Source organism: Rhynchophorus ferrugineus, unplaced genomic scaffold, assembly GCF_030347505.1.
Source record: "Rhynchophorus ferrugineus isolate W39M unplaced genomic scaffold, kcgeb_rfMv2 rfM5, whole genome shotgun sequence".
NCBI lineage: Eukaryota > Metazoa > Arthropoda > Insecta > Coleoptera > Curculionidae > Rhynchophorus > Rhynchophorus ferrugineus.
The window spans coordinates 5,495,467-5,627,724 of record NW_027472584.1 but is presented as its reverse complement, the minus strand read 5'-3'; the positions used below and the strand labels follow the sequence as shown (position 1 = coordinate 5,627,724).

The window sequence follows — 132,258 nt, the reverse complement described above, 5'->3', positions numbered from 1 at the left end:
TGAACTTTTAAACAATTCATTAATAAAAAAAAACTTATTTTTGTGTAATGCTCTAATTTTTCATTAGGTACAATCCTTTTAACTAACTTTCGGCAAGGTAATAAAACCCGTGGCAAAGCTACTACTAAGCATCCTCCAGGAAAAGTGAGATTGGGGATACTGTGAAAACTGCCGGTGCCCTGGTGAGATCCTATTGCCGTCTTCGAAGTGATGCTTTATGAACGGATGATGTTTGAACCTGCGAAGAAACGAACATTACCGCATTACCGATCTTTGGATATTCAGTTCTTTTGGAATTCCTTGTACGGGCTCAGGTACAGATTGATGTAATCCAAACCCGACGGAGATCAGGGATACCTCGTCGTTAAATGATACAGAAAGGATCCTCCGTAGGTGTTCTTATCCAAGGGCCAGCCGATGGTGTGCTCCGCGCATCCGGTTTATGTTTGAATCATTCGTCGCGATATCTTTAACGCTCCCGTCATCGTTGTACAGGACTTCGGAAGGTGCATAACCCGGGCCCACTGCCTCAGCTTGCTCTCCCAACCACTGAATAACGTGTCCCAGCGGGACGATATAGTTCCCGTGATTAAACATCGGAGTTCCTGACGAAATATCATTTATTCAATATATAAATCGATTTAAGACAAAGAATCCAACCTGGCAGGGCTGGTACCGGAATCCTACCGGTGCTAGTTAATAGACCGAACTTATCCTCCGTTAGGGGAGTGTTCAGAGGCGCGCCCTTCTCTTTCCAGTCCCATTTATGGGGCCTTCTCGACGATGATTACCTAAAAATCTATGTTCCGTATAGACCACCGATCAAGTGTGCTATGACTTCGATTCCACCGACCCTGATTTTCTTCCCTTCCGCGTCCAACAGTTGTTTGGCTCGTATAGTCGCGCTTATTCCAGTTGCACCATCGCCGACTATCAGAATATCAGTTTACATCTAGAATGTGTAATTTAAGAAAAATTAATCCTTTCAAGGTAAGTAATAATTTTAGCATGACATGTCAGACAGAAATTGTGAAGAATATATATTATAAATTTAAATAGTGTAGATACTTAAAGTGGTAGAAAAAAATAGTGTTTTAAGCTGGGCATATATTTTTTCAGACTATTGAAGAAGAATTAACAGACTGTAACAGGAATAAAGCCAAAGCCAAGTCTCTTTGAAACAATTTTTTTGTTTTAATACGGACAAATTCTATGCATATTTATAATCAGACTTATAGACAGACAGGTAAAATAATAAAAATGATATCAATAAAATAATTGGTTATATAATGTTTAATTCATAATAATATATATTGTACAATTTTCTTAATATGTCACTCAAATTACCAATATTAATCTACGGGATAACGATGTCTTCTTTTCTTACTTAAATGGTAGTTGTTAAAAATAGAACCTTTTTTATTTATTATTATAGCAATAATATAGAATAAATTATGTTTTAATGAAAAAACAGCTGAATCATAGTGCATTTTATATTAAAATTACCTTTCCATCTTGGATCTTCTTCTCTTGGATGAATGAAATATAGTGTGTTATCTTAGAAAATTGATCCGAATATATTCCTATTTAACCCAACTGCTGGACTAGAAAATATGATTAGTTATATTTAAGAGTTCAAAGGTTACTTCACAATATACTATAAATAAAATAAAGCTCCAGACAATAATTGTATCATTACATATAATCATTTTAAGCTATAAAATTTAAAATATCTTATAAAATTTATTTTCGACAAATTAATTAAATATTCCGAATTAAAATGAAATTTTAGATATTTTCAACGAATTCCCTAAATGCAAACTCATTTTCTTTTATTTTAGCAGGGAATTGTATAATTAAAGGTAACAGAAATACCTTACTCAAAAAATCAAAGTCCAACTCAGAGGTTCAAACAAAATATATCAAAATAAACTGAGCTCAGTGCAATTTTTATTTATTAACCTTTGCCAACAAAGTAACTTATATCTATAAATGTAATTTTATGAAAATCGGTCTTATAACATAAATATAATACTAAATAACACATAAAGTCACAGTTCAGAATCCTTTTTCTCATCTTCTATGTTGATTGTCTCCTATATATCAATCTTGGAATAATTCTATGTCCAAAATATTACTACAATATTAAATAAGTGTATTTTCATCTGTAATAAGATTGTGGGAAAATAAAAATGATACGGCAAGACCGATTGTTTAGAAACAGACATTTGACAAGATTGTAGAAATTTGTTTTTTGGGTTGCCGAGCGAATTTAAACCAAATAAAATTACCTGACATCTGTGGAATTTTCGAAAAATTTATCTAGTAATCCTAGTTAATAGAGCACATTCAATCCATATTTAGCTACTAGGTCACGAGAATTTTTGATATTTACGCCTTCACCCAAGCACATCTAAATAATAATGTAAGGAAAAAGGCTTTAAAAAACTCTGTATCAATAATTTCTTACAAAAGCTTATATTGTTCCCAATCATAAGACTGCGTAGTGTTGTTCATTCTCAAGGAACTCAGTATATTGTACTTCTAAGTTTAAAAGGTGACCTAATTTTAAGATTTGTTGGAATTGGCATCATCCTGAAAATAGACTATAAAAATACATTTGATATCATAAAAACTAATTTAAATTACCTCTGACATGCCTTGTACTTTACCAATAAGACCGTTGTCAAAATCTACCACATTGTCAAACATTCTATCAATCATATCGAAAATAGTCTACAATTTTGTTTTTCTATTTTTATTTTTGGACTTTGTTGGTTGCTGGAGAGGAGTTTTAGAGTTTTCTTGCTGTTTGTGTGTTTACCCTTCAATCTCAGGAATATTCACTAAACCAGGTAACATTTTCAGAAGCGATCCTTTTTCGATCTTCCTGATCCAGCGACTTCTAAATCATCAACCGTGCATTTTGTTGTAAATGATTTCTTATGGGCTGGCCCAGACTATCTCCAAGTTAACCTCCAAATTACGTTTTTGAGCAGCTTCATACACAATAAAAATGGGTAATTTTATCATTTGATTTTGTTCTTTGCAATTACCTGAAATAAAGGTAAGTTATCTAATCATCATTTTCTATAATAAATTGTCTACCCATTGCTTCAAATGAGAACTCCTCCTTGTTTTGTTAATATAATTTAGAGCTTGCAATGCAGCTTCATTACGAGCATTTTTTATCGTTTGCGCCTCTCCATAAAATTTGACGTCGTTGACGTTAAAATGGACTTTGAAAGGTCCCTTCGTGTCAGAATCATTTCTTCTAACATGAAGAGTATCATTAAAATGAACCGTGTCATTCATTTTATGCAAATAAGATTTTTTCTCTGAAATGTCTGGTGATGCAGTCTTGCCTTCTATTTGTTCCTAAAAGGCACCTTATTTATATGTCTATATTTAACTAAACAATATTGAATACCAAAATATCATTAATTATAGAGTATTGTACAGACATCCTTACCTTTAATGCTAAATTGTTTAGTAAAGCTACAGGTGTTTCTTCAGGTTCTTTTCACTCTTTTTGATCTTCAAAGAATGATGTTGATATTCTGTATTTTTCAGAGCCCTCTGTGCAGCTTTCCTTTGAGCATTCTTCAAGCTTTTACCATCCACTGCTTAATTTTCATTTCCTAAATAGAAAGCGATGGTAAAAACTGTATTGTGCAGAGGTCAATGAAATTTTTGATATATAATTGCATCTAATAATTTCACATTAATATACCTCTTCGTTAATTAATTCATATGAAAATGTAATATCATTACATTCAGCAATTCGTGACTAGAACTTAATGCGGATTTGTCTTCTGCTGGTTCACTAGTCAAACCTAAAACTCGGTTTGTTTCTGGCACAGAGGGATTATTTTTCCACGTTTCCGAATAAAGATACCACGATGAGGTATCTATTATTCTTCAAAGTTAAAAGCGTCCCAGATATAGATCCTTTTATACCAGTGAATTAACTATAAACATTGCTATTTACCAACAATAGAGTCCCTGTCGCCAAAAATATTTTTATATCATTTAATAACAATCCATAACTTAAGCTTAACAAGGAAAATAATAGTAGTATACAATTAAAGCAAATCATACTCAAATAATATAAAGAGAAAACATATATAACCGGGGAAACACACTAGAACTAACCTTAACATAATAATATAGAGCTGTAGGGGGTAAAAAAAATTCGATATTCTTGATAAAAACTATCGATATTATTAGTAAAAATATAGATAATTTTGGCTAATCTATTGATTTGGTTTATATTGGTTTATTTTTTTTAATACCGTAGTTATTGCACTAAAGATTTCGGTATTTTTTTTCCTCCCATATATTGATTTTTTTTAATTATTTTCTATCGATATGTTTTCTGGCCGCGGACATATTTAAAAATATCAATTAACATATTAAAATACAATAAAATATTTGTGGGGTATTATTCCATTTCATAGAAAAATTCCATTCTTTTTTACAGATCCACAGAACATTCAAATATAAAAGTAATACTACTTCGTTTAAAATTAAATTATAAATTGCATGTTATTGCATGTAATTATTATAATACTATACAGTAATTTTTTTTTCTTGTCTTTTTTAAAGTTAGTTTATTATTAAGCCTACTGACTGGCGAGTGGCCAACTTAGAAATTATCCCAGAAGACATCCCGTCTTACCCAGCCTGGTTACTGGCGTGACTGGGATCATTTTCCTTGTCGGATTTTGTACTCTTACCTAAGGGCATTCACAAACATCACAAATTTACTTACATGCCCCAGCAGAATTCGAACTCGCGACTATCGCAACAGGGGGACCATCCTGTCGCCTTTACTACTGCGGCAACTAAGCCAGCTATTAAATCGTTTATCATGAAAAAATATTTTATAAAATAAATAAACTTTTTTATAACTATTAATTTGTGATATGTATGGTTGCAGAATGTATGAGCAAATTTAAAAAATTCCCTTATTTCTCATATGATTTATCTACCAAATACTTCATTATAATGAATCAAAAATTATGGATAAATGATACAGGGTTTTGTAGAAGGGTCGGGGTCAGGATATAATGAGTCAAGTAATAAGGGGTCAAGTTAATGGTAGGTTTTATCAGGATAAACGATATAAATGTGCATGTATTTTGATTTTGTTGATTTGACATTTAGCATGATTTTTTTATTATTGAAATTCACGCCATTTCCTTTAGCTTGTAGGATTGGTTGCATATATCACTTTAATTCTCAACTCCCCACTCTAAACGTTTTTTCCGCTCTATTCTAGGTTTTATTTGAATTAAATATTGGGTTTATTTTGTGTTATGTCAGTTCTATTGCTGCTTTTTAACGTTATTATTCGGTTTCTTTAATAATAACAGGATAACAGTGCATTTAATTTGATTTGTGCTTTTAATGTGAAGATTTATGGTTTTTATATGAAAAAAATCAAAATACCGTGGGGTAAGGTAATGCTCTAGAACTGATTTTGTTTATAATGTATTTTTAATGTGCAGGAATGGTTGATGGTGAACTGAAATCTTGATTCTTGATGTATTGAAACATTTTCGTACCACCGATCAAATCACCTTCAGAGACAGTAGTGTTGTATATTTTAATTGTTATGATAATATTTTACGTATATCAAATTACTAGAAGAAATTAAACTAAAAGTTTTTAATATACGAACAGTTTTTACTTCATTGAATATTCCATATTTATGTTTATTATATAAAAGGGAAGAATAAGAATATATATGTATATTTGCTTTTAGGTGCGCTGATTGTTATTCTACAATTTTAAAAATAATCTCACTTATGACGCCTTTGTTATAATGTATAAATTTTAAATTTTTCAATACTTAGGTTTTATTAAATGGAATTTGAAAATGGTTAGTAAGTGTTAGCTCATGATATATTTTGCGTATACTTTAATATGCAGACGTAAATTACTTCAATGATTATTATAAATCAAATATATTTTCGGGCATATATTGAAGATATTTTTAAGACAAATGTTAGTAACATCATTTTTAAATTACTCACTTAACTTTATTATGGGAGAAACATGATTAACTTAAAAAATAGTGGTCGAATCGACTGTTTTTATTCGATAGTTACCAACACTAATTCAATTTTAGTTGGGGCAGTAAGGAAATGCACTTTTTTATTAGAACATAATTAGCGTTGGGAACTATGGCTAATCAGTCGCTAGTTTCGGTTCGACTGATTGTATTACTTTTTACTATCGACTGTTTTTGAGTCGTGTACTTTTAGTTACTATTTTCGGTTCTACTAGTTTCATTCGACTGCTTTTTAACGTTCTGACTCTGTCGTCCTAGGCGCGACCTTGACAAAAATGTATACCGAATTTATGCTTTCCTAGATTTATATATAATATATTTAGTTTTATGATTTTTTTGGTAGTTTGCTTCTAAATAAAAATATATTGTATATTAATATAGCAACACTTTGGAACGATATTTTTCAAGATTGTTAATGTAATAGGGTAAAAAATTAAAATTGTGAATGACAAATAAGTAATAGGTAATATTTCTTTTGATTGACTTTTTGGTGTGTATCTAACACCCTCGGTTTTTGTTAGAAAATATTTCTGTCCGATAATAAATAAAGCATTAATTTTATTTTAAAAAGCTCTAGTAGTTATTGTGCGATCATTTTTAATTCATGGTTATTGTAATACATGTTATATATCACATAGTAATACATGTTTAGTTTAAGTTGTATTGTATTGTTTATATGTATTTAGTATATTGTTTAAAAATAGCAATTCATCTCAGAACATTCAAATATAAAAGTAACTCCACTTCCTTTAAAATGTAAGTATTATAGAATTATTAATAGTATTCAGTAATGTTTTTTTTTTCTTTTTTAAAGTTAGTACGTGAAGGAATACGTCTCGCGTATACTAAGGTTGTAAAATATAAGCAAATATTAAATTAATTGCTCCAAGCAATTATATCCGTCCTTTCCTCTCTTACAATTTATATAGGAAAGGGATCGAACATACTCGTCTGACATTAAGAATTAAAATAAAAAGCCAAGCCGTGCATTAGATTTTGCATATTTTGTAGTGGTTAGTAGGCATGTTGGCCACAAAAAATATCGATATGTCGAAGGAAAAAATATCCATATTTTTTGCAATAAGTATAAGATATATCGATATTTTACAAAAAAATGTATGTATATTTTTAATTGAAAATAAACGTAGTCAAATATTAGCCTAAAAAATATTTTTTTCTAAAACTCTTAAGGAATAACGGTATTTTTGATAAACCATTAAAATTAAGTACCAGAATTCACTAAACGTTTAAAAGTAAGTTCCGATTTGAAAGTTTTTTTTAATTGTACTTAATCTTCTGAAATTATATCATCTAAAAAATATCGATATATCGACAAAAAAATATCGATATTTTTTCTGCATCCCTAGCGGCTAGTTATTTAAATTTTTGTGTTGATAGTGCTGTATGGAGATAGCTGATACACGATTTTAAAGTTCTTCAAGTCGTAAAAATGTCGAAGAAGCGAAGATCAGTTAGCGGGTCTCAAAAAACCAAATCACAGACTGATCCAGACGTACCGGATCAAAATACAGAAAATATAATCAATGATGTAGTCAGGTACATTATTCTTAAAGCTGACGAAAATTCATTTTATACCAGATCCGAATTAAATCAAAATGTAATTCACAAAAAGGGCCAATGCGTGGATAGTGTTATACAACAAGCAATTAAGGTTCTGGAAAATGTTGGTATTATTATTGTTATATGGATGTTGTTGATATTGTTTTGCATACATTTTTAGGTATATGGTTACACACTTACTGAATATGATGATGTAAAAATGAAAAAAAAAATTTATTTTTTAATTAGTATGTTGCCTCCTGTAAATTATTCCGATGAAGAGGAAGAATGTGTTTCTAGTTATGAAACTGGTTCAAATGTACCAAATGCTGCTCACAAGATACTGACTCTATTAATTTTATCCCATATATTTATGACAAACGCGCCAGTATCAGACAGTGAGCTCTACGATACCATTCCTTTATTGTTTTTATATTGTTGATTTATTATTTCAGAATCCCTTTATAGTTTCCTGAAGTCCTTGGATATTGATGTAGAAGTTGAGCATCCATTTTTCGGTAAAGTCAAAGAATATATAAGAGAAACCTTGATAAAGAATTATTACCTTCACTGTGAGTTTGATGAGAAAACGAAAATACAAACTTTCCAATGGGGGATTCGAGCTGAAATTGAAATCTCAAAGATGAAGGTTTTACAGTTCGTGTGTGAGGTAACTATTTCAGTTGACTTATAAGCACATTGTCAGGTTATTATTGATTTACAGATGTATGGAAATAAGCAACCAAAAGACTGGCCAGAACATTACAGAGCGGCCGAGAATCAGTTCAAAGAAAGAGAAGAGCTAAAGGAAGAAACAAGGGATGAATCAAGCTAGTCACCGATACTGGTAGAACTACAATATAAAGTTTATTTGTATACAAAAATTGTATCTTCTTAACTAATACAATATAAATAAAAAGATATAGGAAAATGTTAAATCTCATTGGTCCTTACATTGCGTTGTAAGCTGGGCCGCGACCTCCTTCTGGGACCACCCAGTTATTCTGGCTGGGGTCCTTGATGTTGCACGTCTTACGGTGGATGGCCCTCTCCAGAATCGAGTGGCACAAACTCATACACACCAGCGGGACAATAACAATCTTCGAGTCCGTCGAAGATGCCTAAGTTTCGTTTGACAGGATTTTGCGAGTTTAAAGTGTTGCATAACATAATTTGTGTTATACACTATATGTACGCTTTTAGTTGACTTTAAAAGATTCCAGTTGTGTTTTGATGACATTTGGGTGATTATTTTATGAACTTTTAAACAATTCATTAATAAAAAAAACTTATTTTTGTGTAATGCTCTAATTTTTCATTAGGTACAATCCTTTTAACTAACTTTCGGCAAGGTAATAAAACCCGTGGCAAAGCTACTACTAAGCATCCTCCAGGAAAAGTGAGATTGGGGATACTGTGAAAACTGCCGGTGCCCTGGTGAGATCCTATTGCCGTCTTCGAAGTGATGCTTTATGAACGGATGGTGTTTGAACCTGCGAAGAAACGAACATTACCGCATTACCGATCTTTGGATATTCAGTACTTTTGGAATTCCTTGTACGGGCTCAGGTACAGATTGATGTAATCCAAACCCGACGGCGATCAGGGATACCTCGTCGTTAAATGATACAGAAAGGATCCTCCGTAGGTGTTCTTATCCAAGGGCCAGCCGATGGTGTGCTCCGCGCATCCGGTTTATGTTTGAATCATTCGTCGCGATATCTTTAACGCTCCCGTCATCGTTGTACAGGACTTCGGAAGGTGCATAACCCGGGCCCACTGCCTCAGCTTGCTCTCCCAACCACTGAATAACGTGTCCCAGCGGGACGATATAGTTCCCGTGATTAAACATCGGAGTTCCTGACGAAATATCATTTATTCAATATATAAATCGATTTAAGACAAAGAATCCAACCTGGCAGGGCTGGTACCGGAATCCTACCGGTGCTAGTTAATAGACCGAACTTATCCTCCGTTAGGGGAGTGTTCAGAGGCGCGCCCTTCTCTTTCCAGTCCCATTTATGGGGCCTTCTCGACGATGATTACCTAAAAATCTATGTTCCGTATAGACCACCGATCAAGTGTGCTATGACTTCGATTCCACCGACCCTGATTTTCTTCCCTTCCGCGTCCAACAGTTGTTTGGCTCGTATAGTCGCGCTTATTCCAGTTGCACCATCGCCGACTATCAGAATATCAGTTTACATCTAGAATGTGTAATTTAAGAAAAATTAATCCTTTCAAGGTAAGTAATAATTTTAGCATGACATGTCAGACAGAAATTGTGAAGAATATATATTATAAATTTAAATAGTGTAGATACTTAAAGTGGTAGAAAAAAATAGTGTTTTAAGCTGGGCATATATTTTTTCAGACTATTGAAGAAGAATTAACAGACTGTAACAGGAATAAAGCCAAAGCCAAGTCTCTTTGAAACAATTTTTTTGTTTTAATACGGACAAATTCTATGCATATTTATAATCAGACTTATAGACAGACAGGTAAAATAATAAAAATGATATCAATAAAATAATTGGTTATATAATGTTTAATTCATAATAATATATATTGTACAATTTTCTTAATATGTCACTCAAATTACCAATATTAATCTACGGGATAACGATGTCTTCTTTTCTTACTTAAATGGTAGTTGTTAAAAATAGAACCTTTTTTATTTATTATTATAGCAATAATATAGAATAAATTATGTTTTAATGAAAAAACAGCTGAATCATAGTGCATTTTATATTAAAATTACCTTTCCATCTTGGATCTTCTTCTCTTGGATGAATGAAATATAGTGTGTTATCTTAGAAAATTGATCCGAATATATTCCTATTTAACCCAACTGCTGGACTAGAAAATATGATTAGTTATATTTAAGAGTTCAAAGGTTACTTCACAATATACTATAAATAAAATAAAGCTCCAGACAATAATTGTATCATTACATATAATCATTTTAAGCTATAAAATTTAAAATATCTTATAAAATTTATTTTCGACAAATTAATTAAATATTCCGAATTAAAATGAAATTTTAGATATTTTCAACGAATTCCCTAAATGCAAACTCATTTTCTTTTATTTTAACAGGGAATTGTATAATTAAAGGTAACAGAAATACCTTACTCAAAAAATCAAAGTCCAACTCAGAGGTTCAAACAAAATATATCAAAATAAACTGAGCTCAGTGCAATTTTTATTTATTAACCTTTGCCAACAAAGTAACTTATATCTATAAATGTAATTTTATGAAAATCGGTCTTATAACATAAATATAATACTAAATAACACATAAAGTCACAGTTCAGAATCCTTTTTCTCATCTTCTATGTTGATTGTCTCCTATATATCAATCTTGGAATAATTCTATGTCCAAAATATTACTACAATATTAAATAAGTGTATTTTCATCTGTAATAAGATTGTGGGAAAATAAAAATGATACGGCAAGACCGATTGTTTAGAAACAGACATTTGACAAGATTGTAGAAATTTGTTTTTTGGGTTGCCGAGCGAATTTAAACCAAATAAAATTACCTGACATCTGTGGAATTTTCGAAAAATTTATCTAGTAATCCTAGTTAATAGAGCACATTCAATCCATATTTAGCTACTAGGTCACGAGAATTTTTGATATTTACGCCTTCACCCAAGCACATCTAAATAATAATGTAAGGAAAAAGGCTTTAAAAAACTCTGTATCAATAATTTCTTACAAAAGCTTATATTGTTCCCAATCATAAGACTGCGTAGTGTTGTTCATTCTCAAGGAACTCAGTATATTGTACTTCTAAGTTTAAAAGGTGACCTAATTTTAAGATTTGTTGGAATTGGCATCATCCTGAAAATAGACTATAAAAATACACTTGATATCATAAAAACTAATTTAAATTACCTCTGACATGCCTTGTACTTTACCAATAAGACCGTTGTCAAAATCTACCACATTGTCAAACATTCTATCAATCATATCGAAAATAGTCTACAATTTTGTTTTCCTATTTTTATTTTTGGACTTTGTTGGTTGCTGGAGAGGAGTTTTAGAGTTTTCTTGCTGTTTGTGTGTTTACCCTTCAATCTCAGGAATATTCACTAAACCAGGTAACATTTTCAGAAGCGATCCTTTTTCGATCTTCCTGATCCAGCGACTTCTAAATCATCAACCGTGCATTTTGTTGTAAATGATTTCTTATGGGCTGGCCCAGACTATCTCCAAGTTAACCTCCAAATTACGTTTTTGAGCAGCTTCATACACAATAAAAATGGGTAATTTTATCATTTGATTTTGTTCTTTGCAATTACCTGAAATAAAGGTAAGTTATCTAATCATCATTTTCTATAATAAATTGTCTACCCATTGCTTCAAATGAGAACTCCTCCTTGTTTTGTTAATATAATTTAGAGCTTGCAATGCAGCTTCATTACGAGCATTTTTTATCGTTTGCGCCTCTCCATAAAATTTGACGTCGTTGACGTTAAAATGGACTTTGAAAGGTCCCTTCGTGTCAGAATCATTTCTTCTAACATGAAGAGTATCATTAAAATGAACCGTGTCATTCATTTTATGCAAATAAGATTTTTTCTCTGAAATGTCTGGTGATGCAGTCTTGCCTTCTATTTGTTCCTAAAAGGCACCTTATTTATATGTCTATATTTAACTAAACAATATTGAATACCAAAATATCATTAATTATAGAGTATTGTACAGACATCCCTACCTTTAATGCTAAATTGTTTAGTAAAGCTACAGGTGTTTCTTCAGGTTCTTTTCACTCTTTTTGATCTTCAAAGAATGATGTTGATATTCTGTATTTTTCAGAGCCCTCTGTGCAGCTTTCCTTTGAGCATTCTTCAAGCTTTTATCATCCACTGCTTAATTTTCATTTCCTAAATAGAAAGCGATGGTAAAAACTGTATTGTGCAGAGGTCAATGAAATTTTTGATATATAATTGCATCTAATAATTTCACATTAATATACCTCTTCGTTAATTAATTCATATGAAAATGTAATATCATTACATTCAGCAATTCGTGACTAGAACTTAATGCGGATTTGTCTTCTGCTGGTTCACTAGTCAAACCTAAAACTCGGTTTGTTTCTGGCACAGAGGGATTATTTTTCCACGTTTCCGAATAAAGATACCACGATGAGGTATCTATTATTCTTCAAAGTTAAAAGCGTCCCAGATATAGATCCTTTTATACCAGTGAATTAACTATAAACATTGCTATTTACCAACAATAGAGTCCCTGTCGCCAAAAATATTTTTATATCATTTAATAACAATCCATAACTTAAGCTTAACAAGGAAAATAATAGTAGTATACAATTAAAGCAAATCATACTCAAATAATATAAAGAGAAAACATATATAACCGGGGAAACACACTAGAACTAACCTTAACATAATAATATAGAGCTGTAGGGGGTAAAAAAAATTTCGACATTCTTGATAAAAACTATCGATATTATTAGTAAAAATATAGATAATTTTGGCTAATCTATTGATTTGGTTTATATTGGTTTATTTTTTTTAATACCGTAGTTATTGCACTAAAGATTTCGGTATTTTTTTTCCTCCCATATATTGATTTTTTTCAATTATTTTCTATCGATATGTTTTCTGGCCGCGGACATATTTAAAAATATCAATTAACATATTAAAATACAATAAAATATTTGTGGGGTATTATTCCATTTCATAGAAAAATTCCATTCGTTTTTACAGATCCACAGAACATTCAAATATAAAAGTAATACTACTTCGTTTAAAATTAAATTATAAATTGCATGTTATTGCATGTAATTATTATAATACTATACAGTAATTTTTTTTTCTTGTCTTTTTTAAAGTTAGTTTATTATTAAGCCTATTGACTGGCGAGTTATTATTAAGCCTATTGACTTAGAAATTATCCCAGAAGACATCCCGTCTTACCCAGCCTGGTTACTGGCGTGACTGGGATCATTTTCCTTGTCGGATTTTGTACTCTTATCTAAGGGCATTCACAAACATCACAAATTTACTTACATGCCCCAGCAGAATTCGAACTCGCGACTATCGCAACAGGGGGACCATCCTGTCGCCTTTACTACTGCGGCAACTAAGCCAGCTATTAAATCGTTTATCATGAAAAAATATTTTATAAAATAAATAAACTTTTTTATAACTATTAATTTGTGATATGTATGGTTGCAGAATGTATGAGCAAATTTAAAAAATTCCCTTATTTCTCATATGATTTATCTACCAAATACTTCATTATAATGAATCAAAAATTATGGATAAATGATACAGGGTTTTGTAGAAGGGTCGGGGTCAGGATATAATGAGTCAAGTAATAAGGGGTCAAGTTAATGGTAGGTTTTATCAGGATAAACGATATAAATGTGCATGTATTTTGATTTTGTTGATTTGACATTTAGCATGATTTTTTTATTATTGAAATTCACGCCATTTCCTTTAGCTTGTAGGATTGGTTGCATATATCACTTTAATTCTCAACTCCCCACTCTAAACGTTTTTTCCGCTCTATTCTAGGTTTTATTTGAATTAAATATTGGGTTTATTTTGTGTTATGTCAGTTCTATTGCTGCTTTTTAACGTTATTATTCGGTTTCTTTAATAATAACAGGATAACAGTGCATTTAATTTGATTTGTGCTTTTAATGTGAAGATTTATGGTTTTTATATGAAAAAAATCAAAATACCGTGGGGTAAGGTAATGCTCTAAAACTGATTTTGTTTATAATGTATTTTTAATGTGCAGGAATGGTTGATGGTGAACTGAAATCTTGATTCTTGATGTATTGAAACATTTTCGTACCACCGATCAAATCACCTTCAGAGACAGTATTGTTGTATATTTTAATTGTTATGATAATATTTTACGTATATCAAATTACTAGAAGAAATTAAACTAAAAGTTTTTAATATACGAACAGTTTTTACTTCATTGAATATTCCATATTTATGTTTATTATATAAAAGGGAAGAATAAGAATATATATGTATATTTGCTTTTAGGTGCGCTGATTGTTATTCTACAATTTTAAAAATAATCTCACTTATGACGCCTTTGTTATAATGTATAAATTTTAAATTTTTCAATACTTAGGTTTTATTAAATGGAATTTGAAAATGGTTAGTAAGTGTTAGCTCATGATATATTTTGCGTATACTTTAATATGCAGACGTAAATTACTTCAATGATTATTATAAATCAAATATATTTTCGGGCATATATTGAAAATATTTTTAAGACAAATGTTAGTAACATCATTTTTAAATTACTCACTTAACTTTATTATGGGAGAAACATGATTAACTTAAAAAATAGTGGTCGAATCGACTGTTTTTATTCGATAGTTACCAACACTAATTCAATTTTAGTTGGGGCAGTAAGGAAATGCACTTTTTTATTAGAACATAATTAGCGTTGGGAACTATGGCTAATCAGTCGCTAGTTTCGGTTCGACTGATTGTATTACTTTTTACTATCGACTGTTTTTGAGTCGTGTACTTTTAGTTACTATTTTCGGTTCTACTAGTTTCATTCGACTGCTTTTTAACGTTCTTACTCTGTCGTCCTAGGCGCGACCTTGACAAAAATGTATACCGAATTTATGCTTTCCTAGATTTATATATAATATATTTAGTTTTATGATTTTTTTGGTAGTTTGCTTCTAAATAAAAATATATTGTATATTAATATAGCAACACTTTGGAACGATATTTTTCAAGATTGTTAATGTAATAGGGTAAAAAATTAAAATTGTGAATGACAAATAAGTAATAGGTAATATTTCTTTTGATTGACTTTTTGGTGTGTATCTAACACCCTCGGTTTTTGTTAGAAAATATTTCTGTCCGATAATAAATAAAGCATTAATTTTATTTTAAAAAGCTCTAGTAGTTATTGTGCGATCATTTTTAATTCATGGTTATTGTAATACATGTTATATATCACATAGTAATACATGTTTAGTTTAAGTTGTATTGTATTGTTTATATTTATTTAGTATATTGTTTAAAAATAGCAATTCATCTCAGAACATTCAAATATAAAAGTAACTCCACTTCCTTTAAAATGTAAGTATTATAGATATATTAATAGTATTCAGTAATGTTTTTCTTTTTCTTTTTTAAAGTTAGTACGTGAAGGAATACGTCTCGCGTATACTAAGGTTGTAAAATATAAGCAAATATTAAATTAATTGCTCCAAGCAATTATATCCGTCCTTTCCTCTCTTACAATTTATATAGGAAAGGGATCGAACATACTCGTCTGACATTAAGAATTAAAATAACCGTGCATTTGACTGAAAATAGTAGTTTATTGCCAAGCCATAGAAAAAATAGAAATTTCACGGTATAGGCGACCTTGGGGAAATGTTTTGTTTAGTTCAATCAACTGTAGCGCTGCGATCGCAAATTGTGATTGGCAGTTTAAATTGCAGGTGCCGCCACTAACATGAAATGTGATTGGTCGATCAAATTGTGTGAAATCAGCATTTTCTATAGGCGTCCATTTTTATGTTTGTTGTTTGTAGGTTATGGTTTTTGTTTAGATTTTTTTCTATGGTTTAGATCACGAAATTTTCGTTTTACGTTGTGCATATTTTCTGTTTTACATTAATTATTATGGGGTAATAATATAAAAATTGATGACAATACGTCAGTGTAGTAAAAGATGTAGTGTACCGGGGTAAAATTCTACTACGGAAATTAGACATCGTTTCCCAAAGAATGATCTCGATACTTTCCAAAAATGGGTTGATCAAGTAAATAATAGTAAGTTACCTGGATAAACCACAATGCAAATATATCAACGTCATGGTGTTTGTTATGGACATATTAGTGAAAAATTTAGAATTATCCTTCCTTCACGAACAGGTATTTGGGTAAATGCATATCCATCATTGGTTTTATCAGGTACATATAAAATTATCTATCTACTACATGTCTGTTTATATATTGTTTGTTTACAGAAACTCAAAAACTTATGAAGATGTTAGTAGTAATAAAATTCAATTAATCTACCAAGTTGTGCGTATGTTGTCAATGTGATGTCTCTACATAAAGAAGTCTTACAAGAAGGTAATAATTAATATAACTGGATAATTAGTAGTAATAAATACTACTTTTAATTGTAAAATATCCCTAAAATATTTGCAATACTTTAACTTTTTAGAACAATCAGTGTTCAATCATTTTATAGTAGAGGAATTATATATTTAAATTTGATTGCCTTGTTAAGAAAATATTTGTTATGGTGCCATCAATTAAAAATTTAATTGCTACTTTTAGGGGATTTATTAACTTAAAGAAATCTATTTTGTCTAAATTTACAAATAACTACATTTGTTTAACAAATCTTAACCAAGATTGCTTAAAGATTTTTGTTGGATCTATTAGAGGTCATAGAGGTAGAAACAGCATCCTTCCCCTAGTATGTTCGAGAAATTTCTAAAAGGGCTCATCATTTCATTTTTTTCACATCATTCGCCCGGAGCAAATTGTGAAGAAGATGAACATGTAGGCGCTTTAGATAACTTACATTATTTTTTAACTGGAGATGTAGCATCACCAGAGGTTGTAGAATCACCAGTTGAGTCTATATTTTCAGTTCCAGAGAACTTTGCTCTGAGGAAAACAAGAGTGGAACGTTGCACGTTAGTCTATATTTCAGGCTATTTGATAAAACTTCTGAGAAAAAAGACAACGTGCAATATCTGTCTACATTCTACATTAAGTAGTTCCACAGATCAAAAACTCGATACTGATTTTATAGAAGCGATGCAGCCGCGTAGACCCAAATTAACAACTCCATCAAGACTGTTTTACTATACTGTTTGTAGATCTTTAAGCTATCTCTTTTATTTAATACCTAGATTTTGTCATAAAAATAGCATATCTGTTATTCTGAGAGATGTCTTAAAAAAACACATAAATTTTAAACGTTTCAACTGCCCAGTCCATAGCGATTTTGAAGACCACATTTTAAATCTTATTGTCAAATGTTCATTGTATTTTTGGGTTAAACAAGTTAATTCAATATTAACAGGGAAGGACTTAAAGTTTACCTTCAGTATAGCACAAATACAAGATAGAACTCTAATAGATCCTATAAAATTGATGGCACTAAACAAATACGAAAAAGGGAGCAGGCGTTATAGAAGAGTATTTTAATTATTTTGTCTGGAGTATGGGGCTTTTAATTTTTTTTATTTACATTTTTGTAGTTTATTTATTTTTGCTTTTTGCAATTATGTATATTTCTGTTGTTTTTTATTATTATTTATATTATTTACATTTATGTATATTTGTATAGGATTTTATTTTAATAAATTAGTTTTTTAAATTAAATTCGATTTTCATTCAAATATTATTGGCCAGCAAATGTGACGTCATAAAATAGTCACGTGAAATGGCTGACCAATCAAAGCAAATTATTTTCCTTACAGGATTCTATATAATATTTTTAAACTAACCAATCAAATTCACGTTGTCAGCGCCACCAATGATTGGACTAAACAAGATTTTGCCCCACCACTTAGCATTGTAGTTGCACACCCCTGAGCCAAGCCGTGCATTAGATTTTGCATATTTTGTAGTGGTTAGTAGGCATGTTGGCCACAAAAAATATCGATATGTCGAAGGAAAAAATATATATATTTTTTGCAATAAGTATAAGATATATCGATATTTTACAAAAAAATGTATGTATATTTTTAATTGAAAATAAACGTAGTCAAATATTAGCCTAAAAAATATTTTTTTCTAAAACTCTTAAGGAATAACGGTATTTTTGATAAACCATTAAAATTAAGTACCAGAATTCACTAAACGTTTAAAAGTAAGTTCCGATTTGAAAGTTTTTTTTAATTGTACTTAATCTTCTGAAATTATATCATCTAAAAAATATCGATATATCGACAAAAAAATATCGATATTTTTTCTGCATCCCTAGCGGCTAGTTATTTAAATTTTTGTGTTGATAGTGCTGTATGGAGATAGCTGATACACGATTTTAAAGTTCTTCAAGTCGTAAAAATGTCGAAGAAGCGAAGATCAGTTAGCGGGTCTCAAAAAACCAAATCACAGACTGATCCAGACGTACCGGATCAAAATACAGAAAATATAATCAATGATGTAGTCAGGTACATTATTCTTAAAGCTGACGAAAATTCATTTTATACCAGATCCGAATTAAATCAAAATGTAATTCACAAAAAGGGCCAATGCGTGGATAGTGTTATACAACAAGCAATTAAGGTTCTGGAAAATGTTGGTATTATTATTGTTATATGGATGTTGTTGATATTGTTTTGCATACATTTTTAGGTATATGGTTACACACTTACTGAATATGATGATGTAAAAATGAAAAAAAATTTTTATTTTTTAATTAGTATGTTGCCTCCTGTAAATTATTCCGATGAAGAGGAAGAATGTGTTTCTAGTTATGAAACTGGTTCAAATGTACCAAATGCTGCTCACAAGATACTGACTCTATTAATTTTATCCCATATATTTATGACAAACGCGCCAGTATCAGACAGTGAGCTCTACGATACCATTCCTTTATTGTTTTTATATTGTTGATTTATTATTTCAGAATCCCTTTATAGTTTCCTGAAGTCCTTGGATATTGATGTAGAAGTTGAGCATCCATTTTTCGGTAAAGTCAAAGAATATATAAGAGAAACCTTGATAAAGAATTATTACCTTCACTGTGAGTTTGATGAGAAAACGAAAATACAAACTTTCCAATGGGGGATTCGAGCTGAAATTGAAATCTCAAAGATGAAGGTTTTACAGTTCGTGTGTGAGGTAACTATTTCAGTTGACTTATAAGCACATTGTCAGGTTATTATTGATTTACAGATGTATGGAAATAAGCAACCAAAAGACTGGCCAGAACATTACAGAGCGGCCGAGAATCAGTTCAAAGAAAGAGAAGAGCTAAAGGAAGAAACAAGGGATGAATCAAGCTAGTCACCGATACTGGTAGAACTACAATATAAAGTTTATTTGTATACAAAAATTGTATCTTCTTAACTAATACAATATAAATAAAAAGATATAGGAAAATGTTAAATCTCATTGGTCCTTACATTGCGTTGTAAGCTGGGCCGCGACCTCCTTCTGGGACCACCCAGTTATTCTGGCTGGGGTCCTTGATGTTGCACGTCTTACGGTGGATGGCCCTCTCCAGAATCGAGTGGCACAAACTCATACACACCAGCGGGACAATAACAATCTTCGAGTCCGTCGAAGATGCCTAAGTTTCGTTTGACAGGATTTTGCGAGTTTAAAGTGTTGCATAACATAATTTGTGTTATACACTATATGTACGCTTTTAGTTGACTTTAAAAGATTCCAGTTGTGTTTTGATGACATTTGGGTGATTATTTTATGAACTTTTAAACAATTCATTAATAAAAAAAACTTATTTTTGTGTAATGCTCTAATTTTTCATTAGGTACAATCCTTTTAACTAACTTTCGGCAAGGTAATAAAACCCGTGGCAAAGCTACTACTAAGCATCCTCCAGGAAAAGTGAGATTGGGGATACTGTGAAAACTGCCGGTGCCCTGGTGAGATCCTATTGCCGTCTTCGAAGTGATGCTTTATGAACGGATGGTGTTTGAACCTGCGAAGAAACGAACATTACCGCATTACCGATCTTTGGATATTCAGTACTTTTGGAATTCCTTGTACGGGCTCAGGTACAGATCGATGTAATCCAAACCCGACTGCGATCAGGGATACCTCGTCGTTAAATGATACAGAAAGGATCCTCCGTAGGTGTTCTTATCCAAGGGCCAGCCGATGGTGTGCTCCGCGCATCCGGTTTATGTTTGAATCATTCGTCGCGATATCTTTAACGCTCCCGTCATCGTTGTACAGGACTTCGGAAGGTGCATAACCCGGGCCCACTGCCTCAGCTTGCTCTCCCAACCACTGAATAACGTGTCCCAGCGGGACGATATAGTTCCCGTGATTAAACATCGGAGTTCCTGACGAAATATCATTTATTCAATATATAAATCGATTTAAGACAAAGAATCCAACCTGGCAGGGCTGGTACCGGAATCCTACCGGTGCTAGTTAATAGACCGAACTTATCCTCCGTTAGGGGAGTGTTCAGAGGCGCGCCCTTCTCTTTCCAGTCCCATTTATGGGGCCTTCTCGACGATGATTACCTAAAAATCTATGTTCCGTATAGACCACCGATCAAGTGTGCTATGACTTCGATTCCACCGACCCTGATTTTCTTCCCTTCCGCGTCCAACAGTTGTTTGGCTCGTATAGTCGCGCTTATTCCAGTTGCACCATCGCCGACTATCAGAATATCAGTTTACATCTAGAATGTGTAATTTAAGAAAAATTAATCCTTTCAAGGTAAGTAATAATTTTAGCATGACATGTCAGACAGAAATTGTGAAGAATATATATTATAAATTTAAATAGTGTAGATACTTAAAGTGGTAGAAAAAAATAGTGTTTTAAGCTGGGCATATATTTTTTCAGACTATTGAAGAAGAATTAACAGACTGTAACAGGAATAAAGCCAAAGCCAAGTCTCTTTGAAACAATTTTTTTGTTTTAATACGGACAAATTCTATGCATATTTATAATCAGACTTATAGACAGACAGGTAAAATAATAAAAATGATATCAATAAAATAATTGGTTATATAATGTTTAATTCATAATAATATATATTGTACAATTTTCTTAATATGTCACTCAAATTACCAATATTAATCTACGGGATAACGATGTCTTCTTTTCTTACTTAAATGGTAGTTGTTAAAAATAGAACCTTTTTTATTTATTATTATAGCAATAATATAGAATAAATTATGTTTTAATGAAAAAACAGCTGAATCATAGTGCATTTTATATTAAAATTACCTTTCCATCTTGGATCTTCTTCTCTTGGATGAATGAAATATAGTGTGTTATCTTAGAAAATTGATCCGAATATATTCCTATTTAACCCAACTGCTGGACTAGAAAATATGATTAGTTATATTTAAGAGTTCAAAGGTTACTTCACAATATACTATAAATAAAATAAAGCTCCAGACAATAATTGTATCATTACATATAATCATTTTAAGCTATAAAATTTAAAATATCTTATAAAATTTATTTTCGACAAATTAATTAAATATTCCGAATTAAAATGAAATTTTAGATATTTTCAACGAATTCCCTAAATTCAAACTCATTTTCTTTTATTTTAACAGGGAATTGTATAATTAAAGGTAACAGAAATACCTTACTCAAAAAATCAAAGTCCAACTCAGAGGTTCAAACAAAATATATCAAAATAAACTGAGCTCAGTGCAATTTTTATTTATTAACCTTTGCCAACAAAGTAACTTATATCTATAAATGTAATTTTATGAAAATCGGTCTTATAACATAAATATAATACTAAATAACACATAAAGTCACAGTTCAGAATCCTTTTTCTCATCTTCTATGTTGATTGTCTCCTATATATCAATCTTGGAATAATTCTATGTCCAAAATATTACTACAATATTAAATAAGTGTATTTTCATCTGTAATAAGATTGTGGGAAAATAAAAATGATACGGCAAGACCGATTGTTTAGAAACAGACATTTGACAAGATTGTAGAAATTTGTTTTTTGGGTTGCCGAGCGAATTTAAACCAAATAAAATTACCTGACATCTGTGGAATTTTCGAAAAATTTATCTAGTAATCCTAGTTAATAGAGCACATTCAATCCATATTTAGCTACTAGGTCACGAGAATTTTTGATATTTACGCCTTCACCCAAGCACATCTAAATAATAATGTAAGGAAAAAGGCTTTAAAAAACTCTGTATCAATAATTTCTTACAAAAGCTTATATTGTTCCCAATCATAAGACTGCGTAGTGTTGTTCATTCTCAAGGAACTCAGTATATTGTACTTCTAAGTTTAAAAGGTGACCTAATTTTAAGATTTGTTGGAATTGGCATCATCCTGAAAATAGACTATAAAAATACACTTGATATCATAAAAACTAATTTAAATTACCTCTGACATGCCTTGTACTTTACCAATAAGACCGTTGTCAAAATCTACCACATTGTCAAACATTCTATCAATCATATCGAAAATAGTCTACAATTTTGTTTTTCTATTTTTATTTTTGGACTTTGTTGGTTGCTGGAGAGGAGTTTTAGAGTTTTCTTGCTGTTTGTGTGTTTACCCTTCAATCTCAGGAATATTCACTAAACCAGGTAACATTTTCAGAAGCGATCCTTTTTCGATCTTCCTGATCCAGCGACTTCTAAATCATCAACCGTGCATTTTGTTGTAAATGATTTCTTATGGGCTGGCCCAGACTATCTCCAAGTTAACCTCCAAATTACGTTTTTGAGCAGCTTCATACACAATAAAAATGGGTAATTTTATCATTTGATTTTGTTCTTTGCAATTACCTGAAATAAAGGTAAGTTATCTAATCATCATTTTCTATAATAAATTGTCTACCCATTGCTTCAAATGAGAACTCCTCCTTGTTTTGTTAATATAATTTAGAGCTTGCAATGCAGCTTCATTACGAGCATTTTTTATCGTTTGCGCCTCTCCATAAAATTTGACGTCGTTGACGTTAAAATGGACTTTGAAAGGTCCCTTCGTGTCAGAATCATTTCTTCTAACATGAAGAGTATCATTAAAATGAACCGTGTCATTCATTTTATGCAAATAAGATTTTTTCTCTGAAATGTCTGGTGATGCAGTCTTGCCTTCTATTTGTTCCTAAAAGGCACCTTATTTATATGTCTATATTTAACTAAACAATATTGAATACCAAAATATCATTAATTATAGAGTATTGTACAGACATCCCTACCTTTAATGCTAAATTGTTTAGTAAAGCTACAGGTGTTTCTTCAGGTTCTTTTCACTCTTTTTGATCTTCAAAGAATGATGTTGATATTCTGTATTTTTCAGAGCCCTCTGTGCAGCTTTCCTTTGAGCATTCTTCAAGCTTTTATCATCCACTGCTTAATTTTCATTTCCTAAATAGAAAGCGATGGTAAAAACTGTATTGTGCAGAGGTCAATGAAATTTTTGATATATAATTGCATCTAATAATTTCACATTAATATACCTCTTCGTTAATTAATTCATATGAAAATGTAATATCATTACATTCAGCAATTCGTGACTAGAACTTAATGCGGATTTGTCTTCTGCTGGTTCACTAGTCAAACCTAAAACTCGGTTTGTTTCTGGCACAGAGGGATTATTTTTCCACGTTTCCGAATAAAGATACCACGATGAGGTATCTATTATTCTTCAAAGTTAAAAGCGTCCCAGATATAGATCCTTTTATACCAGTGAATTAACTATAAACATTGCTATTTACCAACAATAGAGTCCCTGTCGCCAAAAATATTTTTATATCATTTAATAACAATCCATAACTTAAGCTTAACAAGGAAAATAATAGTAGTATACAATTAAAGCAAATCATACTCAAATAATATAAAGAGAAAACATATATAACCGGGGAAACACACTAGAACTAACCTTAACATAATAATATAGAGCTGTAGGGGGTAAAAAAAATTTCGACATTCTTGATAAAAACTATCGATATTATTAGTAAAAATATAGATAATTTTGGCTAATCTATTGATTTGGTTTATATTGGTTTATTTTTTTTAATACCGTAGTTATTGCACTAAAGATTTCGGTATTTTTTTTCCTCCCATATATTGATTTTTTTCAATTATTTTCTATCGATATGTTTTCTGGCCGCGGACATATTTAAAAATATCAATTAACATATTAAAATACAATAAAATATTTGTGGGGTATTATTCCATTTCATAGAAAAATTCCATTCGTTTTTACAGATCCACAGAACATTCAAATATAAAAGTAATACTACTTCGTTTAAAATTAAATTATAAATTGCATGTTATTGCATGTAATTATTATAATACTATACAGTAATTTTTTTTTCTTGTCTTTTTTAAAGTTAGTTTATTATTAAGCCTATTGACTGGCGAGTTATTATTAAGCCTATTGACTTAGAAATTATCCCAGAAGACATCCCGTCTTACCCAGCCTGGTTACTGGCGTGACTGGGATCATTTTCCTTGTCGGATTTTGTACTCTTATCTAAGGGCATTCACAAACATCACAAATTTACTTACATGCCCCAGCAGAATTCGAACTCGCGACTATCGCAACAGGGGGACCATCCTGTCGCCTTTACTACTGCGGCAACTAAGCCAGCTATTAAATCGTTTATCATGAAAAAATATTTTATAAAATAAATAAACTTTTTTATAACTATTAATTTGTGATATGTATGGTTGCAGAATGTATGAGCAAATTTAAAAAATTCCCTTATTTCTCATATGATTTATCTACCAAATACTTCATTATAATGAATCAAAAATTATGGATAAATGATACAGGGTTTTGTAGAAGGGTCGGGGTCAGGATATAATGAGTCAAGTAATAAGGGGTCAAGTTAATGGTAGGTTTTATCAGGATAAACGATATAAATGTGCATGTATTTTGATTTTGTTGATTTGACATTTAGCATGATTTTTTTATTATTGAAATTCACGCCATTTCCTTTAGCTTGTAGGATTGGTTGCATATATCACTTTAATTCTCAACTCCCCACTCTAAACGTTTTTTCCGCTCTATTCTAGGTTTTATTTGAATTAAATATTGGGTTTATTTTGTGTTATGTCAGTTCTATTGCTGCTTTTTAACGTTATTATTCAGTTTCTTTAATAATAACAGGATAACAGTGCATTTAATTTGATTTGTGCTTTTAATGTGAAGATTTATGGTTTTTATATGAAAAAAATCAAAATACCGTGGGGTAAGGTAATGCTCTAAAACTGATTTTGTTTATAATGTATTTTTAATATGCAGGAATGGTTGATGGTGAACTGAAATCTTGATTCTTGATGTATTGAAACATTTTCGTACCACCGATCAAATCACCTTCAGAGACAGTAGTGTTGTATATTTTAATTGTTATGATAATATTTTACGTATATCAAATTACTAGAAGAAATTAAACTAAAAGTTTTTAATATACGAACAGTTTTTACTTCATTGAATATTCCATATTTATGTTTATTATATAAAAGGGAAGAATAAGAATATATATGTATATTTGCTTTTAGGTGCGCTGATTGTTATTCTACAATTTTAAAAATAATCTCACTTATGACGCCTTTGTTATAATGTATAAATTTTAAATTTTTCAATACTTAGGTTTTATTAAATGGAATTTGAAAATGGTTAGTAAGTGTTAGCTCATGATATATTTTGCGTATACTTTAATATGCAGACGTAAATTACTTCAATGATTATTATAAATCAAATATATTTTCGGGCATATATTGAAGATATTTTTAAGACAAATGTTAGTAACATCATTTTTAAATTACTCACTTAACTTTATTATGGGAGAAACATGATTAACTTAAAAAATAGTGGTCGAATCGACTGTTTTTATTCGATAGTTACCAACACTAATTCAATTTTAGTTGGGGCAGTAAGGAAATGCACTTTTTTATTAGAACATAATTAGCGTTGGGAACTATGGCTAATCAGTCGCTAGTTTCGGTTCGACTGATTGTATTACTTTTTACTATCGATTGTTTTTGAGTCGTGTACTTTTAGTTACTATTTTCGGTTCTACTAGTTTCATTCGACTGCTTTTTAACGTTCTGACTCTGTCGTCCTAGGCGCGACCTTGACAAAAATGTATACCGAATATATGCTTTCCTAGATTTATATATAATATATTTAGTTTTATGATTTTTTTGGTAGTTTGCTTCTAAATAAAAATATATTGTATATTAATATAGCAACACTTTGGAACGATATTTTTCAAGATTGTTAATGTAATAGGGTAAAAAATTAAAATTGTGAATGACAAATAAGTAATAGGTAATATTTCTTTTGATTGACTTTTTGGTGTGTATCTAACACCCTCGGTTTTTGTTAGAAAATATTTCTGTCCGATAATAAATAAAGCATTAATTTTATTTTAAAAAGCTCTAGTAGTTATTGTGCGATCATTTTTAATTCATGGTTATTGTAATACATGTTATATATCACATAGTAATACATGTTTAGTTTAAGTTGTATTGTATTGTTTATATTTATTTAGTATATTGTTTAAAAATAGCAATTCATCTCAGAACATTCAAATATAAAAGTAACTCCACTTCCTTTAAAATGTAAGTATTATAGATATATTAATAGTATTCAGTAATGTTTTTCTTTTTCTTTTTTAAAGTTAGTACGTGAAGGAATACGTCTCGCGTATACTAAGGTTGTAAAATATAAGCAAATATTAAATTAATTGCTCCAAGCAATTATATCCGTCCTTTCCTCTCTTACAATTTATATAGGAAAGGGATCGAACATACTCGTCTGACATTAAGAATTAAAATAAAAAGCCAAGCCGTGCATTAGATTTTGCATATTTTGTAGTGGTTAGTAGGCATGTTGGCCACAAAAAATATCGATATGTCGAAGGAAAAAATATCCATATTTTTTGCAATAAGTATAAGATATATCGATATTTTACAAAAAAATGTATGTATATTTTTAATTGAAAATAAACGTAGTCAAATATTAGCCTAAAAAATATTTTTTTCTAAAACTCTTAAGGAATAACGGTATTTTTGATAAACCATTAAAATTAAGTACCAGAATTCACTAAACGTTTAAAAGTAAGTTCCGATTTGAAAGTTTTTTTTAATTGTACTTAATCTTCTGAAATTATATCATCTAAAAAATATCGATATATCGACAAAAAAATATCGATATTTTTTCTGCATCCCTAGCGGCTAGTTATTTAAATTTTTGTGTTGATAGTGCTGTATGGAGATAGCTGATACACGATTTTAAAGTTCTTCAAGTCGTAAAAATGTCGAAGAAGCGAAGATCAGTTAGCGGGTCTCAAAAAACCAAATCACAGACTGATCCAGACGTACCGGATCAAAATACAGAAAATATAATCAATGATGTAGTCAGGTACATTATTCTTAAAGCTGACGAAAATTCATTTTATACCAGATCCGAATTAAATCAAAATGTAATTCACAAAAAGGGCCAATGCGTGGATAGTGTTATACAACAAGCAATTAAGGTTCTGGAAAATGTTGGTATTATTATTGTTATATGGATGTTGTTGATATTGTTTTGCATACATTTTTAGGTATATGGTTACACACTTACTGAATATGATGATGTAAAAATGAAAAAAAAAATTTATTTTTTAATTAGTATGTTGCCTCCTGTAAATTATTCCGATGAAGAGGAAGAATGTGTTTCTAGTTATGAAACTGGTTCAAATGTACCAAATGCTGCTCACAAGATACTGACTCTATTAATTTTATCCCATATATTTATGACAAACGCGCCAGTATCAGACAGTGAGCTCTACGATACCATTCCTTTATTGTTTTTATATTGTTGATTTATTATTTCAGAATCCCTTTATAGTTTCCTGAAGTCCTTGGATATTGATGTAGAAGTTGAGCATCCATTTTTCGGTAAAGTCAAAGAATATATAAGAGAAACCTTGATAAAGAATTATTACCTTCACTGTGAGTTTGATGAGAAAACGAAAATACAAACTTTCCAATGGGGGATTCGAGCTGAAATTGAAATCTCAAAGATGAAGGTTTTACAGTTCGTGTGTGAGGTAACTATTTCAGTTGACTTATAAGCACATTGTCAGGTTATTATTGATTTACAGATGTATGGAAATAAGCAACCAAAAGACTGGCCAGAACATTACAGAGCGGCCGAGAATCAGTTCAAAGAAAGAGAAGAGCTAAAGGAAGAAACAAGGGATGAATCAAGCTAGTCACCGATACTGGTAGAACTACAATATAAAGTTTATTTGTATACAAAAATTGTATCTTCTTAACTAATACAATATAAATAAAAAGATATAGGAAAATGTTAAATCTCATTGGTCCTTACATTGCGTTGTAAGCTGGGCCGCGACCTCCTTCTGGGACCACCCAGTTATTCTGGCTGGGGTCCTTGATGTTGCACGTCTTACGGTGGATGGCCCTCTCCAGAATCGAGTGGCACAAACTCATACACACCAGCGGGACAATAACAATCTTCGAGTCCGTCGAAGATGCCTAAGTTTCGTTTGACAGGATTTTGCGAGTTTAAAGTGTTGCATAACATAATTTGTGTTATACACTATATGTACGCTTTTAGTTGACTTTAAAAGATTCCAGTTGTGTTTTGATGACATTTGGGTGATTATTTTATGAACTTTTAAACAATTCATTAATAAAAAAAACTTATTTTTGTGTAATGCTCTAATTTTTCATTAGGTACAATCCTTTTAACTAACTTTCGGCAAGGTAATAAAACCCGTGGCAAAGCTACTACTAAGCATCCTCCAGGAAAAGTGAGATTGGGGATACTGTGAAAACTGCCGGTGCCCTGGTGAGATCCTATTGCCGTCTTCGAAGTGATGCTTTATGAACGGATGGTGTTTGAACCTGCGAAGAAACGAACATTACCGCATTACCGATCTTTGGATATTCAGTTCTTTTGGAATTCCTTGTACGGGCTCAGGTACAGATTGATGTAATCCAAACCCGACGGCGATCAGGGATACCTCGTCGTTAAATGATACAGAAAGGATCCTCCGTAGGTGTTCTTATCCAAGGGCCAGCCGATGGTGTGCTCCGCGCATCCGGTTTATGTTTGAATCATTCGTCGCGATATCTTTAACGCTCCCGTCATCGTTGTACAGGACTTCGGAAGGTGCATAACCCGGGCCCACTGCCTCAGCTTGCTCTCCCAACCACTGAATAACGTGTCCCAGCGGGACGATATAGTTCCCGTGATTAAACATCGGAGTTCCTGACGAAATATCATTTATTCAATATATAAATCGATTTAAGACAAAGAATCCAACCTGGCAGGGCTGGTACCGGAATCCTACCGGTGCTAGTTAATAGACCGAACTTATCCTCCGTTAGGGGAGTGTTCAGAGGCGCGCCCTTCTCTTTCCAGTCCCATTTATGGGGCCTTCTCGACGATGATTACCTAAAAATCTATGTTCCGTATAGACCACCGATCAAGTGTGCTATAACTTCGATTCCACCGACCCTGATTTTCTTCCCTTCCGCGTCCAACAGTTGTTTGGCTCGTATAGTCGCGCTTATTCCAGTTGCACCATCGCCGACTATCAGAATATCAGTTTACATCTAGAATGTGTAATTTAAGAAAAATTAATCCTTTCAAGGTAAGTAATAATTTTAGCATGACATGTCAGACAGAAATTGTGAAGAATATATATTATAAATTTAAATAGTGTAGATACTTAAAGTGGTAGAAAAAAATAGTGTTTTAAGCTGGGCATATATTTTTTCAGACTATTGAAGAAGAATTAACAGACTGTAACAGGAATAAAGCCAAAGCCAAGTCTCTTTGAAACAATTTTTTTGTTTTAATACGGACAAATTCTATGCATATTTATAATCAGACTTATAGACAGACAGGTAAAATAATAAAAATGATATCAATAAAATAATTGGTTATATAATGTTTAATTCATAATAATATATATTGTACAATTTTCTTAATATGTCACTCAAATTACCAATATTAATCTACGGGATAACGATGTCTTCTTTTCTTACTTAAATGGTAGTTGTTAAAAATAGAACCTTTTTTATTTATTATTATAGCAATAATATAGAATAAATTATGTTTTAATGAAAAAACAGCTGAATCATAGTGCATTTTATATTAAAATTACCTTTCCATCTTGGATCTTCTTCTCTTGGATGAATGAAATATAGTGTGTTATCTTAGAAAATTGATCCGAATATATTCCTATTTAACCCAACTGCTGGACTAGAAAATATGATTAGTTATATTTAAGAGTTCAAAGGTTACTTCACAATATACTATAAATAAAATAAAGCTCCAGACAATAATTGTATCATTACATATAATCATTTTAAGCTATAAAATTTAAAATATCTTATAAAATTTATTTTCGACAAATTAATTAAATATTCCGAATTAAAATGAAATTTTAGATATTTTCAACGAATTCCCTAAATGCAAACTCATTTTCTTTTATTTTAACAGGGAATTGTATAATTAAAGGTAACAGAAATACCTTACTCAAAAAATCAAAATCCAACTCAGAGGTTCAAACAAAATATATCAAAATAAACTGAGCTCAGTGCAATTTTTATTTATTAACCTTTGCCAACAAAGTAACTTATATCTATAAATGTAATTTTATGAAAATCGGTCTTATAACATAAATATAATACTAAATAACACATAAAGTCACAGTTCAGAATCCTTTTTCTCATCTTCTATGTTGATTGTCTCCTATATATCAATCTTGGAATAATTCTATGTCCAAAATATTACTACAATATTAAATAAGTGTATTTTCATCTGTAATAAGATTGTGGGAAAATAAAAATGATACGGCAAGACCGATTGTTTAGAAACAGACATTTGACAAGATTGTAGAAATTTGTTTTTTGGGTTGCCGAGCGAATTTAAACCAAATAAAATTACCTGACATCTGTGGAATTTTCGAAAAATTTATCTAGTAATCCTAGTTAATAGAGCACATTCAATCCATATTTAGCTACTAGGTCACGAGAATTTTTGATATTTACGCCTTCACCCAAGCACATCTAAATAATAATGTAAGGAAAAAGGCTTTAAAAAACTCTGTATCAATAATTTCTTACAAAAGCTTATATTGTTCCCAATCATAAGACTGCGTAGTGTTGTTCATTCTCAAGGAACTCAGTATATTGTACTTCTAAGTTTAAAAGGTGACCTAATTTTAAGATTTGTTGGAATTGGCATCATCCTGAAAATAGACTATAAAAATACACTTGATATCATAAAAACTAATTTAAATTACCTCTGACCTGCCTTGTACTTTACCAATAAGACCGTTGTCAAAATCTACCACATTGTCAAACATTCTATCAATCATATCGAAAATAGTCTACAATTTTGTTTTCCTATTTTTATTTTTGGACTTTGTTGGTTGCTGGAGAGGAGTTTTAGAGTTTTCTTGCTGTTTGTGTGTTTACCCTTCAATCTCAGGAATATTCACTAAACCAGGTAACATTTTCAGAAGCGATCCTTTTTCGATCTTCCTGATCCAGCGACTTCTAAATCATCAACCGTGCATTTTGTTGTAAATGATTTCTTATGGGCTGGCCCAGACTATCTCCAAGTTAACCTCCAAATTACGTTTTTGAGCAGCTTCATACACAATAAAAATGGGTAATTTTATCATTTGATTTTGTTCTTTGCAATTACCTGAAATAAAGGTAAGTTATCTAATCATCATTTTCTATAATAAATTGTCTACCCATTGCTTCAAATGAGAACTCCTCCTTGTTTTGTTAATATAATTTAGAGCTTGCAATGCAGCTTCATTACGAGCATTTTTTATCGTTTGCGCCTCTCCATAAAATTTGACGTCGTTGACGTTAAAATGGACTTTGAAAGGTCCCTTCGTGTCAGAATCATTTCTTCTAACATGAAGAGTATCATTAAAATGAACCGTGTCATTCATTTTATGCAAATAAGATTTTTTCTCTGAAATGTCTGGTGATGCAGTCTTGCCTTCTATTTGTTCCTAAAAGGCACCTTATTTATATGTCTATATTTAACTAAACAATATTGAATACCAAAATATCATTAATTATAGAGTATTGTACAGACATCCTTACCTTTAATGCTAAATTGTTTAGTAAAGCTACAGGTGTTTCTTCAGGTTCTTTTCACTCTTTTGAATCTTCAAAGAATGATGTTGATATTCTGTATTTTTCAGAGCCCTCTGTGCAGCTTTCCTTTGAGCATTCTTCAAGCTTTTACCATCCACTGCTTAATTTTCATTTCCTAAATAGAAAGCGATGGTAAAAACTGTATTGTGCAGAGGTCAATGAAATTTTTGATATATAATTGCATCTAATAATTTCACATTAATATACCTCTTCGTTAATTAATTCATATGAAAATGTAATATCATTACATTCAGCAATTCGTGACTAGAACTTAATGCGGATTTGTCTTCTGCTGGTTCACTAGTCAAACCTAAAACTCGGTTTGTTTCTGGCACAGAGGGATTATTTTTCCACGTTTCCGAATAAAGATACCACGATGAGGTATCTATTATTCTTCAAAGTTAAAAGCGTCCCAGATATAGATCCTTTTATACCAGTGAATTAACTATAAACATTGCTATTTACCAACAATAGAGTCCCTGTCGCCAAAAATATTTTTATATCATTTAATAACAATCCATAACTTAAGCTTAACAAGGAAAATAATAGTAGTATACAATTAAAGCAAATCATACTCAAATAATATAAAGAGAAAACATATATAACCGGGGAAACACACTAGAACTAACCTTAACATAATAATATAGAGCTGTAGGGGGTAAAAAAAATTTCGATATTCTTGATAAAAACTATCGATATTATTAGTAAAAATATAGATAATTTTGGCTAATCCGTAATTTTTAATACCGTAGTTATTGCACTAAAGATTTCGGTATTTTTTTTCCTCCCATATATTGATTTTTTAAAATTATTTTCTATCGATATGTTTTCTGGCCGCGGACATATTTAAAAATATCAATTAACATATTAAAATACAATAAAATATTTGTGGGGTATTATTCCATTTCATAGAAAAATTCCATTCTTTTTTACAGATCCACAGAACATTCAAATATAAAAGTAATACTACTTCGTTTAAAATTAAATTATAAATTGCATGTTATTGCATGTAATTATTATAATACTATACAGTAATTTTTTTTTCTTGTCTTTTTTAAAGTTAGTTTATTATTAAGCCTACTGACTGGCGAGTGGCCAACTTAGAAATTATCCCAGAAGACATCCCGTCTTACCCAGCCTGGTTACTGGCGTGACTGGGATCATTTTCCTTGTCGGATTTTGTACTCTTATCTAAGGGCATTCACAAACATCACAAATTTACTTACATGCCCCAGCAGAATTCGAACTCGCGACTATCGCAACAGGGGGACCATCCTGTCGCCTTTACTACTGCGGCAACTAAGCCAGCTATTAAATCGTTTATCATGAAAAAATATTTTATAAAATAAATAAACTTTTTTATAACTATTAATTTGTGATATGTATGGTTGCAGAATGTATGAGCAAATTTAAAAAATTCCCTTATTTCTCATATGATTTATCTACCAAATACTTCATTATAATGAATCAAAAATTATGGATAAATGATACAGGGTTTTGTAGAAGGGTCGGGGTCAGGATATAATGAGTCAAGTAATAAGGGGTCAAGTTAATGGTAGGTTTTATCAGGATAAACGATATAAATGTGCATGTATTTTGATTTTGTTGATTTGACATTTAGCATGATTTTTTTATTATTGAAATTCACGCCATTTCCTTTAGCTTGTAGGATTGGTTGCATATATCACTTTAATTCTCAACTCCCCACTCTAAACGTTTTTTCCGCTCTATTCTAGGTTTTATTTGAATTAAATATTGGGTTTATTTTGTGTTATGTCAGTTCTATTGCTGCTTTTTAACGTTATTATTCAGTTTCTTTAATAATAACAGGATAACAGTGCATTTAATTTGATTTGTGCTTTTAATGTGAAGATTTATGGTTTTTATATGAAAAAAATCAAAATACCGTGGGGTAAGGTAATGCTCTAAAACTGATTTTGTTTATAATGTATTTTTAATATGCAGGAATGGTTGATGGTGAACTGAAATCTTGATTCTTGATGTATTGAAACATTTTCGTACCACCGATCAAATCACCTTCAGAGACAGTAGTGTTGTATATTTTAATTGTTATGATAATATTTTACGTATATCAAATTACTAGAAGAAATTAAACTAAAAGTTTTTAATATACGAACAGTTTTTACTTCATTGAATATTCCATATTTATGTTTATTATATAAAAGGGAAGAATAAGAATATATATGTATATTTGCTTTTAGGTGCGCTGATTGTTATTCTACAATTTTAAAAATAATCTCACTTATGACGCCTTTGTTATAATGTATAAATTTTAAATTTTTCAATACTTAGGTTTTATTAAATGGAATTTGAAAATGGTTAGTAAGTGTTAGCTCATGATATATTTTGCGTATACTTTAATATGCAGACGTAAATTACTTCAATGATTATTATAAATCAAATATATTTTCGGGCATATATTGAAGATATTTTTAAGACAAATGTTAGTAACATCATTTTTAAATTACTCACTTAACTTTATTATGGGAGAAACATGATTAACTTAAAAAATAGTGGTCGAATCGACTGTTTTTATTCGATAGTTACCAACACTAATTCAATTTTAGTTGGGGCAGTAAGGAAATGCACTTTTTTATTAGAACATAATTAGCGTTGGGAACTATGGCTAATCAGTCGCTAGTTTCGGTTCGACTGATTGTATTACTTTTTACTATCGATTGTTTTTGAGTCGTGTACTTTTAGTTACTATTTTCGGTTCTACTAGTTTCATTCGACTGCTTTTTAACGTTCTGACTCTGTCGTCCTAGGCGCGACCTTGACAAAAATGTATACCGAATATATGCTTTCCTAGATTTATATATAATATATTTAGTTTTATGATTTTTTTGGTAGTTTGCTTCTAAATAAAAATATATTGTATATTAATATAGCAACACTTTGGAACGATATTTTTCAAGATTGTTAATGTAATAGGGTAAAAAATTAAAATTGTGAATGACAAATAAGTAATAGGTAATATTTCTTTTGATTGACTTTTTGGTGTGTATCTAACACCCTCGGTTTTTGTTAGAAAATATTTCTGTCCGATAATAAATAAAGCATTAATTTTATTTTAAAAAGCTCTAGTAGTTATTGTGCGATCATTTTTAATTCATGGTTATTGTAATACATGTTATATATCACATAGTAATACATGTTTAGTTTAAGTTGTATTGTATTGTTTATATTTATTTAGTATATTGTTTAAAAATAGCAATTCATCTCAGAACATTCAAATATAAAAGTAACTCCACTTCCTTTAAAATGTAAGTATTATAGATATATTAATAGTATTCAGTAATCTTTTTCTTTTTCTTTTTTAAAGTTAGTACGTGAAGGAATACGTCTCGCGTATACTAAGGTTGTAAAATATAAGCAAATATTAAATTAATTGCTCCAAGCAATTATATCCGTCCTTTCCTCTCTTACAATTTATATAGGAAAGGGATCGAACATACTCGTCTGACATTAAGAATTAAAATAAAAAGCCAAGCCGTGCATTAGATTTTGCATATTTTGTAGTGGTTAGTAGGCATGTTGGCCACAAAAAATATCGATATGTCGAAGGAAAAAATATATATATTTTTTGCAATAAGTATAAGATATATCGATATTTTACAAAAAAATGTATGTATATTTTTAATTGAAAATAAACGTAGTCAAATATTAGCCTAAAAAATATTTTTTTCTAAAACTCTTAAGGAATAACGGTATTTTTGATAAACCATTAAAATTAAGTACCAGAATTCACTAAACGTTTAAAAGTAAGTTCCGATTTGAAAGTTTTTTTTAATTGTACTTAATCTTCTGAAATTATATCATCTAAAAAATATCGATATATCGACAAAAAAATATCGATATTTTTTCTGCATCCCTAGCGGCTAGTTATTTAAATTTTTGTGTTGATAGTGCTGTATGGAGATAGCTGATACACGATTTTAAAGTTCTTCAAGTCGTAAAAATGTCGAAGAAGCGAAGATCAGTTAGCGGGTCTCAAAAAACCAAATCACAGACTGATCCAGACGTACCGGATCAAAATACAGAAAATATAATCAATGATGTAGTCAGGTACATTATTCTTAAAGCTGACGAAAATTCATTTTATACCAGATCCGAATTAAATCAAAATGTAATTCACAAAAAGGGCCAATGCGTGGATAGTGTTATACAACAAGCAATTAAGGTTCTGGAAAATGTTGGTATTATTATTGTTATATGGATGTTGTTGATATTGTTTTGCATACATTTTTAGGTATATGGTTACACACTTACTGAATATGATGATGTAAAAATGAAAAAAAAAATTTATTTTTTAATTAGTATGTTGCCTCCTGTAAATTATTCCGATGAAGAGGAAGAATGTGTTTCTAGTTATGAAACTGGTTCAAATGTACCAAATGCTGCTCACAAGATACTGACTCTATTAATTTTATCCCATATATTTATGACAAACGCGCCAGTATCAGACAGTGAGCTCTACGATACCATTCCTTTATTGTTTTTATATTGTTGATTTATTATTTCAGAATCCCTTTATAGTTTCCTGAAGTCCTTGGATATTGATGTAGAAGTTGAGCATCCATTTTTCGGTAAAGTCAAAGAATATATAAGAGAAACCTTGATAAAGAATTATTACCTTCACTGTGAGTTTGATGAGAAAACGAAAATACAAACTTTCCAATGGGGGATTCGAGCTGAAATTGAAATCTCAAAGATGAAGGTTTTACAGTTCGTGTGTGAGGTAACTATTTCAGTTGACTTATAAGCACATTGTCAGGTTATTATTGATTTACAGATGTATGGAAATAAGCAACCAAAAGACTGGCCAGAACATTACAGAGCGGCCGAGAATCAGTTCAAAGAAAGAGAAGAGCTAAAGGAAGAAACAAGGGATGAATCAAGCTAGTCACCGATACTGGTAGAACTACAATATAAAGTTTATTTGTATACAAAAATTGTATCTTCTTAACTAATACAATATAAATAAAAAGATATAGGAAAATGTTAAATCTCATTGGTCCTTACATTGCGTTGTAAGCTGGGCCGCGACCTCCTTCTGGGACCACCCAGTTATTCTGGCTGGGGTCCTTGATGTTGCACGTCTTACGGTGGATGGCCCTCTCCAGAATCGAGTGGCACAAACTCATACACACCAGCGGGACAATAACAATCTTCGAGTCCGTCGAAGATGCCTAAGTTTCGTTTGACAGGATTTTGCGAGTTTAAAGTGTTGCATAACATAATTTGTGTTATACACTATATGTACGCTTTTAGTTGACTTTAAAAGATTCCAGTTGTGTTTTGATGACATTTGGGTGATTATTTTATGAACTTTTAAACAATTCATTAATAAAAAAAAACTTATTTTTGTGTAATGCTCTAATTTTTCATTAGGTACAATCCTTTTAACTAACTTTCGGCAAGGTAATAAAACCCGTGGCAAAGCTACTACTAAGCATCCTCCAGGAAAAGTGAGATTGGGGATACTGTGTAAACTGCCGGTGCCCTGGTGAGATCCTATTGCCGTCTTCGAAGTGATGCTTTATGAACGGATGGTGTTTGAACCTGCGAAGAAACGAACATTACCGCATTACCGATCTTTGGATATTCAGTTCTTTTGGAATTCCTTGTACGGGCTCAGGTACAGATTGATGTAATCCAAACCCGACGGCGATCAGGGATACCTCGTCGTTAAATGATACAGAAAGGATCCTCCGTAGGTGTTCTTATCCAAGGGCCAGCCGATGGTGTGCTCCGCGCATCCGGTTTATGTTTGAATCATTCGTCGCGATATCTTTAACGCTCCCGTCATCGTTGTACAGGACTTCGGAAGGTGCATAACCCGGGCCCACTGCCTCAGCTTGCTCTCCCAACCACTGAATAACGTGTCCCAGCGGGACGATATAGTTCCCGTGATTAAACATCGGAGTTCCTGACGAAATATCATTTATTCAATATATAAATCGATTTAAGACAAAGAATCCAACCTGGCAGGGCTGGTACCGGAATCCTACCGGTGCTAGTTAATAGACCGAACTTATCCTCCGTTAGGGGAGTGTTCAGAGGCGCGCCCTTCTCTTTCCAGTCCCATTTATGGGGCCTTCTCGACGATGATTACCTAAAAATCTATGTTCCGTATAGACCACCGATCAAGTGTGCTATGACTTCGATTCCACCGACCCTGATTTTCTTCCCTTCCGCGTCCAACAGTTGTTTGGCTCGTATAGTCGCGCTTATTCCAGTTGCACCATCGCCGACTATCAGAATATCAGTTTACATCTAGAATGTGTAATTTAAGAAAAATTAATCCTTTCAAGGTAAGTAATAATTTTAGCATGACATGTCAGACAGAAATTGTGAAGAATATATATTATAAATTTAAATAGTGTAGATACTTAAAGTGGTAGAAAAAAATAGTGTTTTAAGCTGGGCATATATTTTTTCAGACTATTGAGGAAGAATTAACAGACTGTAACAGGAATAAAGCCAAAGCCAAGTCTCTTTGAAACAATTTTTTTGTTTTAATACGGACAAATTCTATGCATATTTATAATCAGACTTATAGACAGACAGGTAAAATAATAAAAATGATATCAATAAAATAATTGGTTATATAATGTTTAATTCATAATAATATATATTGTACAATTTTCTTAATATGTCACTCAAATTACCAATATTAATCTACGGGATAACGATGTCTTCTTTTCTTACTTAAATGGTAGTTGTTAAAAATAGAACCTTTTTTATTTATTATTATAGCAATAATATAGAATAAATTATGTTTTAATGAAAAAACAGCTGAATCATAGTGCATTTTATATTAAAATTACCTTTCCATCTTGGATCTTCTTCTCTTGGATGAATGAAATATAGTGTGTTATCTTAGAAAATTGATCCGAATATATTCCTATTTAAACCAACTGCTGGACTAGAAAAATGATTAGTTATATTTAAGAGTTCAAAGGTTACTTCACAATATACTATAAATAAAATAAAGCTCCAGACAATAATTGTATCATTACATATAATCATTTTAAGCTATAAAATTTAAAATATCTTATAAAATTTATTTTCGACAAATTAATTAAATATTCCGAATTAAAATGAAATTTTAGATATTTTCAACGAATTCCCTAAATGCAAACTCATTTTCTTTTATTTTAACAGGGAATTGTATAATTAAAGGTAACAGAAATACCTTACTCAAAAAATCAAAGTCCAACTCAGAGGTTCAAACAAAATATATCAAAATAAACTGAGCTCAGTGCAATTTTTATTTATTAACCTTTGCCAACAAAGTAACTTATATCTATAAATGTAATTTTATGAAAATCGGTCTTATAACATAAATATAATACTAAATAACACATAAAGTCACAGTTCAGAATCCTTTTTCTCATCTTCTATGTTGATTGTCTCCTATATATCAATCTTGGAATAATTCTATGTCCAAAATATTACTACAATATTAAATAAGTGTATTTTCATCTGTAATAAGATTGTGGGAAAATAAAAATGATACGGCAAGACCGATTGTTTAGAAACAGACATTTGACAAGATTGTAGAAATTTGTTTTTTGGGTTGCCGAGCGAATTTAAACCAAATAAAATTACCTGACATCTGTGGAATTTTCGAAAAATTTATCTAGTAATCCTAGTTAATAGAGCACATTCAATCCATATTTAGCTACTAGGTCACGAGAATTTTTGATATTTACGCCTTCACCCAAGCACATCTAAATAATAATGTAAGGAAAAAGGCTTTAAAAAACTCTGTATCAATAATTTCTTACAAAAGCTTATATTGTTCCCAATCATAAGACTGCGTAGTGTTGTTCATTCTCAAGGAACTCAGTATATTGTACTTCTAAGTTTAAAAGGTGACCTAATTTTAAGATTTGTTGGAATTGGCATCATCCTGAAAATAGACTATAAAAATACACTTGATATCATAAAAACTAATTTAAATTACCTCTGACATGCCTTGTACTTTACCAATAAGACCGTTGTCAAAATCTACCACATTGTCAAACATTCTATCAATCATATCGAAAATAGTCTACAATTTTGTTTTCCTATTTTTATTTTTGGACTTTGTTGGTTGCTGGAGAGGAGTTTTAGAGTTTTCTTGCTGTTTGTGTGTTTACCCTTCAATCTCAGGAATATTCACTAAACCAGGTAACATTTTCAGAAGCGATCCTTTTTCGATCTTCCTGATCCAGCGACTTCTAAATCATCAACCGTGCATTTTGTTGTAAATGATTTCTTATGGGCTGGCCCAGACTATCTCCAAGTTAACCTCCAAATTACGTTTTTGAGCAGCTTCATACACAATAAAAATGGGTAATTTTATCATTTGATTTTGTTCTTTGCAATTACCTGAAATAAAGGTAAGTTATCTAATCATCATTTTCTATAATAAATTGTCTACCCATTGCTTCAAATGAGAACTCCTCCTTGTTTTGTTAATATAATTTAGAGCTTGCAATGCAGCTTCATTACGAGCATTTTTTATCGTTTGCGCCTCTCCATAAAATTTGACGTCGTTGACGTTAAAATGGACTTTGAAAGGTCCCTTCGTGTCAGAATCATTTCTTCTAACATGAAGAGTATCATTAAAATGAACCGTGTCATTCATTTTATGCAAATAAGATTTTTTCTCTGAAATGTCTGGTGATGCAGTCTTGCCTTCTATTTGTTCCTAAAAGGCACCTTATTTATATGTCTATATTTAACTAAACAATATTGAATACCAAAATATCATTAATTATAGAGTATTGTACAGACATCCTTACCTTTAATGCTAAATTGTTTAGTAAAGCTACAGGTGTTTCTTCAGGTTCTTTTCACTCTTTTTGATCTTCAAAGAATGATGTTGATATTCTGTATTTTTCAGAGCCCTCTGTGCAGCTTTCCTTTGAGCATTCTTCAAGCTTTTACCATCCACTGCTTAATTTTCATTTCCTAAATAGAAAGCGATGGTAAAAACTGTATTGTGCAGAGGTCAATGAAATTTTTGATATATAATTGCATCTAATAATTTCACATTAATATACCTCTTCGTTAATTAATTCATATGAAAATGTAATATCATTACATTCAGCAATTCGTGACTAGAACTTAATGCGGATTTGTCTTCTGCTGGTTCACTAGTCAAACCTAAAACTCGGTTTGTTTCTGGCACAGAGGGATTATTTTTCCACGTTTCCGAATAAAGATACCACGATGAGGTATCTATTATTCTTCAAAGTTAAAAGCGTCCCAGATATAGATCCTTTTATACCAGTGAATTAACTATAAACATTGCTATTTACCAACAATAGAGTCCCTGTCGCCAAAAATATTTTTATATCATTTAATAACAATCCATAACTTAAGCTTAACAAGGAAAATAATAGTAGTATACAATTAAAGCAAATCATACTCAAATAATATAAAGAGAAAACATATATAACCGGGGAAACACACTAGAACTAACCTTAACATAATAATATAGAGCTGTAGGGGGTAAAAAAAATTCGATATTCTTGATAAAAACTATCGATATTATTAGTAAAAATATAGATAATTTTGGCTAATCTATTGATTTGGTTTATATTGGTTTATTTTTTTTAATACCGTAGTTATTGCACTAAAGATTTCGGTATTTTTTTTCCTCCCATATATTGATTTTTTAAAATTATTTTCTATCGATATGTTTTCTGGCCGCGGACATATTTAAAAATATCAATTAACATATTAAAATACAATAAAATATTTGTGGGGTATTATTCCATTTCATAGAAAAATTCCATTCTTTTTTACAGATCCACAGAACATTCAAATATAAAAGTAATACTACTTCGTTTAAAATTAAATTATAAATTGCATGTTATTGCATGTAATTATTATAATACTATACAGTAATTTTTTTTTCTTGTCTTTTTTAAAGTTAGTTTATTATTAAGCCTACTGACTGGCGAGTGGCCAACTTAGAAATTATCCCAGAAGACATCCCGTCTTACCCAGCCTGGTTACTGGCGTGACTGGGATCATTTTCCTTGTCGGATTTTGTACTCTTACCTAAGGGCATTCACAAACATCACAAATTTACTTACATGCCCCAGCAGAATTCGAACTCGCGACTATCGCAACAGGGGGACCATCCTGTCGCCTTTACTACTGCGGCAACTAAGCCAGCTATTAAATCGTTTATCATGAAAAAATATTTTATAAAATAAATAAACTTTTTTATAACTATTAATTTGTGATATGTATGGTTGCAGAATGTATGAGCAAATTTAAAAAATTCCCTTATTTCTCATATGATTTATCTACCAAATACTTCATTATAATGAATCAAAAATTATGGATAAATGATACAGGGTTTTGTAGAAGGGTCGGGGTCAGGATATAATGAGTCAAGTAATAAGGGGTCAAGTTAATGGTAGGTTTTATCAGGATAAACGATATAAATGTGCATGTATTTTGATTTTGTTGATTTGACATTTAGCATGATTTTTTTATTATTGAAATTCACGCCATTTCCTTTAGCTTGTAGGATTGGTTGCATATATCACTTTAATTCTCAACTCCCCACTCTAAACGTTTTTTCCGCTCTATTCTAGGTTTTATTTGAATTAAATATTGGGTTTATTTTGTGTTATGTCAGTTCTATTGCTGCTTTTTAACGTTATTATTCGGTTTCTTTAATAATAACAGGATAACAGTGCATTTAATTTGATTTGTGCTTTTAATGTGAAGATTTATGGTTTTTATATGAAAAAAATCAAAATACCGTGGGGTAAGGTAATGCTCTAGAACTGATTTTGTTTATAATGTATTTTTAATGTGCAGGAATGGTTGATGGTGAACTGAAATCTTGATTCTTGATGTATTGAAACATTTTCGTACCACCGATCAAATCACCTTCAGAGACAGTAGTGTTGTATATTTTAATTGTTATGATAATATTTTACGTATATCAAATTACTAGAAGAAATTAAACTAAAAGTTTTTAATATACGAACAGTTTTTACTTCATTGAATATTCCATATTTATGTTTATTATATAAAAGGGAAGAATAAGAATATATATGTATATTTGCTTTTAGGTGCGCTGATTGTTATTCTACAATTTTAAAAATAATCTCACTTATGACGCCTTTGTTATAATGTATAAATTTTAAATTTTTCAATACTTAGGTTTTATTAAATGGAATTTGAAAATGGTTAGTAAGTGTTAGCTCATGATATATTTTGCGTATACTTTAATATGCAGACGTAAATTACTTCAATGATTATTATAAATCAAATATATTTTCGGGCATATATTGAAGATATTTTTAAGACAAATGTTAGTAACATCATTTTTAAATTACTCACTTAACTTTATTATGGGAGAAACATGATTAACTTAAAAAATAGTGGTCGAATCGACTGTTTTTATTCGATAGTTACCAACACTAATTCAATTTTAGTTGGGGCAGTAAGGAAATGCACTTTTTTATTAGAACATAATTAGCGTTGGGAACTATGGCTAATCAGTCGCTAGTTTCGGTTCGACTGATTGTATTACTTTTTACTATCGACTGTTTTTGAGTCGTGTACTTTTAGTTACTATTTTCGGTTCTACTAGTTTCATTCGACTGCTTTTTAACGTTCTGACTCTGTCGTCCTAGGCGCGACCTTGACAAAAATGTATACCGAATTTATGCTTTCCTAGATTTATATATAATATATTTAGTTTTATGATTTTTTTGGTAGTTTGCTTCTAAATAAAAATATATTGTATATTAATATAGCAACACTTTGGAACGATATTTTTCAAGATTGTTAATGTAATAGCGTAAAAAATTAAAATTGTGAATGACAAATAAGTAATAGGTAATATTTCTTTTGATTGACTTTTTGGTGTGTATCTAACACCCTCGGTTTTTGTTAGAAAATATTTCTGTCCGATAATAAATAAAGCATTAATTTTATTTTAAAAAGCTCTAGTAGTTATTGTGCGATCATTTTTAATTCATGGTTATTGTAATACATGTTATATATCACATAGTAATACATGTTTAGTTTAAGTTGTATTGTATTGTTTATATGTATTTAGTATATTGTTTAAAAATAGCAATTCATCTCAGAACATTCAAATATAAAAGTAACTCCACTTCCTTTAAAATGTAAGTATTATAGATATATTAATAGTATTCAGTAATGTTTTTTTTTTCTTTTTTAAAGTTAGTACGTGAAGGAATACGTCTCGCGTATACTAAGGTTGTAAAATATAAGCAAATATTAAATTAATTGCTCCAAGCAATTATATCCGTCCTTTCCTCTCTTACAATTTATATAGGAAAGGCATCGAACATACTCGTCTGACATTAAGAATTAAAATAAAAAGCCAAGCCGTGCATTAGATTTTGCATATTTTGTAGTGGTTAGTAGGCATGTTGGCCACAAAAAATATCGATATGTCGAAGGAAAAAATATCCATATTTTTTGCAATAAGTATAAGATATATCGATATTTTACAAAAAAATGTATGTATATTTTTAATTGAAAATAAACGTAGTCAAATATTAGCCTAAAAAATATTTTTTTCTAAAACTCTTAAGGAATAACGGTATTTTTGATAAACCATTAAAATTAAGTACCAGAATTCACTAAACGTTTAAAAGTAAGTTCCGATTTGAAAGTTTTTTTTAATTGTACTTAATCTTCTGAAATTATATCATCTAAAAAATATCGATATATCGACAAAAAAATATCGATATTTTTTCTGCATCCCTAGCGGCTAGTTATTTAAATTTTTGTGTTGATAGTGCTGTATGGAGATAGCTGATACACGATTTTAAAGTTCTTCAAGTCGTAAAAATGTCGAAGAAGCGAAGATCAGTTAGCGGGTCTCAAAAAACCAAATCACAGACTGATCCAGACGTACCGGATCAAAATACAGAAAATATAATCAATGATGTAGTCAGGTACATTATTCTTAAAGCTGACGAAAAGTCATTTTATACCAGATCCGAATTAAATCAAAATGTAATTCACAAAAAGGGCCAATGCGTGGATAGTGTTATACAACAAGCAATTAAGGTTCTGGAAAATGTTGGTATTATTATTGTTATATGGATGTTGTTGATATTGTTTTGCATACATTTTTAGGTATATGGTTACACACTTACTGAATATGATGATGTAAAAATGAAAAAAAAAATTTATTTTTTAATTAGTATGTTGCCTTCTGTAAATTATTCCGATGAAGAGGAAGAATGTGTTTCTAGTTATGAAACTGGTTCAAATGTACCAAATGCTGCTCACAAGATACTGACTCTATTAATTTTATCCCATATATTTATGACAAACGCGCCAGTATCAGACAGTGAGCTCTACGATACCATTCCTTTATTGTTTTTATATTGTTGATTTATTATTTCAGAATCCCTTTATAGTTTCCTGAAGTCCTTGGATATTGATGTAGAAGTTGAGCATCCATTTTTCGGTAAAGTCAAAGAATATATAAGAGAAACCTTGATAAAGAATTATTACCTTCACTGTGAGTTTGATGAGAAAACGAAAATACAAACTTTCCAATGGGGGATTCGAGCTGAAATTGAAATCTCAAAGATGAAGGTTTTACAGTTCGTGTGTGAGGTAACTATTTCAGTTGACTTATAAGCACATTGTCAGGTTATTATTGATTTACAGATGTATGGAAATAAGCAACCAAAAGACTGGCCAGAACATTACAGAGCGGCCGAGAATCAGTTCAAAGAAAGAGAAGAGCTAAAGGAAGAAACAAGGGATGAATCAAGCTAGTCACCGATACTGGTAGAACTACAATATAAAGTTTATTTGTATACAAAAATTGTATCTTCTTAACTAATACAATATAAATAAAAAGATATAGGAAAATGTTAAATCTCATTGGTCCTTACATTGCGTTGTAAGCTGGGCCGCGACCTCCTTCTGGGACCACCCAGTTATTCTGGCTGGGGTCCTTGATGTTGCACGTCTTACGGTGGATGGCCCTCTCCAGAATCGAGTGGCACAAACTCATACACACCAGCGGGACAATAACAATCTTCGAGTCCGTCGAAGATGCCTAAGTTTCGTTTGACAGGATTTTGCGAGTTTAAAGTGTTGCATAACATAATTTGTGTTATACACTATATGTACGCTTTTAGTTGACTTTAAAAGATTCCAGTTGTGTTTTGATGACATTTGGGTGATTATTTTATGAACTTTTAAACAATTCATTAATAAAAAAAACTTATTTTTGTGTAATGCTCTAATTTTTCATTAGGTACAATCCTTTTAACTAACTTTCGGCAAGGTAATAAAACCCGTGGCAAAGCTACTACTAAGCATCCTCCAGGAAAAGTGAGATTGGGGATACTGTGAAAACTGCCGGTGCCCTGGTGAGATCCTATTGCCGTCTTCGAAGTGATGCTTTATGAACGGATGGTGTTTGAACCTGCGAAGAAACGAACATTACCGCATTACCGATCTTTGGATATTCAGTACTTTTGGAATTCCTTGTACGGGCTCAGGTACAGATTGATGTAATCCAAACCCGACGGCGATCAGGGATACCTCGTCGTTAAATGATACAGAAAGGATCCTCCGTAGGTGTTCTTATCCAAGGGCCAGCCGATGGTGTGCTCCGCGCATCCGGTTTATGTTTGAATCATTCGTCGCGATATCTTTAACGCTCCCGTCATCGTTGTACAGGACTTCGGAAGGTGCATAACCCGGGCCCACTGCCTCAGCTTGCTCTCCCAACCACTGAATAACGTGTCCCAGCGGGACGATATAGTTCCCGTGATTAAACATCGGAGTTCCTGACGAAATATCATTTATTCAATATATAAATCGATTTAAGACAAAGAATCCAACCTGGCAGGGCTGGTACCGGAATCCTACCGGTGCTAGTTAATAGACCGAACTTATCCTCCGTTAGGGGAGTGTTCAGAGGCGCGCCCTTCTCTTTCCAGTCCCATTTATGGGGCCTTCTCGACGATGATTACCTAAAAATCTATGTTCCGTATAGACCACCGATCAAGTGTGCTATGACTTCGATTCCACCGACCCTGATTTTCTTCCCTTCCGCGTCCAACAGTTGTTTGGCTCGTATAGTCGCGCTTATTCCAGTTGGACCATCGCCGACTATCAGAATATCAGTTTACATCTAGAATGTGTAATTTAAGAAAAATTAATCCTTTCAAGGTAAGTAATAATTTTAGCATGACATGTCAGACAGAAATTGTGAAGAATATATATTATAAATTTAAATAGTGTAGATACTTAAAGTGGTAGAAAAAAATAGTGTTTTAAGCTGGGCATATATTTTTTCAGACTATTGAAGAAGAATTAACAGACTGTAACAGGAATAAAGCCAAAGCCAAGTCTCTTTGAAACAATTTTTTTGTTTTAATATGGACAAATTCTATGCATATTTATAATCAGACTTATATACAGACAGGTAAAATAATAAAAATGATATCAATAAAATAATTGGTTATATAATGTTTAATTCATAATAATATATATTGTACAATTTTCTTAATATGTCACTCAAATTACCAATATTAATCTACGGGATAACGATGTCTTCTTTTCTTACTTAAATGGTAGTTGTTAAAAATAGAACCTTTTTTATTTATTATTATAGCAATAATATAGAATAAATTATGTTTTAATGAAAAAACAGCTGAATCATAGTGCATTTTATATTAAAATTACCTTTCCATCTTGGATCTTCTTCTCTTGGATGAATGAAATATAGTGTGTTATCTTAGAAAATTGATCCGAATATATTCCTATTTAACCCAACTGCTGGACTAGAAAATATGATTAGTTATATTTAAGAGTTCAAAGTTTACTTCACAATATACTATAAATAAAATAAAGCTCCAGACAATAATTGTATCATTACATATAATCATTTTAAGCTATAAAATTTAAAATATCTTATAAAATTTATTTTCGACAAATTAATTAAATATTCCGAATTAAAATGAAATTTTAGATATTTTCAACGAATTCCCTAAATGCAAACTCATTTTCTTTTATTTTAACAGGGAATTGTATAATTAAAGGTAACAGAAATACCTTACTCAAAAAATCAAAGTCCAACTCAGAGGTTCAAACAAAATATATCAAAATAAACTGAGCTCAGTGCAATTTTTATTTATTAACCTTTGCCAACAAAGTAACTTATATCTATAAATGTAATTTTATGAAAATCGGTCTTATAACATAAATATAATACTAAATAACACATAAAGTCACAGTTCAGAATCCTTTTTCTCATCTTCTATGTTGATTGTCTCCTATATATCAATCTTGGAATAATTCTATGTCCAAAATATTACTACAATATTAAATAAGTGTATTTTCATCTGTAATAAGATTGTGGGAAAATAAAAATGATACGGCAAGACCGATTGTTTAGAAACAGACATTTGACAAGATTGTAGAAATTTGTTTTTTGGGTTGCCGAGCGAATTTAAACCAAATAAAATTACCTGACATCTGTGGAATTTTCGAAAAATTTATCTAGTAATCCTAGTTAATAGAGCACATTCAATCCATATTTAGCTACTACGTCACGAGAATTTTTGATATTTACGCCTTCACCCAAGCACATCTAAATAATAATGTAAGGAAAAAGGCTTTAAAAAACTCTGTATCAATAATTTCTTACAAAAGCTTATATTGTTCCCAATCATAAGACTGCGTAGTGTTGTTCATTCTCAAGGAACTCAGTATATTGTACTTCTAAGTTTAAAAGGTGACCTAATTTTAAGATTTGTTGGAATTGGCATCATCCTGAAAATAGACTATAAAAATACACTTGATATCATAAAAACTAATTTAAATTACCTCTGACATGCCTTGTACTTTACCAATAAGACCATTGTCAAAATCTACCACATTGTCAAACATTCTATCAATCATATCGAAAATAGTCTACAATTTTGTTTTCCTATTTTTATTTTTGGACTTTGTTGGTTGCTGGAGAGGAGTTTTAGAGTTTTCTTGCTGTTTGTGTGTTTACCCTTCAATCTCAGGAATATTCACTAAACCAGGTAACATTTTCAGAAGCGATCCTTTTTCGATCTTCCTGATCCAGCGACTTCTAAATCATCAACCGTGCATTTTGTTGTAAATGATTTCTTATGGGCTGGCCCAGACTATCTCCAAGTTAACCTCCAAATTACGTTTTTGAGCAGCTTCATACACAATAAAAATGGGTAATTTTATCATTTGATTTTGTTCTTTGCAATTACCTGAAATAAAGGTAAGTTATCTAATCATCATTTTCTATAATAAATTGTCTACCCATTGCTTCAAATGAGAACTCCTCCTTGTTTTGTTAATATAATTTAGAGCTTGCAATGCAGCTTCATTACGAGCATTTTTTATCGTTTGCGCCTCTCCATAAAATTTGACGTCGTTGACGTTAAAATGGACTTTGAAAGGTCCCTTCGTGTCAGAATCATTTCTTCTAACATGAAGAGTATCATTAAAATGAACCGTGTCATTCATTTTATGCAAATAAGATTTTTTCTCTGAAATGTCTGGTGATGCAGTCTTGCCTTCTATTTGTTCCTAAAAGGCACCTTATTTATATGTCTATATTTAACTAAACAATATTGAATACCAAAATATCATTAATTATAGAGTATTGTACAGACATCCTTACCTTTAATGCTAAATTGTTTAGTAAAGCTACAGGTGTTTCTTCAGGTTCTTTTCACTCTTTTTGATCTTCAAAGAATGATGTTGATATTCTGTATTTTTCAGAGCCCTCTGTGCAGCTTTCCTTTGAGCATTCTTCAAGCTTTTACCATCCACTGCTTAATTTTCATTTCCTAAATAGAAAGCGATGGTAAAAACTGTATTGTGCAGAGGTCAATGAAATTTTTGATATATAATTGCATCTAATAATTTCACATTAATATACCTCTTCGTTAATTAATTCATATGAAAATGTAATATCATTACATTCAGCAATTCGTGACTAGAACTTAATGCGGATTTGTCTTCTGCTGGTTCACTAGTCAAACCTAAAACTCGGTTTGTTTCTGGCACAGAGGGATTATTTTTCCACGTTTCCGAATAAAGATACCACGATGAGGTATCTATTATTCTTCAAAGTTAAAAGCGTCCCAGATATAGATCCTTTTATACCAGTGAATTAACTATAAACATTGCTATTTACCAACAATAGAGTCCCTGTCGCCAAAAATATTTTTATATCATTTAATAACAATCCATAACTTAAGCTTAACAAGGAAAATAATAGTAGTATACAATTAAAGCAAATCATACTCAAATAATATAAAGAGAAAACATATATAACCGGGGAAACACACTAGAACTAACCTTAACATAATAATATAGAGCTGTAGGGGGTAAAAAAAATTTCGATATTCTTGATAAAAACTATCGATATTATTAGTAAAAATATAGATAATTTTGGCTAATCTATTGATTTGGTTTATATTGGTTTATTTTTTTTAATACCGTAGTTATTGCACTAAAGATTTCGGTATTTTTTTTCCTCCCATATATTGATTTTTTAAAATTATTTTCTATCGATATGTTTTCTGGCCGCGGACATATTTAAAAATATCAATTAACATATTAAAATACAATAAAATATTTGTGGGGTATTATTCCATTTCATAGAAAAATTCCATTCTTTTTTACAGATCCACAGAACATTCAAATATAAAAGTAATACTACTTCGTTTAAAATTAAATTATAAATTGCATGTTATTGCATGTAATTATTATAATACTATACAGTAATTTTTTTTTCTTGTCTTTTTTAAAGTTAGTTTATTATTAAGCCTACTGACTGGCGAGTGGCCAACTTAGAAATTATCCCAGAAGACATCCCGTCTTACCCAGCCTGGTTACTGGCGTGACTGGGATCATTTTCCTTGTCGGATTTTGTACTCTTACCTAAGGGCATTCACAAACATCACAAATTTACTTACATGCCCCAGCAGAATTCGAACTCGCGACTATCGCAACAGGGGGACCATCCTGTCGCCTTTACTACTGCGGCAACTAAGCCAGCTATTAAATCGTTTATCATGAAAAAATATTTTATAAAATAAATAAACTTTTTTATAACTATTAATTTGTGATATGTATGGTTGCAGAATGTATGAGCAAATTTAAAAAATTCCCTTATTTCTCATATGATTTATCTACCAAATACTTCATTATAATGAATCAAAAATTATGGATAAATGATACAGGGTTTTGTAGAAGGGTCGGGGTCAGGATATAATGAGTCAAGTAATAAGGGGTCAAGTTAATGGTAGGTTTTATCAGGATAAACGATATAAATGTGCATGTATTTTGATTTTGTTGATTTGACATTTAGCATGATTTTTTTATTATTGAAATTCACGCCATTTCCTTTAGCTTGTAGGATTGGTTGCATATATCACTTTAATTCTCAACTCCCCACTCTAAACGTTTTTTCCGCTCTATTCTAGGTTTTATTTGAATTAAATATTGGGTTTATTTTGTGTTATGTCAGTTCTATTGCTGCTTTTTAACGTTATTATTCGGTTTCTTTAATAATAACAGGATAACAGTGCATTTAATTTGATTTGTGCTTTTAATGTGAAGATTTATGGTTTTTATATGAAAAAAATCAAAATACCGTGGGGTAAGGTAATGCTCTAAAACTGATTTTGTTTATAATGTATTTTTAATGTGCAGGAATGGTTGATGGTGAACTGAAATCTTGATTCTTGATGTATTGAAACATTTTCGTACCACCGATCAAATCACCTTCAGAGACAGTAGTGTTGTATATTTTAATTGTTATGATAATATTTTACGTATATCAAATTACTAGAAGAAATTAAACTAAAAGTTTTTAATATACGAACAGTTTTTACTTCATTGAATATTCCATATTTATGTTTATTATATAAAAGGGAAGAATAAGAATATATATGTATATTTGCTTTTAGGTGCGCTGATTGTTATTCTACAATTTTAAAAATAATCTCACTTATGACGCCTTTGTTATAATGTATAAATTTTAAATTTTTCAATACTTAGGTTTTATTAAATGGAATTTGAAAATGGTTAGTAAGTGTTAGCTCATGATATATTTTGCGTATACTTTAATATGCAGACGTAAATTACTTCAATGATTATTATAAATCAAATATATTTTCGGGCATATATTGAAGATATTTTTAAGACAAATGTTAGTAACATCATTTTTAAATTACTCACTTAACTTTATTATGGGAGAAACATGATTAACTTAAAAAATAGTGGTCGAATCGACTGTTTTTATTCGATAGTTACCAACACTAATTCAATTTTAGTTGGGGCAGTAAGGAAATGCACTTTTTTATTAGAACATAATTAGCGTTGGGAACTATGGCTAATCAGTCGCTAGTTTCGGTTCGACTGATTGTATTACTTTTTACTATCGATTGTTTTTGAGTCGTGTACTTTTAGTTACTATTTTCGGTTCTACTAGTTTCATTCGACTGCTTTTTAACGTTCTGACTCTGTCGTCCTAGGCGCGACCTTGACAAAAATGTATACCGAATTTATGCTTTCCTAGATTTATATATAATATATTTAGTTTTATGATTTTTTTGGTAGTTTGCTTCTAAATAAAAATATATTGTATATTAATATAGCAACACTTTGGAACGATATTTTTCAAGATTGTTAATGTAATAGGGTAAAAAATTAAAATTGTGAATGACAAATAAGTAATAGGTAATATTTCTTTTGATTGACTTTTTGGTGTGTATCTAACACCCTCGGTTTTTGTTAGAAAATATTTCTGTCCGATAATAAATAAAGCATTAATTTTATTTTAAAAAGCTCTAGTAGTTATTGTGCGATCATTTTTAATTCATGGTTATTGTAATACATGTTATATATCACATAGTAATACATGTTTAGTTTAAGTTGTATTGTATTGTTTATATTTATTTAGTATATTGTTTAAAAATAGCAATTCATCTCAGAACATTCAAATATAAAAGTAACTCCACTTCCTTTAAAATGTAAGTATTATAGATATATTAATAGTATTCAGTAATGTTTTTCTTTTTCTTTTTTAAAGTTAGTACGTGAAGGAATACGTCTCGCGTATACTAAGGTTGTAAAATATAAGCAAATATTAAATTAATTGCTCCAAGCAATTATATCCGTCCTTTCCTCTCTTACAATTTATATAGGAAAGGGATCGAACATACTCGTCTGACATTAAGAATTAAAATAAAAAGCCAAGCCGTGCATTAGATTTTGCATATTTTGTAGTGGTTAGTAGGCATGTTGGCCACAAAAAATATCGATATGTCGAAGGAAAAAATATATATATTTTTTGCAATAAGTATAAGATATATCGATATTTTACAAAAAAATGTATGTATATTTTTAATTGAAAATAAACGTAGTCAAATATTAGCCTAAAAAATATTTTTTTCTAAAACTCTTAAGGAATAACGGTATTTTTGATAAACCATTAAAATTAAGTACCAGAATTCACTAAACGTTTAAAAGTAAGTTCCGATTTGAAAGTTTTTTTTAATTGTACTTAATCTTCTGAAATTATATCATCTAAAAAATATCGATATATCGACAAAAAAATATCGATATTTTTTCTGCATCCCTAGCGGCTAGTTATTTAAATTTTTGTGTTGATAGTGCTGTATGGAGATAGCTGATACACGATTTTAAAGTTCTTCAAGTCGTAAAAATGTCGAAGAAGCGAAGATCAGTTAGCGGGTCTCAAAAAACCAAATCACAGACTGATCCAGACGTACCGGATCAAAATACAGAAAATATAATCAATGATGTAGTCAGGTACATTATTCTTAAAGCTGACGAAAATTCATTTTATACCAGATCCGAATTAAATCAAAATGTAATTCACAAAAAGGGCCAATGCGTGGATAGTGTTATACAACAAGCAATTAAGGTTCTGGAAAATGTTGGTATTATTATTGTTATATGGATGTTGTTGATATTGTTTTGCATACATTTTTAGGTATATGGTTACACACTTACTGAATATGATGATGTAAAAATGAAAAAAAAAATTTATTTTTTAATTAGTATGTTGCCTCCTGTAAATTATTCCGATGAAGAGGAAGAATGTGTTTCTAGTTATGAAACTGGTTCAAATGTACCAAATGCTGCTCACAAGATACTGACTCTATTAATTTTATCCCATATATTTATGACAAACGCGCCAGTATCAGACAGTGAGCTCTACGATACCATTCCTTTATTGTTTTTATATTGTTGATTTATTATTTCAGAATCCCTTTATAGTTTCCTGAAGTCCTTGGATATTGATGTAGAAGTTGAGCATCCATTTTTCGGTAAAGTCAAAGAATATATAAGAGAAACCTTGATAAAGAATTATTACCTTCACTGTGAGTTTGATGAGAAAACGAAAATACAAACTTTCCAATGGGGGATTCGAGCTGAAATTGAAATCTCAAAGATGAAGGTTTTACAGTTCGTGTGTGAGGTAACTATTTCAGTTGACTTATAAGCACATTGTCAGGTTATTATTGATTTACAGATGTATGGAAATAAGCAACCAAAAGACTGGCCAGAACATTACAGAGCGGCCGAGAATCAGTTCAAAGAAAGAGAAGAGCTAAAGGAAGAAACAAGGGATGAATCAAGCTAGTCACCGATACTGGTAGAACTACAATATAAAGTTTATTTGTATACAAAAATTGTATCTTCTTAACTAATACAATATAAATAAAAAGATATAGGAAAATGTTAAATCTCATTGGTCCTTACATTGCGTTGTAAGCTGGGCCGCGACCTCCTTCTGGGACCACCCAGTTATTCTGGCTGGGGTCCTTGATGTTGCACGTCTTACGGTGGATGGCCCTCTCCAGAATCGAGTGGCACAAACTCATACACACCAGCGGGACAATATACAGTTTCGTTTGACAGGATTTTGCGAGTTTAAAGTGTTGCATAACATAATTTGTGTTATACACTATATGTACGCTTTTAGTTGACTTTAAAAGATTCCAGTTGTGTTTTGATGACATTTGGGTGATTATTTTATGAACTTTTAAACAATTCATTAATAAAAAAAACTTATTTTTGTGTAATGCTCTAATTTTTCATTAGGTACAATCCTTTTAACTAACTTTCGGCAAGGTAATAAAACCCGTGGCAAAGCTACTACTAAGCATCCTCCAGGAAAAGTGAGATTGGGGATACTGTGAAAACTGCCGGTGCCCTGGTGAGATCCTATTGCCGTCTTCGAAGTGATGCTTTATGAACGGATGGTGTTTGAACCTGCGAAGAAACGAACATTACCGCATTACCGATCTTTGGATATTCAGTACTTTTGGAATTCCTTGTACGGGCTCAGGTACAGATTGATGTAATCCAAACCCGACGGCGATCAGGGATACCTCGTCGTTAAATGATACAGAAAGGATCCTCCGTAGGTGTTCTTATCCAAGGGCCAGCCGATGGTGTGCTCCGCGCATCCGGTTTATGTTTGAATCATTCGTCGCGATATCTTTAACGCTCCCGTCATCGTTGTACAGGACTTCGGAAGGTGCATAACCCGGGCCCACTGCCTCAGCTTGCTCTCCCAACCACTGAATAACGTGTCCCAGCGGGACGATATAGTTCCCGTGATTAAACATCGGAGTTCCTGACGAAATATCATTTATTCAATATATAAATCGATTTAAGACAAAGAATCCAACCTGGCAGGGCTGGTACCGGAATCCTACCGGTGCTAGTTAATAGACCGAACTTATCCTCCGTTAGGGGAGTGTTCAGAGGCGCGCCCTTCTCTTTCCAGTCCCATTTATGGGGCCTTCTCGACGATGATTACCTAAAAATCTATGTTCCGTATAGACCACCGATCAAGTGTGCTATGACTTCGATTCCACCGACCCTGATTTTCTTCCCTTCCGCGTCCAACAGTTGTTTGGCTCGTATAGTCGCGCTTATTCCAGTTGCACCATCGCCGACTATCAGAATATCAGTTTACATCTAGAATGTGTAATTTAAGAAAAATTAATCCTTTCAAGGTAAGTAATAATTTTAGCATGACATGTCAGACAGAAATTGTGAAGAATATATATTATAAATTTAAATAGTGTAGATACTTAAAGTGGTAGAAAAAAATAGTGTTTTAAGCTGGGCATATATTTTTTCAGACTATTGAAGAAGAATTAACAGACTGTAACAGGAATAAAGCCAAAGCCAAGTCTCTTTGAAACAATTTTTTTGTTTTAATACGGACAAATTCTATGCATATTTATAATCAGACTTATAGACAGACAGGTAAAATAATAAAAATGATATCAATAAAATAATTGGTTATATAATGTTTAATTCATAATAATATATATTGTACAATTTTCTTAATATGTCACTCAAATTACCAATATTAATCTACGGGATAACGATGTCTTCTTTTCTTACTTAAATGGTAGTTGTTAAAAATAGAACCTTTTTTATTTATTATTATAGCAATAATATAGAATAAATTATGTTTTAATGAAAAAACAGCTGAATCATAGTGCATTTTATATTAAAATTACCTTTCCATCTTGGATCTTCTTCTCTTGGATGAATGAAATATAGTGTGTTATCTTAGAAAATTGATCCGAATATATTCCTATTTAACCCAACTGCTGGACTAGAAAATATGATTAGTTATATTTAAGAGTTCAAAGGTTACTTCACAATATACTATAAATAAAATAAAGCTCCAGACAATAATTGTATCATTACATATAATCATTTTAAGCTATAAAATTTAAAATATCTTATAAAATTTATTTTCGACAAATTAATTAAATATTCCGAATTAAAATGAAATTTTAGATATTTTCAACGAATTCCCTAAATGCAAACTCATTTTCTTTTATTTTAACAGGGAATTGTATAATTAAAGGTAACAGAAATACCTTACTCAAAAAATCAAAGTCCAACTCAGAGGTTCAAACAAAATATATCAAAATAAACTGAGCTCAGTGCAATTTTTATTTATTAACCTTTGCCAACAAAGTAACTTATATCTATAAATGTAATTTTATGAAAATCGGTCTTATAACATAAATATAATACTAAATAACACATAAAGTCACAGTTCAGAATCCTTTTTCTCATCTTCTATGTTGATTGTCTCCTATATATCAATCTTGGAATAATTCTATGTCCAAAATATTACTACAATATTAAATAAGTGTATTTTCATCTGTAATAAGATTGTGGGAAAATAAAAATGATACGGCAAGACCGATTGTTTAGAAACAGACATTTGACAAGATTGTAGAAATTTGTTTTTTGGGTTGCCGAGCGAATTTAAACCAAATAAAATTACCTGACATCTGTGGAATTTTCGAAAAATTTATCTAGTAATCCTAGTTAATAGAGCACATTCAATCCATATTTAGCTACTAGGTCACGAGAATTTTTGATATTTACGCCTTCACCCAAGCACATCTAAATAATAATGTAAGGAAAAAGGCTTTAAAAAACTCTGTATCAATAATTTCTTACAAAAGCTTATATTGTTCCCAATCATAAGACTGCGTAGTGTTGTTCATTCTCAAGGAACTCAGTATATTGTACTTCTAAGTTTAAAAGGTGACCTAATTTTAAGATTTGTTGGAATTGGCATCATCCTGAAAATAGACTATAAAAATACACTTGATATCATAAAAACTAATTTAAATTACCTCTGACATGCCTTGTACTTTACCAATAAGACCGTTGTCAAAATCTACCACATTGTCAAACATTCTATCAATCATATCGAAAATAGTCTACAATTTTGTTTTCCTATTTTTATTTTTGGACTTTGTTGGTTGCTGGAGAGGAGTTTTAGAGTTTTCTTGCTGTTTGTGTGTTTACCCTTCAATCTCAGGAATATTCACTAAACCAGGTAACATTTTCAGAAGCGATCCTTTTTCGATCTTCCTGATCCAGCGACTTCTAAATCATCAACCGTGCATTTTGTTGTAAATGATTTCTTATGGGCTGGCCCAGACTATCTCCAAGTTAACCTCCAAATTACGTTTTTGAGCAGCTTCATACACAATAAAAATGGGTAATTTTATCATTTGATTTTGTTCTTTGCAATTACCTGAAATAAAGGTAAGTTATCTAATCATCATTTTCTATAATAAATTGTCTACCCATTGCTTCAAATGAGAACTCCTCCTTGTTTTGTTAATATAATTTAGAGCTTGCAATGCAGCTTCATTACGAGCATTTTTTATCGTTTGCGCCTCTCCATAAAATTTGACGTCGTTGACGTTAAAATGGACTTTGAAAGGTCCCTTCGTGTCAGAATCATTTCTTCTAACATGAAGAGTATCATTAAAATGAACCGTGTCATTCATTTTATGCAAATAAGATTTTTTCTCTGAAATGTCTGGTGATGCAGTCTTGCCTTCTATTTGTTCCTAAAAGGCACCTTATTTATATGTCTATATTTAACTAAACAATATTGAATACCAAAATATCATTAATTATAGAGTATTGTACAGACATCCCTACCTTTAATGCTAAATTGTTTAGTAAAGCTACAGGTGTTTCTTCAGGTTCTTTTCACTCTTTTTGATCTTCAAAGAATGATGTTGATATTCTGTATTTTTCAGAGCCCTCTGTGCAGCTTTCCTTTGAGCATTCTTCAAGCTTTTATCATCCACTGCTTAATTTTCATTTCCTAAATAGAAAGCGATGGTAAAAACTGTATTGTGCAGAGGTCAATGAAATTTTTGATATATAATTGCATCTAATAATTTCACATTAATATACCTCTTCGTTAATTAATTCATATGAAAATGTAATATCATTACATTCAGCAATTCGTGACTAGAACTTAATGCGGATTTGTCTTCTGCTGGTTCACTAGTCAAACCTAAAACTCGGTTTGTTTCTGGCACAGAGGGATTATTTTTCCACGTTTCCGAATAAAGATACCACGATGAGGTATCTATTATTCTTCAAAGTTAAAAGCGTCCCAGATATAGATCCTTTTATACCAGTGAATTAACTATAAACATTGCTATTTACCAACAATAGAGTCCCTGTCGCCAAAAATATTTTTATATCATTTAATAACAATCCATAACTTAAGCTTAACAAGGAAAATAATAGTAGTATACAATTAAAGCAAATCATACTCAAATAATATAAAGAGAAAACATATATAACCGGGGAAACACACTAGAACTAACCTTAACATAATAATATAGAGCTGTAGGGGGTAAAAAAAATTTCGACATTCTTGATAAAAACTATCGATATTATTAGTAAAAATATAGATAATTTTGGCTAATCTATTGATTTGGTTTATATTGGTTTATTTTTTTTAATACCGTAGTTATTGCACTAAAGATTTCGGTATTTTTTTTCCTCCCATATATTGATTTTTTTCAATTATTTTCTATCGATATGTTTTCTGGCCGCGGACATATTTAAAAATATCAATTAACATATTAAAATACAATAAAATATTTGTGGGGTATTATTCCATTTCATAGAAAAATTCCATTCGTTTTTACAGATCCACAGAACATTCAAATATAAAAGTAATACTACTTCGTTTAAAATTAAATTATAAATTGCATGTTATTGCATGTAATTATTATAATACTATACAGTAATTTTTTTTTCTTGTCTTTTTTAAAGTTAGTTTATTATTAAGCCTATTGACTGGCGAGTTATTATTAAGCCTATTGACTTAGAAATTATCCCAGAAGACATCCCGTCTTACCCAGCCTGGTTACTGGCGTGACTGGGATCATTTTCCTTGTCGGATTTTGTACTCTTATCTAAGGGCATTCACAAACATCACAAATTTACTTACATGCCCCAGCAGAATTCGAACTCGCGACTATCGCAACAGGGGGACCATCCTGTCGCCTTTACTACTGCGGCAACTAAGCCAGCTATTAAATCGTTTATCATGAAAAAATATTTTATAAAATAAATAAACTTTTTTATAACTATTAATTTGTGATATGTATGGTTGCAGAATGTATGAGCAAATTTAAAAAATTCCCTTATTTCTCATATGATTTATCTACCAAATACTTCATTATAATGAATCAAAAATTATGGATAAATGATACAGGGTTTTGTAGAAGGGTCGGGGTCAGGATATAATGAGTCAAGTAATAAGGGGTCAAGTTAATGGTAGGTTTTATCAGGATAAACGATATAAATATGCATGTATTTTGATTTTGTTGATTTGACATTTAGCATGATTTTTTTATTATTGAAATTCACGCCATTTCCTTTAGCTTGTAGGATTGGTTGCATATATCACTTTAATTCTCAACTCCCCACTCTAAACGTTTTTTCCGCTCTATTCTAGGTTTTATTTGAATTAAATATTGGGTTTATTTTGTGTTATGTCAGTTCTATTGCTGCTTTTTAACGTTATTATTCAGTTTCTTTAATAATAACAGGATAACAGTGCATTTAATTTGATTTGTGCTTTTAATGTGAAGATTTATGGTTTTTATATGAAAAAAATCAAAATACCGTGGGGTAAGGTAATGCTCTAAAACTGATTTTGTTTATAATGTATTTTTAATATGCAGGAATGGTTGATGGTGAACTGAAATCTTGATTCTTGATGTATTGAAACATTTTCGTACCACCGATCAAATCACCTTCAGAGACAGTAGTGTTGTATATTTTAATTGTTATGATAATATTTTACGTATATCAAATTACTAGAAGAAATTAAACTAAAAGTTTTTAATATACGAACAGTTTTTACTTCATTGAATATTCCATATTTATGTTTATTATATAAAAGGGAAGAATAAGAATATATATGTATATTTGCTTTTAGGTGCGCTGATTGTTATTCTACAATTTTAAAAATAATCTCACTTATGACGCCTTTGTTATAATGTATAAATTTTAAATTTTTCAATACTTAGGTTTTATTAAATGGAATTTGAAAATGGTTAGTAAGTGTTAGCTCATGATATATTTTGCGTATACTTTAATATGCAGACGTAAATTACTTCAATGATTATTATAAATCAAATATATTTTCGGGCATATATTGAAGATATTTTTAAGACAAATGTTAGTAACATCATTTTTAAATTACTCACTTAACTTTATTATGGGAGAAACATGATTAACTTAAAAAATAGTGGTCGAATCGACTGTTTTTATTCGATAGTTACCAACACTAATTCAATTTTAGTTGGGGCAGTAAGGAAATGCACTTTTTTATTAGAACATAATTAGCGTTGGGAACTATGGCTAATCAGTCGCTAGTTTCGGTTCGACTGATTGTATTACTTTTTACTATCGATTGTTTTTGAGTCGTGTACTTTTAGTTACTATTTTCGGTTCTACTAGTTTCATTCGACTGCTTTTTAACGTTCTGACTCTGTCGTCCTAGGCGCGACCTTGACAAAAATGTATACCGAATATATGCTTTCCTAGATTTATATATAATATATTTAGTTTTATGATTTTTTTGGTAGTTTGCTTCTAAATAAAAATATATTGTATATTAATATAGCAACACTTTGGAACGATATTTTTCAAGATTGTTAATGTAATAGGGTAAAAAATTAAAATTGTGAATGACAAATAAGTAATAGGTAATATTTCTTTTGATTGACTTTTTGGTGTGTATCTAACACCCTCGGTTTTTGTTAGAAAATATTTCTGTCCGATAATAAATAAAGCATTAATTTTATTTTAAAAAGCTCTAGTAGTTATTGTGCGATCATTTTTAATTCATGGTTATTGTAATACATGTTATATATCACATAGTAATACATGTTTAGTTTAAGTTGTATTGTATTGTTTATATTTATTTAGTATATTGTTTAAAAATAGCAATTCATCTCAGAACATTCAAATATAAAAGTAACTCCACTTCCTTTAAAATGTAAGTATTATAGATATATTAATAGTATTCAGTAATGTTTTTCTTTTTCTTTTTTAAAGTTAGTACGTGAAGGAATACGTCTCGCGTATACTAAGGTTGTAAAATATAAGCAAATATTAAATTAATTGCTCCAAGCAATTATATCCGTCCTTTCCTCTCTTACAATTTATATAGGAAAGGGATCGAACATACTCGTCTGACATTAAGAATTAAAATAAAAAGCCAAGCCGTGCATTAGATTTTGCATATTTTGTAGTGGTTAGTAGGCATGTTGGCCACAAAAAATATCGATATGTCGAAGGAAAAAATATATATATTTTTTGCAATAAGTATAAGATATATCGATATTTTACAAAAAAATGTATGTATATTTTTAATTGAAAATAAACGTAGTCAAATATTAGCCTAAAAAATATTTTTTTCTAAAACTCTTAAGGAATAACGGTATTTTTGATAAACCATTAAAATTAAGTACCAGAATTCACTAAACGTTTAAAAGTAAGTTCCGATTTGAAAGTTTTTTTTAATTGTACTTAATCTTCTGAAATTATATCATCTAAAAAATATCGATATATCGACAAAAAAATATCGATATTTTTTCTGCATCCCTAGCGGCTAGTTATTTAAATTTTTGTGTTGATAGTGCTGTATGGAGATAGCTGATACACGATTTTAAAGTTCTTCAAGTCGTAAAAATGTCGAAGAAGCGAAGATCAGTTAGCGGGTCTCAAAAAACCAAATCACAGACTGATCCAGACGTACCGGATCAAAATACAGAAAATATAATCAATGATGTAGTCAGGTACATTATTCTTAAAGCTGACGAAAATTCATTTTATACCAGATCCGAATTAAATCAAAATGTAATTCACAAAAAGGGCCAATGCGTGGATAGTGTTATACAACAAGCAATTAAGGTTCTGGAAAATGTTGGTATTATTATTGTTATATGGATGTTGTTGATATTGTTTTGCATACATTTTTAGGTATATGGTTACACACTTACTGAATATGATGATGTAAAAATGAAAAAAAAAAATTATTTTTTAATTAGTATGTTGCCTCCTGTAAATTATTCCGATGAAGAGGAAGAATGTGTTTCTAGTTATGAAACTGGTTCAAATGTACCAAATGCTGCTCACAAGATACTGACTCTATTAATTTTATCCCATATATTTATGACAAACGCGCCAGTATCAGACAGTGAGCTCTACGATACCATTCCTTTATTGTTTTTATATTGTTGATTTATTATTTCAGAATCCCTTTATAGTTTCCTGAAGTCCTTGGATATTGATGTAGAAGTTGAGCATCCATTTTTCGGTAAAGTCAAAGAATATATAAGAGAAACCTTGATAAAGAATTATTACCTTCACTGTGAGTTTGATGAGAAAACGAAAATACAAACTTTCCAATGGGGGATTCGAGCTGAAATTGAAATCTCAAAGATGAAGGTTTTACAGTTCGTGTGTGAGGTAACTATTTCAGTTGACTTATAAGCACATTGTCAGGTTATTATTGATTTACAGATGTATGGAAATAAGCAACCAAAAGACTGGCCAGAACATTACAGAGCGGCCGAGAATCAGTTCAAAGAAAGAGAAGAGCTAAAGGAAGAAACAAGGCATGAATCAAGCTAGTCACCGATACTGGTAGAACTACAATATAAAGTTTATTTGTATACAAAAATTGTATCTTCTTAACTAATACAATATAAATAAAAAGATATAGGAAAATGTTAAATCTCATTGGTCCTTACATTGCGTTGTAAGCTGGGCCGCGACCTCCTTCTGGGACCACCCAGTTATTCTGGCTGGGGTCCTTGATGTTGCACGTCTTACGGTGGATGGCCCTCTCCAGAATCGAGTGGCACAAACTCATACACACCAGCGGGACAATAACAATCTTCGAGTCCGTCGAAGATGCCTAAGTTTCGTTTGACAGGATTTTGCGAGTTTAAAGTGTTGCATAACATAATTTGTGTTATACACTATATGTACGCTTTTAGTTGACTTTAAAAGATTCCAGTTGTGTTTTGATGACATTTGGGTGATTATTTTATGAACTTTTAAACAATTCATTAATAAAAAAAACTTATTTTTGTGTAATGCTCTAATTTTTCATTAGGTACAATCCTTTTAACTAACTTTCGGCAAGGTAATAAAACCCGTGGCAAAGCTACTACTAAGCATCCTCCAGGAAAAGTGAGATTGGGGATACTGTGAAAACTGCCGGTGCCCTGGTGAGATCCTATTGCCGTCTTCGAAGTGATGCTTTATGAACGGATGGTGTTTGAACCTGCGAAGAAACGAACATTACCGCATTACCGATCTTTGGATATTCAGTTCTTTTGGAATTCCTTGTACGGGCTCAGGTACAGATTGATGTAATCCAAACCCGACGGCGATCAGGGATACCTCGTCGTTAAATGATACAGAAAGGATCCTCCGTAGGTGTTCTTATCCAAGGGCCAGCCGATGGTGTGCTCCGCGCATCCGGTTTATGTTTGAATCATTCGTCGCGATATCTTTAACGCTCCCGTCATCGTTGTACAGGACTTCGGAAGGTGCATAACCCGGGCCCACTGCCTCAGCTTGCTCTCCCAACCACTGAATAACGTGTCCCAGCGGGACGATATAGTTCCCGTGATTAAACATCGGAGTTCCTGACGAAATATCATTTATTCAATATATAAATCGATTTAAGACAAAGAATCCAACCTGGCAGGGCTGGTACCGGAATCCTACCGGTGCTAGTTAATAGACCGAACTTATCCTCCGTTAGGGGAGTGTTCAGAGGCGCGCCCTTCTCTTTCCAGTCCCATTTATGGGGCCTTCTCGACGATGATTACCTAAAAATCTATGTTCCGTATAGACCACCGATCAAGTGTGCTATGACTTCGATTCCACCGACCCTGATTTTCTTCCCTTCCGCGTCCAACAGTTGTTTGGCTCGTATAGTCGCGCTTATTCCAGTTGCACCATCGCCGACTATCAGAATATCAGTTTACATCTAGAATGTGTAATTTAAGAAAAATTAATCCTTTCAAGGTAAGTAATAATTTTAGCATGACATGTCAGACAGAAATTGTGAAGAATATATATTATAAATTTAAATAGTGTAGATACTTAAAGTGGTAGAAAAAAATAGTGTTTTAAGCTGGGCATATATTTTTTCAGACTATTGAAGAAGAATTAACAGACTGTAACAGGAATAAAGCCAAAGCCAAGTCTCTTTGAAACAATTTTTTTGTTTTAATACGGACAAATTCTATGCATATTTATAATCAGACTTATAGACAGACAGGTAAAATAATAAAAATGATATCAATAAAATAATTGGTTATATAATGTTTAATTCATAATAATATATATTGTACAATTTTCTTAATATGTCACTCAAATTACCAATATTAATCTACGGGATAACGATGTCTTCTTTTCTTACTTAAATGGTAGTTGTTAAAAATAGAACCTTTTTTATTTATTATTATAGCAATAATATAGAATAAATTATGCTTTAATGAAAAAACAGCTGAATCATAGTGCATTTTATATTAAAATTACCTTTCCATCTTGGATCTTCTTCTCTTGGATGAATGAAATATAGTGTGTTATCTTTGAAAATTGATCCGAATATATTCCTATTTAACCCAACTGCTGGACTAGAAAATATGATTAGTTATATTTAAGAGTTCAAAGGTTACTTCACAATATACTATAAATAAAATAAAGCTCCAGACAATAATTGTATCATTACATATGATCATTTTAAGCTATAAAATTTAAAATATCTTATAAAATTTATTTTCGACAAATTAATTAAATATTCCGAATTAAAATGAAATTTTAGATATTTTCAACGAATTCCCTAAATGCAAACTCATTTTCTTTTATTTTAACAAGGAATTGTATAATTAAAGGTAACAGAAATACCTTACACAAAAAATCAAAGTCCAACTCAGAGGTTCAAACAAAATATATCAAAATAAACTGAGCTCAGTGCAATTTTTATTTATTAACCTTTGCCAACAAAGTAACTTATATCTATAAATGTAATTTTATGAAAATCGGTCTTATAACATAAATATAATACTAAATAACACATAAAGTCACAGTTCAGAATCCTTTTTCTCATCTTCTATGTTGATTGTCTCCTATATATCAATCTTGGAATAATTCTATGTCCAAAATATTACTACAATATTAAATACGTGTATTTTCATCTGTAATAAGATTGTGGGAAAATAAAAATGATACGGCAAGACAGATTGTTTAGAAACAGACATTTGACAAGATTGTAGAAATTTGTTTTTTGGGTTGCCGAGCGAATTTAAACCAAATAAAATTACCTGACATCTGTGGAATTTTCGAAAAATTTATCTAGTAATCCTAGTTAATAGAGCACATTCAATCCATATTTAGCTACTAGGTCACGAGAATTTTTGATATTTACGCCTTCACCCAAGCACATCTAAATAATAATGTAAGGAAAAAGGCTTTAAAAAACTCTGTATCAATAATTTCTTACAAAAGCTTATATTGTTCCCAATCATAAGACTGCGTAGTGTTGTTCATTCTCAAGGAACTCAGTATATTGTACTTCTAAGTTTAAAAGGTGACCTAATTTTAAGATTTGTTGGAATTGGCATCATCCTGAAAATAGACTATAAAAATACACTTGATATCATAAAAACTAATTTAAATTACCTCTGACATGCCTTGTACTTTACCAATAAGACCGGTGTCAAAATCTACCACATTGTCAAACATTCTATCAATCATATCGAAAATAGTCTACAATTTTGTTTTCCTATTTTTATTTTTGGACTTTGTTGGTTGCTGGAGAGGAGTTTTAGAGTTTTCTTGCTGTTTGTGTGTTTACCCTTCAATCTCAGGAATATTCACTAAACCAGGTAACATTTTCAGAAGCGATCCTTTTTCGATCTTCCTGATCCAGCGACTTCTAAATCATCAACCGTGCATTTTGTTGTAAATGATTTCTTATGGGCTGGCCCAGACTATCTCCAAGTTAACCTCCAAATTACGTTTTTGAGCAGCTTCATACACAATAAAAATGGGTAATTTTATCATTTGATTTTGTTCTTTGCAATTACCTGAAATAAAGGTAAGTTATCTAATCATCATTTTCTATAATAAATTGTCTACCCATTGCTTCAAATGAGAACTCCTCCTTGTTTTGTTAATATAATTTAGAGCTTGCAATGCAGCTTCATTACGAGCATTTTTTATCGTTTGCGCCTCTCCATAAAATTTGACGTCGTTGACGTTAAAATGGACTTTGAAAGGTCCCTTCGTGTCAGAATCATTTCTTCTAACATGAAGAGTATCATTAAAATGAACCGTGTCATTCATTTTATGCAAATAAGATTTTTTCTCTGAAATGTCTGGTGATGCAGTCTTGCCTTCTATTTGTTCCTAAAAGGCACCTTATTTATATGTCTATATTTAACTAAACAATATTGAATACCAAAATATCATTAATTATAGAGTATTGTACAGACATCCTTACCTTTAATGCTAAATTGTTTAGTAAAGCTACAGGTGTTTCTTCAGGTTCCTTTCACTCTTTTTGATCTTCAAAGAATGATGTTGATATTCTGTATTTTTCAGAGCCCTCTGTGCAGCTTTCCTTTGAGCATTCTTCAAGCTTTTACCATCCACTGCTTAATTTTCATTTCCTAAATAGAAAGCGATGGTAAAAACTGTATTGTGCAGAGGTCAATGAAATTTTTGATATATAATTGCATCTAATAATTTCACATTAATATACCTCTTCGTTAATTAATTCATATGAAAATGTAATATCATTACATTCAGCAATTCGTGACTAGAACTTAATGCGGATTTGTCTTCTGCTGGTTCACTAGTCAAACCTAAAACTCGGTTTGTTTCTGGCACAGAGGGATTATTTTTCCACGTTTCCGAATAAAGATACCACGATGAGGTATCTATTATTCTTCAAAGTTAAAAGCGTCCCAGATATAGATCCTTTTATACCAGTGAATTAACTATAAACATTGCTATTTACCAACAATAGAGTCCCTGTCGCCAAAAATATTTTTATATCATTTAATAACAATCCATAACTTAAGCTTAACAAGGAAAATAATAGTAGTATACAATTAAAGCAAATCATACTCAAATAATATAAAGAGAAAACATATATAACCGGGGAAACACACTAGAACTAACCTTAACATAATAATATAGAGCTGTAGGGGGTAAAAAAAATTTCGATATTCTTGATAAAAACTATCGATATTATTAGTAAAAATATAGATAATTTTGGCTAATCTATTGATTTGGTTTATATTGGTTTATTTTTTTTAATACCGTAGTTATTGCACTAAAGATTTCGGTATTTTTTTTCCTCCCATATATTGATTTTTTAAAATTATTTTCTATCGATATGTTTTCTGGCCGCGGACATATTTAAAAATATCAATTAACATATTAAAATACAATAAAATATTTGTGGGGTATTATTCCATTTCATAGAAAAATTCCATTCTTTTTTACAGATCCACAGAACATTCAAATATAAAAGTAATACTACTTCGTTTAAAATTAAATTATAAATTGCATGTTATTGCATGTAATTATTATAATACTATACAGTAATTTTTTTTTCTTGTCTTTTTTAAAGTTAGTTTATTATTAAGCCTATTGACTGGCGAGTTATTATTAAGCCTATTGACTTAGAAATTATCCCAGAAGACATCCCGTCTTACCCAGCCTGGTTACTGGCGTGACTGGGATCATTTTCCTTGTCGGATTTTGTACTCTTACCTAAGGGCATTCACAAACATCACAAATTTACTTACATGCCCCAGCAGAATTCGAACTCGCGACTATCGCAACAGGGGGACCATCCTGTCGCCTTTACTACTGCGGCAACTAAGCCAGCTATTAAATCGTTTATCATGAAAAAATATTTTATAAAATAAATAAACTTTTTTATAACTATTAATTTGTGATATGTATGGTTGCAGAATGTATGAGCAAATTTAAAAAATTCCCTTATTTCTCATATGATTTATCTACCAAATACTTAATTATAATGAATCAAAAATTATGGATAAATGATACAGGGTTTTGTAGAAGGGTCGGGGTCAGGATATAATGAGTCAAGTAATAAGGGGTCAAGTTAATGGTAGGTTTTATCAGGATAAACGATATAAATGTGCATGTATTTTGATTTTGTTGATTTGACATTTAGCATGATTTTTTTATTATTGAAATTCACGCCATTTCCTTTAGCTTGTAGGATTGGTTGCATATATCACTTTAATTCTCAACTCCCCACTCTAAACGTTTTTTCCGCTCTATTCTAGGTTTTATTTGAATTAAATATTGGGTTTATTTTGTGTTATGTCAGTTCTATTGCTGCTTTTTAACGTTATTATTCGGTTTCTTTAATAATAACAGGATAACAGTGCATTTAATTTGATTTGTGCTTTTAATGTGAAGATTTATGGTTTTTATATGAAAAAAATCAAAATACCGTGGGGTAAGGTAATGCTCTAAAACTGATTTTGTTTATAATGTATTTTTAATGTGCAGAAATGGTTGATGGTGAACTGAAATCTTGATTCTTGATGTATTGAAACATTTTCGTACCACCGATCAAATCACCTTCAGAGACAGTAGTGTTGTATATTTTAATTGTTATGATAATATTTTACGTATATCAAATTACTAGAAGAAATTAAACTAAAAGTTTTTAATATACGAACAGTTTTTACTTCATTGAATATTCCATATTTATGTTTATTATATAAAAGGGAAGAATAAGAATATATATGTATATTTGCTTTTAGGTGCGCTGATTGTTATTCTACAATTTTAAAAATAATCTCACTTATGACGCCTTTGTTATAATGTATAAATTTTAAATTTTTCAATACTTAGGTTTTATTAAATGGAATTTGAAAATGGTTAGTAAGTGTTAGCTCATGATATATTTTGCGTATACTTTAATATGCAGACGTAAATTACTTCAATGATTATTATAAATCAAATATATTTTCGGGCATATATTGAAGATATTTTTAAGACAAATGTTAGTAACATCATTTTTAAATTACTCACTTAACTTTATTATGGGAGAAACATGATTAACTTAAAAAATAGTGGTCGAATCGACTGTTTTTATTCGATAGTTACCAACACTAATTCAATTTTAGTTGGGGCAGTAAGGAAATGCACTTTTTTATTAGAACATAATTAGCGTTGGGAACTATGGCTAATCAGTCGCTAGTTTCGGTTCGACTGATTGTATTACTTTTTACTATCGATTGTTTTTGAGTCGTGTACTTTTAGTTACTATTTTCGGTTCTACTAGTTTCATTCGACTGCTTTTTAACGTTCTGACTCTGTCGTCCTAGGCGCGACCTTGACAAAAATGTATACCGAATTTATGCTTTCCTAGATTTATATATAATATATTTAGTTTTATGATTTTTTTGGTAGTTTGCTTCTAAATAAAAATATATTGTATATTAATATAGCAACACTTTGGAACGATATTTTTCAAGATTGTTAATGTAATAGGGTAAAAAATTAAAATTGTGAATGACAAATAAGTAATAGGTAATATTTCTTTTGATTGACTTTTTGGTGTGTATCTAACACCCTCGGTTTTTGTTAGAAAATATTTCTGTCCGATAATAAATAAAGCATTAATTTTATTTTAAAAAGCTCTAGTAGTTATTGTGCGATCATTTTTAATTCATGGTTATTGTAATACATGTTATATATCACATAGTAATACATGTTTAGTTTAAGTTGTATTGTATTGTTTATATTTATTTAGTATATTGTTTAAAAATAGCAATTCATCTCAGAACATTCAAATATAAAAGTAACTCCACTTCCTTTAAAATGTAAGTATTATAGATATATTAATAGTATTCAGTAATGTTTTTCTTTTTCTTTTTTAAAGTTAGTACGTGAAGGAATACGTCTCGCGTATACTAAGGTTGTAAAATATAAGCAAATATTAAATTAATTGCTCCAAGCAATTATATCCGTCCTTTCCTCTCTTACAATTTATATAGGAAAGGGATCGAACATACTCGTCTGACATTAAGAATTAAAATAAAAAGCCAAGCCGTGCATTAGATTTTGCATATTTTGTAGTGGTTAGTAGGCATGTTGGCCACAAAAAATATCGATATGTCGAAGGAAAAAATATATATATTTTTTGCAATAAGTATAAGATATATCGATATTTTACAAAAAAATGTATGTATATTTTTAATTGAAAATAAACGTAGTCAAATATTAGCCTAAAAAATATTTTTTTCTAAAACTCTTAAGGAATAACGGTATTTTTGATAAACCATTAAAATTAAGTACCAGAATTCACTAAACGTTTAAAAGTAAGTTCCGATTTGAAAGTTTTTTTTAATTGTACTTAATCTTCTGAAATTATATCATCTAAAAAATATCGATATATCGACAAAAAAATATCGATATTTTTTCTGCATCCCTAGCGGCTAGTTATTTAAATTTTTGTGTTGATAGTGCTGTATGGAGATAGCGGATACACGATTTTAAAGTTCTTCAAGTCGTAAAAATGTCGAAGAAGCGAAGATCAGTTAGCGGGTCTCAAAAAACCAAATCACAGACTGATCCAGACGTACCCGATCAAAATACAGAAAATATAATCAATGATGTAGTCAGGTACATTATTCTTAAAGCTGACGAAAATTCATTTTATACCAGATCCGAATTAAATCAAAATGTAATTCACAAAAAGGGCCAATGCGTGGATAGTGTTATACAACAAGCAATTAAGGTTCTGGAAAATGTTGGTATTATTATTGTTATATGGATGTTGTTGATATTGTTTTGCATACATTTTTAGGTATATGGTTACACACTTACTGAATATGATGATGTAAAAATGAAAAAAAAATTTATTTTTTAATTAGTATGTTGCCTCCTGTAAATTATTCCGATGAAGAGGAAGAATGTGTTTCTAGTTATGAAACTGGTTCAAATGTACCAAATGCTGCTCACAAGATACTGACTCTATTAATTTTATCCCATATATTTATGACAAACGCGCCAGTATCAGACAGTGAGCTCTACGATACCATTCCTTTATTGTTTTTATATTGTTGATTTATTATTTCAGAATCCCTTTATAGTTTCCTGAAGTCCTTGGATATTGATGTAGAAGTTGAGCATCCATTTTTCGGTAAAGTCAAAGAATATATAAGAGAAACCTTGATAAAGAATTATTACCTTCACTGTGAGTTTGATGAGAAAACGAAAATACAAACTTTCCAATGGGGGATTCGAGCTGAAATTGAAATCTCAAAGATGAAGGTTTTACAGTTCGTGTGTGAGGTAACTATTTCAGTTGACTTATAAGCACATTGTCAGGTTATTATTGATTTACAGATGTATGGAAATAAGCAACCAAAAGACTGGCCAGAACATTACAGAGCGGCCGAGAATCAGTTCAAAGAAAGAGAAGAGCTAAAGGAAGAAACAAGGGATGAATCAAGCTAGTCACCGATACTGGTAGAACTACAATATAAAGTTTATTTGTATACAAAAATTGTATCTTCTTAACTAATACAATATAAATAAAAAGATATAGGAAAATGTTAAATCTCATTGGTCCTTACATTGCGTTGTAAGCTGGGCCGCGACCTCCTTCTGGGACCACCCAGTTATTCTGGCTGGGGTCCTTGATGTTGCACGTCTTACGGTGGATGGCCCTCTCCAGAATCGAGTGGCACAAACTCATACACACCAGCGGGACAATAACAATCTTCGAGTCCGTCGAAGATGCCTAAGTTTCGTTTGACAGGATTTTGCGAGTTTAAAGTGTTGCATAACATAATTTGTGTTATACACTATATGTACGCTTTTAGTTGACTTTAAAAGATTCCAGTTGTGTTTTGATGACATTTGGGTGATTATTTTATGAACTTTTAAACAATTCATTAATAAAAAAAACTTATTTTTGTGTAATGCTCTAATTTTTCATTAGGTACAATCCTTTTAACTAACTTTCGGCAAGGTAATAAAACCCGTGGCAAAGCTACTACTAAGCATCCTCCAGGAAAAGTGAGATTGGGGATACTGTGAAAACTGCCGGTGCCCTGGTGAGATCCTATTGCCGTCTTCGAAGTGATGCTTTATGAACGGATGGTGTTTGAACCTGCGAAGAAACGAACATTACCGCATTACCGATCTTTGGATATTCAGTTCTTTTGGAATTCCTTGTACGGGCTCAGGTACAGATTGATGTAATCCAAACCCGACGGCGATCAGGGATACCTCGTCGTTAAATGATACAGAAAGGATCCTCCGTAGGTGTTCTTATCCAAGGGCCAGCCGATGGTGTGCTCCGCGCATCCGGTTTATGTTTGAATCATTCGTCGCGATATCTTTAACGCTCCCGTCATCGTTGTACAGGACTTCGGAAGGTGCATAACCCGGGCCCACTGCCTCAGCTTGCTCTCCCAACCACTGAATAACGTGTCCCAGCGGGACGATATAGTTCCCGTGATTAAACATCGGAGTTCCTGACGAAATATCATTTATTCAATATATAAATCGATTTAAGACAAAGAATCCAACCTGGCAGGGCTGGTACCGGAATCCTACCGGTGCTAGTTAATAGACCGAACTTATCCTCCGTTAGGAGAGTGTTCAGAGGCGCGCCCTTCTCTTTCCAGTCCCATTTATGGGGCCTTCTCGACGATGATTACCTAAAAATCTATGTTCCGTATAGACCACCGATCAAGTGTGCTATGACTTCGATTCCACCGACCCTGATTTTCTTCCCTTCCGCGTCCAACAGTTGTTTGGCTCGTATAGTCGCGCTTATTCCAGTTGCACCATCGCCGACTATCAGAATATCAGTTTACATCTAGAATGTGTAATTTAAGAAAAATTAATCCTTTCAAGGTAAGTAATAATTTTAGCATGACATGTCAGACAGAAATTGTGAAGAATATATATTATAAATTTAAATAGTGTAGATACTTAAAGTGGTAGAAAAAAATAGTGTTTTAAGATGGGCATATATTTTTTCAGACTATTGAAGAAGAATTAACAGACTGTAACAGGAATAAAGCCAAAGCCAAGTCTCTTTGAAACAATTTTTTTGTTTTAATACGGACAAATTCTATGCATATTTATAATCAGACTTATAGACAGACAGGTAAAATAATAAAAATGATATCAATAAAATAATTGGTTATATAATGTTTAATTCATAATAATATATATTGTACAATTTTCTTAATATGTCACTCAAATTACCAATATTAATCTACGGGATAACGATGTCTTCTTTTCTTACTTAAATGGTAGTTGTTAAAAATAGAACCTTTTTTATTTATTATTATAGCAATAATATAGAATAAATTATGCTTTAATGAAAAAACAGCTGAATCATAGTGCATTTTATATTAAAATTACCTTTCCATCTTGGATCTTCTTCTCTTGGATGAATGAAATATAGTGTGTTATCTTAGAAAATTGATCCGAATATATTCCTATTTAACCCAACTGCTGGACTAGAAAATATGATTAGTTATATTTAAGAGTTCAAAGGTTACTTCACAATATACTATAAATAAAATAAAGCTCCAGACAATAATTGTATCATTACATATGATCATTTTAAGCTATAAAATTTAAAATATCTTATAAAATTTATTTTCGACAAATTAATTAAATATTCCGAATTAAAATGAAATTTTAGATATTTTCAACGAATTCCCTAAATGCAAACTCATTTTCTTTTACTTTAACAAGGAATTGTATAATTAAAGGTAACAGAAATACCTTACTCAGAAAATCAAATTCCAACTCAGAGGTTCAAACAAAATATATCAAAATAAACTGAGCTCAGTGCAATTTTTATTTATTAACCTTTGCCAACAAAGTAACTTATATCTATAAATGTAATTTTATGAAAATCGGTCTTATAACATAAATATAATACTAAATAACACATAAAGTCACAGTTCAGAATCCTTTTTCTCATCTTCTATGTTGATTGTCTCCTATATATCAATCTTGGAATAATTCTATGTCCAAAATATTACTACAATATTAAATAAGTGTATTTTCATCTGTAATAAGATTGTGGGAAAATAAAAATGATACGGCAAGACCGATTGTTTAGAAACAGACATTTGACAAGATTGTAGAAATTTGTTTTTTGGGTTGCCGAGCGAATTTAAACCAAATAAAATTACCTGACATCTGTGGATTTTTCGAAAAATTTATCTAGTAATCCTAGTTAATAGACCACATTCAATCCATATTTAGCTACTAGGTCACGAGAATTTTTGATATTTACGCCTTCACCCAGGCACATCTAAATAATAATGTATGGAAAAAGGTTTTAAAAAACTCTGTATCAATAATTACTTACAAAAGCTTATATTGTTCCCAATCAGAAGACTGCGTAGTATTGTTCATTCTCAAGGAACTCAGTATACTGTACTTCAAAGTTTAAAAGGTGACCTAATTTTAAGATTTGTTGGAATTGGCATCATCCTGAAAATAGACTATAAAAATACACTTGATATCATAAAAACTAATTTAAATTACCTCTGACGTGCCTTGTACTTTACCAATAAGACCGTTGTCAAAATCTACCACATTGTCAAACATTCTATCAATCATATCGAAAATAGTCTACAATTTTGTTTTTCTATTATTATTTTTGGACTTTGTTGGTTGCTGGAGAGGAGTTTTAGAGTTTTCTTGCTGTTTGTGTGTTTACCCTTCAATCTCAGGAATATTCACTAAACCAGGTAACATTTTCAGAAGCGATCCTTTTTCGATCTTCCTGATCCAGCGACTTCTAAATCATCAACCGTGCATTTTGTTGTAAATGATTTCTTATGGGCTGGCCCAGACTATCTCCAAGTTAACCTCCAAATTACGTTTTTGAGCAGCTTCATACACAATAAAAATGGGTAATTTTATCATTTGATTTTGTTCTTTGCAATTACCTGAAATAAAGGTAAGTTATCTAATCATCATTTTCTATAATAAATTGTCTACCCATTGCTTCAAATGAGAACTCCTCCTTGTTTTGTTAATATAATTTAGAGCTTGCAATGCAGCTTCATTACGAGCATTTTTTATCGTTTGCGCCTCTCCATAAAATTTGACGTCGTTGACGTTAAAATGGACTTTGAAAGGTCCCTTCGTGTCAGAATCATTTCTTCTAACATGAAGAGTATCATTAAAATGAACCGTGTCATTCATTTTATGCAAATAAGATTTTTTCTCTGAAATGTCTGGTGATGCAGTCTTGCCTTCTATTTGTTCCTAAAAGGCACCTTATTTATATGTCTATATTTAACTAAACAATATTGAATACCAAAATATCATTAATTATAGAGTATTGTACAGACATCCTTACCTTTAATGCTAAATTGTTTAGTAAAGCTACAGGTGTTTCTTCAGGTTCTTTTCACTCTTTTTGATCTTCAAAGAATGATGTTGATATTCTGTATTTTTCAGAGCCCTCTGTGCAGCTTTCCTTTGAGCATTCTTCAAGCTTTTATCATCCACTGCTTAATTTTCATTTCCTAAATAGAAAGCGATGGTAAAAACTGTATTGTGCAGAGGTCAATGAAATTTTTGATATATAATTGCATCTAATAATTTCACATTAATATACCTCTTCGTTAATTAATTCATATGAAAATGTAATATCATTACATTCAGCAATTCGTGACTAGAACTTAATGCGGATTTGTCTTCTGCTGGTTCACTAGTCAAACCTAAAACTCGGTTTGTTTCTGGCACAGAGGGATTATTTTTCCACGTTTCCGAATAAAGATACCACGATGAGGTATCTATTATTCTTCAAAGTTAAAAGCGTCCCAGATATAGATCCTTTTATACCAGTGAATTAACTATAAACATTGCTATTTACCAACAATAGAGTCCCTGTCGCCAAAAATATTTTTATATCATTTAATAACAATCCATAACTTAAGCTTAACAAGGAAAATAATAGTAGTATACAATTAAAGCAAATCATACTCAAATAATATAAAGAGAAAACATATATAACCGGGGAAACACACTAGAACTAACCTTAACATAATAATATAGAGCTGTAGGGGGTAAAAAAAATTTCGACATTCTTGATAAAAACTATCGATATTATTAGTAAAAATATAGATAATTTTGGCTAATCTATTGATTTGGTTTATATTGGTTTATTTTTTTTAATACCGTAGTTATTGCACTAAAGATTTCGGTATTTTTTTTCCTCCCATATATTGATTTTTTTTAATTATTTTCTATCGATATGTTTTCTGGCCGCGGACATATTTAAAAATATCAATTAACATATTAAAATACAATAAAATATTTGTGGGGTATTATTCCATTTCATAGAAAAATTCCATTCGTTTTTACAGATCCACAGAACATTCAAATATAAAAGTAATACTACTTCGTTTAAAATTAAATTATAAATTGCATGTTATTGCATGTAATTATTATAATACTATACAGTAATTTTTTTTTCTTGTCTTTTTTAAAGTTAGTTTATTATTAAGCCTATTGACTGGCGAGTTATTATTAAGCCTATTGACTTAGAAATTATCCCAGAAGACATCCCGTCTTACCCAGCCTGGTTACTGGCGTGACTGGGATCATTTTCCTTGTCGGATTTTGTACTCTTATCTAAGGGCATTCACAAACATCACAAATTTACTTACATGCCCCAGCAGAATTCGAACTCGCGACTATCGCAACAGGGGGACCATCCTGTCGCCTTTACTACTGCGGCAACTAAGCCAGCTATTAAATCGTTTATCATGAAAAAATATTTTATAAAATAAATAAACTTTTTTATAACTATTAATTTGTGATATGTATGGTTGCAGAATGTATGAGCAAATTTAAAAAATTCCCTTATTTCTCATATGATTTATCTACCAAATACTTCATTATAATGAATCAAAAATTATGGATAAATGATACAGGGTTTTGTAGAAGGGTCGGGGTCAGGATATAATGAGTCAAGTAATAAGGGGTCAAGTTAATGGTAGGTTTTATCAGGATAAACGATATAAATGTGCATGTATTTTGATTTTGTTGATTTGACATTTAGCATGATTTTTTTATTATTGAAATTCACGCCATTTCCTTTAGCTTGTAGGATTGGTTGCATATATCACTTTAATTCTCAACTCCCCACTCTAAACGTTTTTTCCGCTCTATTCTAGGTTTTATTTGAATTAAATATTGGGTTTATTTTGTGTTATGTCAGTTCTATTGCTGCTTTTTAACGTTATTATTCAGTTTCTTTAATAATAACAGGATAACAGTGCATTTAATTTGATTTGTGCTTTTAATGTGAAGATTTATGGTTTTTATATGAAAAAAATCAAAATACCGTGGGGTAAGGTAATGCTCTAAAACTGATTTTGTTTATAATGTATTTTTAATATGCAGGAATGGTTGATGGTGAACTGAAATCTTGATTCTTGATGTATTGAAACATTTTCGTACCACCGATCAAATCACCTTCAGAGACAGTAGTGTTGTATATTTTAATTGTTATGATAATATTTTACGTATATCAAATTACTAGAAGAAATTAAACTAAAAGTTTTTAATATACGAACAGTTTTTACTTCATTGAATATTCCATATTTATGTTTATTATATAAAAGGGAAGAATAAGAATATATATGTATATTTGCTTTTAGGTGCGCTGATTGTTATTCTACAATTTTAAAAATAATCTCACTTATGACGCCTTTGTTATAATGTATAAATTTTAAATTTTTCAATACTTAGGTTTTATTAAATGGAATTTGAAAATGGTTAGTAAGTGTTAGCTCATGATATATTTTGCGTATACTTTAATATGCAGACGTAAATTACTTCAATGATTATTATAAATCAAATATATTTTCGGGCATATATTGAAGATATTTTTAAGACAAATGTTAGTAACATCATTTTTAAATTACTCACTTAACTTTATTATGGGAGAAACATGATTAACTTAAAAAATAGTGGTCGAATCGACTGTTTTTATTCGATAGTTACCAACACTAATTCAATTTTAGTTGGGGCAGTAAGGAAATGCACTTTTTTATTAGAACATAATTAGCGTTGGGAACTATGGCTAATCAGTCGCTAGTTTCGGTTCGACTGATTGTATTACTTTTTACTATCGATTGTTTTTGAGTCGTGTACTTTTAGTTACTATTTTCGGTTCTACTAGTTTCATTCGACTGCTTTTTAACGTTCTGACTCTGTCGTCCTAGGCGCGACCTTGACAAAAATGTATACCGAATATATGCTTTCCTAGATTTATATATAATATATTTAGTTTTATGATTTTTTTGGTAGTTTGCTTCTAAATAAAAATATATTGTATATTAATATAGCAACACTTTGGAACGATATTTTTCAAGATTGTTAATGTAATAGGGTAAAAAATTAAAATTGTGAATGACAAATAAGTAATAGGTAATATTTCTTTTGATTGACTTTTTGGTGTGTATCTAACACCCTCGGTTTTTGTTAGAAAATATTTCTGTCCGATAATAAATAAAGCATTAATTTTATTTTAAAAAGCTCTAGTAGTTATTGTGCGATCATTTTTAATTCATGGTTATTGTAATACATGTTATATATCACATAGTAATACATGTTTAGTTTAAGTTGTATTGTATTGTTTATATTTATTTAGTATATTGTTTAAAAATAGCAATTCATCTCAGAACATTCAAATATAAAAGTAACTCCACTTCCTTTAAAATGTAAGTATTATAGATATATTAATAGTATTCAGTAATGTTTTTCTTTTTCTTTTTTAAAGTTAGTACGTGAAGGAATACGTCTCGCGTATACTAAGGTTGTAAAATATAAGCAAATATTAAATTAATTGCTCCAAGCAATTATATCCGTCCTTTCCTCTCTTACAATTTATATAGGAAAGGGATCGAACATACTCGTCTGACATTAAGAATTAAAATAAAAAGCCAAGCCGTGCATTAGATTTTGCATATTTTGTAGTGGTTAGTAGGCATGTTGGCCACAAAAAATATCGATATGTCGAAGGAAAAAATATATATATTTTTTGCAATAAGTATAAGATATATCGATATTTTACAAAAAAATGTATGTATATTTTTAATTGAAAATAAACGTAGTCAAATATTAGCCTAAAAAATATTTTTTTCTAAAACTCTTAAGGAATAACGGTATTTTTGATAAACCATTAAAATTAAGTACCAGAATTCACTAAACGTTTAAAAGTAAGTTCCGATTTGAAAGTTTTTTTTAATTGTACTTAATCTTCTGAAATTATATCATCTAAAAAATATCGATATATCGACAAAAAAATATCGATATTTTTTCTGCATCCCTAGCGGCTAGTTATTTAAATTTTTGTGTTGATAGTGCTGTATGGAGATAGCTGATACACGATTTTAAAGTTCTTCAAGTCGTAAAAATGTCGAAGAAGCGAAGATCAGTTAGCGGGTCTCAAAAAACCAAATCACAGACTGATCCAGACGTACCGGATCAAAATACAGAAAATATAATCAATGATGTAGTCAGGTACATTATTCTTAAAGCTGACGAAAATTCATTTTATACCAGATCCGAATTAAATCAAAATGTAATTCACAAAAAGGGCCAATGCGTGGATAGTGTTATACAACAAGCAATTAAGGTTCTGGAAAATGTTGGTATTATTATTGTTATATGGATGTTGTTGATATTGTTTTGCATACATTTTTAGGTATATGGTTACACACTTACTGAATATGATGATGTAAAAATGAAAAAAAAAATTTATTTTTTAATTAGTATGTTGCCTCCTGTAAATTATTCCGATGAAGAGGAAGAATGTGTTTCTAGTTATGAAACTGGTTCAAATGTACCAAATGCTGCTCACAAGATACTGACTCTATTAATTTTATCCCATATATTTATGACAAACGCGCCAGTATCAGACAGTGAGCTCTACGATACCATTCCTTTATTGTTTTTATATTGTTGATTTATTATTTCAGAATCCCTTTATAGTTTCCTGAAGTCCTTGGATATTGATGTAGAAGTTGAGCATCCATTTTTCGGTAAAGTCAAAGAATATATAAGAGAAACCTTGATAAAGAATTATTACCTTCACTGTGAGTTTGATGAGAAAACGAAAATACAAACTTTCCAATGGGGGATTCGAGCTGAAATTGAAATCTCAAAGATGAAGGTTTTACAGTTCGTGTGTGAGGTAACTATTTCAGTTGACTTATAAGCACATTGTCAGGTTATTATTGATTTACAGATGTATGGAAATAAGCAACCAAAAGACTGGCCAGAACATTACAGAGCGGCCGAGAATCAGTTCAAAGAAAGAGAAGAGCTAAAGGAAGAAACAAGGGATGAATCAAGCTAGTCACCGATACTGGTAGAACTACAATATAAAGTTTATTTGTATACAAAAATTGTATCTTCTTAACTAATACAATATAAATAAAAAGATATAGGAAAATGTTAAATCTCATTGGTCCTTACATTGCGTTGTAAGCTGGGCCGCGACCTCCTTCTGGGACCACCCAGTTATTCTGGCTGGGGTCCTTGATGTTGCACGTCTTACGGTGGATGGCCCTCTCCAGAATCGAGTGGCACAAACTCATACACACCAGCGGGACAATAACAATCTTCGAGTCCGTCGAAGATGCCTAAGTTTCGTTTGACAGGATTTTGCGAGTTTAAAGTGTTGCATAACATAATTTGTGTTATACACTATATGTACGCTTTTAGTTGACTTTAAAAGATTCCAGTTGTGTTTTGATGACATTTGGGTGATTATTTTATGAACTTTTAAACAATTCATTAATAAAAAAAACTTATTTTTGTGTAATGCTCTAATTTTTCATTAGGTACAATCCTTTTAACTAACTTTCGGCAAGGTAATAAAACCCGTGGCAAAGCTACTACTAAGCATCCTCCAGGAAAAGTGAGATTGGGGATACTGTGAAAACTGCCGGTGCCCTGGTGAGATCCTATTGCCGTCTTCGAAGTGATGCTTTATGAACGGATGGTGTTTGAACCTGCGAAGAAACGAACATTACCGCATTACCGATCTTTGGATATTCAGTACTTTTGGAATTCCTTGTACGGGCTCAGGTACAGATTGATGTAATCCAAACCCGACGGCGATCAGGGATACCTCGTCGTTAAATGATACAGAAAGGATCCTCCGTAGGTGTTCTTATCCAAGGGCCAGCCGATGGTGTGCTCCGCGCATCCGGTTTATGTTTGAATCATTCGTCGCGATATCTTTAACGCTCCCGTCATCGTTGTACAGGACTTCGGAAGGTGCATAACCCGGGCCCACTGCCTCAGCTTGCTCTCCCAACCACTGAATAACGTGTCCCAGCGGGACGATATAGTTCCCGTGATTAAACATCGGAGTTCCTGACGAAATATCATTTATTCAATATATAAATCGATTTAAGACAAAGAATCCAACCTGGCAGGGCTGGTACCGGAATCCTACCGGTGCTAGTTAATAGACCGAACTTATCCTCCGTTAGGGGAGTGTTCAGAGGCGCGCCCTTCTCTTTCCAGTCCCATTTATGGGGCCTTCTCGACGATGATTACCTAAAAATCTATGTTCCGTATAGACCACCGATCAAGTGTGCTATGACTTCGATTCCACCGACCCTGATTTTCTTCCCTTCCGCGTCCAACAGTTGTTTGGCTCGTATAGTCGCGCTTATTCCAGTTGCACCATCGCCGACTATCAGAATATCAGTTTACATCTAGAATGTGTAATTTAAGAAAAATTAATCCTTTCAAGGTAAGTAATAATTTTAGCATGACATGTCAGACAGAAATTGTGAAGAATATATATTATAAATTTAAATAGTGTAGATACTTAAAGTGGTAGAAAAAAATAGTGTTTTAAGCTGGGCATATATTTTTTCAGACTATTGAAGAAGAATTAACAGACTGTAACAGGAATAAAGCCAAAGCCAAGTCTCTTTGAAACAATTTTTTTGTTTTAATACGGACAAATTCTATGCATATTTATAATCAGACTTATAGACAGACAGGTAAAATAATAAAAATGATATCAATAAAATAATTGGTTATATAATGTTTAATTCATAATAATATATATTGTACAATTTTCTTAATATGTCACTCAAATTACCAATATTAATCTACGGGATAACGATGTCTTCTTTTCTTACTTAAATGGTAGTTGTTAAAAATAGAACCTTTTTTATTTATTATTATAGCAATAATATAGAATAAATTATGTTTTAATGAAAAAACAGCTGAATCATAGTGCATTTTATATTAAAATTACCTTTCCATCTTGGATCTTCTTCTCTTGGATGAATGAAATATAGTGTGTTATCTTAGAAAATTGATCCGAATATATTCCTATTTAACCCAACTGCTGGACTAGAAAATATGATTAGTTATATTTAAGAGTTCAAAGGTTACTTCACAATATACTATAAATAAAATAAAGCTCCAGACAATAATTGTATCATTACATATAATCATTTTAAGCTATAAAATTTAAAATATCTTATAAAATTTATTTTCGACAAATTAATTAAATATTCCGAATTAAAATGAAATTTTAGATATTTTCAACGAATTCCCTAAATGCAAACTCATTTTCTTTTATTTTAACAGGGAATTGTATAATTAAAGGTAACAGAAATACCTTACTCAAAAAATCAAAGTCCAACTCAGAGGTTCAAACAAAATATATCAAAATAAACTGAGCTCAGTGCAATTTTTGTTTATTAACCTTTGCCAACAAAGTAACTTATATCTATAAATGTAATTTTATGAAAATCGGTCTTATAACATAAATATAATACTAAATAACACATAAAGTCACAGTTCAGAATCCTTTTTCTCATCTTCTATGTTGATTGTCTCCTATATATCAATCTTGGAATAATTCTATGTCCAAAATATTACTACAATATTAAATAAGTGTATTTTCATCTGTAATAAGATTGTGGGAAAATAAAAATGATACGGCAAGACCGATTGTTTAGAAACAGACATTTGACAAGATTGTAGAAATTTGTTTTTTGGGTTGCCGAGCGAATTTAAACCAAATAAAATTACCTGACATCTGTGGAATTTTCGAAAAATTTATCTAGTAATCCTAGTTAATAGAGCACATTCAATCCATATTTAGCTACTAGGTCACGAGAATTTTTGATATTTACGCCTTCACCCAAGCACATCTAAATAATAATGTAAGGAAAAAGGCTTTAAAAAACTCTGTATCAATAATTTCTTACAAAAGCTTATATTGTTCCCAATCATAAGACTGCGTAGTGTTGTTCATTCTCAAGGAACTCAGTATATTGTACTTCTAAGTTTAAAAGGTGACCTAATTTTAAGATTTGTTGGAATTGGCATCATCCTGAAAATAGACTATAAAAATACACTTGATATCATAAAAACTAATTTAAATTACCTCTGACATGCCTTGTACTTTACCAATAAGACCGTTGTCAAAATCTACCACATTGTCAAACATTCTATCAATCATATCGAAAATAGTCTACAATTTTGTTTTCCTATTTTTATTTTTGGACTTTGTTGGTTGCTGGAGAGGAGTTTTAGAGTTTTCTTGCTGTTTGTGTGTTTACCCTTCAATCTCAGGAATATTCACTAAACCAGGTAACATTTTCAGAAGCGATCCTTTTTCGATCTTCCTGATCCAGCGACTTCTAAATCATCAACCGTGCATTTTGTTGTAAATGATTTCTTATGGGCTGGCCCAGACTATCTCCAAGTTAACCTCCAAATTACGTTTTTGAGCAGCTTCATACACAATAAAAATGGGTAATTTTATCATTTGATTTTGTTCTTTGCAATTATCTGAAATAAAGGTAAGTTATCTAATCATCATTTTCTATAATAAATTGTCTACCCATTGCTTCAAATGAGAACTCCTCCTTGTTTTGTTAATATAATTTAGAGCTTGCAATGCAGCTTCATTACGAGCATTTTTTATCGTTTGCGCCTCTCCATAAAATTTGACGTCGTTGACGTTAAAATGGACTTTGAAAGGTCCCTTCGTGTCAGAATCATTTCTTCTAACATGAAGAGTATCATTAAAATGAACCGTGTCATTCATTTTATGCAAATAAGATTTTTTCTCTGAAATGTCTGGTGATGCAGTCTTGCCTTCTATTTGTTCCTAAAAGGCACCTTATTTATATGTCTATATTTAACTAAACAATATTGAATACCAAAATATCATTAATTATAGAGTATTGTACAGACATCCTTACCTTTAATGCTAAATTGTTTAGTAAAGCTACAGGTGTTTCTTCAGGTTCTTTTCACTCTTTTTGATCTTCAAAGAATGATGTTGATATTCTGTATTTTTCAGAGCCCTCTGTGCAGCTTTCCTTTGAGCATTCTTCAAGCTTTTACCATCCACTGCTTAATTTTCATTTCCTAAATAGAAAGCGATGGTAAAAACTGTATTGTGCAGAGGTCAATGAAATTTTTGATATATAATTGCATCTAATAATTTCACATTAATATACCTCTTCGTTAATTAATTCATATGAAAATGTAATATCATTACATTCAGCAATTCGTGACTAGAACTTAATGCGGATTTGTCTTCTGCTGGTTCACTAGTCAAACCTAAAACTCGGTTTGTTTCTGGCACAGAGGGATTATTTTTCCACGTTTCCGAATAAAGATACCACGATGAGGTATCTATTATTCTTCAAAGTTAAAAGCGTCCCAGATATAGATCCTTTTATACCAGTGAATTAACTATAAACATTGCTATTTACCAACAATAGAGTCCCTGTCGCCAAAAATATTTTTATATCATTTAATAACAATCCATAACTTAAGCTTAACAAGGAAAATAATAGTAGTATACAATTAAAGCAAATCATACTCAAATAATATAAAGAGAAAACATATATAACCGGGGAAACACACTAGAACTAACCTTAACATAATAATATAGAGCTGTAGGGGGTAAAAAAAATTTCGATATTCTTGATAAAAACTATCGATATTATTAGTAAAAATATAGATAATTTTGGCTAATCTATTGATTTGGTTTATATTGGTTTATTTTTTTTAATACCGTAGTTATTGCACTAAAGATTTCGGTATTTTTTTTCCTCCCATATATTGATTTTTTAAAATTATTTTCTATCGATATGTTTTCTGGCCGCGGACATATTTAAAAATATCAATTAACATATTAAAATACAATAAAATATTTGTGGGGTATTATTCCATTTCATAGAAAAATTCCATTCTTTTTACAGATCCACAGAACATTCAAATATAAAAGTAATACTACTTCGTTTAAAATTAAATTATAAATTGCATGTTATTGCATGTAATTATTATAATACTATACAGTATTTTTTTTTTCTTGTCTTTTTTAAAGTTAGTTTATTATTAAGCCTACTGACTGGCGAGTGGCCAACTTAGAAATTATCCCAGAAGACATCCCGTCTTACCCAGCCTGGTTACTGGCGTGACTGGGATCATTTTCCTTGTCGGATTTTGTACTCTTACCTAAGGGCATTCACAAACATCACAAATTTACTTACATGCCCCAGCAGAATTCGAACTCGCGACTATCGCAACAGGGGGACCATCCTGTCGCCTTTACTACTGCGGCAACTAAGCCAGCTATTAAATCGTTTATCATGAAAAAATATTTTATAAAATAAATAAACTTTTTTATAACTATTAATTTGTGATATGTATGGTTGCAGAATGTATGAGCAAATTTAAAAAATTCCCTTATTTCTCATATGATTTATCTACCAAATACTTCATTATAATGAATCAAAAATTATGGATAAATGATACAGGGTTTTGTAGAAGGGTCGGGGTCAGGATATAATGAGTCAAGTAATAAGGGGTCAAGTTAATGGTAGGTTTTATCAGGATAAACGATATAAATGTGCATGTATTTTGATTTTGTTGATTTGACATTTAGCATGATTTTTTTATTATTGAAATTCACGCCATTTCCTTTAGCTTGTAGGATTGGTTGCATATATCACTTTAATTCTCAACTCCCCACTCTAAACGTTTTTTCCGCTCTATTCTAGGTTTTATTTGAATTAAATATTGGGTTTATTTTGTGTTATGTCAGTTCTATTGCTGCTTTTTAACGTTATTATTCGGTTTCTTTAATAATAACAGGATAACAGTGCATTTAATTTGATTTGTGCTTTTAATGTGAAGATTTATGGTTTTTATATGAAAAAAATCAAAATACCGTGGGGTAAGGTAATGCTCTAAAACTGATTTTGTTTATAATGTATTTTTAATGTGCAGGAATGGTTGATGGTGAACTGAAATCTTGATTCTTGATGTATTGAAACATTTTCGTACCACCGATCAAATCACCTTCAGAGACAGTAGTGTTGTATATTTTAATTGTTATGATAATATTTTACGTATATCAAATTACTAGAAGAAATTAAACTAAAAGTTTTTAATATACGAACAGTTTTTACTTCATTGAATATTCCATATTTATGTTTATTATATAAAAGGGAAGAATAAGAATATATATGTATATTTGCTTTTAGGTGCGCTGATTGTTATTCTACAATTTTAAAAATAATCTCACTTATGACGCCTTTGTTATAATGTATAAATTTTAAATTTTTCAATACTTAGGTTTTATTAAATGGAATTTGAAAATGGTTAGTAAGTGTTAGCTCATGATATATTTTGCGTATACTTTAATATGCAGACGTAAATTACTTCAATGATTATTATAAATCAAATATATTTTCGGGCATATATTGAAGATATTTTTAAGACAAATGTTAGTAACATCATTTTTAAATTACTCACTTAACTTTATTATGGGAGAAACATGATTAACTTAAAAAATAGTGGTCGAATCGACTGTTTTTATTCGATAGTTACCAACACTAATTCAATTTTAGTTGGGGCAGTAAGGAAATGCACTTTTTTATTAGAACATAATTAGCGTTGGGAACTATGGCTAATCAGTCGCTAGTTTCGGTTCGACTGATTGTATTACTTTTTACTATCGATTGTTTTTGAGTCGTGTACTTTTAGTTACTATTTTCGGTTCTACTAGTTTCATTCGACTGCTTTTTAACGTTCTGACTCTGTCGTCCTAGGCGCGACCTTGACAAAAATGTATACCGAATTTATGCTTTCCTAGATTTATATATAATATATTTAGTTTTATGATTTTTTTGGTAGTTTGCTTCTAAATAAAAATATATTGTATATTAATATAGCAACACTTTGGAACGATATTTTTCAAGATTGTTAATGTAATAGGGTAAAAAATTAAAATTGTGAATGACAAATAAGTAATAGGTAATATTTCTTTTGATTGACTTTTTGGTGTGTATCTAACACCCTCGGTTTTTGTTAGAAAATATTTCTGTCCGATAATAAATAAAGCATTAATTTTATTTTAAAAAGCTCTAGTAGTTATTGTGCGATCATTTTTAATTCATGGTTATTGTAATACATGTTATATATCACATAGTAATACATGTTTAGTTTAAGTTGTATTGTATTGTTTATATTTATTTAGTATATTGTTTAAAAATAGCAATTCATCTCAGAACATTCAAATATAAAAGTAACTCCACTTCCTTTAAAATGTAAGTATTATAGATATATTAATAGTATTCAGTAATGTTTTTCTTTTTCTTTTTTAAAGTTAGTACGTGAAGGAATACGTCTCGCGTATACTAAGGTTGTAAAATATAAGCAAATATTAAATTAATTGCTCCAAGCAATTATATCCGTCCTTTCCTCTCTTACAATTTATATAGGAAAGGGATCGAACATACTCGTCTGACATTAAGAATTAAAATAAAAAGCCAAGCCGTGCATTAGATTTTGCATATTTTGTAGTGGTTAGTAGGCATGTTGGCCACAAAAAATATCGATATGTCGAAGGAAAAAATATATATATTTTTTGCAATAAGTATAAGATATATCGATATTTTACAAAAAAATGTATGTATATTTTTAATTGAAAATAAACGTAGTCAAATATTAGCCTAAAAAATATTTTTTTCTAAAACTCTTAAGGAATAACGGTATTTTTGATAAACCATTAAAATTAAGTACCAGAATTCACTAAACGTTTAAAAGTAAGTTCCGATTTGAAAGTTTTTTTTAATTGTACTTAATCTTCTGAAATTATATCATCTAAAAAATATCGATATATCGACAAAAAAATATCGATATTTTTTCTGCATCCCTAGCGGCTAGTTATTTAAATTTTTGTGTTGATAGTGCTGTATGGAGATAGCTGATACACGATTTTAAAGTTCTTCAAGTCGTAAAAATGTCGAAGAAGCGAAGATCAGTTAGCGGGTCTCAAAAAACCAAATCACAGACTGATCCAGACGTACCGGATCAAAATACAGAAAATATAATCAATGATGTAGTCAGGTACATTATTCTTAAAGCTGACGAAAATTCATTTTATACCAGATCCGAATTAAATCAAAATGTAATTCACAAAAAGGGCCAATGCGTGGATAGTGTTATACAACAAGCAATTAAGGTTCTGGAAAATGTTGGTATTATTATTGTTATATGGATGTTGTTGATATTGTTTTGCATACATTTTTAGGTATATGGTTACACACTTACTGAATATGATGATGTAAAAATGAAAAAAAAAATTTATTTTTTAATTAGTATGTTGCCTCCTGTAAATTATTCCGATGAAGAGGAAGAATGTGTTTCTAGTTATGAAACTGGTTCAAATGTACCAAATGCTGCTCACAAGATACTGACTCTATTAATTTTATCCCATATATTTATGACAAACGCGCCAGTATCAGACAGTGAGCTCTACGATACCATTCCTTTATTGTTTTTATATTGTTGATTTATTATTTCAGAATCCCTTTATAGTTTCCTGAAGTCCTTGGATATTGATGTAGAAGTTGAGCATCCATTTTTCGGTAAAGTCAAAGAATATATAAGAGAAACCTTGATAAAGAATTATTACCTTCACTGTGAGTTTGATGAGAAAACGAAAATACAAACTTTCCAATGGGGGATTCGAGCTGAAATTGAAATCTCAAAGATGAAGGTTTTACAGTTCGTGTGTGAGGTAACTATTTCAGTTGACTTATAAGCACATTGTCAGGTTATTATTGATTTACAGATGTATGGAAATAAGCAACCAAAAGACTGGCCAGAACATTACAGAGCGGCCGAGAATCAGTTCAAAGAAAGAGAAGAGCTAAAGGAAGAAACAAGGGATGAATCAAGCTAGTCACCGATACTGGTAGAACTACAATATAAAGTTTATTTGTATACAAAAATTGTATCTTCTTAACTAATACAATATAAATAAAAAGATATAGGAAAATGTTAAATCTCATTGGTCCTTACATTGCGTTGTAAGCTGGGCCGCGACCTCCTTCTGGGACCACCCAGTTATTCTGGCTGGGGTCCTTGATGTTGCACGTCTTACGGTGGATGGCCCTCTCCAGAATCGAGTGGCACAAACTCATACACACCAGCGGGACAATAACAATCTTCGAGTCCGTCGAAGATGCCTAAGTTTCGTTTGACAGGATTTTGCGAGTTTAAAGTGTTGCATAACATAATTTGTGTTATACACTATATGTACGCTTTTAGTTGACTTTAAAAGATTCCAGTTGTGTTTTGATGACATTTGGGTGATTATTTTATGAACTTTTAAACAATTCATTAATAAAAAAAACTTATTTTTGTGTAATGCTCTAATTTTTCATTAGGTACAATCCTTTTAACTAACTTTCGGCAAGGTAATAAAACCCGTGGCAAAGCTACTACTAAGCATCCTCCAGGAAAAGTGAGATTGGGGATACTGTGAAAACTGCCGGTGCCCTGGTGAGATCCTATTGCCGTCTTCGAAGTGATGCTTTATGAACGGATGGTGTTTGAACCTGCGAAGAAACGAACATTACCGCATTACCGATCTTTGGATATTCAGTACTTTTGGAATTCCTTGTACGGGCTCAGGTACAGATTGATGTAATCCAAACCCGACGGCGATCAGGGATACCTCGTCGTTAAATGATACAGAAAGGATCCTCCGTAGGTGTTCTTATCCAAGGGCCAGCCGATGGTGTGCTCCGCGCATCCGGTTTATGTTTGAATCATTCGTCGCGATATCTTTAACGCTCCCGTCATCGTTGTACAGGACTTCGGAAGGTGCATAACCCGGGCCCACTGCCTCAGCTTGCTCTCCCAACCACTGAATAACGTGTCCCAGCGGGACGATATAGTTCCCGTGATTAAACATCGGAGTTCCTGACGAAATATCATTTATTCAATATATAAATCGATTTAAGACAAAGAATCCAACCTGGCAGGGCTGGTACCGGAATCCTACCGGTGCTAGTTAATAGACCGAACTTATCCTCCGTTAGGGGAGTGTTCAGAGGCGCGCCCTTCTCTTTCCAGTCCCATTTATGGGGCCTTCTCGACGATGATTACCTAAAAATCTATGTTCCGTATAGACCACCGATCAAGTGTGCTATGACTTCGATTCCACCGACCCTGATTTTCTTCCCTTCCGCGTCCAACAGTTGTTTGGCTCGTATAGTCGCGCTTATTCCAGTTGCACCATCGCCGACTATCAGAATATCAGTTTACATCTAGAATGTGTAATTTAAGAAAAATTAATCCTTTCAAGGTAAGTAATAATTTTAGCATGACATGTCAGACAGAAATTGTGAAGAATATATATTATAAATTTAAATAGTGTAGATACTTAAAGTGGTAGAAAAAAATAGTGTTTTAAGCTGGGCATATATTTTTTCAGACTATTGAAGAAGAATTAACAGACTGTAACAGGAATAAAGCCAAAGCCAAGTCTCTTTGAAACAATTTTTTTGTTTTAATACGGACAAATTCTATGCATATTTATAATCAGACTTATAGACAGACAGGTAAAATAATAAAAATGATATCAATAAAATAATTGGTTATATAATGTTTAATTCATAATAATATATATTGTACAATTTTCTTAATATGTCACTCAAATTACCAATATTAATCTACGGGATAACGATGTCTTCTTTTCTTACTTAAATGGTAGTTGTTAAAAATAGAACCTTTTTTATTTATTATTATAGCAATAATATAGAATAAATTATGCTTTAATGAAAAAACAGCTGAATCATAGTGCATTTTATATTAAAATTACCTTTCCATCTTGGATCTTCTTCTCTTGGATGAATGAAATTAGTGTGTTATCTTAGAAAATTGATCCGAATATATTCCTATTTAACCCAACTGCTGGACTAGAAAATATGATTAGTTATATTTAAGAGTTCAAAGGTTACTTCACAATATACTATAAATAAAATAAAGCTCCAGACAATAATTGTATCATTACATATAATCATTTTAAGCTATAAAATTTAAAATATCTTATAAAATTTATTTTCGACAAATTAATTAAATATTCCGAATTAAAATGAAATTTTAGATATTTTCAACGAACTCCCTAAATGCAAACTCATTTTCTTTTATTTTAACAGGGAATTGTATAATTAAAGGTAACAGAAATACCTTACTCAAAAAATCAAAGTCCAACTCAGAGGTTCAAACAAAATATATCAAAATAAACTGAGCTCAGTGCAATTTTTATTTATTAACCTTTGCCAACAAAGTAACTTATATCTATAAATGTAATTTTATGAAAATCGGTCTTATAACATAAATATAATACTAAATAACACATAAAGTCACAGTTCAGAATCCTTTTTCTCATCTTCTATGTTGATTGTCTCCTATATATCAATCTTGGAATAATTCTATGTCCAAAATATTACTACAATATTAAATAAGTGTATTTTCATCTGTAATAAGATTGTGGGAAAATAAAAATGATACGGCAAGACCGATTGTTTAGAAACAGACATTTGACAAGATTGTAGAAATTTGTTTTTTGGGTTGCCGAGCGAATTTAAACCAAATAAAATTACCTGACATCTGTGGAATTTTCGAAAAATTTATCTAGTAATCCTAGTTAATAGAGCACATTCAATCCATATTTAGCTACTAGGTCACGAGAATTTTTGATATTTACGCCTTCACCCAAGCACATCTAAATAATAATGTAAGGAAAAAGGCTTTAAAAAACTCTGTATCAATAATTTCTTACAAAAGCTTATATTGTTCCCAATCATAAGACTGCGTAGTGTTGTTCATTCTCAAGGAACTCAGTATATTGTACTTCTAAGTTTAAAAGGTGACCTAATTTTAAGATTTGTTGGAATTGGCATCATCCTGAAAATAGACTATAAAAATACACTTGATATCATAAAAACTAATTTAAATTACCTCTGACATGCCTTGTACTTTACCAATAAGACCGTTGTCAAAATCTACCACATTGTCAAACATTCTATCAATCATATCGAAAATAGTCTACAATTTTGTTTTCCTATTTTTATTTTTGGACTTTGTTGGTTGCTGGAGAGGAGTTTTAGAGTTTTCTTGCTGTTTGTGTGTTTACCCTTCAATCTCAGGAATATTCACTAAACCAGGTAACATTTTCAGAAGCGATCCTTTTTCGATCTTCCTGATCCAGCGACTTCTAAATCATCAACCGTGCATTTTGTTGTAAATGATTTCTTATGGGCTGGCCCAGACTATCTCCAAGTTAACCTCCAAATTACGTTTTTGAGCAGCTTCATACACAATAAAAATGGGTAATTTTATCATTTGATTTTGTTCTTTGCAATTACCTGAAATAAAGGTAAGTTATCTAATCATCATTTTCTATAATAAATTGTCTACCCATTGCTTCAAATGAGAACTCCTCCTTGTTTTGTTAATATAATTTAGAGCTTGCAATGCAGCTTCATTACGAGCATTTTTTATCGTTTGCGCCTCTCCATAAAATTTGACGTCGTTGACGTTAAAATGGACTTTGAAAGGTCCCTTCGTGTCAGAATCATTTCTTCTAACATGAAGAGTATCATTAAAATGAACCGTGTCATTCATTTTATGCAAATAAGATTTTTTCTCTGAAATGTCTGGTGATGCAGTCTTGCCTTCTATTTGTTCCTAAAAGGCACCTTATTTATATGTCTATATTTAACTAAACAATATTGAATACCAAAATATCATTAATTATGGAGTATTGTACAGACATCCTTACCTTTAATGCTAAATTGTTTAGTAAAGCTACAGGTGTTTCTTCAGGTTCCTTTCACTCTTTTTGATCTTCAAAGAATGATGTTGATATTCTGTATTTTTCAGAGCCCTCTGTGCAGCTTTCCTTTGAGCATTCTTCAAGCTTTTACCATCCACTGCTTAATTTTCATTTCCTAAATAGAAAGCGATGGTAAAAACTGTATTGTGCAGAGGTCAATGAAATTTTTGATATATAATTGCATCTAATAATTTCACATTAATATACCTCTTCGTTAATTAATTCATATGAAAATGTAATATCATTACATTCAGCAATTCGTGACTAGAACTTAATGCGGATTTGTCTTCTGCTGGTTCACTAGTCAAACCTAAAACTCGGTTTGTTTCTGGCACAGAGGGATTATTTTTCCACGTTTCCGAATAAAGATACCACGATGAGGTATCTATTATTCTTCAAAGTTAAAAGCGTCCCAGATATAGATCCTTTTATACCAGTGAATTAACTATAAACATTGCTATTTACCAACAATAGAGTCCCTGTCGCCAAAAATATTTTTATATCATTTAATAACAATCCATAACTTAAGCTTAACAAGGAAAATAATAGTAGTATACAATTAAAGCAAATCATACTCAAATAATATAAAGAGAAAACATATATAACCGGGGAAACACACTAGAACTAACCTTAACATAATAATATAGAGCTGTAGGGGGTAAAAAAAATTTCGATATTCTTGATAAAAACTATCGATATTATTAGTAAAAATATAGATAATTTTGGCTAATCTATTGATTTGGTTTATATTGGTTTATTTTTTTTAATACCGTAGTTATTGCACTAAAGATTTCGGTATTTTTTTTCCTCCCATATATTGATTTTTTAAAATTATTTTCTATCGATATGTTTTCTGGCCGCGGACATATTTAAAAATATCAATTAACATATTAAAATACAATAAAATATTTGTGGGGTATTATTCCATTTCATAGAAAAATTCCATTCTTTTTTACAGATCCACAGAACATTCAAATATAAAAGTAATACTACTTCGTTTAAAATTAAATTATAAATTGCATGTTATTGCATGTAATTATTATAATACTATACAGTAATTTTTTTTTCTTGTCTTTTTTAAAGTTAGTTTATTATTAAGCCTATTGACTGGCGAGTTATTATTAAGCCTATTGACTTAGAAATTATCCCAGAAGACATCCCGTCTTACCCAGCCTGGTTACTGGCGTGACTGGGATCATTTTCCTTGTCGGATTTTGTACTCTTATCTAAGGGCATTCACAAACATCACAAATTTACTTACATGCCCCAGCAGAATTCGAACTCGCGACTATCGCAACAGGGGGACCATCCTGTCGCCTTTACTACTGCGGCAACTAAGCCAGCTATTAAATCGTTTATCATGAAAAAATATTTTATAAAATAAATAAACTTTTTTATAACTATTAATTTGTGATATGTATGGTTGCAGAATGTATGAGCAAATTTAAAAAATTCCCTTATTTCTCATATGATTTATCTACCAAATACTTCATTATAATGAATCAAAAATTATGGATAAATGATACAGGGTTTTGTAGAAGGGTCGGGGTCAGGATATAATGAGTCAAGTAATAAGGGGTCAAGTTAATGGTAGGTTTTATCAGGATAAACGATATAAATGTGCATGTATTTTGATTTTGTTGATTTGACATTTAGCATGATTTTTTTATTATTGAAATTCACGCCATTTCCTTTAGCTTGTAGGATTGGTTGCATATATCACTTTAATTCTCAACTCCCCACTCTAAACGTTTTTTCCGCTCTATTCTAGGTTTTATTTGAATTAAATATTGGGTTTATTTTGTGTTATGTCAGTTCTATTGCTGCTTTTTAACGTTATTATTCAGTTTCTTTAATAATAACAGGATAACAGTGCATTTAATTTGATTTGTGCTTTTAATGTGAAGATTTATGGTTTTTATATGAAAAAAATCAAAATACCGTGGGGTAAGGTAATGCTCTAAAACTGATTTTGTTTATAATGTATTTTTAATATGCAGGAATGGTTGATGGTGAACTGAAATCTTGATTCTTGATGTATTGAAACATTTTCGTACCACCGATCAAATCACCTTCAGAGACAGTAGTGTTGTATATTTTAATTGTTATGATAATATTTTACGTATATCAAATTACTAGAAGAAATTAAACTAAAAGTTTTTAATATACGAACAGTTTTTACTTCATTGAATATTCCATATTTATGTTTATTATATAAAAGGGAAGAATAAGAATATATATGTATATTTGCTTTTAGGTGCGCTGATTGTTATTCTAAAATTTTAAAAATAATCTCACTTATGACGCCTTTGTTATAATGTATAAATTTTAAATTTTTCAATACTTAGGTTTTATTAAATGGAATTTGAAAATGGTTAGTAAGTGTTAGCTCATGATATATTTTGCGTATACTTTAATATGCAGACGTAAATTACTTCAATGATTATTATAAATCAAATATATTTTCGGGCATATATTGAAGATATTTTTAAGACAAATGTTAGTAACATCATTTTTAAATTACTCACTTAACTTTATTATGGGAGAAACATGATTAACTTAAAAAATAGTGGTCGAATCGACTGTTTTTATTCGATAGTTACCAACACTAATTCAATTTTAGTTGGGGCAGTAAGGAAATGCACTTTTTTATTAGAACATAATTAGCGTTGGGAACTATGGCTAATCAGTCGCTAGTTTCGGTTCGACTGATTGTATTACTTTTTACTATCGATTGTTTTTGAGTCGTGTACTTTTAGTTACTATTTTCGGTTCTACTAGTTTCATTCGACTGCTTTTTAACGTTCTGACTCTGTCGTCCTAGGCGCGACCTTGACAAAAATGTATACCGAATATATGCTTTCCTAGATTTATATATAATATATTTAGTTTTATGATTTTTTTGGTAGTTTGCTTCTAAATAAAAATATATTGTATATTAATATAGCAACACTTTGGAACGATATTTTTCAAGATTGTTAATGTAATAGGGTAAAAAATTAAAATTGTGAATGACAAATAAGTAATAGGTAATATTTCTTTTGATTGACTTTTTGGTGTGTATCTAACACCCTCGGTTTTTGTTAGAAAATATTTCTGTCCGATAATAAATAAAGCATTAATTTTATTTTAAAAAGCTCTAGTAGTTATTGTGCGATCATTTTTAATTCATGGTTATTGTAATACATGTTATATATCACATAGTAATACATGTTTAGTTTAAGTTGTATTGTATTGTTTATATTTATTTAGTATATTGTTTAAAAATAGCAATTCATCTCAGAACATTCAAATATAAAAGTAACTCCACTTCCTTTAAAATGTAAGTATTATAGATATATTAATAGTATTCAGTAATGTTTTTCTTTTTCTTTTTTAAAGTTAGTACGTGAAGGAATACGTCTCGCGTATACTAAGGTTGTAAAATATAAGCAAATATTAAATTAATTGCTCCAAGCAATTATATCCGTCCTTTCCTCTCTTACAATTTATATAGGAAAGGGATCGAACATACTCGTCTGACATTAAGAATTAAAATAAAAAGCCAAGCCGTGCATTAGATTTTGCATATTTTGTAGTGGTTAGTAGGCATGTTGGCCACAAAAAATATCGATATGTCGAAGGAAAAAATATCCATATTTTTTGCAATAAGTATAAGATATATCGATATATTACAAAAAAATGTATGTATATTTTTAATTGAAAATAAACATAGTCAAATATTAGCCTAAAAAATATTTTTTTCTAAAACTCTTAAGGAATAACGGTATTTTTGATAAACCATTAAAATTAAGTACCAGAATTCACTAAACGTTTAAAAGTAAGTTCCGATTTGAAAGTTTTTTTTAATTGTACTTAATCTTCTGAAATTATATCATCTAAAAAATATCGATATATCGACAAAAAAATATCGATATTTTTTCTGCATCCCTAGCGGCTAGTTATTTAAATTTTTGTGTTGATAGTGCTGTATGGAGATAGCTGATACACGATTTTAAAGTTCTTCAAGTCGTAAAAATGTCGAAGAAGCGAAGATCAGTTAGCGGGTCTCATAAAACCAAATCACAGACTGATCCAGACGTACCGGATCAAAATACAGAAAATATAATCAATGATGTAGTCAGGTACATTATTCTTAAAGCTGACGAAAATTCATTTTATACCAGATCCGAATTAAATCAAAATGTAATTCACAAAAAGGGCCAATGCGTGGATAGTGTTATACAACAAGCAATTAAGGTTCTGGAAAATGTTGGTATTATTATTGTTATATGGATGTTGTTGATATTGTTTTGCATACATTTTTAGATATATGGTTACACACTTACTGAATATGATGATGTAAAAATGAAAAAAAAAATTTTTTTTTAATTAGTATGTTGCCTTCTGTAAATTATTCCGATGAAGAGGAAGAATGTGTTTCTAGTTATGAAACTGGTTCAAATGTACCAAATGCTGCTCACAAGATACTGACTCTATTAATTTTATCCCATATATTTATGACAAACGCGCCAGTATCAGACAGTGAGCTCTACGATACCATTCCTTTATTGTTTTTATATTGTTGATTTATTATTTCAGAATCCCTTTATAGTTTCCTGAAGTCCTTGGATATTGATGTAGAAGTTGAGCATCCATTTTTCGGTAAAGTCAAAGAATATATAAGAGAAACCTTGATAAAGAATTATTACCCTCACTGTGAGTTTGATGAGAAAACGAAAATACAAACTTTCCAATGGGGGATTCGAGCTGAAATTGAAATCTCAAAGATGAAGGTTTTACAGTTCGTGTGTGAGGTAACTATTTCAGTTGACTTATAAGCACATTGTCAGGTTATTATTGATTTACAGATGTATGGAAATAAGCAACCAAAAGACTGGCCAGAACATTACAGAGCGGCCGAGAATCAGTTCAAAGAAAGAGAAGAGCTAAAGGAAGAAACAAGGGATGAATCAAGCTAGTCACCGATACTGGTAGAACTACAATATAAAGTTTATTTGTATACAAAAATTGTATCTTCTTAACTAATACAATATAAATAAAAAGATATAGGAAAATGTTAAATCTCATTGGTCCTTACATTGCGTTGTAAGCTGGGCCGCGACCTCCTTCTGGGACCACCCAGTTATTCTGGCTGGGGTCCTTGATGTTGCACGTCTTACGGTGGATGGCCCTCTCCAGAATCGAGTGGCACAAACTCATACACACCAGCGGGACAATAACAATCTTCGAGTCCGTCGAAGATGCCTAAGTTTCGTTTGACCGGATTTTGCGAGTTTAAAGTGTTGCATAACATAATTTGTGTTATACACTATATGTACGCTTTTAGTTGACTTTAAAAGATTCCAGTTGTGTTTTGATGACATTTGGGTGATTATTTTATGAACTTTTAAACAATTCATTAATAAAAAAAACTTATTTTTGTGTAATGCTCTAATTTTTCATTAGGTACAATCCTTTTAACTAACTTTCGGCAAGGTAATAAAACCCGTGGCAAAGACTACTAAGCATCCTCCAGGAAAAGTGAGATTGGGGATACTGTGAAAACTGCCGGTGCCCTGGTGAGATCCTATTGCCGTCTTCGAAGTGATGCTTTATGAACGGATGGTGTTTGAACCTGCGAAGAAACGAACATTACCGCATTACCGATCTTTGGATATTCAGTACTTTTGGAATTCCTTGTACGGGCTCAGGTACAGATTGATGTAATCCAAACCCGACGGCGATCAGGGATACCTCGTCGTTAAATGATACAGAAAGGATCCTCCGTAGGTGTTCTTATCCAAGGGCCAGCCGATGGTGTGCTCCGCGCACCCGGTTTATGTTTGAATCATTCGTCGCGATATCTTTAACGCTCCCGTCATCGTTGTACAGGACTTCGGAAGGTGCATAACCCGGGCCCACGGCCTCAGCTTGCTCTCCCAACCACTGAATAACGTGTCCCAGCGGGACGATATAGTTCCCGTGATTAAACATCGGAGTTCCTGACGAAATATCATTTATTCAATATATAAATCGATTTAAGATAAAGAATCCAACCTGGCAGGGCTGGTACCGGAATCCTACCGGTGCTAGGTAATAGACCGAACTTATCCTCCGTTAGGGGAGTGTTCAGAGGCGCGCCCTTCTCTTTCCAGTCCCATTTATAGGGCCTTCTCGACGATGATTACCTAAAAATCTATGTTCCGTATAGACCACCGATCAAGTGTGCTATGACTTCGATTCCACCGACCCTGATTTTCTTCCCTTCCGCGTCCAACAGTTGTTTGGCTCGTATGGTCGCGCTTATTCCAGTTGGACCATCGCCGACTATCAGAATATCAGTTTACATCTAGAATGTGTAATTTAAGAAAAATTAATCCTTTCAAGGTAAGTAATAATTTTAGCATGACATGTCAGACAGAAATTGTGAAGAATATATATTATAAATTTAAATAGTGTAGATACTTAAAGTGGTAGAAAAAATAGTGTTTTAAGCTGGGCATATATTTTTTCAGACTATTGAAGAAGAATTAACAGACTGTAACAGGAATAAAGCCAAAGCCAAGTCTCTTTGAAACAATTTTTTTGTTTTAATACGGACAAATTCTATGCATATTTATAATCAGACTTATAGACAGACAGGTAAAATAATAAAAATGATATCAATAAAATAATTGGATATATAATGTTTAATTCATAATAATATATATTGTACAATTTTCTTAATATGTCACTCAAATTACCAATATTAACCTACGGGATAACGATGTCTTCTTTTCTTACTTAAATGGTAGTTGTTAAAAATAGAACCTTTTTTATTTATTATTATAGCAATAATATAGAATAAATTATGTTTTAATGAAAAAACAGCTGAATCATAGTGCATTTTATATTAAAATTACCTTTCCATCTTGGATCTTCTTCTCTTGGATGAATGAAATATAGTGTGTTATCTTAGAAAATTGATCCGAATATATTCCTATTTAATCCAACTGCTGGACTAGAAAATATGATTAGTTATATTTAAGAGTTCAAAGGTTACTTCACAATATACTATAAATAAAATAAAGCTCCAGACAATAATTGTATCATTACATATAATCATTTTAAGCTATAAAATTTAAAATATCTTATAAAATTTATTTTCGACAAATTAATTAAATATTCCGAATTAAAATGAAATTTTAGATATTTTCAACGAATTCCCTAAATGCAAACTCATTTTCTTTTATTTTAACAGGGAATTGTATAATTAAAGGTAACAGAAATACCTTACTCAAAAAATCAAAGTCCAACTCAGAGGTTCAAACAAAATATATCAAAATAAACTGAGCTCAGTGCAATTTTTATTTATTAACCTTTGCCAACAAAGTAACTTATATCTATAAATGTAATTTTATGAAAATCGGTCTTATAACATAAATATAATACTAAATAACACATAAAGTCACAGTTCAGAATCCTTTTTCTCATCTTCTATGTTGATTGTCTCCTATATATCAATCTTGGAATAATTCTATGTCCAAAATATTACTACAATATTAAATAAGTGTATTTTCATCTGTAATAAGATTGTGGGAAAATAAAAATGATACGGCAAGACCGATTGTTTAGAAACAGACATTTGACAAGATTGTAGAAATTTGTTTTTTGGGTTGCCGAGCGAATTTAAACCAAATAAAATTACCTGACATCTGTGGAATTTTCGAAAAAGTTATCTAGTAATCCTAGTTAAAAGAGCACATTCAATCCATATTTAGCTACTAGGTCACGAGAATTTTTGATATTTACGCCTTCACTCAAGCACATCTAAATAATAATGTAAGGAAAAAGGCTTTAAAAAACTCTGTATCAATAATTTCTTACAAAAACTTATATTGTTCCCAATCATAAGACTGCGTAGTGTTGTTCATTCTCAAGGAACTCAGTATATTGTACTTCTAAGTTTAAAAGGTGACCTAATTTTAAGATTTGTTGGAATTGGCATCATCCTGAAAATAGACTATAAAAATACACTTGATATCATAAAAACTAATTTAAATTACCTCTGACATGCCTTGTACTTTACCAATAAGACCGTTGTCAAAATCTACCACATTGTCAAACATTCTATCAATCATATCGAAAATAGTCTACAATTTTGTTTTCCTATTTTTATTTTTGGACTTTGTTGGTTGCTGGAGAGGAGTTTTAGAGTTTTCTTGCTGTTTGTGTGTTTACCCTTCAATCTCAGGAATATTCACTAAACCAGGTAACATTTTCAGAAGCGATCCTTTTTCGATCTTCCTGATCCAGCGACTTCTAAATCATCAACCGTGCATTTTGTTGTAAATGATTTCTTATGGGCTGGCCCAGACTATCTCCAAGTTAACCTCCAAATTACGTTTTTGAGCAGCTTCATACACAATAAAAATGGGTAATTTTATCATTTGATTTTGTTCTTTGCAATTACCTGAAATAAAGGTAAGTTATTTAATCATCATTTTCTATAATAAATTGTCTACTCATTGCTTCAAATGAGAACTCCTCCTTGTTTTGTTAATATAATTTAGAGCTTGCAATGCAGCTTCATTACGAGCATTTTTTATCGTTTGCGCCTCTCCATAAAATTTGACGTCGTTGACGTTAAAATGGACTTTGAAAGGTCCCTTCGTGTCAGAATCATTTCTTCTAACATGAAGAGTATCATTAAAATGAACCGTGTCATTCAGTTTATGCAAATAAGATTTTTTCTCTGAAATGTCTGGTGATGCAGTCTTGCCTTCTATTTGTTCCTAAAAGGCACCTTATGAATATGAATATGAATATGAATTGAATAAATATTGAATACCAAAATATCATTAATTATAGAGTATTGTACAGACATCCCTACCTTTAATGCTAAATTGTTTAGTAAAGCTACAGGTGTTTCTTCAGGTTCTTTTCACTCTTTTTGATCTTCAAAGAATGATGTTGATATTCTGTATTTTTCAGAGCCCTCTGTGCAGCTTTCCTTTGAGCATTCTTCAAGCTTTTACCATCCACTGCTTAATTTTCATTTCCTAAATAGAAAGCAATGGTAAAAACTGTATTGTGAGGTCAATGAAATTTTTGATATATAATTGCATCTAATAATTTCACATTAATATACCTCTTCGTTAATTAATTCATATGAAAATGTAATATCATTACATTCAGCAATTCGTGAATAGAACTTAATGCGGATTTGTCTTCTGCTGGTTCACTAGTCAAACCTAAAACTCGGTTTGTTTCTGGCACAGAGGGATTATTTTTCCACGTTTCCGAATAAAGATACCACGATGAGGTATCTATTATTCTTCAAAGTTAAAAGCGTCCCAGATATAGATCCTTTTATACCAGTGAATTAACTATAAACAATGCTATTTACCAACAATAGAGTCCCTGTCGCCAAAAATATTTTTATATCATTTAATAACAATCCATAACTTAAGCTTAACAAGGAAAATAATAGTAGTATACAATTAAAGCAAATCATACTCAAATAATATAAAGAGAAAACATATATAACCGGGGAAACACACTAGAACTAACCTTAACATAATAATATAGAGCTGTAGGGGGTAAAAAAAATTTCGATATTCTTGATAAAAACTATCGATATTATTAGTAAAAATATAGATAATTTTGGCTAATCTATTGATTTGGTTTATATTGGTTTATTTTTTTTAATACCGTAGTTATTGCACTAAAGATTTCGGTATTTTTTTTCCTCCCATATATTGATTTTTTAAAATTATTTTCTATCGATATGTTTTCTGGCCGCGGACATATTTAAAAATATCAATTAACATATTAAAATACAATAAAATATTTGTGGGGTATTATTCCATTTCATAGAAAAATTCCATTCTTTTTTACAGATCCACAGAACATTCAAATATAAAAGTAATACTACTTCGTTTAAAATTAAATTATAAATTGCATGTTATTGCATGTAATTATTATAATACTATACAGTAATTTTTTTTTTCTTGTCTTTTTTAAAGTTAGTTTATTATTAAGCCTACTGACTGGCGAGTGGCCAACTTAGAAATTATCCCAGAAGACATCCCGTCTTACCCAGCCTGGTTACTGGCGTGACTGGGATCATTTTCCTTGTCGGATTTTGTACTCTTACCTAAGGGCATTCACAAACATCACAAATTTACTTACATGCCCCAGCAGAATTCGAACTCGCGACTATCGCAACAGGGGGACCATCCTGTCGCCTTTACTACTGCGGCAACTAAGCCAGCTATTAAATCGTTTATCATGAAAAAATATTTTATAAAATAAATAAACTTTTTTATAACTATTAATTTGTGATATGTATGGTTGCAGAATGTATGAGCAAATTTAAAAAATTCCCTTATTTCTCATATGATTTATCTACCAAATACTTCATTATAATGAATCAAAAATTATGGATAAATGATCCAGGGTTTTGTAGAAGGGTCGGGGTCAGGATATAATGAGTCAAGTAATAAGGGGTCAAGTTAATGGTAGGTTTTATCAGGATAAACGATATAAATGTGCATGTATTTTGATTTTGTTGATTTGACATTTAGCATGATTTTTTTATTATTGAAATTCACGCCATTTCCTTTAGCTTGTAGGATTGGTTGCATATATCACTTTAATTCTCAACTCCCCACTCTAAACGTTTTTTCCGCTCTATTCTAGGTTTTATTTGAATTAAATATTGGATTTATTTTGTGTTATGTCAGTTCTATTGCTGCTTTTTAACGTTATTATTCGGTTTCTTTAATAATAACAGGATAACAGTGCATTTAATTTGATTTGTGCTTTTAATGTGAAGATTTATGGTTTTTATATGAAAAAAATCAAAATACCGTGGGGTAAGGTAATGCTCTAAAACTGATTTTGTTTATAATGTATTTTTAATGTGCAGGAATGGTTGATGGTGAACTGAAATCTTGATTCTTGATGTATTGAAACATTTTCGTACCACCGATCAAATCACCTTCAGAGACAGTAGTGTTGTATATTTTAATTGTTATGATAATATTTTACGTATATCAAATTACTAGAAGAAATTAAACTAAAAGTTTTTAATATACGAACAGTTTTTACTTCATTGAATATTCCATATTTATGTTTATTATATAAAAGGGAAGAATAAGAATATATATGTATATTTGCTTTTAGGTGCGCTGATTGTTATTCTACAATTTTAAAAATAATCTCACTTATGACGCCTTTGTTATAATGTATAAATTTTAAATGTTTCAATACTTAGGTTTTATTAAATGGAATTTGAAAATGGTTAGTAAGTGTTAGCTCATGATATATTTTGCGTATACTTTAATATGCAGACGTAAATTACTTCAATGATTATTATAAATCAAATATATTTTCGGGCATATATTGAAGATATTTTTAAGACAAATGTTAGTAACATCATTTTTAAATTACTCACTTAACTTTATTATGGGAGAAACATGATTAACTTAAAAAATAGTGGTCGAATCGACTGTTTTTATTCGATAGTTACCAACACTAATTCAATTTTAGTTGGGGCAGTAAGGAAATGCACTTTTTTATTAGAACATAATTAGCGTTGGGAACTATGGCTAATCAGTCGCTAGTTTCGGTTCGACTGATTGTATTACTTTTTACTATCGACTGTTTTTGAGTCGTGTACTTTTAGTTACTATGTTCGGTTCTACTAGTTTCATTCGACTGCTTTTTAACGTTCTGACTCTGTCGTCCTAGGCGCGACCTTGACAAAAATGTATACCGAATTTATGCTTTCCTAGATTTATATATAATATATTTAGTTTTATGATTTTTTTGGTAGTTTGCTTCTAAATAAAAATATATTGTATATTAATATAGCAACACTTTGGAACGATATTTTTCAAGATTGTTAATGTAATAGGGTAAAAAATTAAAATTGTGAATGACAAATAAGTAATAGGTAATATTTCTTTTGATTGACTTTTTGGTGTGTATCTAACACCCTCGGTTTTTGTTAGAAAATATTTCTGTCCGATAATAAATAAAGCATTAATTTTATTTTAAAAAGCTCTAGTAGTTATTGTGCGATCATTTTTAATTCATGGTTATTGTAATACATGTTATATATCACATAGTAATACATGTTTAGTTTAAGTTGTATTGTATTGTTTATATTTATTTAGTATATTGTTTAAAAATAGCAATTCATCTCAGAACATTCAAATATAAAAGTAACTCCACTTCCTTTAAAATGTAAGTATTATAGATATATTAATAGTATTCAGTAATGTTTTTCTTTTTCTTTTTTAAAGTTAGTACGTGAAGGAATACGTACATCTCCGTCTCGCGTATACTAAGGTTGTAAAATATAAGCAAATATTAAATTAATTGCTCCAAGCAATTATATCCGTCCTTTCCTCTCTTACAATTTATATAGGAAAGGGATCGAACATACTCGTCTGACATTAAGAATTAAAATAAAAAGCCAAGCCGTGCATTAGATTTTGCATATTTTGTAGTGGTTAGTAGGCATGTTGGCCACAAAAAATATCGATATGTCGAAGGAAAAAATATCCATATTTTTTGCAATAAGTATAAGATATATCGATATTTTACAAAAAAATGTATGTATATTTTTAATTGAAAATAAACATAGTCAAATATTAGCCTAAAAAATATTTTTTTCTAAAACTCTTAAGGAATAACGGTATTTTTGATAAACAATTAAAATTAAGTACCAGAATTCACTAAAGTTTAAAAGTAAGTTCCGATTTGAAAGTTTTTTTTAATTGTACTTAATCTTCTGAAATTATATCATCTAAAAAATTTCGATATATCGACAAAAAAATATCGATATTTTTTCTGCATCCCTAGCGGCTAGTTATTTAAATTTTTGTGTTGATAGTGCTGTATGGAGATAGCTGATACACGATTTTAAAGTTCTTCAAGTCGTAAAAATGTCGAAGAAGCGAAGATCAGTTAGCGGGTCTCAAAAAACCAAATCACAGACTGATCCAGACGTACCGGATCAAAATACAGAAAATATAATCAATGATGTAGTCAGGTACATTATTCTTAAAGCTGACGAAAATTCATTTTATACCAGATCCGAATTAAATCAAAATGTAATTCACAAAAAGGGCCAATGCGTGGATAGTGTTATACAACAAGCAATTAAGGTTCTGGAAAATGTTGGTATTATTATTGTTATATGGATGTTGTTGATATTGTTTTGCATACATTTTTAGATATATGGTTACACACTTACTGAATATGATGATGTAAAAATGAAAAAAAAAATTTATTTTTTAATTAGTATGTTGCCTTCTGTAAATTATTCCGATGAAGAGGAAGAATGTGTTTCTAGTTATGAAACTGGTTCAAATGTACCAAATGCTGCTCACAAGATACTGACTCTATTAATTTTATCCCATATATTTATGACAAACGCGCCAGTATCAGACAGTGAGCTCTACGATACCATTCCTTTATTGTTTTTATATTGTTGATTTATTATTTCAGAATCCCTTTATAGTTTCCTGAAGTCCTTGGATATTGATGTAGAAGTTGAGCATCCATTTTTCGGTAAAGTCAAAGAATATATAAGAGAAACCTTGATAAAGAATTATTACCTTCACTGTGAGTTTGATGAGAAAACGAAAATACAAACTTTCCAATGGGGGATTCGAGCTGAAATTGAAATCTCAAAGATGAAGGTTTTACAGTTCGTGTGTGAGGTAACAATTTCAGTTGACTTATAAGCACATTGTCAGGTTATTATTGATTTACAGATGTATGGAAATAAGCAACCAAAAGACTGGCCAGAACATTACAGAGCGGCCGAGAATCAGTTCAAAGAAAGAGAAGAGCTAAAGGAAGAAACAAGGGATGAATCAAGCTAGTCACCGATACTGGTAGAACTACAATATAAAGTTTATTTGTATACAAAAATTGTATCTTCTTAACTAATACAATATAAATAAAAAGATATAGGAAAATGTTAAATCTCATTGGTCCTTACATTGCGTTGTAAGCTGGGCCGCGACCTCCTTCTGGGACCACCCAGTTATTCTGGCTGGGGTCCTTGATGTTGCACGTCTTACGGTGGATGGCCCTCTCCAGAATCGAGTGACACAAACTCATACACACCAGCGGGACAATAACAATCTTCGAGTCCGTCGAAGACGCCTAAGTTTCGTTTGACAGGATTTTGCGAGTTTAAAGTGTTGCATAACATAATTTGTGTTATACACTATATGTACGCTTTTAGTTGACTTTAAAAGATTCCAGTTGTGTTTTGATGACATTGGGTGATTATTTTATGAACTTTTAAACAATTCATTAATAAAAAAAACTTATTTTTGTGTAATGCTCTAATTTTTCATTAGGTACAATCCTTTTAACTAACTTTCGGCAAGGTAATAAAACCCGTGGCAAAGACTACTAAGCATCCTCCAGGAAAAGTGAGATTGGGGATACTGTGAAAACTGCCGGTGCCCTGGTGAGATCCTATTGCCGTCTTCGAAGTGATGCTTTATGAACGGATGGTGTTTGAACCTGCGAAGAAACGAACATTACCGCATTACCGATCTTTGGATATTCAGTACTTTTGGAATTCCTTGTACGGGCTCAGGTACAGATTGATGTAATCCAAACCCGACGGCGATCAGGGATACCTCGTCGTTAAATGATACAGAAAGGATCCTCCGTAGGTGTTCTTATCCAAGGGCCAGCCGATGGTGTGCTCCGCGCACCCGGTTTATGTTTGAATCATTCGTCGCGATATCTTTAACGCTCCCTTCATCGTTGTACAGGACTTCGGAAGGTGCATAACCCGGGCCCACGGCCTCAGCTTGCTCTCCCAACCACTGAATAACGTGTCCCAGCGGGACGATATAGTTCCCGTGATTAAACATCGGAGTTCCTGACGAAATATCATTTATTCAATATATAAATCGATTTAAGATAAAGAATCCAACCTGGCAGGGCTGGTACCGGAATCCTACCGGTGCTAGGTAATAGACCGAACTTATCCTCCGTTAGGGGAGTGTTCAGAGGCGCGCCCTTCTCTTTCCAGTCCCATTTATAGGGCCTTCTCGACGATGATTACCTAAAAATCTATGTTCCGTATAGACCACCGATCAAGTGTGCTATGACTTCGATTCCACCGACCCTGATTTTCTTCCCTTCCGCGTCCAACAGTTGTTTGGCTCGTATAGTCGCGCTTATTCCAGTTGGACCATCGCCGACTATCAGAATATCAGTTTACATCTAGAATGTGTAATTTAAGAAAAATTAATCCTTTCAAGGTAAGTAATAATTTTAGCATGACATGTCAGACAGAAATTGTGAAGAATATATATTATAAATTTAAATAGTGTAGATACTTAAAGTGGTAGAAAAAAATAGTGTTTTAAGCTGGGCATATATTTTTTCAGACTATTGAAGAAGAATTAACAGACTGTAACAGGAATAAAGCCAAAGCCAAGTCTCTTTGAAACAATTTTTTTGTTTTAATACGGACAAATTCTATGCATATTTATAATCAGACTTATAGACAGACAGGTAAAATAATAAAAATGATATCAATAAAATAATTGGTTATATAATGTTTCATTCATAATAATATATATTGTACAATTTTCTTAATATGTCACTCAAATTATCAATATTAATCTACGGGATAACGATGTCTTCTTTTCTTACTTAAATGGTAGTTGTTAAAAATAGAAACTTTTTTATTTATTATTATAGCAATAATATAGAATAAATTATGTTTTAATGAAAAAACAGCTGAATCATAGTGCATTTTATATTAAAATTACCTTTCCATCTTGGATCTTCTTCTCTTGGATGAATGAAATATAGTGTGTTATCTTAGAAAATTGATCCGAATATATTCCTATTTAACCCAACTGCTGGACTAGAAAATATGATTAGTTATATTTAAGAGTTCAAAGGTTACTTCACAATATACTATAAATAAAATAAAGCTCCAGACAATAATTGTATCATTACATATAATCATTTTAAGCTATAAAATTTAAAATATCTTATAAAATTTATTTTCGACAAATTAATTAAATATTCCGAATTAAAATGAAATTTTAGATATTTTCAACGAATTCCCTAAATGCAAACTCATTTTCTTTTATTTTAACAGGGAATTGTATAATTAAAGGTAACAGAAATACCTTACTCAAAAAATCAAAGTCCAACTCAGAGGTTCAAACAAAATATATCAAAATAAACTGAGCTCAGTGCAATTTTTATTTATTAACCTTTGCCAACAAAGTAACTTATATCTATAAATGTAATTTTATGAAAATCGGTCTTATAACATAAATATAATACTAAATAACACATAAAGTCACAGTTCAGAATCCTTTTTCTCATCTTCTATGTTGATTGTCTCCTATATATCAATCTTGGAATAATTCTATGTCCAAAATATTACTACAATATTAAATAAGTGTATTTTCATCTGTAATAAGATTGTGGGAAAATAAAAATGATACGGCAAGACCGATTGTTTAGAAACAGACATTTGACAAGATTGTAGAAATTTGTTTTTTGGGTTGCCGAGCGAATTTAAACCAAATAAAATTACCTGACATCTGTGGAATTTTCGAAAAATTTATCTAGTAATCCTAGTTAATAGAGCACATTCAATCCATATTTAGCTACTAGGTCACGAGAATTTTTGATATTTACGCCTTCACCCAAGCACATCTAAATAATAATGTAAGGAAAAAGGCTTTAAAAAACTCTGTATCAATAATTTCTTACAAAAGCTTATATTGTTCCCAATCATAAGACTGCGTAGTGTTGTTCATTCTCAAGGAACTCAGTATATTGTACTTCTAAGTTTAAAAGGTGACCTAATTTTAAGATTTGTTGGAATTGGCATCATCCTGAAAATAGACTATAAAAATACACTTGATATCATAAAAACTAATTTAAATTACCTCTGACATGCCTTGTACTTTACCAATAAGACCGTTGTCAAAATCTACCACATTGTCAAACATTCTATCAATCATATCGAAAATAGTCTACAATTTTGTTTTCCTATTTTTATTTTTGGACTTTGTTGGTTGCTGGAGAGGAGTTTTAGAGTTTTCTTGCTGTTTGTGTGTTTACCCTTCAATCTCAGGAATATTCACTAAACCAGGTAACATTTTCAGAAGCGATCCTTTTTCGATCTTCCTGATCCAGCGACTTCTAAATCATCAACCGTGCATTTTGTTGTAAATGATTTCTTATGGGCTGGCCCAGACTATCTCCAAGTTAACCTCCAAATTACGTTTTTGAGCAGCTTCATACACAATAAAAATGGGTAATTTTATCATTTGATTTTGTTCTTTGCAATTACCTGAAATAAAGGTAAGTTATCTAATCATCATTTTCTATAATAAATTGTCTACTCATTGCTTCAAATGAGAACTCCTCCTTGTTTTGTTAATATAATTTAGAGCTTGCAATGCAGCTTCATTACGAGCATTTTTTATCGTTTGCGCCTCTCCATAAAATTTGACGTCGTTGACGTTAAAATGGACTTTGAAAGGTCCCTTCGTGTCAGAATCATTTCTTCTAACATGAAGAGTATCATTAAAATGAACCGTGTCATTCAGATTATGCAAATAAGATTTTTTCTCTGAAATGTCTGGTGATGCAGTTTTGCCTTCTATTTGTTCCTAAAAGGCACCTTATTTATATGTCTATATTTAACTAAACAATATTGAATACCAAAATATCATTAATTATAGAGTATTGTACAGACATCCCTACCTTTAATGCTAAATTGTTTAGTAAAGCTACAGGTGTTTCTTCAGGTTCTTTTCACTCTTTTTGATCTTCAAAGAATGATGTTGATATTCTGTATTTTTCAGAGCCCTCTGTGTAGCTTTCCTTTGAGCATTCTTCAAGCTTTTACCATCCATTGCTTAATTTTCATTTCCTAAATAGAAAGCGATGGTAAAAACTGTATTGTGCAGAGGTCAATGAAATTTTTGATATATAATTGCATCTAATAATTTCACATTAATATACCTCTTCGTTAATTAATTCATATGAAAATGTAATATCATTACATTCAGCAATTCGTGACTAGAACTTAATGAGGATTTGTCTTCTGCTGGTTCACTAGTCAAACCTAAAACTCGGTTTGTTTCTGGCACAGAGGGATTATTTTTCCACGTTTCCGAATAAAGATACCACGATGAGGTATCTATTATTCTTCAAAGTTAAAAGCGTCCCAGATATAGATCCTTTTATACCAGTGAATTAACTATAAACATTGCTATTTACCAACAATAGAGTCCCTGTCGCCAAAAATATTTTTATATCATTTAATAACAATCCATAACTTAAGCTTAACAAGGAAAATAATAGTAGTATACAATTAAAGCAAATCATACTCAAATAATATAAAGAGAAAACATATATAACCGGGGAAACACACTAAAACTAACCTTAACATAATAATATAGAGCTGTAGGAGGTAAAAAAAATTTCGATATTCTTGATAAAAACTATCGATATTATTAGTAAAAATATAGATAATTTTGGCTAATCTATTGATTTGGTTTATATTGGTTTATTTTTTTTAATACCGTAGTTATTGCACTAAAGATTTCGGTATTTTTTTTCCTCCCATATATTGATTTTTTAAAATTATTTTCTATCGATATGTTTTCTGGCCGCGGACATATTTAAAAATATCAATTAACATATTAAAATACAATAAAATATTTGTGGGGTATTATTCCATTTCATAGAAAAATTCCATTCTTTTTTACAGATCCACAGAACATTCAAATATAAAAGTAATACTACTTCGTTTAAAATTAAATTATAAATTGCATGTTATTGCATGTAATTATTATAATACTGTACAGTAATTTTTTTTTCTTGTCTTTTTTAAAGTTAGTTTATTATTAAGCCTACTGACTGGCGAGTGGCCAACTTAGAAATTATCCCAGAAGACATCCCGTCTTACCCAGCCTGGTTACTGGCGTGACTGGGATCATTTTCCTTGTCGGATTTTGTACTCTTACCTAAGGGCATTCACAAACATCACAAATTTACTTACATGCCCCAGCAGAATTCGAACTCGCGACTATCGCAACAGGGGGACCATCCTGTCGCCTTTACTACTGCGGCAACTAAGCCAGCTATTAAATCGTTTATCATGAAAAAATATTTTATAAAATAAATAAACTTTTTTATAACTATTAATTTGTGATATGTATGGTTGCAGAATGTATGAGCAAATTTAAAAAATTCCCTTATTTCTCATATGATTTATCTACCAAATACTTCATTATAATGAATCAAAAATTATGGATAAATGATCCAGGGTTTTGTAGAAGGGTCGGGGTCAGGATATAATGAGTCAAGTAATAAGGGGTCAAGTTAATGGTAGGTTTTATCAGGATAAACGATATAAATGTGCATGTATTTTGATTTTGTTGATTTGACATTTAGCATGATTTTTTTATTATTGAAATTCACGCCATTTCCTTTAGCTTGTAGGATTGGTTGCATATATCACTTTAATTCTCAACTCCCCACTCTAAACGTTTTTTCCGCTCTATTCTAGGTTTTATTTGAATTAAATATTGGGTTTATTTTGTGTTATGTCAGTTCTATTGCTGCTTTTTAACGTTATTATTCGGTTTCTTTAATAATAACAGAATAACAGTGCATTTAATTTGATTTGTGCTTTTAATGTGAAGATTTATGGTTTTTATATGAAAAAAATCAAAATACCGTGGGGTAAGGTAATGCTCTAAAACTGATTTTGTTTATAATGTATTTTTAATGTGCAGGAATGGTTGATGGTGAACTGAAATCTTGATTCTTGATGTATTGAAACATTTTCGTACCACCGATCAAATCACCTTCAGAGACAGTAGTGTTGTATATTTTAATTGTTATGATAATATTTTACGTATATCAAATTACTAGAAGAAATTAAACTAAAAGTTTTTAATATACGAACAGTTTTTACTTCATTGAATATTCCATATTTATGTTTATTATATAAAAGGGAAGAATAAGAATATATATGTATATTTGCTTTTAGGTGCGCTGATTGTTATTCTACAATTTTAAAAATAATCTCACTTATGACGCCTTTGTTATAATGTATAAATTTTAAATGTTTCAATACTTAGGTTTTATTAAATGGAATTTGAAAATGGTTAGTAAGTGTTAGCTCATGATATATTTTGCGTATACTTTAATATGCAGACGTAAATTACTTCAATGATTATTATAAATCAAATATATTTTCGGGCATATATTGAAGATATTTTTAAGACAAATGTTAGTAACATCATTTTTAAATTACTCACTTAACTTTATTATGGGAGAAACATGATTAACTTAAAAAATAGTGGTCGAATCGACTGTTTTTATTCGATAGTTACCAACACTAATTCAATTTTAGTTGGGGCAGTAAGGAAATGCACTTTTTTATTAGAACATAATTAGCGTTGGGAACTATGGCTAATCAGTCGCTAGTTTCGGTTCGACTGATTGTATTACTTTTTACTATCGACTGTTTTTGAGTCGTGTACTTTTAGTTACTATTTTCGGTTCTACTAGTTTCATTCGACTGCTTTTTAACGTTCTTACTCTGTCGTCCTAGGCGCGACCTTGACAAAAATGTATACCGAATTTATGGTTTCCTAGATTTATATATAATATATTTAGTTTTATGATTTTTTTGGTAGTTTGCTTCTAAATAAAAATATATTGTATATTAATATAGCAACACTTTGGAACGATATTTTTCAAGATTGTTAATGTAATAGGGTAAAAAATTAAAATTGTGAATGACAAATAAGTAATAGGTAATATTTCTTTTGATTGACTTTTTGGTGTGTATCTAACACCCTCGGTTTTTGTTAGAAAATATTTCTGTCCGATAATAAATAAAGCATTAATTTTATTTTAAAAAGCTCTAGTAGTTATTGTGCGATCATTTTTAATTCATGGTTATTGTAATACATGTTATATATCACATAGTAATACATGTTTAGTTTAAGTTGTATTGTATTGTTTATATTTATTTAGTATATTGTTTAAAAATAGCAATTCATCTCAGAACATTCAAATATAAAAGTAACTCCACTTCCTTTAAAATGTAATTAAGTATTATAGATATATTAATAGTATTCAGTAATGTTTTTCTTTTTCTTTTTTAAAGTTAGTACGTGAAGGAATACGTACATCTCCGTCTCGCGTATACTAAGGTTGTAAAATATAAGCAAATATTAAATTAATTGCTCCAAGCAATTATATCCGTCCTTTCCTCTCTTACAATTTATATAGGAAAGGGATCGAACATACTCGTCTGACATTAAGAATTAAAATAAAAAGCTAAGCCGTGCATTAGATTTTGCATATTTTGTAGTGGTTAGTAGGCATGTTGGCCACAAAAAATATCGATATGTCGAAGGAAAAAATATCCATATTTTTTGCAATAAGTATAAGATATATCGATATTTTACAAAAAAATGTATGTATATTTTTAATTGAAAATAAACATAGTCAAATATTAGCCTAAAAAATATTTTTTTCTAAAACTCTTAAGGAATAACGGTATTTTTGATAAACCATTAAAATTAAGTACCAGAATTCACTAAACGTTTAAAAATAAGTTCCGATTTGAAAGTTTTTTTTAATTGTACTTAATCTTCTGAAATTATATCATCTAAAAAATATCGATATATCGACAAAAAAATATCGATATTTTTTCTGCATCCCTAGCGGCTAGTTATTTAAATTTTTGTGTTGATAGTGCTGTATGGAGATAGCTGATACACGATTTTAAAGTTCTTCAAGTCGTAAAAATGTCGAAGAAGCGAAGATCAGTTAGCGGGTCTCAAAAAACCAAATCACAGACTGATCCAGACGTACCGGATCAAAATACAGAAAATATAATCAATGATGTAGTCAGGTACATTATTCTTAAAGCTGACGAAAATTCATTTTATACCAGATCCGAATTAAATCAAAATGTAATTCACAAAAAGGGCCAATGCGTGGATAGTGTTATACAACAAGCAATTAAGGTTCTGGAAAATGTTGGTATTATTATTGTTATATGGATGTTGTTGATATTGTTTTGCATACATTTTTAGGTATATGGTTACACACTTACTGAATATGATGATGTAAAAATGAAAAAAAAAATTTATTTTTTAATTAGTATGTTGCCTTCTGTAAATTATTCCGATGAAGAGGAAGAATGTGTTTCTAGTTATGAAACTGGTTCAAATGTACCAAATGCTGCTCACAAGATACTGACTCTATTAATTTTATCCCATATATTTATGACAAACGCGCCAGTATCAGACAGTGAGCTCTACGATACCATTCCTTTATTGTTTTTATATTGTTGATTTATTATTTCAGAATCCCTTTATAGTTTCCTGAAGTCCTTGGATATTGATGTAGAAGTTGAGCATCCATTTTTCGGTAAAGTCAAAGAATATATAAGAGAAACCTTGATAAAGAATTATTACCTTCACTGTGAGTTTGATGAGAAAACGAAAATACAAACTTTCCAATGGGGGATTCGAGCTGAAATTGAAATCTCAAAGATGAAGGTTTTACAGTTCGTGTGTGAGGTAACTATTTCAGTTGACTTATAAGCACATTGTCAGGTTATTATTGATTTACAGATGTATGGAAATAAGCAACCAAAAGACTGGCCAGAACATTACAGAGCGGCCGAGAATCAGTTCAAAGAAAGAGAAGAGCTAAAGGAAGAAACAAGGGATGAATCAAGCTAGTCACCGATACTGGTAGAACTACAATATAAAGTTTATTTGTATACAAAAATTGTATCTTCTTAACTAATACAATATAAATAAAAAGATATAGGAAAATGTTAAATCTCATTGGTCCTTACATTGCGTTGTAAGCTGGGCCGCGACCTCCTTCTGGGACCACCCAGTTATTCTGGCTGGGGTCCTTGATGTTGCACGTCTTACGGTGGATGGCCCTCTCCAGAATCGAGTGACACAAACTTATACACACCAGCGGGACAATAACAATCTTCGAGTCCGTCGAAGACGCCTAAGTTTCGTTTGACAGGATTTTGCGAGTTTAAAGTGTTGCCTAACATAATTTGTGTTATACACTATATGTACGCTTTTAGTTGACTTTAAAAGATTCCAGTTGTGTTTTGATGACATTTGGGTGATTATTTTATGAACTTTTAAACAATTCATTAATAAAAAAAACTTATTTTTGTGTAATGCTCTAATTTTTCATTAGGTACAATCCTTTTAACTAACTTTCGGCAAGGTAATAAAACCCGTGGCAAAGACTACTAAGCATCCTCCAGGAAAAGTGAGATTGGGGATACTGTGAAAACTGCCGGTGCCCTGGTGAGATCCTATTGCCGTCTTCGAAGTGATGCTTTATGAACGGATGGTGTTTGAACCTGCGAAGAAACGAACATTACCGCATTACCGATCTTTGGATATTCAGTACTTTTGGAATTCCTTGTACGGGCTCAGGTACAGATTGATGTAATCCAAACCCGACGGCGATCAGGGATACCTCGTCGTTAAATGATACAGAAAGGATCCTCCGTAGGTGTTCTTATCCAAGGGCCAGCCGATGGTGTGCTCCGCGCACCCGGTTTATGTTTGAATCATTCGTCGCGATATCTTTAACGCTCCCGTCATCGTTGTACAGGACTTCGGAAGGTGCATAACCCGGGCCCACGGCCTCAGCTTGCTCTCCCAACCACCGAATAACGTGTCCCAGCGGGACGATATAGTTCCCGTGATTAAACATCGGAGTTCCTGACGAAATATCATTTATTCAATATATAAATCGATTTAAGATAAAGAATCCAACCTGGCAGGGCTGGTACCGGAATCCTACCGGTGCTAGGTAATAGACCGAACTTATCCTCCGTTAGGGGAGTGTTCAGAGGCGCGCCCTTCTCTTTCCAGTCCCATTTATAGGGCCTTCTCGACGATGATTACCTAAAAATCTATGTTCCGTATAGACCACCGATCAAGTGTGCTATGACTTCGATTCCACCGACCCTGATTTTCTTCCCTTCCGCGTCCAACAGTTGTTTGGCTCGTATAGTCGCGCTTATTCCAGTTGGACCATCGCCGACTATCAGAATATCAGTTTACATCTAGAATGTGTAATTTAAGAAAAATTAATCCTTTCAAGGTAAGTAATAATTTTAGCATGACATGTCAGACAGAAATTGTGAAGAATATATATTATAAATTTAAATAGTGTAGATACTTAAAGTGGTAGAAAAAATAGTGTTTTAAGCTGGGCATATATTTTTTCAGACTATTGAAGAAGAATTAACAGACTGTAACAGGAATAAAGCCAAAGCCAAGTCTCTTTGAAACAATTTTTTTGTTTTAATACGGACAAATTCTATGCATATTTATAATCAGACTTATAGACAGACAGGTAAAATAATAAAAATGATATCAATAAAATAATTGGTTATATAATGTTTAATTCATAATAATATATATTGTACAATTTTCTTAATATGTCACTCAAATTACCAATATTAACCTACGGGATAACGATGTCTTCTTTTCTTACTTAAATGGTAGTTGTTAAAAATAGAACCTTTTTTATTTATTATTATAGCAATAATATAGAATAAATTATGTTTTAATGAAAAAACAGCTGAATCATAGTGTATTTTATATTAAAATTACCTTTCCATCTTGGATCTTCTTCTCTTGGATGAATGAAATATAGTGTGTTATCTTAGAAAATTGATCCGAATATATTCCTATTTAACCCAACTGCTGGACTAGAAAATATGATTAGTTATATTTAAGAGTTCAAAGGTTACTTCACAATATACTATAAATAAAATAAAGCTCCAGACAATAATTGTATCATTACATATAATCATTTTAAGCTATAAAATTTAAAATATCTTATAAAATTTGTTTTCGACAAATTAATTAAATATTCCGAATTAAAATGAAATTTTAGATATTTTCAACGAATTCCCTAAATGCAAACTCATTTTCTTTTATTTTAACAGGGAATTGTATAATTAAAGGTAACAGAAATACCTTACTCAAAAAATCAAAGTCCAACTCAGAGGTTCAAACAAAATATATCAAAATTAACTGAGCTCAGTGCAATTTTTATTTATTAACCTTTGCCAACAAAGTAACTTATATCTATAAATGTAATTTTATGAAAATCGGTCTTATAACATAAATATAATACTAAATAACACATAAAGTCACAGTTCAGAATCCTTTTTCTCATCTTCTATGTTGATTGTCTCCTATATATCAATCTTGGAATAATTCTATGTCCAAAATATTACTACAATATTAAATAAGTGTATTTTCATCTGTAATAAGATTGTGGGAAAATAAAAATGATACGGCAAGACCGATTGTTTAGAAACAGACATTTGACAAGATTGTAGAAATTTGTTTTTTGGGTTGCCGAGCGAATTTAAACCAAATAAAATTACCTGACATCTGTGGAATTTTCGAAAAATTTATCTAGTAATCCTAGTTAAAAGAGCACATTCAATCCATATTTAGCTACTAGGTCACGAGAATTTTTGATATTTACGCCTTCACTCAAGCACATCTAAATAATAATGTAAGGAAAAAGGCTTTAAAAAACTCTGTATCAATAATTTCTTACAAAAGCTTATATTGTTCCCAATCATAAGACTGCGTAGTGTTGTTCATTCTCAAGGAACTCAGTATATTGTACTTCTAAGTTTAAAAGGTGACCTAATTTTAAGATTTGTTGGAATTGGCATCATCCTGAAAATAGACTATAAAAATACACTTGATATCATAAAAACTAATTTAAATTACCTCTGACATGCCTTGTACTTTACCAATAAGACCGTTGTCAAAATCTACCACATTGTCAAACATTCTATCAATCATATCGAAAATAGTCTACAATTTTGTTTTCCTATTTTTATTTTTGGACTTTGTTGGTTGCTGGAGAGGAGTTTTAGAGTTTTCTTGCTGTTTGTGTGTTTACCCTTCAATCTCAGGAATATTCACTAAACCAGGTAACATTTTCAGAAGCGATCCTTTTTCGATCTTCCTGATCCAGCGACTTCTAAATCATCAACCGTGCATTTTGTTGTAAATGATTTCTTATGGGCTGGCCCAGACTATCTCCAAGTTAACCTCCAAATTACGTTTTTGAGCAGCTTCATACACAATAAAAATGGGTAATTTTATCATTTGATTTTGTTCTTTGCAATTACCTGAAATAAAGGTAAGTTATCTAATCATCATTTTCTATAATAAATTGTCTACCCATTGCTTCAAATGAGAACTCCTCCTTGTTTTGTTAATATAATTTAGAGCTTGCAATGCAGCTTCATTACGAGCATTTTTTATCGTTTGCGCCTCTCCATAAAATTTGACGTCGTTGACGTTAAAATGGACTTTGAAAGGTCCCATCGTGTCAGAATCATTTCTTCTAACATGAAGAGTATCATTAAAATGAACCGTGTCATTCAGTTTATGCAAATAAGATTTTTTCTCTGAAATGTCTGGTGATGCAGTCTTGCCTTCTATTTGTTCCTAAAAGGCACCTTATGAATATGAATATGAATATGAATTGAATAAATATTGAATACCAAAATATCATTAATTATAGAGTATTGTACAGACATCCCTACCTTTAATGCTAAATTGTTTAGTAAAGCTACAGGTGTTTCTTCAGGTTCTTTTCACTCTTTTTGATCTTCAAAGAATGATGTTGATATTCTGTATTTTTCAGAGCCCTCTGTGCAGCTTTCCTTTGAGCATTCTTCAAGCTTTTACCATCCACTGCTTAATTTTCATTTCCTAAATAGAAAGCAATGGTAAAAACTGTATTGTGAGGTCAATGAAATTTTTGATATATAATTGCATCTAATAATTTCACATTAATATACCTCTTCGTTAATTAATTCATATGAAAATGTAATATCATTACATTCAGCAATTCGTGACTAGAACTTAATGAGGATTTGTCTTCTGCTGGTTCACTAGTCAAACCTAAAACTCGGTTTGTTTCTGGCACAGAGGGATTATTTTTCCACGTTTCCGAATAAAGATACCACGATGAGGTATCTATTATTCTTCAAAGTTAAAAGCGTCCCAGATATAGATCCTTTTATACCAGTGAATTAACTATAAACATTGCTATTTACCAACAATAGAGTCCCTGTCGCCAAAAATATTTTTATATCATTTAATAACAATCCATAACTTAAGCTTAACAAGGAAAATAATAGTAGTATACAATTAAAGCAAATCATACTCAAATAATATAAAGAGAAAACATATATAACCGGGGAAACACACTAGAACTAACCTTAACATAATAATATAGAGCTGTAGGGGGTAAAAAAAATTCGATATTCTTGATAAAAACTATCGATATTATTAGTAAAAATATAGATAATTTTGGCTAATCTATTGATTTGGTTTATATTGGTTTATTTTTTTTAATACCGTAGTTATTGCACTAAAGATTTCGGTATTTTTTTTCCTCCCATATATTGATTTTTTAAAATTATTTTCTATCGATATGTTTTCTGGCCGCGGACATATTTAAAAATATCAATTAACATATTAAAATACAATAAAATATTTGTGGGGTATTATTCCATTTCATAGAAAAATTCCATTCTTTTTTACAGATCCACAGAACATTCAAATATAAAAGTAATACTACTTCGTTTAAAATTAAATTATAAATTGCATGTTATTGCATGTAATTATTATAATACTATACAGTAATTTTTTTTCTTGTCTTTTTTAAAGTTAGTTTATTATTAAGCCTACTGACTGGCGAGTGGCCAACTTAGAAATTATCCCAGAAGACATCCCGTCTTACCCAGCCTGGTTACTGGCGTGACTGGGACCATTTTCCTTGTCGGATTTTGTACTCTTACCTAAGGGCATTCACAAACATCACAAATTTACTTACATGCCCCAGCAGAATTCGAACTCGCGACTATCGCAACAGGGGGACCATCCTGTCGCCTTTACTACTGCGGCAACTAAGCCAGCTATTAAATCGTTTATCATGAAAAAATATTTTATAAAATAAATAAACTTTTTTATAACTATTAATTTGTGATATGTATGGTTGCAGAATGTATGAGCAAATTTAAAAAATTCCCTTATTTCTCATATGATTTATCTACCAAATACTTCATTATAATGAATCAAAAATTATGGATAAATGATCCAGGGTTTTGTAGAAGGGTCGGGGTCAGGATATAATGAGTCAAGTAATAAGGGGTCAAGTTAATGGTAGGTTTTATCAGGATAAACGATATAAATGTGCATGTATTTTGATTTTGTTGATTTGACATTTAGCATGATTTTTTTATTATTGAAATTCACGCCATTTCCTTTAGCTTGTAGGATTGGTTGCATATATCACTTTAATTCTCAACTCCCCACTCTAAACGTTTTTTCCGCTCTATTCTAGGTTTTATTTGAATTAAATATTGGGTTTATTTTGTGTTATGTCAGTTCTATTGCTGCTTTTTAACGTTATTATTCGGTTTCTTTAATAATAACAGAATAACAGTGCATTTAATTTGATTTGTGCTTTTAATGTGAAGATTTATGGTTTTTATATGAAAAAAATCAAAATACCGTGGGGTAAGGTAATGCTCTAAAACTGATTTTGTTTATAATGTATTTTTAATGTGCAGGAATGGTTGATGGTGAACTGAAATCTTGATTCTTGATGTATTGAAACATTTTCGTACCACCGATCAAATCACCTTCAGAGACAGTAGTGTTGTATATTTTAATTGTTATGATAATATTTTACGTATATCAAATTACTAGAAGAAATTAAACTAAAAGTTTTTAATATACGAACAGTTTTTACTTCATTGAATATTCCATATTTATGTTTATTATATAAAAGGGAAGAATAAGAGAATATATATGTATATTTGCTTTTAGGTGCGCTGATTGTTATTCTACAATTTTAAAAATAATCTCACTTATGACGCCTTTGTTATAATGTATAAATTTTAAATGTTTCAATACTTAGGTTTTATTAAATGGAATTTGAAAATGGTTAGTAAGTGTTAGCTCATGATATATTTTGCGTATACTTTAATATGCAGACGTAAATTACTTCAATGATTATTATAAATCAAATATATTTTCGGGCATATATTGAAGATATTTTTAAGACAAATGTTAGTAACATCATTTTTAAATTACTCACTTAACTTTATTATGGGAGAAACATGATTAACTTAAAAAATAGTGGTCGAATCGACTGTTTTTATTCGATAGTTACCAACACTAATTCAATTTTAGTTGGGGCAGTAAGGAAATGCACTTTTTTATTAGAACATAATTAGCGTTGGGAACTATGGCTAATCAGTCGCTAGTTTCGGTTCGACTGATTGTATTACTTTTTACTATCGACTGTTTTTGAGTCGTGTACTTTTAGTTACTATTTTCGGTTCTACTAGTTTCATTCGACTGCTTTTTAACGTTCTGACTCTGTCGTCCTAGGCGCGACCTTGACAAAAATGTATACCGAATTTATGCTTTCCTAGATTTATATATAATATATTTAGTTTTATGATTTTTTTGGTAGTTTGCTTCTAAATAAAAATATATTGTATATTAATATAGCAACACTTTGGAACGACATTTTTCAAGATTGTTAATGTAATAGGGTAAAAAATTAAAATTGTGAATGACAAATAAGTAATAGGTAATATTTCTTTTGATTGACTTTTTGGTGTGTATCTAACACCCTCGGTTTTTGTTAGAAAATATTTCTGTCCGATAATAAATAAAGCATTAATTTTATTTTAAAAAGCTCTAGTAGTTATTGTGCGATCATTTTTAATTCATGGTTATTGTAATACATGTTATATATCACATAGTAATACATGTTTAGTTTAAGTTGTATTGTATTGTTTATATTTATTTAGTATATTGTTTAAAAATAGCAATTCATCTCAGAACATTCAAATATAAAAGTAACTCCACTTCCTTTAAAATGTAAGTATTATAGATATATTAATAGTATTCAGTAATGTTTTTCTTTTTCTTTTTTAAAGTTAGTACGTGAAGGAATACGTACATCTCCGTCTCGCGTATACTAAGGTTGTAAAATATAAGCAAATATTAAATTAATTGCTCCAAGCAATTATATCCGTCCTTTCCTCTCTTACAATTTATATAGGAAAGGGATCGAACATACTCGTCTGACATTAAGAATTAAAATAAAAAGCCAAGCCGTGCATTAGATTTTGCATATTTTGTAGTGGTTAGTAGGCATGTTGGCCACAAAAAATATCGATATGTCGAAGGAAAAAATATCCATATTTTTTGCAATAAGTATAAGATATATCGATATTTTACAAAAAAATGTATGTATATTTTTAATTGAAAATAAACATAGTCAAATATTAGCCTAAAAAATATTTTTTTCTAAAACTCTTAAGGAATAACGGTATTTTTGATAAACCATTAAAATTAAGTACCAGAATTCACTAAATGTTTAAAAGTAAGTTCCGATTTGAAAGTTTTTTTTAATTGTACTTAATCTTCTGAAATTATATCATCTAAAAATTTCGATATATCGACAAAAAAATATCGATATTTTTTCTGCATCCCTAGCGGCTAGTTATTTAAATTTTTGTGTTGATAGTGCTGTATGGAGATAGCTGATACACGATTTTAAAGTTCTTCAAGTCGTAAAAATGTCGAAGAAGCGAAGATCAGTTAGCGGGTCTCAAAAAACCAAATCACAGACTGATCCAGACGTACCGGATCAAAATACAGAAAATATAATCAATGATGTAGTCAGGTACATTATTCTTAAAGCTGACGAAAATTCATTTTATACCAGATCCGAATTAAATCAAAATGTAATTCACAAAAAGGGCCAATGCGTGGATAGTGTTATACAACAAGCAATTAAGGTTCTGGAAAATGTTGGTATTATTATTGTTATATGGATGTTGTTGATATTGTTTTGCATACATTTTTAGGTATATGGTTACACACTTACTGAATATGATGATGTAAAAATGAAAAAAAAAATTTATTTTTTAATTAGTATGTTGCCTTCTGTAAATTATTCCGATGAAGAGGAAGAATGTGTTTCTAGTTATGAAACTGGTTCAAATGTACCAAATGCTGCTCACAAGATACTGACTCTATTAATTTTATCCCATATATTTATGACAAACGCGCCAGTATCAGACAGTGAGCTCTACGATACCATTCCTTTATTGTTTTTATATTGTTGATTTATTATTTCAGAATCCCTTTATAGTTTCCTGAAGTCCTTGGATATTGATGTAGAAGTTGAGCATCCATTTTTCGGTAAAGTCAAAGAATATATAAGAGAAACCTTGATAAAGAATTATTACCTTCACTGTGAGTTTGATGAGAAAACGAAAATACAAACTTTCCAATGGGGGATTCGAGCTGAAATTGAAATCTCAAAGATGAAGGTTTTACAGTTCGTGTGTGAGGTAACAATTTCAGTTGACTTATAAGCACATTGTCAGGTTATTATTGATTTACAGATGTATGGAAATAAGCAACCAAAAGACTGGCCAGAACATTACAGAGCGGCCGAGAATCAGTTCAAAGAAAGAGAAGAGCTAAAGGAAGAAACAAGGGATGAATCAAGCTAGTCACCGATACTGGTAGAACTACAATATAAAGTTTATTTGTATACAAAAATTGTATCTTCTTAACTAATACAATATAAATAAAAAGATATAGGAAAATGTTAAATCTCATTGGTCCTTACATTGCGTTGTAAGCTGGGCCGCGACCTCCTTCTGGGACCACCCAGTTATTCTGGCTGGGGTCCTTGATGTTGCACGTCTTACGGTGGATGGCCCTCTCCAGAATCGAGTGGCACAAACTCATACACACCAGCGGGACAATAACAATCTTCGAGTCCGTCGAAGATGCCTAAGTTTCGTTTGACAGGATTTTGCGAGTTTAAAGTGTTGCATAACATAATTTGTGTTATACACTATATGTACGCTTTTAGTTGACTTTAAAAGATTCCAGTTGTGTTTTGATGACATTTGGGTGATTATTTTATGAACTTTTAAACAATTCATTAATAAAAAAAACTTATTTTTGTGTAATGCTCTAATTTTTCATTAGGTACAATCCTTTTAACTAACTTTCGGCAAGGTAATAAAACCCGTGGCAAAGACTACTAAGCATCCTCCAGGAAAAGTGAGATTGGGGATACTGTGAAAACTGCCGGTGCCCTGGTGAGATCCTATTGCCGTCTTCGAAGTGATGCTTTATGAACGGATGGTGTTTGAACCTGCGAAGAAACGAACATTACCGCATTACCGATCTTTGGATATTCAGTACTTTTGGAATTCCTTGTACGGGCTCAGGTACAGATTGATGTAATCCAAACCCGACAGCGATCAGGGATACCTCGTCGTTAAATGATACAGAAAGGATCCTCCGTAGGTGTTCTTATCCAAGGGCCAGCCGATGGTGTGCTCCGCGCACCCGGTTTATGTTTGAATCATTCGTCGCGATATCTTTAACGCTCCCGTCATCGTTGTACAGGACTTCGGAAGGTGCATAACCCGGGCCCACGGCCTCAGCTTGCTCTTCCAACCACCGAATAACGTGTCCCAGCGGGACGATATAGTTCCCGTGATTAAACATCGGAGTTCCTGACGAAATATCATTTATTCAATATATAAATCGACAGACAGACAGGTAAAATAATAAAAATGATATCAATAAAATAATTGGTTATATAATGTTTCATTCATAATAATATATATTGTACAATTTTCTTAATATGTCACTCAAATTATCAATATTAATCTACGGGATAACGATGTCTTCTTTTCTTACTTAAAAGGTAGTTGTTAAAAATAGAACCTTTTTTATTTATTATTATAGCAATAATATAGAATAAATTATGTTTTAATGAAAAAAGAGCTGAATCATAGTGCATTTTATATTAAAATTACCTTTCCATCTTGGATCTTCTTCTCTTGGATGAATGAAATATAGTGTGTTATCTTAGAAAATTGATCCGAATATATTCCTATTTAACCCAACTGCTGGACTAGAAAATATGATTAGTTATATTTAAGAGTTCAAAGGTTACTTCACAATATACTATAAATAAAATAAAGCTCCAGACAATAATTGTATCATTACATATAATCATTTTAAGCTATAAAATTTAAAATATCTTATAAAATTTATTTTCGACAAATTAATTAAATATTCCGAATTAAAATGAAATTTTAGATATTTTCAACGAATTCCCTAAATGCAAACTCATTTTCTTTTATTTTAACAGGGAATTGTATAATTAAAGGTAACAGAAATACCTTACTCAAAAAATCAAAGTCCAACTCAGAGGTTCAAACAAAATATATCAAAATAAACTGAGCTCAGAGCAATTTTTATTTATTAACCTTTGCCAACAAAGTAACTTATATCTATAAATGTAATTTTGTGAAAATCGGTCTTATAACATAAATATAATACTAAATAACACATAAAGTCACAGTTCAGAATCCTTTTTCTCATCTTCTATGTTGATTGTCTCCTATATATCAATCTTGGAATAATTCTATGTCCAAAATATTACTACAATATTAAATAAGTGTATTTTCATCTGTAATAAGATTGTGGGAAAATAAAAATGATACGGCAAGACCGATTGTTTAGAAACAGACATTTGACAAGATTGTAGAAATTTGTTTTTTGGGTTGCCGAGCGAATTTAAACCAAATAAAATTACCTGACATCTGTGGAATTTTCGAAAAATTTATCTAGTAATCCTAGTTAAAAGAGCACATTCAATCCATATTTAGCTACTAGGTCACGAGAATTTTTGATATTTACGCCTTCACTCAAGCACATCTAAATAATAATGTAAGGAAAAAGGCTTTAAAAAACTCTGTATCAATAATTTCTTACAAAAGCTTATATTGTTCCCAATCATAAGACTGCGTAGTGTTGTTCATTCTCAAGGAACTCAGTATATTGTACTTCTAAGTTTAAAAGGTGACCTAATTTTAAGATTTGTTGGAATTGGCATCATCCTGAAAATAGACTATAAAAATACACTTGATATCATAAAAACTAATTTAAATTACCTCTGACATGCCTTGTACTTTACCAATAAGACCGTTGTCAAAATCTACCACATTGTCAAACATTCTATCAATCATATCGAAAATAGTCTACAATTTTGTTTTCCTATTTTTATTTTTGGACTTCGTTGGTTGCTGGAGAGGAGTTTTAGAGTTTTCTTGCTGTTTGTGTGTTTACCCTTCAATCTCAGGAATATTCACTAAACCAGGTAACATTTTCAGAAGCGATCCTTTTTCGATCTTCCTGATCCAGCGACTTCTAAATCATCAACCGTGCATTTTGTTGTAAATGATTTCTTATGGGCTGGCCCAGACTATCTCCAAGTTAACCTCCAAATTACGTTTTTGAGCAGCTTCATACACAATAAAAATGGGTAATTTTATCATTTGATTTTGTTCTTTGCAATTACCTGAAATAAAGGTAAGTTATCTAATCATCATTTTCTATAATAAATTGTCTACTCATTGCTTCAAATGAGAACTCCTCCTTGTTTTGTTAATATAATTTAGAGCTTGCAATGCAGCTTCATTACGAGCATTTTTTATCGTTTGCGCCTCTCCATAAAATTTGACGTCGTTGACGTTAAAATGGACTTTGAAAGGTCCCTTCGTGTCAGAATCATTTCTTCTAACATGAAGAGTATCATTAAAATAAACCGTGTCATTCAGTTTATGCAAATAAGATTTTTTCTCTGAAATGTCTGGTGATGCAGTCTTGCCTTCTATTTGTTCCTAAAAGGCACCTTATGAATATGAATATGAATATGAATTGAATAAATATTGAATACCAAAATATCATTAATTATAGAGTATTGTACAGACATCCCTACCTTTAATGCTAAATTGTTTAGTAAAGCTACAGGTGTTTCTTCAGGTTCTTTTCACTCTTTTTGATCTTCAAAGAATGATGTTGATATTCTGTATTTTTCAGAGCCCTCTGTGCAGCTTTCCTTTGAGCATTCTTCAAGCTTTTACCATCCACTGCTTAATTTTCATTTCCTAAATAGAAAGCAATGGTAAAAACTGTATTGTGAGGTCAATGAAATTTTTGATATATAATTGCATCTAATAATTTCACATTAATATACCTCTTCGTTAATTAATTCATATGAAAATGTAATATCATTACATTCAGCAATTCGTGACTAGAACTTAATGAGGATTTGTCTTCTGCTGGTTCACTAGTCAAACCTAAAACTCGGTTTGTTTCTGGCACAGAGGGATTATTTTTCCACGTTTCCGAATAAAGATACCACGATGAGGTATCTATTATTCTTCAAAGTTAAAAGCGTCCCAGATATAGATCCTTTTATACCAGTGAATTAACTATAAACATTGCTATTTACCAACAATAGAGTCCCTGTCGCCAAAAATATTTTTATATCATTTAATAACAATCCATAACTTAAGCTTAACAAGGAAAATAATAGTAGTATACAATTAAAGCAAATCATACTCAAATAATATAAAGAGAAAACATATATAACCGGGGAAACACACTAGAACTAACCTTAACATAATAATATAGAGCTGTAGGGGGTAAAAAAAATTTCGATATTCTTGATAAAAACTATCGATATTATTAGTAAAAATATAGATAATTTTGGCTAATCTATTGATTTGGTTTATATTGGTTTATTTTTTTTAATACCGTAGTTATTGCACTAAAGATTTCGGTATTTTTTTTCCTCCCATATATTGATTTTTTAAAATTATTTTCTATCGATATGTTTTCTGGCCGCGGACATATTTAAAAATATCAATTAACATATTAAAATACAATAAAATATTTGTGGGGTATTATTCCATTTCATAGAAAAATTCCATTCTTTTTTACAGATCCACAGAACATTCAAATATAAAAGTAATACTACTTCGTTTAAAATTAAATTATAAATTGCATGTTATTGCATGTAATTATTATAATACTATACAGTAATTTTTTTTCTTGTCTTTTTTAAAGTTAGTTTATTATTAAGCCTACTGACTGGCGAGTGGCCAACTTAGAAATTATCCCAGAAGACATCCCGTCTTACCCAGCCTGGTTACTGGCGTGACTGGGATCATTTTCCTCGGATGTCGGATCGGATCTGTGTCGGATTTTGTACTCTTACCTAAGGGCATTCACAAACATCACAAATTTACTTACATGCCCCAGCAGAATTCGAACTCGCGACTATCGCAACAGGGGGACCATCCTGTCGCCTTTACTACTGCGGCAACTAAGCCAGCTATTAAATCGTTTATCATGAAAAAATATTTTATAAAATAAATAAACTTTTTTATAACTATTAATTTGTGATATGTATGGTTGCAGAATGTATGAGCAAATTTAAAAAATTCCCTTATTTCTCATATGATTTATCTACCAAATACTTCATTATAATGAATCAAAAATTATGGATAAATGATCCAGGGTTTTGTAGAAGGGTCGGGGTCAGGATATAATGAGTCAAGTAATAAGGGGTCAAGTTAATGGTAGGTTTTATCAGGATAAACGATATAAATGTGCATGTATTTTGATTTTGTTGATTTGACATTTAGCATGATTTTTTTATTATTGAAATTCACGCCATTTCCTTTAGCTTGTAGGATTGGTTGCATATATCACTTTAATTCTCAACTCCCCACTCTAAACGTTTTTTCCGCTCTATTCTAGGTTTTATTTGAATTAAATATTGGGTTTATTTTGTGTTATGTCAGTTCTATTGCTGCTTTTTAACGTTATTATTCGGTTTCTTTAATAATAACAGAATAACAGTGCATTTAATTTGATTTGTGCTTTTAATGTGAAGATTTATGGTTTTTATATGAAAAAAATCAAAATACCGTGGGGTAAGGTAATGCTCTAAAACTGATTTTGTTTATAATGTATTTTTAATGTGCAGGAATGGTTGATGGTGAACTGAAATCTTGATTCTTGATGTATTGAAACATTTTCGTACCACCGATCAAATCACCTTCAGAGACAGTAGTGTTGTATATTTTAATTGTTATGATAATATTTTACGTATATCAAATTACTAGAAGAAATTAAACTAAAAGTTTTTAATATACGAACAGTTTTTACTTCATTGAATATTCCATATTTATGTTTATTATATAAAAGGGAAGAATAAGAGAATATATATGTATATTTGCTTTTAGGTGCGCTGATTGTTATTCTACAATTTTAAAAATAATCTCACTTATGACGCCTTTGTTATAATGTATAAATTTTAAATGTTTCAATACTTAGGTTTTATTAAATGGAATTTGAAAATGGTTAGTAAGTGTTAGCTCATGATATATTTTGCGTATACTTTAATATGCAGACGTAAATTACTTCAATGATTATTATAAATCAAATATATTT

General features: G+C 30.9%; 14 protein-coding genes and 1 pseudogene across 15 annotated transcripts; 13 read left to right on the top strand and 2 right to left on the bottom strand.

Moving 5' to 3' along the window:
* The first annotated feature begins 7,504 nt into the window (after positions 1-7,504).
* On the top strand, positions 7,505-8,547 carry LOC143197588 (non-structural maintenance of chromosomes element 3 homolog). Its single transcript, XM_076406128.1, has 4 exons — positions 7,505-7,763; positions 7,821-8,037; positions 8,095-8,309; positions 8,364-8,547. Exons 1-4 carry the CDS (start codon positions 7,530-7,532, stop codon positions 8,472-8,474), a joined length of 777 nt encoding a protein of 258 aa, XP_076262243.1. The 5' UTR covers positions 7,505-7,529; the 3' UTR covers positions 8,475-8,547.
* Positions 8,548-19,066: 10,519 nt separating this feature from the next.
* Positions 19,067-19,683, top strand: LOC143197387 (non-structural maintenance of chromosomes element 3 homolog). Its single transcript, XM_076405769.1, has 3 exons — positions 19,067-19,214; positions 19,272-19,486; positions 19,541-19,683. Exons 1-3 carry the CDS (start codon positions 19,067-19,069, stop codon positions 19,649-19,651), a joined length of 474 nt encoding a protein of 157 aa, XP_076261884.1. The 3' UTR covers positions 19,652-19,683.
* A 7,906-nt stretch (positions 19,684-27,589) lies between these two features.
* On the top strand, positions 27,590-28,591 carry LOC143197386 (non-structural maintenance of chromosomes element 3 homolog). The gene is made up of 4 exons (XM_076405768.1): positions 27,590-27,848; positions 27,906-28,122; positions 28,180-28,394; positions 28,449-28,591. Exons 1-4 carry the CDS (start codon positions 27,615-27,617, stop codon positions 28,557-28,559), a joined length of 777 nt encoding a protein of 258 aa, XP_076261883.1. The 5' UTR covers positions 27,590-27,614; the 3' UTR covers positions 28,560-28,591.
* Positions 28,592-36,867: 8,276 nt separating this feature from the next.
* On the top strand, positions 36,868-37,464 carry LOC143197690 (non-structural maintenance of chromosomes element 3 homolog). The gene is made up of 3 exons (XM_076406318.1): positions 36,868-36,995; positions 37,053-37,267; positions 37,322-37,464. Exons 1-3 carry the CDS (start codon positions 36,971-36,973, stop codon positions 37,430-37,432), a joined length of 351 nt encoding a protein of 116 aa, XP_076262433.1. The 5' UTR covers positions 36,868-36,970; the 3' UTR covers positions 37,433-37,464.
* Positions 37,465-45,381: 7,917 nt separating this feature from the next.
* On the top strand, positions 45,382-46,358 carry LOC143197385 (non-structural maintenance of chromosomes element 3 homolog). Its single transcript, XM_076405767.1, has 4 exons — positions 45,382-45,615; positions 45,673-45,889; positions 45,947-46,161; positions 46,216-46,358. Exons 1-4 carry the CDS (start codon positions 45,382-45,384, stop codon positions 46,324-46,326), a joined length of 777 nt encoding a protein of 258 aa, XP_076261882.1. The 3' UTR covers positions 46,327-46,358.
* A 7,894-nt stretch (positions 46,359-54,252) lies between these two features.
* On the top strand, positions 54,253-55,306 carry LOC143196852 (non-structural maintenance of chromosomes element 3 homolog). The gene is made up of 4 exons (XM_076404723.1): positions 54,253-54,511; positions 54,569-54,785; positions 54,843-55,057; positions 55,112-55,306. The coding sequence occupies exons 1-4, from the start codon at positions 54,278-54,280 to the stop codon at positions 55,220-55,222; spliced, it is 777 nt and encodes a 258-aa protein (XP_076260838.1). The 5' UTR covers positions 54,253-54,277; the 3' UTR covers positions 55,223-55,306.
* A 7,835-nt stretch (positions 55,307-63,141) lies between these two features.
* Positions 63,142-64,188, top strand: LOC143197530 (non-structural maintenance of chromosomes element 3 homolog). Its single transcript, XM_076406067.1, has 4 exons — positions 63,142-63,393; positions 63,451-63,667; positions 63,725-63,939; positions 63,994-64,188. Exons 1-4 carry the CDS (start codon positions 63,160-63,162, stop codon positions 64,102-64,104), a joined length of 777 nt encoding a protein of 258 aa, XP_076262182.1. The 5' UTR covers positions 63,142-63,159; the 3' UTR covers positions 64,105-64,188.
* A 7,844-nt stretch (positions 64,189-72,032) lies between these two features.
* On the top strand, positions 72,033-73,078 carry LOC143197532 (non-structural maintenance of chromosomes element 3 homolog). The gene is made up of 4 exons (XM_076406069.1): positions 72,033-72,301; positions 72,359-72,574; positions 72,632-72,846; positions 72,901-73,078. Exons 2-4 carry the CDS (start codon positions 72,427-72,429, stop codon positions 73,009-73,011), a joined length of 474 nt encoding a protein of 157 aa, XP_076262184.1. The 5' UTR covers positions 72,033-72,301; positions 72,359-72,426; the 3' UTR covers positions 73,012-73,078.
* Positions 73,079-80,949: 7,871 nt separating this feature from the next.
* LOC143197528 (non-structural maintenance of chromosomes element 3 homolog) lies at positions 80,950-81,992 on the top strand. Its single transcript, XM_076406065.1, has 4 exons — positions 80,950-81,208; positions 81,266-81,482; positions 81,540-81,754; positions 81,809-81,992. The coding sequence occupies exons 1-4, from the start codon at positions 80,975-80,977 to the stop codon at positions 81,917-81,919; spliced, it is 777 nt and encodes a 258-aa protein (XP_076262180.1). The 5' UTR covers positions 80,950-80,974; the 3' UTR covers positions 81,920-81,992.
* Positions 81,993-89,851: 7,859 nt separating this feature from the next.
* Positions 89,852-90,898, top strand: LOC143197529 (non-structural maintenance of chromosomes element 3 homolog). Its single transcript, XM_076406066.1, has 4 exons — positions 89,852-90,103; positions 90,161-90,377; positions 90,435-90,649; positions 90,704-90,898. Exons 1-4 carry the CDS (start codon positions 89,870-89,872, stop codon positions 90,812-90,814), a joined length of 777 nt encoding a protein of 258 aa, XP_076262181.1. The 5' UTR covers positions 89,852-89,869; the 3' UTR covers positions 90,815-90,898.
* A 9,440-nt stretch (positions 90,899-100,338) lies between these two features.
* Positions 100,339-100,912, bottom strand: LOC143197533 (electron transfer flavoprotein-ubiquinone oxidoreductase, mitochondrial pseudogene; annotated as a pseudogene). The gene is made up of 3 exons (XR_013006014.1): positions 100,799-100,912; positions 100,427-100,743; positions 100,339-100,376 (listed from the first exon to the last, which is right to left on the bottom strand). The product of XR_013006014.1 is annotated as an electron transfer flavoprotein-ubiquinone oxidoreductase, mitochondrial pseudogene (transcript).
* A 7,065-nt stretch (positions 100,913-107,977) lies between these two features.
* LOC143197531 (non-structural maintenance of chromosomes element 3 homolog) lies at positions 107,978-108,656 on the top strand. Its single transcript, XM_076406068.1, has 3 exons — positions 107,978-108,187; positions 108,245-108,459; positions 108,514-108,656. The coding sequence occupies exons 1-3, from the start codon at positions 108,010-108,012 to the stop codon at positions 108,622-108,624; spliced, it is 504 nt and encodes a 167-aa protein (XP_076262183.1). The 5' UTR covers positions 107,978-108,009; the 3' UTR covers positions 108,625-108,656.
* Positions 108,657-116,561: 7,905 nt separating this feature from the next.
* LOC143197527 (non-structural maintenance of chromosomes element 3 homolog) lies at positions 116,562-117,615 on the top strand. Its single transcript, XM_076406064.1, has 4 exons — positions 116,562-116,820; positions 116,878-117,094; positions 117,152-117,366; positions 117,421-117,615. Exons 1-4 carry the CDS (start codon positions 116,587-116,589, stop codon positions 117,529-117,531), a joined length of 777 nt encoding a protein of 258 aa, XP_076262179.1. The 5' UTR covers positions 116,562-116,586; the 3' UTR covers positions 117,532-117,615.
* Positions 117,616-118,110: 495 nt separating this feature from the next.
* On the bottom strand, positions 118,111-118,895 carry LOC143197384 (electron transfer flavoprotein-ubiquinone oxidoreductase, mitochondrial-like; the record flags this gene model as incomplete). The annotated part of the gene is given in 3 exon segments (XM_076405766.1): positions 118,111-118,187; positions 118,238-118,554; positions 118,610-118,895. Coding segments are annotated over 2 exon segments (492 nt in total), but the record flags the coding sequence as incomplete, so codon positions are not given.
* A 6,569-nt stretch (positions 118,896-125,464) lies between these two features.
* On the top strand, positions 125,465-126,518 carry LOC143197525 (non-structural maintenance of chromosomes element 3 homolog). The gene is made up of 4 exons (XM_076406061.1): positions 125,465-125,723; positions 125,781-125,997; positions 126,055-126,269; positions 126,324-126,518. The coding sequence occupies exons 1-4, from the start codon at positions 125,490-125,492 to the stop codon at positions 126,432-126,434; spliced, it is 777 nt and encodes a 258-aa protein (XP_076262176.1). The 5' UTR covers positions 125,465-125,489; the 3' UTR covers positions 126,435-126,518.
* The last annotated feature ends 5,740 nt before the right edge of the window (positions 126,519-132,258 follow it).

Coding starts and splice junctions, on each gene's coding strand:
- LOC143197386 (XM_076405768.1), top strand. CDS start 27,615: ATGTCGAAGAAGCGAAGATCAGTTAGCGGGTCTCAAAAAACCAAATCA. Junction 27,849..27,905: donor CAATTAAGGTTCTGGAAAAT/GTTGGTATTATT, acceptor ATACATTTTTAG/GTATATGGTTACACACTTAC. Junction 28,123..28,179: donor AAACGCGCCAGTATCAGACA/GTGAGCTCTACG, acceptor TTATTATTTCAG/AATCCCTTTATAGTTTCCTG.
- LOC143197690 (XM_076406318.1), top strand. CDS start 36,971: ATGACAAACGCGCCAGTATCAGACA. Junction 36,996..37,052: donor AAACGCGCCAGTATCAGACA/GTGAGCTCTACG, acceptor TTATTATTTCAG/AATCCCTTTATAGTTTCCTG. Junction 37,268..37,321: donor TTTTACAGTTCGTGTGTGAG/GTAACTATTTCA, acceptor ATTGATTTACAG/ATGTATGGAAATAAGCAACC.
- LOC143197529 (XM_076406066.1), top strand. CDS start 89,870: ATGTCGAAGAAGCGAAGATCAGTTAGCGGGTCTCAAAAAACCAAATCA. Junction 90,378..90,434: donor AAACGCGCCAGTATCAGACA/GTGAGCTCTACG, acceptor TTATTATTTCAG/AATCCCTTTATAGTTTCCTG. Junction 90,650..90,703: donor TTTTACAGTTCGTGTGTGAG/GTAACTATTTCA, acceptor ATTGATTTACAG/ATGTATGGAAATAAGCAACC.
- LOC143197531 (XM_076406068.1), top strand. CDS start 108,010: ATGAAAAAAAAAATTTATTTTTTAATTAGTATGTTGCCTTCTGTAAAT. Junction 108,188..108,244: donor AAACGCGCCAGTATCAGACA/GTGAGCTCTACG, acceptor TTATTATTTCAG/AATCCCTTTATAGTTTCCTG. Junction 108,460..108,513: donor TTTTACAGTTCGTGTGTGAG/GTAACAATTTCA, acceptor ATTGATTTACAG/ATGTATGGAAATAAGCAACC.
- LOC143197385 (XM_076405767.1), top strand. CDS start 45,382: ATGTCGAAGAAGCGAAGATCAGTTAGCGGGTCTCAAAAAACCAAATCA. Junction 45,616..45,672: donor CAATTAAGGTTCTGGAAAAT/GTTGGTATTATT, acceptor ATACATTTTTAG/GTATATGGTTACACACTTAC. Junction 45,890..45,946: donor AAACGCGCCAGTATCAGACA/GTGAGCTCTACG, acceptor TTATTATTTCAG/AATCCCTTTATAGTTTCCTG.
- LOC143197527 (XM_076406064.1), top strand. CDS start 116,587: ATGTCGAAGAAGCGAAGATCAGTTAGCGGGTCTCAAAAAACCAAATCA. Junction 116,821..116,877: donor CAATTAAGGTTCTGGAAAAT/GTTGGTATTATT, acceptor ATACATTTTTAG/GTATATGGTTACACACTTAC. Junction 117,095..117,151: donor AAACGCGCCAGTATCAGACA/GTGAGCTCTACG, acceptor TTATTATTTCAG/AATCCCTTTATAGTTTCCTG.
- LOC143197530 (XM_076406067.1), top strand. CDS start 63,160: ATGTCGAAGAAGCGAAGATCAGTTAGCGGGTCTCAAAAAACCAAATCA. Junction 63,668..63,724: donor AAACGCGCCAGTATCAGACA/GTGAGCTCTACG, acceptor TTATTATTTCAG/AATCCCTTTATAGTTTCCTG. Junction 63,940..63,993: donor TTTTACAGTTCGTGTGTGAG/GTAACTATTTCA, acceptor ATTGATTTACAG/ATGTATGGAAATAAGCAACC.
- LOC143197588 (XM_076406128.1), top strand. CDS start 7,530: ATGTCGAAGAAGCGAAGATCAGTTAGCGGGTCTCAAAAAACCAAATCA. Junction 8,038..8,094: donor AAACGCGCCAGTATCAGACA/GTGAGCTCTACG, acceptor TTATTATTTCAG/AATCCCTTTATAGTTTCCTG. Junction 8,310..8,363: donor TTTTACAGTTCGTGTGTGAG/GTAACTATTTCA, acceptor ATTGATTTACAG/ATGTATGGAAATAAGCAACC.
- LOC143197528 (XM_076406065.1), top strand. CDS start 80,975: ATGTCGAAGAAGCGAAGATCAGTTAGCGGGTCTCAAAAAACCAAATCA. Junction 81,209..81,265: donor CAATTAAGGTTCTGGAAAAT/GTTGGTATTATT, acceptor ATACATTTTTAG/GTATATGGTTACACACTTAC. Junction 81,483..81,539: donor AAACGCGCCAGTATCAGACA/GTGAGCTCTACG, acceptor TTATTATTTCAG/AATCCCTTTATAGTTTCCTG.
- LOC143197525 (XM_076406061.1), top strand. CDS start 125,490: ATGTCGAAGAAGCGAAGATCAGTTAGCGGGTCTCAAAAAACCAAATCA. Junction 125,724..125,780: donor CAATTAAGGTTCTGGAAAAT/GTTGGTATTATT, acceptor ATACATTTTTAG/GTATATGGTTACACACTTAC. Junction 126,270..126,323: donor TTTTACAGTTCGTGTGTGAG/GTAACAATTTCA, acceptor ATTGATTTACAG/ATGTATGGAAATAAGCAACC.
- LOC143197387 (XM_076405769.1), top strand. CDS start 19,067: ATGTTGCCTCCTGTAAATTATTCCGATGAAGAGGAAGAATGTGTTTCT. Junction 19,215..19,271: donor AAACGCGCCAGTATCAGACA/GTGAGCTCTACG, acceptor TTATTATTTCAG/AATCCCTTTATAGTTTCCTG. Junction 19,487..19,540: donor TTTTACAGTTCGTGTGTGAG/GTAACTATTTCA, acceptor ATTGATTTACAG/ATGTATGGAAATAAGCAACC.
- LOC143196852 (XM_076404723.1), top strand. CDS start 54,278: ATGTCGAAGAAGCGAAGATCAGTTAGCGGGTCTCAAAAAACCAAATCA. Junction 54,512..54,568: donor CAATTAAGGTTCTGGAAAAT/GTTGGTATTATT, acceptor ATACATTTTTAG/GTATATGGTTACACACTTAC. Junction 54,786..54,842: donor AAACGCGCCAGTATCAGACA/GTGAGCTCTACG, acceptor TTATTATTTCAG/AATCCCTTTATAGTTTCCTG.
- LOC143197532 (XM_076406069.1), top strand. CDS start 72,427: ATGTTGCCTCCTGTAAATTATTCCGATGAAGAGGAAGAATGTGTTTCT. Junction 72,575..72,631: donor AAACGCGCCAGTATCAGACA/GTGAGCTCTACG, acceptor TTATTATTTCAG/AATCCCTTTATAGTTTCCTG. Junction 72,847..72,900: donor TTTTACAGTTCGTGTGTGAG/GTAACTATTTCA, acceptor ATTGATTTACAG/ATGTATGGAAATAAGCAACC.